Source organism: Ostrea edulis, chromosome 9, assembly GCF_947568905.1.
Source record: "Ostrea edulis chromosome 9, xbOstEdul1.1, whole genome shotgun sequence".
NCBI classification, from domain to species: Eukaryota; Metazoa; Mollusca; class Bivalvia; order Ostreida; family Ostreidae; genus Ostrea; species Ostrea edulis.
The window spans coordinates 70,684,990-70,798,979 of record NC_079172.1 but is presented as its reverse complement, the minus strand read 5'-3'; the positions used below and the strand labels follow the sequence as shown (position 1 = coordinate 70,798,979).

The 113,990-nt window shown below is 35.2% G+C and overlaps 3 protein-coding genes across 6 annotated transcripts in view; all 3 read right to left on the bottom strand.

The window, feature by feature from the left end:
- The window catches only part of LOC125659579 (insulin-degrading enzyme-like), a 29,295-nt gene extending 16,992 nt beyond the window's left edge, over positions 1 to 12,303 (bottom strand). Inside the window, exons 1-11 of the mRNA XM_048891295.2 lie at positions 12,110 to 12,303; positions 10,241 to 10,419; positions 9,857 to 9,933; positions 9,572 to 9,598; positions 9,044 to 9,147; positions 5,678 to 5,847; positions 4,826 to 4,948; positions 3,857 to 3,969; positions 2,973 to 3,062; positions 2,801 to 2,873; positions 1 to 16 (exon numbers count right to left, since the gene is read on the bottom strand). The exon at positions 1 to 16 is cut by the window's left edge and continues 77 nt beyond it. Coding sequence (XP_048747252.2) covers positions 1 to 16; positions 2,801 to 2,873; positions 2,973 to 3,062; positions 3,857 to 3,969; positions 4,826 to 4,948; positions 5,678 to 5,847; positions 9,044 to 9,147; positions 9,572 to 9,598; positions 9,857 to 9,933; positions 10,241 to 10,419; positions 12,110 to 12,213 — 1,076 coding nt within the window. The 5' untranslated portion in view covers positions 12,214 to 12,303. The remainder of the gene's footprint in view (positions 17 to 2,800; positions 2,874 to 2,972; positions 3,063 to 3,856; positions 3,970 to 4,825; positions 4,949 to 5,677; positions 5,848 to 9,043; positions 9,148 to 9,571; positions 9,599 to 9,856; positions 9,934 to 10,240; positions 10,420 to 12,109) is intronic.
- Positions 12,304 to 19,345: 7,042 nt separating this feature from the next.
- LOC125659585 (uncharacterized) lies at positions 19,346 to 30,561 on the bottom strand. The gene is made up of 7 exons (XM_048891307.2): positions 30,467 to 30,561; positions 29,993 to 30,123; positions 27,905 to 28,091; positions 27,283 to 27,371; positions 24,343 to 24,430; positions 21,478 to 21,673; positions 19,346 to 19,466 (listed from the first exon to the last, which is right to left on the bottom strand). Exons 1-7 carry the CDS (start codon positions 30,540 to 30,542, stop codon positions 19,445 to 19,447), a joined length of 789 nt encoding a protein of 262 aa, XP_048747264.2. The 5' UTR covers positions 30,543 to 30,561; the 3' UTR covers positions 19,346 to 19,444.
- A 6,176-nt stretch (positions 30,562 to 36,737) lies between these two features.
- LOC125659583 (neurogenic locus Notch protein-like) lies at positions 36,738 to 100,567 on the bottom strand. 4 transcript variants are annotated; one of them, XM_056150501.1, is made up of 14 exons: positions 100,384 to 100,567; positions 93,638 to 93,754; positions 92,681 to 92,797; positions 91,355 to 91,471; positions 90,398 to 90,514; positions 89,441 to 89,557; positions 84,952 to 85,068; positions 69,312 to 69,428; positions 68,984 to 69,100; positions 62,946 to 63,077; positions 42,309 to 42,425; positions 39,390 to 39,506; positions 37,498 to 37,698; positions 36,738 to 37,129 (listed from the first exon to the last, which is right to left on the bottom strand). In XM_056150501.1, exons 1-14 carry the CDS (start codon positions 100,463 to 100,465, stop codon positions 36,795 to 36,797), a joined length of 1,920 nt encoding a protein of 639 aa, XP_056006476.1. In that variant the 5' UTR covers positions 100,466 to 100,567; the 3' UTR covers positions 36,738 to 36,794. The 4 variants fall into 4 exon arrangements, with proteins under 4 accessions (XP_056006476.1, XP_056006477.1, XP_056006478.1 ...); XM_056150502.1 differs by lacking the exon at positions 39,390 to 39,506 and having other exon boundaries at positions 100,384 to 100,533; XM_056150503.1 differs by lacking the exon at positions 62,946 to 63,077 and having other exon boundaries at positions 100,384 to 100,529.
- Between the last annotated feature and the right edge of the window lie 13,423 nt (positions 100,568 to 113,990).

Genomic DNA, 113,990 nt, shown 5'->3' with positions numbered 1-113,990 from the left:
AGGGAGTTGACCCACCCTTCAAAGAAAGAAATTCAGTCTCAGCACGACCACAGACACAATTATTACATAACATGGTCATAATTCTATGACCTCCTCAAAAATAGTCCGTAAAAGTCAAACAACTTTTTTGATATCACAATTTGTTATTCGTGAATATCATTCATTACTTTATTCTACTGGGTGAGACTGTAAGTTCATTATAGGCAGGTATCCACTACAGCCATGTTCTATATACCAGTAAGTGACTGTAAGTTCATTATAGGCAGGTATCCACTACAGCCATGTTCTATATACCAGTAAGTGACTGTAAGTTCATTATAGGCAGGTATTCACTACAGCCATGTTCTATATACCAGTAAGTGACTGTAAGTTCACTATAGGCAGGTATCCACTACAGCCATGTTCTATATACCAGTAGGAGACTGTAAGTTCATTATAGGCAGGTATTCACTACAGCCATGTTCTATATACCAGTAAGTGACTGTAAGTTCATTATAGACAGGTATTCACTACAGCCATGTTCTATATACCAGTACGTGACTGGAAGTTCATTATAGGCAGGTATCCACTACAGCCATGTTCTATATACCAGTAGGTGACTGTAAGTTCACTATAGGCAGGTATCCACTACAGCCATGTTCTATATACCAGTAAGTGACTGTAAGTTCACTATAGGCAGGTATCCACTACAGCCATGTTCTATATACCAGTAAGTGACTGTAAGTTCACTATAGGCAGGTATTCACTACAGCCATGTTCTATATACCAGTAGGAGACTGGAAGTTCATTATAGGCAGGTATCCACTACAGCCATGTTCTATATACCAGCAGGGGAAGTTACTATGTTTTCATAATATTCCAACAATGTACCTCTTATAGAGAATCATTTTATAACAAGACTTGTCCTACGAAAGTCGTTAATTATGTTCCCCAAACAAAGTTTGGGAACATATTGTTTTTACTCTGTTTCTTATTATTATTATTATTATGTTCCCCAAACAAAGTTTGGGAACATATTGTTTTTACTCTGTTTCTTATTATTATTATTATTCTTTTTCTCCGGTACTTTTTTGTCCGGTAGTGTTCTCAGAAACTACAAAAGGGATCGATATGAAACTTTCCAGGATGATAGTATAGCGTTTGTAGATGTGCATGGTGATAGTCATTTTGTCTGCACATGCATGCACGCGCGCGCACGTGCATTGTAATTTTGGTACAAAAATTGGAAAATCGGAATGCTAAAGGGATCGATATGAAACCTAAATAGAATGGTAGTATATCATTTGTAGATATGAAAAATGATAGTAATTTTGTCTGCACGCGCACGCATGCGCGTGCACATGCATTACAAAATTTATACACTAACTTTGGAATCAGTCTAACTTTTTTGTTGTTCATTGAAATGACTTAATATTCATATCATAGGTAGATATTGAGACCCTTAACTGATTTGCATGGTCAAAATTACCAATTTGCACGCGCATGCACGTGCGCTTCATTTTGATTGGATAGTACTAAAACGTTTGTAACTATCTTATTTATGAAGCGAATGAGATGATTTTAACAGCATACGTACACAATATGTGTATCTATATATTGGTATAACAAAAAATGCCAACGCACACGCGCATGCGCGTGCGACGTTTTTCAAATGTTCGATTTTTTAAGGACGATAACGTTTTTGTTTTTCATCAAATTCTATTGATATTAGGGTTTTAGATGTGTTTTGGTACTCCTTACAAATTGCTGTGGTTAGAATTACTGCTCAGCACGTGCATGCACGTGTGCTGAATTCTGATTGGACGATTTTAAAATCGCTATAACTTCCTTATATTTGGTGGAAACGTTATGAAATTCATACTGTGAGTATATGATACAAATGCGTGTTGCACGACATCAACAAAAATTCGGAATCATACACGCGTGCGCGTGTATGCACGTGCAACGCTTTCTTTCATTTCTTGGTACTGAAATGACCATATTAAACGTAGTACATGTAATTAAAGGCTAAAATAAAATGATTTTTTGCTATAGATTCACAAGGACATCACATTTTATTTGAGGGAGGTTTGGGGAACATATGTAACGGTCCCCGTTACAATTAGAACTAGTTTAGATTTGAAACAAGAGGTACTGTAATCAATGTTCACTAAGAATACCCCCCGCTTACCCCAATCTCCCAAAGGGTGTTGGTAATAGGTATAAACTACATCTTTACTGAGTGTAAAAAACAAATGGCATGACAAACCTTGGGTATTCTCGTTTGTAGGGAGAAATGGATTATCTAGGAACACAGCATCTCCATGCGATGAAAAAAGCCGTTAAAGAATTTAAATGGAAACCATATTGCTACTTCGATGTCCAGCGCACGTAACCTTTGACCTTTTGACCCCAAAATCGATAGGGAACATCTTCATCCCATGGGTAGTCCATATGTATGATATGGTGACTGTAGGTGGAAAGGATAACGCTTTAGAGCCCGGAAACAATATTGCTACTTCGATGTCCAGTGCGCTTGACCTTTGACCTTTTGACCCTAAAATCGATAGGGAACATCTTCATCCCATGGGTAGTCCATATATATGATATGGTGATGGTAGGTGGAAAGGATAATGCTTTAGAGCCCGGAAACCATTGCGTCTACAGACGGACGGACGGACAACCCGATTCCAGTATACCCCCCACAACTTGTTGCGGGGGGTATAATGAAATAAATGTTGAAAACAAATTGACAGTGAACAAACAGTTTCTATCATCTAGTCTCGTCAGTTTGACAAAATGATTTCTGTCAATAGCTAACCTTTTTGTTTAAGCTCTGACAACAAGCTGCCCTTTCCTTCATGTCCAATCAAATGGCCCAGTATGTGTCCTGGCTGAAAAGTGAAACAGAAAAATTGGACGAGGATGATATATCTCTGATATGTTTTAATGTAGATCACAACAGGATACATGTTGCTTTGTTAGTCCCTTACATTTGAAGCGTAGTAGTCGGAGAGATCAGGAATGGTCCACGATACAGATAAGTTTCTCAGGTCCTTCACAGGCACGCCATAAAATATTTTCTACAACACCACAAATAACAAAGTTAATATCTAACATTCCCTCAAGCTTTTAATATTTTTTTTTCATCTTCCATCCCAAACTTTTGTTTTTACAAATTATATATTTTACACAAATTAATGTACGACTTTGAAATTTGGTCATAGTTTCTCCCTCAGGAAGCATAACAGTGAGTTTGCATTTCAGCTGAATTGATTCATCCTTGACCTACTTTAGGGCTACAAGTAGGTCAAACAGTTTTCCAGACTTTTTTTTGTTATATACGTCAACCAGATCAAAGACAACAAAACAATGAGTGTGGAGGAAAAGGATGAAATTTCTGGCATTGCCAAGTAATAAATAACAGGTATTGTTATTACGGTGTGTGCCACCTTAATTGTTTGACAATGACCACTGAGCCGTCAGTGATTGTTAATCGCATGAACCCCCTCTCTATGAATTATTCAAAGTAATACATGTGATATTCAGAATATTACAGGTAATTTAAAAAAAACAGTGTCATATGAACACTGTAAACTTTAATATGTGGTGAAAATATAGTTTTTTTGGTATTTTTTTTATATAATAAATACAGAGTATTAAGACCACTGCCAAATATACTAAAAACGTAAGATGCATATATATTTTGTATTTTCATCATGTGGATGTTCTATCTATATTTAGCAACCATATGAAGTTTCTGAGGGTGGTGAGTGTGTATGTGTGTGGTGGGTGGTATCAATACTAAATGGATAAAACTCTTCATTGATAAATAAACATTAAAATTACATTTAACCTTGACATAATGTATTCTGACCTTGACATGCTCTGGGCCGTAGGGACCCTCTGACCAATGAGGGACTTCCACGGATTTGTTCTCCACGGGATGGAACAACGGAGCTACCATTTCTGACAAATCATCCAAAGACTCTGGAAATACAACAAGAAATTACTACAACCATTCTAAATGTAATTTGAAAATACATCACGAAATAGATCACAATGACTACATTACTTTCCATCCAATACAAATTAATATTAGTAAAACACTCATGCTCCTCACTCTGTGTAGGAAATATGGTGACCTTTTGACTTTGAAATTAACAGCAAGGAGTTGTCCACTAGACATATCACCCCAAGTACAGAGTTTAATGAATGACAGGGAAAGTAGAACTACTCATGTACCAAGCTGGGTAAAAAGCCCTATGACCTATTCACCTTAAAATCTACTTGTCATGACCAACCCCACTCTGAACTGAAGTTTCATGACCATCAGATTTCCAGTTATCAGTATAACAAACAATGCTGTTTGTAAGATGGAAAACTTGTGTGACCTTTGACACACTATCAGGTCTAGCCTTCTCTAGCTGCTATCTACAGGGCAATATACACAGTATTGTATGCTGACCTATCTACAGGGCAATATACACAGTATTGTATGCTGACCTATCCACAGAGCAATATACACAGTATTGTATGCTGACCGACCAACATGTGAAAAGCACATTATATCATTAAAAAAAAATATAGCATAAAAAGCACGTCCTAAATTTACACATGCATTAGTGACTCTTCTACCGACCTTTACCCAGTGTGGAGCAATACTGACCTCTATTAAGTGTGGCCAGTGACATCATACTGGAGCAATACTGACCTCTATTAAATGTGGCCAGTGACATGATTTTTGAGCAATACTGACCTTTACCCAGTATGACAAGTGACATGATTTTTTATGATACTGACCTCTATAAGTGTGGCCAGTGACATGATTTTTAATGATACTGACCTTTACCCAACACGGCCAATGACATGATATTGGAGGAGTAATACTTGGAATGGAACTTGAGCAGCTCATCTCTTGTGTTTAGTCCAAGAGATTTAGGAATGGTATCCAGGGTGTCCTTGTTACCTATCAAATCAAAACTCGTCATCAAATAAAAAACTTCACTCGTCATCAAGTCACAACTTCACTTGTCATCAAGTCAAAAACTTCACTCGTCATCAAGTCAAAACTTCACTCGTCATCAAGTCACAACTTCACTCGTCATCAAGTCACAACTTCACTCGTCATCAAGTCACAAAGTCACAACTTCACTCGTCATCAAGTCACAACTTCACTCGTCATCAAGTCACAACTTCACTCGTCATCAAGTCAAAACTTCACTCGTCATCAAGTCACAACTTCACTCGTCATCAAGTCACAACTTCACTCGTCATCAAGTCAAAACTTCACTCGTCATCAAGTCAAAACTTCACTAATCATCAAGTCAAAACTTCACTAATCATTAAGTCAGTTCTATTAACCAATCAGATTTCAGAATAATTGTTATCATATAAAAGACAAAAACGTAAAAAATCTGGCAAAGATTAAATATCCCCTTTTAACTTTCTATTTCATACATATACCGTATATAAAGCAAAAATTGAATATTGCTAACAATTTATTCCATATCGTAGACAATAGTTATCATTCTAGGAATTATAAAGTCGCTAAAATTAACTCTCGCTAAGCATATATAACTATTTTTATGGGAAAATCACTAAATTCCACTTAAATACGAGTAATATGGAAAAATCAACAATAGAAAAAAGCTACAGAGTGCAGTCTGTTCGACATCAGCAATACAACTCTACTGACCTGTCCCGTATTTCGTGAAGTCGTGGCTCGGATCGCCTAGCGACCTGTCTAACATGTTGAATCGCCATGGATCCTGCTGTAAATTTTTATCATTTTCTGAGTTTACTGCGTTCACTTCTCTGTCTGTGGCAGAAGGTGTGAACAGGGGACACAAGAAAAACTGAGCGAATCTACAACCAGAAAAATATCGATAGTGCAAGCAACACAGACCTACCGTATATACTCGCCTATAATTCGGTTCGCCTATAGTTTTTAGGTTATTTTGGAGGGAATTGCCATTGACCCATTTATAAGTAGGTCTAACTTTTTTCAAGAATCGGTTGACAATTTCAAATCAATGCTCTAATGTGTTCACCTGTGTTTTAAACAATATTTTGAGAAATGTGCCGATATTTGATATTTTTTCCCAACAAATCAATTTCATATCAATACTCTTATGTATTTATCTGTATTCCAATACTATTTTGGGATATGACATCAATATTTCACTTTTCATTCACAGTTACTATTTTGTTTATTTTGTCCATGTTTTTGTTGTTTGACAAATACTAGGCTATACATTATGCCATCCAGAAAAATACTAATCTTCTTAGGACACTCCTATATTAAAGTCGGACATAGAGTTTTGGACCAAAATTTAAATCCCCAAAAATCCGACTTATAGGCGAGCATATATGGTACGTGTATCATTTAACTCATGCAACCAGAAAAAAACATCTATTGCGCAAGCAACGCAGACGTGTATCATTTAACTTGTTTTTTTTACATCTACTGTGAGCACCATATTAGGGGTCCACGTCAGATCTGCAAGTCTTGACATAATCAGTTTGTATGAACGTCAGCAATACCACATCTGTCTAATGCCCCCTCCCCCAATAAGTAGCAATACCACATCTGTCTAATGCCCCCTCCCCCAATAAGTAACAATAACACATCTGTCTAATGTCCCCCCTCCCCCAATAAGTAGCAATACCACATCTGACTAATGCCCCCTCCCCCAATAAGTAGCAATACCACATCTGTCTAATGCCCCCTCCCCCAATAAGTAGCAATACCACATCTGACTAATGTCTCCCCCCCCTCCCGATAAATAGCAATACCACATCTGACTAATACCCCCCCCCTTCCCCCAATAAGTAGCAATACCACATCTGTCTAATGCCCCATCCCCCAATAAGTAGCAATACCACATCTGTCTAATTTCCCCTCCCCCAATAAGTAGCAATACCACATCTGTCTAATGCCCCCCTCCCCCAATAAGTAGCAATACCACATCTGACTAATGCCCCCCCCCCCTTCCCCCAATAAGTAACAATAACACATCTGTCTAATGTCCCCCCCCCCCTTCCCCCAATAAGTAGCAATACCACATCTGTCTAATGCCCCCCTCCCCCAATAAGTAGCAATACCACATCTGACTAATGCCCTCCCCCCTTCCCCCAATAAGTAACAATAACACATCTGTCTAATGCCCCCCCCCCCCACTTCCCCCAATAAGTAGCAATACCACATCTGTCTAATGTCCCCTCCCCCAATAAGTAGCAATACCACATTTGTTTAATGCCCCCCTCCCCCCCAATAAATAGCAATACCACATCTGTCTAATGTCCCCTCCCCCAATAAGTAGCAATACCACATTTGTTTAATGCCCCCCCCCCCCCCCAATAAATAGCAATACCACATCTGACTAATGCCCCCCCCCTTCCCCCAATAAGTAGCAATAACACATCTGACTAATGCCCCCCCCCTTCCCCCAATAAGTAGCAATAACACATCTGTCTAATGCCCCCTTCCCCCAATAAGTAGCAATAACACATCTGACTAATGCCCCCCCCCTTCCCCCAATAAGTAGCAATAACACATCTGTCTAATGCCCCCTCCCCCAATAAGTAGCAATACCACATCTGACTAATGCCCCCCCCCCCTTCCCCCAATAAGTAACAATACCACATCTGTCTAATGCCCCCCCCCCCCCTTCCCCCAATAAGTAGCAATACCACATCTGTCTAATGCCCCTTCCCCCAATAAGTAGCAATACCACATCTGACTAATGCCCTCCCCCCCCCTTCCCCCAATAAGTAGCAATACCACATCTGTCTAATGCCCCTTCCCCCAATAAGTAGCAATAACACATCTGTCTAATGCCCCCTCCCCCAATAAGTAGCAATACCACATCTGACTAATGCCCCCCCCCTTCCCCCAATAAGTAACAATACCACATCTGTCTAATGCCCCCCTCCCCCAATAAGTAGCAATACCACATCTGACTAATGCCCCCCCCCCCCTTCCCCCAATAAGTAAAAATAACACATCTGTCTAATGCCCCCCCCCTCCCCCAATAAGTAGCAATACCACATCTGTCTAATGCCCCCCCCCCTTCCCCCAATAAGTAAAAATAACACATCTGTCTAATGCCCCCCCCCCCCCTCCCCCAATAAGTAGCAATACCACATCTGTCTAATGCCCCCCTCCCCCAATAAGTAGCAATACCACATCTGACTAATGTCCCTCCCTTCCCCCAATAAGTAACAATAACACATCTGTCTAATGCCCCCCCCCCCCCCCCAATAAGTAGCAATACCACATCTGTCTAATGTCCCCTCCACCAATAAGTAGCAATACCACATTTGTTTAATGCCCCCCCCCCAATAAATAGCAATACCACATCTGACTAATGCCCCCCCCCTTCCCCCAATAAGTAGCAATAACACATCTGACTAATGCCCCCCCCCCTTCCCCCAATAAGTAGCAATAACACATCTGTCTAATGCCCCTCCCCCAATAAATAGCAATACCACATCTGACTAATGCCCCCCCCTTCCCCCAATAAGTAGCAATAACACATCTGACTAATGCCCCCCCCCCCCTTCCCCCAATAAGTAGCAATAACACATCTGACTAATGCCCCCCCCCCTTCCCCCAATAAGTAGCAATAACACATCTGTCTAATGCCCCCCCCCCCTTCCCCCAATAAGTAGCAATAACACATCTGACTAATGCCCCCCCCCCCTTCCCCCAATAAGTAGCAATACCACATCTGACTAATGCCCCCCCCCTTCCCCCAATAAGTAGCAATACCACATCTGACTAATGCCCCCCCCCCCCCCCTTCCCCCAATAAGTAGCAATAACACATCTGACTAATGCCCCCCCCCCTTCCCCCAATAAGTAGCAATAACACATCTGACTAATGCCCCTCCCCCCTTCCCCCAATAAGTAGCAATACCACATCTGACTAATGCCCCCTCCCCCAATAAGTAGCAATACCACATCTGTCTAATGCCCCCCCCCCCCCCCCCCCAATAAGTAGCAATACCACATCTGTCTAATGTTTTGATAATTCAGTTTGTATGAATGTTTGCAATACCTGTCTAATGCCCCTGATAAGTTCTCTGGTCTCACATCGAAGAAATAGTTTGTGTTTTCTGACGATGTATAAGCATTGGACATCCCCCCATGTTCACTAAGAAACTGAAAATAAAAACAAAATTCGAGAATTATACAAAAAGTCCACCTACACCAATGTTATCAATTAATATCAAACTTTATTCCGTGTGAGAGCTTGTGTGTTTGTATAGAGAATTCTGTGTGAGAGTTTGTGTGGTTGTATAGAGAATTCCGTGTGAGAGTTTGTGTGGTTGTGTAGAGAATTCCGTGTGAGAGCTTGTGTGTTTGTGTAGAGAATTCCGTGTGAGAGTTTGTGTGGTTGTGTAGAGGATTCCGTGTGAGAGCTTGTGTGGTTGTATAGAGGATTCCGTGTGAGAGCTTGTGTGGTTGTATAGAGGATTCCGTGTGAGAGCGTGTGTGGTTGTATAGAGAATTCCGTGTGAGAGCTTGTGTGGTTGTATAGAGGATTCCGTGTGAGAGCTTGTGTGGTTGTATAGAGGATCATTACCTTGTTGTATGCATTTTCTTCTTCATACTGAAAAAAATATGATGAACTATATGTACTGCAATATTTTACTTTTGATACTACATGTAATAAACAAATTTATCAACATTCATCTTCACCAAAACAATGTACTATATATGTTGTTGACATTTTTAATACTTGTATTCCATTTAAATAAAACTTAAGACATTAAGTATTTTTTTCTTTTCTTATATAATGAAATTTTTATTTTATTTTCATGTTAAATTTGCAACAAATGCTCTTTATATTTATTTCAGTCATGTCCACCTTTTTGGTCCCGAGAAACAACATGTGTTCACAGAAGTGAGCCAGCCCTGGTAGATTTTCTGGGTCTTTCATAAAACCTTCAAAATAAAAAAAATTCTCCTTCAACACACACTTACTTCATTTTGGAGTAAAATTCAAGTAAAATGTCTGTTACATGAAAATTCTGAAAAATCATTTCTCCATTATGTATACAGGTAGACAATGTCCCAAAAAATGACCACACAGAAGAAGAGGAAAAAACTACTTCTTAACATGATTTACAGAACTTACATGCACAATCAATGAAAAATGAAATAAATGCTGACTTAGACATGTGAATTACAATGATGTACCGTGCAGTTGATATTAGAGAATCAAAATACCAATAAAATCACAAACACTGACCAACACCGACGTCCAGGGCTGCGGAGGATTTGTCTGTATCTGGGTCACTGACCAGAACTACTTTAATTCCATTCTTCATTGTCATGGCTCGGTACACACGCTTGTCACCAGCAGAACGAATGATGTCCTTGTGCTCAAACACCTCCAGGGCATGCTGACTGGCCATGGCAGAGGCTGACCTGTTCATGAATCAATATCCAAAAATTAGTTCATTTACAACTAAATCTAGCTTCATAATTCATTTTCTGACTAAATCTAGCTTCTGACAAACACTGGCTATGAAAATATCTGACACAGTCTATGCGAAAGACATCGGACCATACAGATGTGCAGTGCCTCAGGTCTGATGCATAATTTTTTACACCAGACCAGAATGTCCTATGTCTCAGTGTCCGGTTTTGAGCTTTACTATTTTGATGCGGAGTGATTTAAATGTTTGTTATAAGTAAAAAATATTACACAAATCCAAATACGTAAATGAATGTGATTAAAACCGCATGGACAGTCTAAAGTATTATACGTGATGGATCCCTGGCATAGTATTACTAGTATAATAAATAAGATTTCCTTGGTTCTGCGTTTTCACGTGTTTCACTTATTTACATTAGGTTTTTGGTCTGACAAAATTTGGTTTGGTCAGGTGTGTTCATTGATTACACAGGACCGAATGTGTGGTAAAAAAAACACTTTCGCATAGACTGCTGATATCATGATCATCTTGATTAAATCTAGGCTTGTTAATGGATTTCAAGGTATCATTGATTACAACAACGAAAAGGGGGGTCAACAGTCAACTTATAGAAATTCATTTAATGTGTTGCAAATGTTGAAATATTTAATTATTGTGTTAAATTAATAGTGAGTGCAGCGAGCCAGCGCGGAGCGCTGGCTCGTACTGCGAGCTCTAATGACTAGAGCGCGGGAAATAATCCGAGCTAAATCTCAACCTCTAACAAGAATTTTTTTTTGACGCCAATCCCAGAAGTCCCTCGTACAAAATGGTGGATGGTTCGATTCATAAAATAATAATAAAAAAAATCTTTGAAGTATTACAAACCTTTCTTATTTGAAAGGAAAGGATGACAATCATATTCTTCCCCCTTTCTTTTTAAAATATTGTCTAAAGAAATGTAAACAGTCACGTCACAACTACCAGGCTACGTCACAACACGCTCGTTGCATTTCCCGCTAAACTGATTCCTACATTGGCGAGAAGAGCAAGACAGTAATCCTACGTATTGACAGTGAACCAGATCAGTTTTCCTTGTTTTCAATATAAATTTTTTGAAAATGTATTCAGATATGCTGCGCTCGCCCCAACGGTCACACCGTAATCATATTATACGTCATTGCTGCATGGGGTACTATTCAATAAATTTTGGAATAATCACTGCCTTGATATCAAATAGTCATTTCCAATGATTTTTATAATCTTATCAATATACAGGTAGCTGAGCTTGATCTGTCAACATGTTTAATAATTGTCAAGTTCATTTTCACCATGCTACATTAAAAACAAGTCCTAGAAATAGTGAATGGACTGAAAAGTATTCTAGCAACATTAATCACTCATATAGAATAAAATGTTACTTATGCTTCGTCCATTATCAATGTTGTTCGCAACATGATCAGTATGAAATATCCTCGATCAATGTGTACATCCGAATTTCTTCTGTTCCTTGTTTTTATAGTGAGACTAAGAGTTGGCGCTACGTGCAAAACGAGTGAAGCTGTACGCAATTTGACTCAAATCTAGTCTTTAAAAAATGAGATTTAACACGATCTTACAACTTCATCTGTTTTAAAATACAATTCATTTTGCCATCTTACGCAATCTCCACAACAAAAATCTGTAAAATTAAAACTTACCTAAAATTTACTTGGAAATACGATGGTAAGTGTGCAAAAGAAAACTTGAGTTTTCTTGACGATGGTGAAATGGACCTGAAAAACGATGTAGCTCTAGAAAACATTGACGTATTCCTCAAATAACTGCAAGATCATCTCACATCTGTTCTTTCGTAAAGGGCACTCTTCTTCGTTTGGAAACGCATAATGTACATGAAAAATGTTTACTGCTCATCGAGCCCGATTTAAATTTTCCTGGAATGAATTTGTCATAATTATACATCTTCGCTCCCGAAAACGTTTGGCTTGCGAAGATGATAATTATAAGGCTTCGTCTTGTCGACGGCATATGTCATAAGAGCAGGCACGTAGAACCAGAGGGCAGGAGACCCCCCCCCACTTTTTTGACAATGTTTATTTTCCGTTATTTTTTCATGCAAAGTTAGGTCTTTGTATTGGCTGTAAATCTATTAGCCTAGTTTTGTCTGTTACAATTGACTTATATTCTTATATTCCCTTGGTTATGAAAATCGTTTCTTGCAGTGATTTTGTTTCACAAGAAACATTTCCAGCTGCCCAAGGAAAATCAAGGAGCTGAGCTATAAAAGCCTTGTTCAACCCCAAGTGGAATATGCTGCCACTGTGTGGGATAACACTTGATGAAACCCACCAAGCGGTTGCGGAAAGAATCCAAAGAAGAGCAACTCGGTTCACCGTGAGAAAGTACATGAGAGAGAGAGAGAGAGAGAGAGAGAGAGAGAGAGGGAGAGAGAGAGGGAGAGAGAGAGAGAGAGAGAGAGAGAGAGAGAGAGAGAGCAGTGTCACTAGGGTGATGGAACAACCTCCAATCCAGACGACATGCTGCTCATGTTACCATGATGTCCCGCATTGTCAACAACATCATAGGCATACCACCCATCCCTCTACAGGAACATCAACAAGGGAATATTTCACTCATATGGAGACGTCACCACTGCTGGTGAAGGGCTGCAAAATTTAGGCCTTTGCTTAGCGCTTATATGGCCTTTGAGCAGGGAGGGACCTTTATTGTGCCACACCTTCTGTGACACGGGACCTCGGTTTTTGCGGTCCGTCCCATTTAATCGTCTCTTACGACAAACAAGGAGTACTGAGGACCAATGCTAACCCGGATACCCTCGGCATTATGTAAGGGTTAATGTGCGAGTATCGCTCCATTCCTTAAAAGTAATGGACCGAGGCCCCGAAGGGGCCGAGGTCCATTGCTTTTAAGGAATGGCGTGATACGAGTACATTGACCCACTTAAAATCCACCTTTGCTGGCCCCTTGCTACTAAACTTTGTGCATTTTAATCATGTCTTACGTTTTTCATTCTTTTGTTGCATGCATTTATATCTACTTGTATAAAGGTTGACCTACTTTCCGAACACTCCATTCCTGAAAAATAATGGAGTGTTCGAACAAAAGAATGACGTCATAGGTGGATTTTAATGGAAGAAGAAACAAAAAATGAAGGAGTAAACAAAAGTGATATTTTTCTTCGTCGTCGACTGACCGAAAATATAGTTCTCTACAATTAAAGTTCAATAATGACAAAAATCCATAGACGGCTCATGACATAAAAAAAATATTTAATATTTTGTTAAAGTACCTCATCGATATATAATTATATAAAGTATGTGTAATGAGTCATTATCAAAATCGATAGCTAGACTTTTAATAGCTAATTTCTGAAAAGCAACAATTTTTAAGTTTCTGAAATCTTATTTTTTTTAAGTTGAATGAAATGAGCAATGAAGCTACGGAACGGCATAATTTTGGAATTGAAGGATATAGAAAAGACACCACTCATCATAATATACCCCTGCTTTTAGGAATTTTTAAATGCCAATAAAAAAAAAATCAGAATCACAATGGAAACTTGCAAACTGCATTGAGACATGATGGAGGAAAGGTATACCATAAAAATAAATTTAAAACACTTAATAACAACCAATGCCAACATTACAAAATGTGACAATTTATTCATTATTGTAAAAACAGGGTTTGTTGTTTTAAAAAAAATCCAGTTTATTGTGAGTATTAACAACTTGGAAATTTTCAAAAGACTTTGGTGCACAAAATAATATAAGATAGAAGAAGTCCTAGTGATTATGTAACAGGAGATACTTGTTTATAATAGGAAAGACAGTCATCGTAACAGGACAGACAAATCAGTGACTTTTCATACATCTATAATTTTTCCATAAACTTTCTTGTCTATGGAAGGTGAAGATAACAAACAGTGATCAATCTCATAACTCCTATAAGCAACACAAGATGGAGAGTTGGACAAACACGGACCCCTGAGTATACTAGAGGTGGGATCGGGTGCCTAGGAGGAGTAAGCATCCCTTATCTTCCGGTCACACTCGCAGTGAGCCCTATATCTTGATCAGGTAAACAGAGTTATCAGTAGTCAAAATCAGTGTGCCAAGAACGACTTAACAATCGGTATGAAACACGTCAGACAGCATTTGACCCAATGATAGGTTCTATGGGCAAACTAGATTGTAATAATGACCATAGAATTTGCGAAATGCTGCCTTTTAACGTGACTGTTGAAACTCCCGCACCTTCAACTTGTTTGTCAGTAGCCCGTCTCGATTTAAAAACTGATCGCATGCAGAACGAGCTCGTGTGCATCGAATCATTTGAGAATAGGAAGACATATTCTGTCAACAGGACAGACATGATTAATAGTTCTAAGAATTGTGAATTTTCCTTTCTTAGTACCAAATATGTCTGAGTAAAAACCCACACTTTTCAAAATAGTTTTGTTGAGAATGCTGCACTGTTTGTATTTTCACATTACAAAGAAAGGGAAAGAAATCAAAAAAATTTTTGGTTACAGGATGGACAGCATGATGGAACCTTTGCAAATTAAAGTCACATTAAAAAATATATCAGAATAAGAACTTTTGGAGTGTTTATTAACAAAGTACAAAATATTTAGGAATAAATCAAAATATTGTTTGATCTATACTTAAGTAAATGTTACAGGAGTGGGTGTTTATTAACAAAGTACAGAATAATTAAGGATAAATATCAAATTATTAATTGTTTGGTTTATTTAATAAATGTTGCAGGAGAGGGTGTTTATTAACAAAGTACAGAATAATTAAGGATAAATATAAAATTGTTGTTTGGTCTACTTAAATAAATGTTGCAGGAGAGGGTGTTTATTAACAAAGTACAGAATATGAAAACGTCGTTTCATTTACTGAAGTAAATGTTACAGGAGAGACTTAACCAATGAACACAACATTATTACAATAGGATTAACAAGGTACAATTAACACAACATTATTACAATGGGATTAACAAGGTACAATTAACACAAAATTATTACAATGGGATTAACAAGGTACAATTAACACAAAATTATTACAATGGGATTAACAAGGTACAATTAACACAAAATTATTACAATGGGATTAACAAGGTACAATTAACACAAAATTATTACAATGGGATTAACAAGGTACAATTAACACAAAATTATTACAGTGGGATTAACAAGGTACAATTAACACAAAATTATTACAATGGGATTAACAAGGTACAATTAACACAAAATTATTACAATGGGATTAACAAGGTACAATTAACACAAAATTATTACAATGGGATTAACAAGGTACAATTAACACAAAATTATTACATGGGATTAACAAGGTACAATTAACACAAAATTATTACAGTGGGATTAACAAGGTACAATTAACACAAAATTATTACATGGGATTAACAAGGTACAATTAACACAAAATTATTACAATGGGATTAACAAGGTACAATTAACACAAAATTATTACAATGGGATTAACAAGGTACAGCAAATGATTACCATTTCACAACAGCAGGGTTAACTCCCCTGTCTATAAACAAACAAACGCGTGTTCAAGTTTGTTACATTTACATTGTTTACTGTAACATGTAGATTTAATCTCATGAGATTAGGAATGCCAATTGGTGTTTTTAGAAGAACCGAAGAAATAAAAACAATCGATACAAAGTAATCAGTTATTATCTCGGTCCTTAGTTCCTTAAGATAGCGAGGACGGATAAACGCGCGGTAGTTAACTTCTAGTTTTTCAATTCTCTTTTAATAGCACTCTGAGTGTCGTTGTTTATTTTAGAGTAAGAATGTTTTTTTTGATTGTTCCAACTTCATAATTATAGCCATAAATTGTAATTTTCTGTAGTAGTAAGTTTCTTGCCAAGATAAGGTGATGCGTGTCTAATTTTACATTAGGACCGCAAAATTTAATATTTTGAAATATAGGTATTAAGAATTGCTTTGTACCAACTTGGTGATGTGAGAACCCAACTGTTTCCTTGATCGTCTCATTTTTCTTTTGAGAAGAAGATTTTTAAATGACATCAACCTAATTTTGCATTTTTGTAATTATCCCACCTTTGACGGAGGCATGACCCTTCATTTGAATAAATTTGAATTCCCTTTACCCAAGGATGATTTGTATGAAGTGTTTGATTGAAATTGGCCAACTGGTTCTGGAGAAATTTTAAAAAATTTGTCAGTGTATTTCATTATTTCACTATTATTTCCGCTTGGAGAAGGGTGTTGCCCTTCATTTGAACAAACTTGAATGACCTTCATTCAAAACAATATATCTACTCTAAGATACAGAAACAGTTCTAATACACGTGTACATCCTTCCTGTGCCAAATTTCTGCCCTTACCATTGAAAATTCAACAATGCTTTATTGAATAAATTATTCGTCAATGCTTTTCAAGTCAGAAAATGGTAAGAGTTGCTAACCACAATTGGCTTTTGATGGACATTCTAATAAGTCTGCGTTCAATAACCGATCAAGATACTTACTCTTCTAAGATAGACGAAAATTTAGCTGTATCCTTCCTGTTACAAAACCTTATCCCTCCTGTTACTAAAGGTGACGTACATGTAACAGGGGAGGCAATTCTCAGGTGAAACTAATTCAATTTCCCTAAATAAATCTTCATACTAAATCACTAAAATAAATCATGACGCTAAGATTTTGAAATAAACTTAATAAGCTTTGTATTGCAAATTAAATGTGTTTTTTGTTTGTTTGTTTTTTTGTGTACAGATTTTGTATCATTTTCAATGAAACAGGAGAAACTCGTACATTTTCTACTCCTACAATGTACTCTCTACTTGGGACTTTTTCTCTTTCATTTATATTTGAAACCACATTTTGTATGTAGCATGGTATAGTGAAAACACCACTTAGGCAGTTTTGAAATATCATTTGAATCGTGTATCATAGTTTTGTATTCCTCGCATTTCTGTTTGCCTGACAAGAAAAACACAAATTTGAAGGACCACGCTTTGCAGATTATTTCATAAAAATAAAAATTATTAACACTTATATAATTTCAGGAATTTACACATAGGTTAGTAAATCATGATATATAAAAAAAAATGAAATGAAATCTGCAGCATAAAATGCAGGTGAGCTAAAAGGGGTTAAGCATCGATTTGACTTTTACAACGAATCTTATAGTGATTTATCATATGTTAATTTTACAGTTACATAATTTAATGAATTCATACAAAGATGTAGTAAATGATGATCGAAATAAAAAAGAATGAAATCAGCAGCATAAAATGCACTATGACATTTGAATTAGCCCATTTCATGATTGGGGACATCAAAATATCAACATATTTGCAGGTCCCAAGGGTGGGTTTCAGCGTATGTCATTGACCGGGACATACGTTTTTTTTACTTACAGACTTAAAACTCTGGTGCATTACTAATTTCATGTGAAATTTTAGGAAACTCCGCTTTTCACAATTTATTTTGTGTTAGGGACATACATTTTGACGGATTTGATAGTGACTCATTATACACCATCGAAAGACTGATACAAGCTCTTGATTATTTTGTATGATTTTTAAAATGTTTTTTTTTTTGAATGATGAAAAAGGTGTTCTGTTTGTAAATAACCAAACTTTGCTATGATTTGATGCATGATATAAGTTTATATTTGATAAATACTATCATTAAGAAGACTCTTGCAGACGTTCAAATAAATGTATCTTAAATAAAAAAAATATATATTTATGAAAATTACAAAGTAATTTGTTGATATTTTTTTTTATATGTACGGCTAAAATCTTCTAAACAACATGTCATTAAAAGAGATACAGTAGACAAATATATTTCAAAAAGAAATTGAAATAAAATGACCAACTTTCAGAAATATTTCTGATTTTTAGATTTGAATCAAAACAGAGAAATGTAACGATCCCGATCAAAATTTATAGAAATCATTAAAATAATCAAATTGCTGCTAATTTTGTGCACTTTCATCAAGAAATAAGTTCGCTTTATAGATTCATTTAATCTGTAAACCATTGTAAATAACAAGGTAATGCAGATTTCGAATTAAAATGGTTTCCATGCCAACGTTTTTATATTCCGAACAGGCTTGGTTAACATTTGAAAAGAGCGCAATATTTCTTAATTGTGGTCATGCTATTCAAATTTCTTTTTAAAATATATTTGTCTGATATATCTTATTTCTAAATGATATGTTTCTTGAAGATTTTAGTCGTAGATTTAAAAATATTAACAAATTACGTTTTTAATTTTTCATAAATATTTAATTTTTAAGCAATCTATATGTCAACAAAAGCATGGCACGCGGTTTCAGACCGGAATCATGATGTATGTATGTTATCCCTAAAATATGATCGCCTTGATATTTCTGATTTACACTTAGAAAATTGGAATTAGCGAGCTCTTCTCCCTGTTTGTTTGTGAAGCAGTTGTTCCAGGCATAACACATATTCAATACTTATTCAATACTCAATCCAATTTTTTGCGCATTGAATTCATGGGCATTTGTATAAAAATAATTTTTGAAGAAATGAAAATTGGCCAAAAAAAATAAATAAATAAATAAACAAGAAGAATAAATAAATAATAATAATAAAAATAAATCCGAACCGAAAAAAAAATGAAATTAAAAAACATCCCACCACCAAAAAGGAAAAATAAGTTTTTAGCCTTGTACATGTAGTTTGCCTGTTGATGTGTAGTTGTTTACGAGTAAATCAAAACATTTACTCTAAATGATCCATTCAGTCCCACCCCAATTATTATTACCATATTCCAAATCTGTGACAATTCAGAAAAAGATTACAATTGTAAGTAGTTTACATAAGTAAAGTTTACCTGAACGTTTGATATAAGCTAAAATCTATCAAAACATCCAAAAAGGTTGTAACAATTTATTAAATCACAATACATTTACACATGATGTTGGGCGTTATGAGACATCCCACTGTCTCCCTCTCTCGAGGCACCGAGACTTCCCTTTACTCCCATCTGCGAGGGTATCTAAAACGAGATAAGAACAGTTAAAAACACAACTACCTGGCCATGGGCCTCAAATATCACTTTGTTTGTGTCTTATTTCCCGTCAATCATTTGCATTTAGCGAGACTATATCTCGGCAATCTTAATTTTGTGAACATTCACAATACAATTCACATATATACAGCTGTGTACAATTTCTTCACTAGAATATGATTTTGTGTCTAGGCATTCAGTATCACGAATTTACGCGAAATTAATCCCCCCACGAATTATACGTTATCTTCAGTCTCCTGAACAGTGTGTGAACTTTCTTTCTTTAAAAAAACAACAGACTATTATCTTACTAGATGCCAAACGACAGGGTATATTTGGCTAGCATGTTTCAATTTTAGGCTTGCAGACTTTCTTATCAAATTTTAATTTCCAGTGAGAAATAAAACATGATTGAAATATTAAAAGATTTTTTCTTCCAATTTGATATTCTGTTTGTGATTAGATATATACATGTCAATCTCCTGAATGAAAGCAAGCTCTTTTCTGAAATGCTTGCCATTGTAACTCCCTATAACTTATAACCACCAACACAAGGTTTCTGTACATGGTTTATAGACGTCTGTCTGCCATGTTGAATTTGCTTGAGGAAAATTTTAAGGTTACTATGAAGCTAACCTTAAATATTTGAGGATTTCCTCAAGATTATCACCTGAGGAAACCTCAAATTTATGTGGTGACGGTGACTTGAGTGTGAAGTTTAAAAGTATTTGAGAGAAAACCTCAGCGTTGAGGCTGCGGAATGAGTTGAGTAATGTTGGTGACGGCGGGGCCTGACCCTAGGACCACCACTCACTAAGTTGCGTATTCTGCAGTATGATTACAGACAGTATGAAATGCCTTGCAATGTTATATGAGAAGAGTGTTTATTTACAAAACATGAGGTTCATCAGTTTTACTTTTAATAAACATGTTAAAGAGGAACAGGAGTTCAGGAGAGGGTATACCTTTAAATAGGAAAAGAATTTTGACTTCAGGAGAGGGTATACCTTTAAATAGGAAAAGAATTTTGACTTCAGGAGAGGGTATACCTTTAAATAGGAAAAGAATTTTGACTTCAGGAGAGGGTATACCTTTAAATAGGAAAAGAATTTTGACTTCAGGAGAGGGTATACCTTTAAATAGAAAAAGAATTTTGACTTCAGGAGAGGGTATACTTTTAAATAGGAAAAGAATTTTGACTTCAGGAGAGGGTATACCTTTAAATAGGAAAAGAATTTTGACTTCAGGAGAGGGTATACCTCTAAATAGGAAAAGAATTTTGACTTCAGGAGAGGGTATACCTTTGAATAGGAACAGGATTTTGACTCCAGGAGAGGGTATACCTTTAAATAGGAACATGATTTTGACTTCAGGAGAGGGTATACCTTTAAATAGGAACAGGATTTTGACTTCAGGAGAGTGTATACCTTTAAATAGGAAAAGAATTTTGACTTCAGGAGAGGGTATACCTTTAAATTGGAACAGAATTTTGACTTCAGGAAAGGGTATACCTTTAAATAGGAATAGAATTTTGACTTCAGGAGAGGGTATACCTTTAAAGAATTCCGACTTCAGAAGAGGGTATACCTTTAAATAGGAACAGGATTTTGACTTCAGGAGAGGGTATACCTTTAAATTGGAACAGAATTTTGACTTCAGGAGAGGGTATACCTTTAAATAGGAACAGGATTTTGACTTCAGGAGAGGGTAAACCTTTAAAGAATTCCGACTTCAGAAGAGGGTATACCTTTAAATAGGAACAGGATTTTGACTTCAGGAGAGGGTATACCTTTAAATTGGAACAGAATTTTGACTTCAGGAGAGGGTATACCTTTAAATAGGAACAGGATTTTGACTTCAGGAGAGGGTAAACCTTTAAAGAGGAATAGAATTTTGACTTCAGGAGAGGGTAAACCTTAAAAGAGGAACATGATTTTAACTTCAGGAGAGGGTAAACCTTTAAAGAGGAACATAATTTTGACTTCGGGAGGGGGTTTACCTTTCGCAAATGAAAGGTCGCCTGTTGTTACAGTTGGATGACCTCCATTTTGAGTTGGCGGAGAGTTTTACACAGTTCTTTCGTTTGTTGTTTCCTATCTTCTTCTTGAAGAATGCTTTCACGCCCCGATTGGTGCCGATAAATCGCAAGGCGTTCTCCTGAATGATGTCATTCGCTCCTATCCATACGTCCTTCCCTTCATTGTGAAATAACATGTAAGGAATAAATTTTCATTTTAAAAAACTATATGAGAGTATGAACTGCGACGCTACACGCCTGTATACATGTAACTCATGGTGCGCATTAGCACCAGCAAAGGCACACATTGTAAATATATATGCAAGTATACAACAAGCGTACATGTATATGAGTGTTACCTATAGTAAATGCTATAAGATTGCTGTAAATTGGAAGCATACTAAGTGTCTTAGGTATAGTAAATACTGTAAATTGGAGGTATACTTAGGATTTTAGGTACAATAAATACTGGAAATTGATGTAAATTGGAGGCATACTGTGTTAGGTATAGTAAATGCTGTAAATTTGATTCATACTAAGTGTTTTAGATTAAGTGAATGCTGTAAATTTGATTCATACTAAGTGTCTTAAATTAAGTTAATGCTGTAAATTTGAGTCATACCAAGTGTCTTAAATTAAGTTAATGCTGTAAATTTGAGTCATACTAAGTGTTTTAGATATAGTAAATGCTGTGAATTTGAGTCATACTAAGTGTCTTAAATTAAGTTAATGCTGTAAATTTGATTCATACTAAGTGTCTTAGATTAAGTTAATGCTGTAAATTTGAGTCATACTAAGTGTTTTAAATTAAGTTAATGCTGTAAAATTGAGTCATACTAAGTGTCTTAGATTAAGTTAATGCTGTAAATTTGAGTCATACTAAGTGTCTTAAATTAAGTTAATGTTGTAAATTTGAGTCATACTAAGTGTCTTAAATTAAGTTAATGCTGTAAATTTGAGTCATACTAAGTGTTTTAGATTAAGTTAATACTGTAAATTTGAGTCATACTAAGTGTTTTAGATATAGTAAATGCTGTGAATTTGAGTCATACTAAGTGTCTTAAATTAAGTTAATGCTGTAAATTTGATTCATACTAAGTGTTTTAGATTAAGTGAATGCTGTAAATTTGAGTCATACTAAGTGTCTTAGATTAAGTGAATGCTGTAAATTGGAGGCATACTAAGTGTTTTAGATAAAGTGAATGCTGTAAATTGGAGGCACACTAAGTGTTCTAGATAAAGTGAATGCTGTAAATTGGAGGCATACTAAGTGTTTTAGATAAAGTAAATGCTGTAAATTGGAGGCACACTAAGTGTTTTAGATAAAGTGAATGCTGTAAATTGGAGGCATACTAAGTGTTCTAGATGCAAGGTGAAGATAACGAACAGTGATCAATCTCATAACTCCTACAAGCAATACAAAATAGATAGTTGGGAAAACACGGACCCCTGGACACACCAGAGGTGGGATCAGGTGCCTAGGAGGAGTAAGCATCCCCTGTTGACCGGTCACACCCGCCGTGAGCCCCATATCCTGATCAGGTAAACGGAGTTATCCGCAGTCAAAATCAGTGTGCCAAGAACGGCTTAACAATCGGTATGAAACACGTCAGACAGCATTTGACCCAATGCGAGGTAGATAAAGTGAATGCTGTAAATTGGAGGCATACTAAGTGTTTTAGATAAAGTGAATGCTGTAAATTGGAGGCATACTAAGTGTTTTAGATAAAGTGAATGCTGTGAATTTGAGTCATACTAAGTGTCTTAAATTAAGTTAATGCTGTAAATTTGATTCATACTAAGTGTCTTAGATTAAGTTAATGCTGTAAATTTGAGTCATACTAAGTGTTTTAAATTAAGTTAATGCTGTAAAATTGAGTCATACTAAGTGTCTTAGATTAAGTTAATGCTGTAAATTTGAGTCATACTAAGTGTCTTAAATTAAGTTAATGTTGTAAATTTGAGTCATACTAAGTGTCTTAAATTAAGTTAATGCTGTAAATTTGAGTCATACTAAGTGTTTTAGATTAAGTTAATACTGTAAATTTGAGTCATACTAAGTGTTTTAGATATAGTAAATGCTGTGAATTTGAGTCATACTAAGTGTCTTAAATTAAGTTAATGCTGTAAATTTGATTCATACTAAGTGTTTTAGATTAAGTGAATGCTGTAAATTTGAGTCATACTAAGTGTCTTAGATTAAGTGAATGCTGTAAATTGGAGGCATACTAAGTGTTTTAGATAAAGTGAATGCTGTAAATTGGAGGCACACTAAGTGTTCTAGATAAAGTGAATGCTGTAAATTGGAGGCATACTAAGTGTTTTAGATAAAGTAAATGCTGTAAATTGGAGGCACACTAAGTGTTTTAGATAAAGTGAATGCTGTAAATTGGAGGCATACTAAGTGTTCTAGATGCAAGGTGAAGATAACGAACAGTGATCAATCTCATAACTCCTACAAGCAATACAAAATAGATAGTTGGGAAAACACGGACCCCTGGACACACCAGAGGTGGGATCAGGTGCCTAGGAGGAGTAAGCATCCCCTGTTGACCGGTCACACCCGCCGTGAGCCCCATATCCTGATCAGGTAAACGGAGTTATCCGCAGTCAAAATCAGTGTGCCAAGAACGGCTTAACAATCGGTATGAAACACGTCAGACAGCATTTGACCCAATGCGAGGTAGATAAAGTGAATGCTGTAAATTGGAGGCATACTAAGTGTTTTAGATAAAGTGAATGCTGTAAATTGGAGGCATACTAAGTGTTTTAGATAAAGTGAATGCTATAAATTGGAGGCATACTAAGTGTTCTAGATATAGTGAATGCTGTAAATTTGAGGCATACTAAGTGCTTTAGCCAGTGCGGCGACGTCTTTGTTCTTCTTTTTATTGTTAATTTCTACGAGTCGTGCACCCTCTACGAAGCAGAATATCTGAAAAAGGGAGGCAATTTATTAGTCGATGTTATGTAAAAATATTCCACAAAATACGTATAAGCAATGAGAATTACCCGTAAAAAACCTGGACCCAGTTGCACAAGCGTTATTGAAGTTTAATTGACAGTTAACATCTAGTTAACACTTAATAAATGTCCAGTTAATGACAAGTTAACTGTCAGTTAAAGTTAACTAACCTTCGTGATATTGGATCTTGTTTGTTACGTCAGATGTTGCAAGATATAATATAGTTTATAACTATATAGAAATTTCCCAGTGTGCTTTGACGATCGCTGTTTGTTGACCCCAAACACAAAATTAAAGTATTTGAATTAACAAAGACTGATGCGTGAACAGTATGAAATATTATTCGGGTCAAATAACGCAAGAGAAAAAAAGTTTAATCCGTAGTCAGGAATAAATACTACGTCGTGGCCACAAATCACTTCTCTCTCTCTCTCTCTCTCTCTCTCTCTCTCTCTCTCTCTCACGTTATTTAACCTGAATAATCTTTCATAGAACAGAGTTTGAAATGCTAAGACATAGTCGGGCAAAAGAACAAACACAGATCAAACACGGCCGTCTGTTATCGCGGGATCTCATTGTAGTTCGAGAAGACAACTGATCACGAGTGTCCAAAAACTAATCTACTGCCTATTTACGACAATCAGAAAACCACAATTGCAGCCCACTGGGCTTGGCTACATATCTGTGTAACCATTGAAATATACCTATATTGTACATCCATTATGATATAAAAAGTTGTTATTGCAAAAAAATATGCCATAACTATGGTGCTAATCCCACCAAATGGTACCTATTCTGAAATCTTCCTTTTAGAAATTTAATCTGTATCCGTCCTGCATATTCACGACAATATCCGTTCGTATAATGGCTATTTTACTCGTTATTTCGATTCATAAAGGCCCTACTAACGACTAATGGTGTAATAACGTCTTATAATTTCGTAATTACGACTCACAAATCAGTAATTTTACAGTTATGCGTGTTGTGTACTATCAACTTATCATCTTGTACTTACGACTTACAGTGTACTATGTCGTAAAATGGATTTTCTCGCCTCAAATACTTGTACTTTTTTATCTCGCAAATACGACGTGTGGAATTTCGTAGTTACGCTTGTTATGTCGTAATAGTGGCTTTTGATGTCGTAATTACGACTTATCATCTCATTCTAACGACTCTTTTATTCATTAGCAGGACGGGTTACAATTGTGTCCGAGTTAGTTCTCCTAAATTGAACATAATCTATGAGGTTTATGTAAATAGGAGTAGAATCATACACATTGATTTAAAGGTCAAGAGTTCAGCACATTTGTGCCATAAAGATTGATCACGCTGGGAAGATTGATCACGCTGACTAGGAAGTGTACCTGTTCTAAACTTAAGAACCTGGTGACGCAATATTCGTAAAATTTAGATCAAGTGCAGCATATTATACACCAGTCTGTGCATCCTTAGATTTATCATTCATGCAAGTTTGAACGACACGGAAGTTACAGTAACGTTTGAATCAAACGGAAGTTAAGATAACGTTTAAACCACACGGAAGTTACGGTGACGTTTAAACCACACGGAAGTTACGGTAACGTTTAAACGACACGGAAGTTACAGTAACGTTTGAACAACACGGACGTTACGATAACGTTTGAATGACACGGAAGTTACAGTAACGTTTGAACGACACGGAAGATAAGTAACGTTTGAACGACACGGAAGTTACAGTAACGATGGAACCACACAGAAGTTACAATAACGTTTGAATGACACGGAAGTTACGGTACCAAATGAACAACACGGAAGTTACGGTAACATTTGAACCACATGTTAGTTAAGGTAACGTTTGAACCACACGGAAGTTACGGTAATGTTTGAACAACACGGAAGTTACAGTAACTTCGAAAAAAAAACATCTGCCGTAATAATCAAAAGATCATATGCAGCAGACAATTAAGTTTTAACCATCTAGAAGTTAGGTTAACTAAGAAATGAGCCTGCTGCAAAAATATAAAAGTTCACTCATCTGGTGATATAGGTCAAATGCAGTATTCAAAATATAGGTAAGATGCAACCTCTAAGACATAGGTCAAAGCAGCCTCTAAAGTATAGGTCAAATGCAGCATCCAAAATATAGGTCAAATGCACATTCAAAATATAGATCAGAAGCAGTATTAGTAAGTATCGCTAGATCTAGACATAACCAATGAAAGTTTGAACGATATGTAGAAGTTACAGTCACCAAGGAATGGACTGTGAAACCACAAACGTGTCACTCATCCCAAAAATTTAGGTCAGAGGCAGTACTTAGTACCCCTGGATTCAAATATAGCAAGTGATACCTCACGTTAACTATATGAAAGGTGAAGATAACGATCAGTGATCAATCTCATAACTCTTATAAAGGTGAAGATAACGAACAGTGATCAATCTCATAACTCCTATAAAGGTGAAGATAACGAACAGTGATCAATCTCATAACTCCTATAAAGGTGAAGATAACGAACAGTGATCAATCTCATAACTCTTATAAAGATGAAGATAACGAACAGTGATCAATCTCATAACTCTTATAAAGATGAAGATAACGAACAGTGATCAATCTCATAACTCCTATAAGGACCCCTGGATATAATAGAGGTGGGATCAGGTGCTTAGGAGGAGTAAGCATCCCTTGTCGACCGATCACATCCGCCATGAGCCCTATATATATATTAAAGCCCCTTTGGTATTTGATCATTAGAGACGGACACTGTTGTATTTAGTTACTTATCAATGTACATGTATTATATTCAGTAATTGTGGGGGATAAACATAAAACCCCTGCATACCGCAGCCTCTGGCCAGGTGAAGGCTTGTTGGAATACGGCGTAGCATCCAGTCTTTCTCTTCTTATAACCGTATCTTGTAGGGCATCGATCTGAATTTAGAAAATAATCTAGGTGTCATCTTTAAAATTGTGCAGCCCTATTAAGACAATTTAATATCTTTTAAAAAATCAGTTTGAGAATTACATTTTTATTTGTGCCAAATGTTTCCTTCTAAACCGACATATATATTCTCTCAACTAGATGTTTCCTTTTGTACCTATATTACCTCAACTAAAACTTCCCCTGTAAACCTATTCTATTTATTACACATCCCTTGTAAACCTATTCGATTTACTAAACATCCCCCTTTAAAATTATTTTATTTACTAAACATTTCCTCTTGTAAATCTATTCTATTTACTAAACATTTCCCCTGTAAATCTATTATATTTATCAAACATTTTCCCTGTAAACCTATTCTATTTATTAAACATTTCCCATGTAAATTTATTCTATCTACTAAACATTTCCCTCGCTAACCTATGCTATCCAGATAATATATCGTCTCTCTACGCATTTTTCTTCGAAATCCTCTAGCTTAGCATGAATTATTCTAACTATGAATATGCATCTTTCTTCATACCTCTTCTGATTTTTCTTCTTGGAAATTTTCGGCGTATTGGGCGTCGCTTAGATTTCCCAGGTGCCTTAGGGAACCGGTAAAGCTTTACATTCCCTGATTTTCCGCATGGTCTCTTCCTATATGGCCTTAACCCCTTGAAGAATGACATCTTTGGACGACTCAAACAAGTACATTTCTTGGTGTCTCTCTACAAATTATCAAATACGACTACATATGTACTCCAAATAGTAAATGCTAAAAGCTTGAAACACCTTTTATTTTCAAGTAGATACAGAAAAGGAAAACGATTAACTTTACACGTTTTAGTTTATTAGCCAAAGGCTCAAGTGAGTTTTTCTGATTAATCTTAATCATTGGCGTTGTTCACTTTTCTCAATTTCAATGTGTTCTCCAGAACCATCGGGTAAATTTCAATCAAACTTGGCATAAAGTCTCCTTGAGTGAAAGTGATTCAAGTTTGTTCACAGAAAGGGTCATCTCCCTTCCAAGGGGAGATAATCAAGAAAAACAAAAAAGGGGGTGGGTCTTACAAAGATCTTCTCAAGAAACATCGGGTGATGATACTTATGAGAAAGCTTCCTGACATGATGAAAATTCAAGTTTGTTCAAATCATCCCCCCTAGGTAAGGTGGGGGCTTCAATACAAAAGGGAATTAAAGCTGTACATTGAAATATATAAGAAAAAATCTTCTCAAGAACAGGGTCATGATTAGTAACTTCAGGTGATACAGATTTAAGATTATTCAAATCCTGACCAAGGGGTTAGGGTGGGGTCACAATAAGGGAACAAGGTTTTACATGAGAATTTATAGGGGAAACTCTCTAAAAATCTTCTCAAGACCACCAGGGTCATGGTAATTCATATTATATGCAACCATTCGCAGGCAGTGTAGATTTCAGCTAAATATTAAAATCATGACCCCCGAGGGGTAGGGCAGGGCCACAACTGGGAATCACATTTATGCATTACAATATATTTGGGAATTTTATATAACTATCTTCTCAGGAACAGTAGGGCCATGGTTTGTCATCATTATCATTAAACATTCTCAGGTGCAGCCTTTCTGTAGTTCCATTTTTTCTCTTAAATCACGGCCTAAGGGGAGGGGATAAGATGGGGGCCTCAATAGGGGATCAAAGTTTTACACTGAATATATGGAACCTTTGACATTTTTCTTATCAAGTAGCACTGGTTAGATAAAAATATACAAGCATTCCAGTGTAGTGCAGATTCATGTTTGAATAAGGTTAGCTAAAATAGGGAATCGAAGAATAAGTATAGGGAATTTGTATTTATAAGAAAATCTTTCCCAGAACAACGAGGTCATGTTAATGATTCACTCTGAAACATCTTCACGTTGTGAGGATTCAATAATACAATGTTACAATAATAATTATAAAATTCTTTTGGAACAATTCCATTGTTTAAGGTGATTAAGTAGTGCGCTCGAGATAATATATAGAACACACAAGATATTAAGTAGTGTGCTCGAGATAATATATAAAACAGACAAGATAATAAGCAGTGCGCTCGAGATAAGAACACACAAGATATTAATTATAAGTCGTGCGCTCGAGATTATATATAGAACACACAAGATATTAAGTCGTGCGCTCGAGATAATATGTAAAACACACAAGATATTAAGTCGTGCACTCGAGATAATATGTAAAACACACAAGATATTAAGTCGTGCGCTCGAGATAAGAACACACAAGATATTAAGTCGTGCGCTCGAGATAATATACAGAACACACAAGATATTAAGTCGTGCACTCGAGATTATTTATCGAACACATAAGATATTAAGTCGTGCGCTCGAGATAATATATAGAACACACAAGATATTAAGTCGTGCACTCGAGATTATTTATCGAACACATAAGATATTAAGTCGTGCGCTCGAGATAATATATAGAACACACAAGATATTAAGGCGTGCACTCGATATGATATATCGTGGGGAGAAAATATGTTGAGTGCATTAGATGATAAAATAAACCCCAAAATTACATGTCCTAAATATGTCGCCGACATATAAAGTATGTGACCACTGTTATCAGACGATGAAAGCTAAATCACATTACCTCTAACGCAAAATACGTGAATTTTCCTGCTGTGTTCCTGCATTTTACGCCACACCGAGATGCAAATTTCCTCGTTCCAACTGGAACCCTTGTTCTGAAGAATTTGTACACCCGTTTTGCGTTGAAACAACCTTTGAAAACGATATGATTTATACTGTACAAGTGTTAATCAAAACACGTAATGAAGTCACCAGTTGAGTTCAAACAGGCAAGCATGGGTAGTATTCATAATTTCATAGACATCCCATTCCCCGAAAAGGAACATAATTATCTACATAGATTGATGAAAGAAAATCTCACGAATTTTAATCCATTTTTATCAACAAAGGCAAAAATCTTTAAAGAAGGGGATAGAGAATTGATCTCAGTCCCTCTCTGAAGTGTGCAGTTTTCCGTGCACCAACGATAAACAATTTCTTAAAATGATAAATAGAGAACTTTTCGTTACGGATAAGTACAACGCAGACGAAATACCTAATTCCCTGGAGTCTGTTGGCGCCACGTGCAGCAGCAGCACCGCACTCACGAGGAGGAGTCCAACGATACGCATGCTGGTTGCTTGGTTTGGCGATGACGAAGTACATTTTTACTTATATATATATATTTGAAGAATGCCAAAAGAACATACCATTGTAAGAAAATTATTTTGCTGTACAAAGCTATACGGTCTTGCACATCTTGTTCATTGAGGAAGGCTACAATTGATATCCAGACAAAAGCCCTAATTCGCTGTGGTAATACACTAACACGTGTTCTTTTGTTGCGAGCAAATCTCATTTCGCGTGTCTTGGGGTAAATTCACTCGTACAATTTCATCTTGTGAATCATGTATAATCAAAAATTCAATGACTGATCTTAATAGTACAGGGATTAGTAAAAATACTCGGCTCAGTTATACCGTAATTAATAAATACACGATTCAGTTATACTGCAATTAATAAATACTCGACTCATTTATACTGTAAATAGTAAATACTAGACTCCATTATACTGTAATTAATAGATAACCGACTCAGTTATACTGTAATCAATAAATACTCGACTCAGTTGTACTGCAATTAATAAATACTCGACTCAGTTGTACTATAATTAATAAAAACTGTAATTGATAAATAATTGAATTAGTTATACTGTCATTATCAAATATTCGACTCAGTCACTCTGTAATTAATAAATACTCGACTCGGTTATACTATGATTAATGAATACTCGACTCAGTAATACTGTAATTAATAGATAATCGATTCAGGTACATGTATACTGTAATTAATAGATACTCGACTCAGTTATACAGGGATTAATAAATTCTCAGTTGTGCTGAGAGTAATCAAAATTTCGATGTTATGATTCCTGCGTAAGATATGCGAATTTTAAATCTTTGAAACCATTTGAGATGAAAAATACCCCAAGAATGCAATATTCTTGATATTTAATTATATTGTATAAACTAATTACTAGTAGTTCGGACCGGGAATATCCTGTCATTCAATTGTTGTCTAAAGTAATTAGTACGCGTGTACTTAATCACCGTTAAGTTATTCACAACCATAAGTGAATGCAATCAATTATAATGTCACTTTTATTTACTATTGTAGTAAATGCTGATCATCCCGGTTTTATGTTATATAGAGGATATCTATATTGCGTGTTTTGATATTTGGTTTATCCAACTCGTTGATAAGGTGTATTTATTCACGAGGCTTGCCTCGCGAATAAATACACCATATCAACGAGTTGGATAAACCAAATATCCAAATACGCAATTATAGATGTTCTATTTATCTTATGCGTCTTCATTTCACTTCATTTTGAGATGATCCCCAGTATGTTCCAGCTGATTTAATTTGTTTCGAATCTGTGGCTCAGACGTCGTGCTTAATCTGTCTTCCTTACGCGGGAAAAATAGTGCGCTTATAATCCATTGATATACAGTACAAAAGGGCATTTTTATAAAAGAAACCATGGATGAAAATTGTTTTAGAATGGTTCATAGTTTAAAATTAATAATGGTTTTGCCATTCCAACAAAGTAACAACTATTGACCGAGTATTTATTTTTTGACGTAGGCCTGACCTGATAAAAGTTTTGATGTCGTCGTCTTTTTGAAATAGACATGTGTAACAGCGATCAATGAAAGTCATATTTTAATGCAGTGTTATTAGAATATTCAACAGTTTACAATGAAAAGTAGAAGGGTTTGTGCATTTGGATTTTATTTACGTAGTTTTTTTTTTTTTTTTGGATCTGAGGGCCGAGAGGAAATCCCAAGGCACTTTAAATAGGCCTAGCCTAGCAAGTAAAGCTGTTGAGATTTGTTACATTTAATAAGCTCCAGAAAAAAGAGACTGTGCTTGTGAATACTTGGTACCGCAGCATGTCGAGGTACTTTCGATTAGGCTTGTCCAGTAGGTTGTCGATGATAATAGTGTGCACATATTTTTGTTTTCTGATCGTAATTATTGAGTAGTTATTGACCGAGTTGGCATTTTTATGGCCGGTAACTTGCATTATATGTCAGTGGGGGCAACATCATTTTAAATTTGCTATAAAATAAATTTTAAATAAATACGGAATAACAAGTTTTACGCTTTATTTCATGCACCGATATGCATAAACACATAAAATATGTCATCCAAGCGGGGACAGTGTCAAAACTAGTTCGGACCGGAGGTGCTTTATCAAACGGGCGTGTGATAAAGCTAATGCTTTATCTCACTTTCAATATACACCACACGAATGAGATAAATTTGAACAAGAGATATTTCAACCTTTTCAATACGCAAGTTCCGAGTTACCCCAAAATTATTTTCCTTTGTCGAACTCTTTCGCATTTTATGACGTATGGTGGGTACACAATGTATACATTATATCGTAGGCTGGCATTGTACATAACGATTAGGTATGATTAATGTAATAAAAGTGTAACTTTTGTTTATATCAATCACTGGTATGCATATTCTGGTCATATCAAGCATAATTTGTTTGAATAAGATCATCAAAATGGCTACTGAATCATTATTCGTTTCCTCTTCTACATGAGTGACGCTTTTATCAAAGAAAGATGGCAATTAACAATATTTGTTTGAGCCATTTTGTTATCCAATACTCATAAACTCACTAAAGTAGCCTTTTCCCTGAGATAGGATGGTCTCAGAAACTCTGAATATCAACTTTCAAGAAATAATACAACGATAGTAATTAGCAAATGTACCCACTGTCATCATATTTTACGTCATAATTTACGGAAGAGTTCGACAAAGGGAAATAACTCTTGGGGAACTCGGAACTTCCGTATTACTAGTCTCTAACGGAGCAGACTGTAGCTTGCTTGAAATGGACATGTTCACTCTTAATTTATAAACTTCAAACATCTCATGCTACAAGAGATTACGAACTACAAGAAAGAGCATTAACACGGTAGCGAATCACGTGATTATGGCATGATCTATAACCCGAAAAAATGGCGACGAAAGTCAACACAAGGGGATGCGTACTCCTCCCGGACACCTGATCCCCTTCTGGTATATCCAGGGACCGTGTTTGCCAAACTCTCTATTTTGTATTGCTTATATGAGTTATGACTGCGATTGATCACTTTTCGTTATCTTCACCTTTCACAAGGGAAAATTCAGATCAATTTTAGAGGAATGTGTTATAGAAAACAAACCCCTTGATAAAACACTCTACACAAGATTGTGATGGGCGTTTGTATGTACCGTTTCCAATACTCTTGAATTGTTATTACGGAAAATTATTAGATTATTTTCATTTCTTAGATCCACGTTACACTGTGCTTAATCAATAATCAACGATTGTTTTAAATAACTTACAGGAATTTACCCTCATTGTGAACCAAAGATACACGTAATTTTTTTTCAGGAAGTAAAGTTTTTAATCTCAATACTCATTGGCCTCAGAAAAGTTCCACGATTAAGTAACAATTTCCTTTTTTGTTGATAATTAGAAATCATTTTCATCTTTTGACAAGTACGTTAGTAAAAGTTATTATATATCTGCTTTTATCAAGTGAAAATGGAAATGTTAGCATAAAGTCGCTTACATCAGATAGAACTGTAACTACTGCTAGAAATCCTATTTGCCGAACTTGAGAGGGAATCCTAAGGAGACGTTATGACCTTCATGCGGATGGAGCACAAACTTTGCTACGTGTTTCCCCCTTTGTATATTCAATGATTCTAAGTAAGTACATGTACCATGATTCTTTTAGTCAAGTTGGATTTTATCATTACTATTCGATTTACTGAAATATCTTATTTGATTAAATAATGCAATGTTGAACTGCATTAGAACATGACAAAAAATCGTCTCTAGACTAACTCTAACTTCTTGCTTATAGGAGTTATGAGATTGATCACTGTTCGTTATCTTCACCGTTCTTGATACATGTATTAGATAACTTTTATCTGGATGATAATTTCCACATTTCCACAATCTGAATCAATACTCTTCTGTCTATGTTGGTTTTTTTTACAGGTGTCGGCGGATTTTAGAACCTGGACACGAGCTGGTCTAACTTTCCAAGCGACTTGGTCGATCGTTGTTCCGATCACACAGGGAGGGTAATGACGCGACCTTTATTGAGATATATATATATATATATATATATACTTGATCAAGATATCGGGCTTGCGGTGGGAGTGACCGGTCGATAGGGGATGCATACTCCTCCTACGCACCTGATCCCACCTCTGGTGTGTCCAGGGGTCGGTGTTTGTCTAACTCTCTATTTTGTATTGCTTACAGGGGTTATGAGATTGATCTCTGTTCGTTACAGTTATCTTCACCTTTTATTGGAACTGATAGGGTAGCAGCTCGCTGTACTGCTCATCGGGCGAGGACGGGGGTGAGAGAGCTTGCTTATAATGCACAAGTACCGGTTTATAAGAATCAGCAACATATCATAAGGAATTGTGACAATGGACATCATTTGTGAAGTTGCACTGAGATTTTGAAATGAAAAACAACCAAGCTTGTGAGCATCAATATCCTCTATCTATCTATCTATCTATCTATCTATCTATCTATCTAAGTGCAGCTCTATCAATAAGACTTTTGATGAAATATTTTCGTGTTTCCAGATTTAAAAAAAAATCTTATTTCAGCCTAGAATATAAAGTTTATGTTAGAAACACATGCCTATGGTCCACGTATTGGAGACATTTTAAAGGATAGCAACTTCTTATTATCATTATTTAGGTACTGCGCCCGCACCGCTTTTCAGAAACGCGCAGGTGATGTCCACATGGCGCTAGTATGACGTAGCAACTCGCGGGAAATGAACGTTGAACGCAAGAGACAAGAGGGGTATCCTTGCGTTATTCCTACGTGTAAATTGTAGAAATTTATTTCCACACATACTTCAAATTGTACGGTTATTTTACGGGTTTCTTGGGGGATCGTAAGTAACTCGTACGTTATCAGATCTAACAGTGGTGATTAACTCGTACGTTATCCGATCTAACAGTGGTGATTAACTCGTACGTTATCAGATCTAACAGTGGTGATTGTTGTACATCATTCCAAAATCGTAAGATGACCGTACATGTCTTGCAAAAAATTTCACCAAATGAATCTTCCCGCAGACACCCATGGAGAAAGCACGGATAATTGTGACATGAAATTTTAAAATACGTTCCAAATGAAAAGCCGAAGATAACGAACAATGGTAAATCTAAACAGTGGTAAATCTAAACATTCCTATAAGGAAAACAAAACCAAAAGTTAGGCAAACATGGACATCTGGATATACATAACAACATAGGAGGAGTAACCATCCCCTGTTGACCAGTTACATGTACACCCGCCGTGAGTCCTATTTCTGTATTAGGCAAACGGAGTAATCCGTAGTCAAATTCAATGTGTTAGGAACGGCCTAGCTAACTATAGGTATGTATCACGTCAGGCAGTACCCAATGAAAAAGCACTAGCAAATTAGATCGTTATACCGACTATAGAGTTTGCGAAATGCTGACTTTAAACGATACTGTTGAAATCCCTGTAACATCAACTTGTTCGCTAGTGACCTGTCTCGATTTACAAACTAAAAATCATACGCAGAGCAAGCTCTTGCATATCGAGAGACCTAAATACCATATACATGTACATGTGATAATGGAATATTGCTACATAAATATGGGAAGTAAAGAATGGAGAAGCTGAAGTCATCCCGTTTGTCATAAAGTTTATTTGATAGTTTCTGCTAGCATCTATGCTCAATAAAACATTTAACTTCAAGTACGAAACAAATGTGGAAGACTCTGTGGTGTCTTTTATTTCGATTTCACTGGGATTTACCGTATAAGTGGAATTTTTAGCGATTTCTCGGTGGAAATGGGTACATATATTTAGCGAGAACTACATGAAGTTAATTTCAGGAAAGATAACTACTACCTCCAATATGTAACAAATTGTTGGCGATGTTCAATTTTAGCGATCTCTTCACTCTTTCTAATTATTTTAAGATTAAACCCTCGCTAAAAATTTTGCCTATACGGTATCGGATAAATACTGTAGGAGATGAAGTGGAGGTTACTATGGTAAATATTTCATAGTTCGCAATTAATCTTACAATAGTCCTCTCCATGATCAATGTCCATAGCGTTTTGTATATATCTAAATGCATGGAAATTTATCTCATTATGGCGACGTCTCTTCAGGAGTAAAACGTAAAACTTCCTTACATCCTTTCTTCCATGAATAGAATTCTAGAAATAAAACAGAAGAATAGATTTTCATGATATTTATATTTTTCGCAGTTACTGCTTTCATTACATAGCATTCATCACTTTTGTGGTGCTTGGGTGTTGTAATGTGACCACGTTGTTATTTCATTATACAGAGCATCTCCTGGACAATCACTGGTACCGACATCACGGTGTCCATAGAGACTGTAACCAGAGGTGACGTAACCGTGGTTAATACCGCATTGTATCAGGTTTTTGATCGCATTTAAGGCTGCGTTATTTGGTTTTCTATGCATGAAATCCCCCATGATGGCGACGCCAAGTCCCCGGCTGTTGTAGCCCTGGGTGTGTGCTCCCACGTGATTCCAACCGCGGCCTTCATAGACAGCACCGTCCTCACCAACAAGGAAGCTGTATCCGATGTCTGACCAGCCTTAAAATGAATTGATATTTTTTCTGGAATTTCCTGTTAATGCAAATTCTTAATGTACTTCATTCAAGTATCCACTTCATTTTCTCATGATACACGATATGTTAAAATAAAAAATGCCGCATCCTGAATAGATTCCATTATATATATATATATATATATATATATATATATATATATATATATATACTGCTATGTATACATTTTTGTAAAGCTTTTGAAGATGTAATGAAAGCGCTAAAGCTTTACGGAGGATTTCTGTGTTTTCTTTTCATATTTTTTAAATATTAGTATCCGATTACTGAGACTCTATTTCAATTTTGGATATATATATATATATATATACACTCTTGTCTTGTCGACCTCTTTACCTCTTGTAGCCATGTGATAGTTCTGGATATTGCGCATTTGTGCTGTACAGGAAGTGAAATCGTGACAGGCATGTCCTTCCGTGTGATGGACGAAGAAGAGACCGACTGGGGTGTTCATAGTGCTAACTTGCGTTGGAGATTGGGCGCCCCAACTGGCGCGGGAATACACTTTGACGTTAGAACACATTCCGCTGTAAGGACCTGTAATTCAGTATTGTCAGTACTAAACCACCGTAATGATAAAGCAATAAATGTGAAAATCGAAAGAGGTCTTCCTTGTCCTAATCTGATCATTAGCTTTAATTTCTGTGCAAATATTCTCAAGTAATCTCAAGTTAATGCGTGTCGTAAAAAGTTCCTTTATTTTATCGATATTAAAGTAAAAATTCAAGTCCCATAATTCTAACTCTATAGCGACATTTCATAAATCTGGAAGATCAAACGTGTTCTTTCTTTGTGCAATTGAAGTATTGTGCATAATATTTATGAAATTGATCAATGCAAATGAAGCTATCCTATGAAATATGAAGATTAATCATTATTTTACTCTATAATGTAAAGTAATTTGAGAAATTAAATGGTTACTTATTCATATCATTAAGCATTTAAATGCATCAAAAATATCATTAACAAAATTGCAAAGCTTTTTAAAAATTACGAGTTGAAAATGTTGGTGGGAATCCAGAGTTAACGTGTGTATTTTTTTCAGGTCAATATCCGATCCATAATGACAATTTTATGGGTATAACATTATATGTAGAGATACATATATACATGGAAAAGTAGGGGAAATGCATTTTTGGATTCATATTCTATAATATTTAGCATTCTTGACCTTTCCATGATAAACTACATGTATATCAATCCGAAACATAAACGTTAGAGAAGAGCATGAGAGATAAATGATACAAAGGGTTCAAATTTGGCGAAAGCAATGAATGCATTTATTCACAATGTCTTCTATAGATATAGGCGTAAACTCCTTGTCAAAACAATTGAAAATAACATCTAGGCATGCATGTACATTCAAGTATGGCATGGTTGTCTTTTCAATTTCAAAATGGAGGAATTGACTTGTCTAACATTAAGTTCATAATAATGATAATTACGAAACGTGTGTTTGCCCGAATTTGATTATGCGAAATCGTTTGTATATGGGAGTTCTTCTTTTTTTTTATTTTCGCCTCTCTATCAGGATCAATCCTTTCACTTCGGTATTCCGAATGACAATACAAAGACAAAAAACTAAACGCTGAACGAACGGTGAAAGCACGCATTGATTGGTTGAATATTATTCAACGTCCCTCTCGAGAATATTTCACTCATATGGAGACGTCACCATTGCCGGTGAAGGGCTGCAAAATTTAGGCCTATGCTCGACGCTTATGGCCTCTGAGCAGGGAGGGATCTTTATCGTGCCACACCTCCTGTGACACGGGACCTCGGTTTTTGCGGTCTCATCCGAAGGACCGCCTCATTTAGTCACCTTCTACGACAAGCAAGGGGTACTGATGATCTATTCTAACCCGGGTCCCCATGGGAGAAAGCACGCAGTGAGCGCATGGTGAACGGTAAACACGAGCAGAATACAAAACTGTAAATGCACGGTAAGCAAACGGAAAAAATGGTAAAATATAACGTTTCAGGGACTGTAAGATTGAGTCATAAACCAAGCCTGTCAAAATAGATAAACCATTTTTTGCCACGGGGTATCTTTCCTAGCACCATCTCTAGACAAGAAAAAAAATAAAACAATAAAAAAATAAAATGAAGCACTGTATGAAAATCACTAAAAGCAGGCGTTAGTTGAACTACTAAATGTATTCAAAATCATACGGTAAATATGGTGAATTACAGCCCTGAATGAAAATATCAAAATATTCTTACAATACCTGAACAACATCGTCTATTCGCTCCCCCGGAACATAACCCCGATTCGTAACTTCCGGAACAATATAGATTGTCCTCTTGACAGGTACCACCGATATTGAGACATGGTGCGTCATTTCCTGTAGATATAAATAGAAACGACACGGATGTAGTACACAATCTAAGAAAGATCGCTGTAACTTTTCTGGAAAAACTCGAACATTTGTATTATATTTATCAGAGATTCAGAAATAAAAGTTTCAGATGCAATATTGTAGAAACAAGTAAAATATATATAGATATATACCTGAAACTGGACGTATAGCACCAACACGCTAATTAGCACAATAAACATGGTGAAATACAGAATGTTAACCAGAAAAATCACTAGCTATAGATACGACATCGCTTTCATTTTGTAAAGAATCATCTTTGATGCACTCATGATTAATAGTATGATAAAATAAAAACACACACATTTATATGTTGTAATATATCTCTAATTCCCACAGCCTGTCTAGTTTAATGAAATAATAAAGACATCCCTTTTACACAAAAAATGAAAAATAATTGACTGCCATCATGAGAAAGGGGATCTTATCTTTAGACGTCACGATTAACAGAAAACGACCTCAACGTTCTTGAATATTAAACGTCGAAATCGCGGGAACGTAAAAAAAACAACCAACAACTTAGTTTGTAGGTTGTATTTGCTTATATCCTCGGTGAATTTTTATATGAATAATCACATGACAAACTTAGAATCCATATATGTCTGAGAAGAATTCTAATAGATATTGCATGTCATTAATTTCCTTGAATAGGTAGTAATAATTCTAATAGATATTGCATGTCATTAATTTCCTAGAATACTAATAATTGTACATTCTTGTAAATTCTTATAGGTTTTCAAATGAAAATGACATACACCATTCAAATGGGTGTGTATATTGAGTCAAAGGATATGTTTTAATCATCTTAATGCATATTGTTTCTAGTATTCACGTAACTTTAATTGAATTTTAGATTAAATATACATTTATACGTTATTATAGCATTTGATTTATCTCGCATATATAGACCTATGTATTGTCATGTATATATACATGCCCAAACCCCATTTTTTTTTTTTGCCAGCATTCTCGAAAAGATATGATTTTTCACAAGATACAATTTTTTCTGTGATGGGTAAATCTGTCATAAGACATGTTTTTAATGATTATAGTGGTAAAGCTGTACAAAATTTGAAAAGTGATTATTCAAACAATTTCTTTAAAAAGTTGTATACATGTATTTGTAAACATTTCTCATTTTACTCAAAAACTTAATAAACATGAGAAGAGTGTACAATACAGAACCATACACAACCGCTACATAATAGGTGAAGATAACAAACAGTGATCAATCTCATAACTCCTATAAAGGTGAAGATAACGAACAGTGATCAATCTCATAACTCTTATAAAGGTGAATATAACGAACAGTGATCAATCTCATAACTCTTATAAAGGTGAAGATAAGGAACAGTGATCAATCTCATAACTCCTATAAAGGTGAAGATAAGGAACAGTGATCAATCTCATAACGCCTATAACGGTGAAGATAACGAACAGTGATCAATCCCATAACTCCTATAAAGGTGAAGATAAGGAACAGTGATCAATCTCATAACTCCTATAAGCATTACAAAATAGAGAGTTGGGAAAACACGGACCCCTGGATATACCAGAGGTGGGATCAGGTGCCTAGAAGGAGTAAGCATCCCCTGTCGACCGGTCACACCTACCATGAACCCTATATCTTCATCAGGTAAACGGAGTTATACGTAGTCAAAATCAATGTGTCAAGAACGGCCTAACAACACGTCAGATAGCATTTGACCCAATCATAGGTTGTATTGGCAAACTTGATCGTTATAACGATTTGGAAATGCTGATTTTAAACGAGACTGTTGGAACCCCTATATTGCTTTTTACTGCGGCTTGAAGGGTGGTTATGCTGCCGTATTTTAAAACATTGCAGTTATATGCATAGAGCAAAATATGACAGAAAGATGGGGCTGTCAACAATCTATGTCTTCCTTACATTAAAATCGCCTTCCCCAGATCTAATGTTTATTTTAAATGTAAATCCATTCAATATTGCGTGATGACAGCTTTCTCAGAGGGGGAAACGCTTACTAAAAAAGTCTAATGAGAATTTCTTAAGGTACAGTCACATACCAAAGTAAAAATTTCTTCAAACGCTTCAACAGACATTCAAATTACCACACCATATGTGACTTTACTGCATTTCAGTCTGACTGCTTTTCTTCAAATGACTTTTTAAGGTTAATAAATTATTTTAAAGTATTACAAATGATTTATTGCATGATAACGGAACGTATTTTTTGTTTTCAATTTAGAATATGATTTTAAGGATATGAAGGTTGAGATACATAAATGTTTCTGTGCCTCAACCGCTGAATACACAATTTACTATGAATGTATAAATCTCGGTAGAAAGAACAACACGTATACTTCCGATGGACTGTCCCTCGTCCCTAAACTATCTCGGGTTCATTACGCCTTCGCTCTACCACTAAGCTACAGCGATCGGTTCGAACCCCAAAGCTCGTGTTTCATATCATAACCATTGGCTTCATTGTCATATTTCTATTTTTGTGCACATAGCAACATAATATGAAGATGTCAGTTTAGTTGCTGTTACGGAAATAACCCAGTAGGGGATATTAAATTATAACCATTCAAAACATATAACCCAATATTGGCCACGGCGTAATTATTCTAGTACCAACGCCAATAACGAAGAATAAATATGAGGCGCTGTATGAAATTCACTAAAAGCAGGCGTTATTTGAACTACTAAATGTACACAAAATCATACGGTAAATATGGTGCATTACAGCCCTGAATGTCAATATCATAAAGTTCTTACGATACCTGAACAACATCGTCTATTGGCTCCCCCGGAACATAACCCCGATTCGTAACTTCCGGAACAATATAGATTGTCATCTTGACAGGTACCACCGATATTGAGACATGGTGCGTCATTTCCTGTAGATATAAATAGAAACGACACGGATGTAGTAAACAGTACATGGAAGATGGCAATTACTGTATGGGGAAAATATTTTGTACTATGTATATCAGAGATTCAGATATGAAAGTTTTGGATAAAATATTGCATGAAAAGGTAAACATCTATAGATATATACCAAAAGCTGAAAGAATAAGGACTAACAATAATTGATACACTAAACATGGTTCAATACATAATGTTAACCAGTAAAATAACTTGTTATAGATAAGAATTGTATTGTGAGTTTGTCTTCTCTCAATTATCAATAGCGGTCTCTTCTCGTGTCGCTTTCATTTGATAAAGAGTCGTCTTCCATACACACATGATTGATTTTATATGATAACACACACACACACACACACACACACACACACAGAGATATAGGTTGTGATATTTTTAAAAAGATAAATTTTTAGTGCTCATAGCCTTGGAGATGTTTGAAAGCTGTTTTTATAGAACAATTTGTTTCTTCTGAACTCCTTTCCAGTGATAATGATATAATCAATGTACCTCGTTTACACAATAAAAAGAAAGAAAAAGAATTGATTGCCATCGTGAGAAAAGGGCTCTTATCTTTCGACGTCACAATTCATAGTAAACGACTTCATAGTTCTTGGATTTGAACGTCGAAATTGCGTGAACATAAAAAACAAAACGAAACTTAGTATGTAGGTTGTATTTGCTTATATCCTCGATGCATTGATTACATAGATAATTACATGGCATTTCCAACATAGAATCTATGTGTGCCTGAGAAGAAGTTTAGTTAGATATTACACGTCATTAATTTCCTTGAGTGGGTCAAATAATAGCATAGTTTTGTAAAGTCTTATAAGTTTTCAAATGAAAATGCTATCCAACACTCAAATGTGTGTATATCTTATAAGTCATACCGATATTTTAAAGCATCGTAATTCATACTGTTTGATGTATTGATGCATCTTCAACTTAATTTTAGATTAAATATACATTTATACATGTTACCAGAGTATTTTACTGATCTTACATGTATAGATCTATATACAGTCATGGATACTTCTGCAACTTACATATATGTAAGATCGATTTAATAGAATAGAATCTATTATCCAAACATACTGATATGATATATTGAACTGTAAAATTAGATTTCTAATAATTCAGCATTTTAATTCAATTTGAAACACATTTTAGGTCAAATAAGGATAATACAGTTACTAATGATTTTGTGGAAGTGTCATGTCTAATACCCAAAGAATGAAATATCAAATGCACTTTCAACGATTAAACACAAATTTATATCGCCATCATAGCAATAAAAATGTGACATATTACATATAGCCTTGATAGATATCAAATAATTTCAGCTTAGAATAAGACAGATTCGTCAATTTTTTTAAATGCTTACGATTTGCCATAAAGGCACGTACATGTAGCATCGTTTTTCAAAGGGAGGTGGGGTGGCAGAAGAAGTTGATTGGTATTGTGGACAAGCCAAAATGTTTTGCCCAAACTTCAATATCGGAGAAAAATTGGGGGTCACTAAGTAGATCTTGTTTTCATGTACAGATGAAAACTTTGCATGTAAAAATAACATGAAATAAATGTTATCAATAAGGAGCGTAGGATTCTTACTTGTAGGAGTAGTATGTTAAGTTTGTGCATGATATTGGTTTGAAGTATTTGAAGAATTTGGTACCATACATAAAACCTAACGGCCAAGTTTCCAGGTCATATGGTAACTAACGTTAAAAAACGAAACACGTCCTTTCATTTTCACACGTCATTTTCCGATTCAGTGAAGAATATGGATTGTCACTACCTGCAGTACCTTTGTCAAATATACAGCCCAAAACCCTTGTTCTTTCGTCAGCATTCTCGATAAGATAATCATGATTTTTCACACGATACAATTCTGTATGTGAGGAGTAGATCTGTCAAAATCATGTTTTTAATTATTATATTGGTAAAATTCTACAAAATTTAAAAGAAGTGTGATAATTTAAGCAATGTCTTAAATAGCTGTACACATGTATGGTATATAAACGTTTGAGATTTTACTCAGAAACTAAATAAACATGAGAACAGTACACAATCAAACAGAACTACAACATGTATTGCTTTTCACTACTGCATGGCTACTGGCTACGGTGTCATGTTGTAATATATTGTAACTATATATGTAGAGCAAAATATGAGAGAAGGGTGGGACTGTCAACCACTTATGTCTTCCTTACATTAAAATCGCCTTCCCAAGATCTGATGGTTTTTTTTATGTAAATACATTCGATGTTGCGTAGTTGCGGCTGTCTCAGAGGAGGAAACACTTACTAAAAACGTCTAATGGGAATTTATGAAGGTACAGTCACATACCAAAGTAAAAACTTCATCAAACGCTTCAACAGACATTCAAATTACCACATCATATAACTTTACTCCATTTCAGTCTGGATGCTATTTATTCAAATGACGTTTTTTAAGTTGAAAAGCGATTTCCAAGTATCACAAGCAATATATTGCAAGGAAACGGAATATATTGATACATAAATGCCTCTGTGCCTTAACAGATGAACATACAGTTTACTGCGCATGTGTAAAGCTCGCTACAGAGAACATCAAGTATACTTGCGCGCCGTCCGATGGACTGTCCCTCGTCCTCAAACCAACGGGTTCATTACACCTTTTATTTTCTCACAATGATTCATGAATATTCATGACTTCAGGAATATCAAAATTCTGCCATAGATACATCAAAGGAAACGTACGTACCATCTATCCTTCTATGTTTAGTAAACCTGAAGTGATTAAAGTTTTTAAATCGAGGCTGGGTACTGACAAACAAGTTGATGGCGCAGGAGTTTCAACAGTCTTCTTTAAAGTCAGCATTTCGCAAAGTGTAGGGTTGTTAAAGCGATCTAGTGTGCCAATACAAAGTATCATTGGGTTAAATGCTGTCTGGCGTTTGTCATACCGATTGTTAGCCGGGCTGTTCAAGGTACACTGATTTTGACTACGGATAACTCCGTTTACCTGATGAAGATATGGAGCTCACAGCCGGGGTGTCTGGTCGACAGAGGATGCTTACTCTAGGCACTTGATCCCACCCCTAGTATATCCAGGGGTCCGTGTTTGCCCAATTCTCTATTTTATATTGCTTATAGGATTTATAAGATTGAACTCTGTTCGTTATTCTTACCTTACAGACACCCATCACTCTAGACAAGATGATCAAAGCTGAACAGAATACGGATGTGGATCGAGCGTAAAGATTGAATCGATGCAATTATTCGTTGTATGCATGAATGTGGATGAGGTTAAAAGGCTAGAAACATTTCCCTGTGTAGTGTGTCGTTTTAAAGATTAATTTTCATAAAACTTAATTTTTTGGTTTATCAGTCTTACTCTAGTAAATATCATACAACATGGAAATTGATAGTGGTAGAGTAACTTGACTATGAATGATATCTCAGCTTCATTTGTTTTAACCGCTAAAGCTAGTATTTTTTGTCGTAACGTATGGCTGTGACGTCATAGTTCTATTTTTGTTCACATGATAACCGACTGTGAAGGTGTCGATTATTTTTGCTGTTGCGGAAATAACAGAGTAGGTAAGATTCAGTCACAATCACGCCTGTCAAAATATATAGCCCACTTTTTTGCCACGGGGTAGTTTATTTAGGACCATCGCCAAAAAAGGAAACCAAATAAGGTGCTGTAAATTTATGACAATCACTAAAAGCAGGGGTTATTTGAACTACTGCATGTACACAAAATCATTCAGTAAATATGGTGCATTACAGTGCTAAATAACAATTCATAAAGTTCTTTCGATACCTGGACAACATCGTCTATTGGCTGCCCCGGAACATAACCCCGATACGTAACTTTCGGAGCAAAATAGGTTGTCCTCTTGACAGGTACCACCCATATCGAGACAAGGTGCGTCACTTCCTGTAGATATAAATAGAAACGATATGGATTTAGTACACAGTACATTGAAGATCGAAATAGCTTTTCTGGAAAAACTATTCAATTTTTTGTATCATGTATATCAGGGATTCAGAAATAAAAGTTTCAGATGAAATATTGCATGAAAAAGTATATATATATATATATATATATATGTATAGCAGACGAAGGAAGTATAAGGACTAATACGCTAATTAATACCAATAAACATGGTGCAACACAGAATGTTAATCACAAAATTCACTAGCTATAGCTATAGATAAGACTTGTATTGTGAGGTCGCCTTCTCTTTATTGTACAATTATCAATACCAGTCTCCTGTCGTATCACTTTTATTTGATAAATATAATCATATTATTACTACTTACGACTTCGCAGGTATGTTAAGACAGTTGATGAAAATCTTTACTGGGATAAAATCCGCGAAACAATGTGACTTCATAATTGAAATAAGTATATCACTAAGTATATATTGAATTCCGATTTTATTGTTTATTCAAGTTTTATTTATACATAAAATAAACCATGCAGCTACTAAGATCCAACGAAATTCGAAATGCTTTACTGCTGTTGTGTAATTTAAACTGATGACGTCATTGACTATACCTCGAGTGACGTTGACACATGCAAGGAAATTTGTTTATATGTGCCATGCAAATATCGACAAGATGTGGAGTATTTGAAATATATGACATGGGATATATGGAATATATATGTGAAACACTGATAATTTATTGATATTAAGAAGGTATGTTGATATCATTCATTGACAATTTTGTTTAACGGGGAAAACATTCCATTCAGTATGTCGATCCGATTTTCCTCTGTCACACACTGAAATAAAACTGCAAAAGTAGCACATTAGGCCGCATACTTTTAGATACTTTTTATACACCGTGTGAAAGGTCATAAACTAATGTACACGACAATTACTGATATAATCGTCTGTTAAGAAAACTTTTAAAGAAAACTGCATAGCATCAGTGCAAAATGTAAAACATGGGCTAGATGCTAGATGGTTTCGTGTTTAAATGTTCAATAATTATTTCTTATTGAAAGTGTTAGGATTCTATCAGTAATTCTGATATACTATGGGTGTTTTACAGTCATTATTTATAACAGTCATGTAATGACGTCATACGAAAGCGCATGTTTGTCATGCTGTTATGATACAAAATGTTCTCATGTAAACAACCAAAATAGTTTGTAAGAGTTAGTAGCTCCCTTTCTTTGTGCAAGACAGAATTTAAAAAAAAATATGCAGTTTGCCTGCATAAATGAAGCATGACCTGCCTTAATATACCCGCGTTGCCCAATATGATTTTTTTTCAAGGACCCCATATATTTCCGTATTACCCCTTACAGTGTCTACATAACTCATAACACTGTATATAGGTTGTAATATTTTTATAAAGATATATCTCTAGTGCTCATAGCCTCCGGAATCTTAACAGCTGTTTTTATAGAACAATTTATTTCTTCTGTATTCCTGTCCAATCATAATGAAAAAATCAATGTACCTCGCTTAATCAAAAAAGAAAAATAATTGACTGGCTTCATGAGAAAAGGGCCCTAATCGTTTGCCGTTTCACAGAAAACGACGTCAAACTTCCTGAATTTGAAACATTAAAACCGCGGTAACGTAAACAAAACAACAACAAAGAACAATTAATTATATAAACAATCACATAACAGTTCTACCATATTCTATATGTGCCTGAGAAGAATTTTAGTTAGATATTATATGTCATTAATTTCCTTGAATGGGTAAAAATGATAGCACAGTTTAGTAAATTCTTATAGGTTGTAAAACGAAAATGATAAACACCTCTCAAATGTGTGTTTATTGAGTCATAACAATATTGTTTTTATCATCTTATGGAAGTTAGTTCAATACTGATCCCATTAGTGTAAACATATTACACATATATTACTGAACTGATTGATTGATCAAAAAGTTCTAAATCTGCATGGTATGACAGTTTCTATTTCATCCAATATATCTTCTATTTCTATACTCCTATACGTGTACTTCAGCTTTATGATACATGTAGTTAAGACTTGGAATTATTTCAAATGCTGTAATTTACTACTTTTGTTGATATATTTTTCCAAGCAGAAGACCGACTCTTAATATAGTCTAAATTAATTTACTAGAAATTTTGTATAAAAATTAAATATTTTTGCCATCAATATTAAAAATCTGATCTCTAACCTCCACTGTTTTAGTTCCATTTCAAACTAAGACAAGACCTTGAAAATTATGTGAAATTTAGAAATTGACATTACTCCTAATATGTCCGTTTCAGGTGGCTCACTACACCTAGAAATAGTTTCTCAAATCAGTACGAATTGATTTGATCATAAAAGATATGACGATATATAATAAGTATATATGCCAAAACGGCAGAAAATATGCACCTTTGGATAAAAACATGATTTTTAAAAACATTTTTCAACACATATGAACAAAAGACTCTGGTGGATTTGAACTCGAAATCTGCGGTTCACCAGCCCAATGCTTTAACCACTTAGCTACTATGATAGACAAACGAATCGATCGATACAAATGATTTTGCAAATCATTTAAATCGCCATCTTGTGACGAAGTGTCATAAAGAGAATATGCTTTAATGTAGTGAGCTACCTTAACCCCCCAAATTTGATATATTGAATTGTTTCGTATATCAAATGCAAATCGGTTGTTATTCATTATTTCCGTTGCTAGTATTAAACTTTTTTATCCGTATTATTAGAAGACATGATTATGCATCTATCTTATATAATGATTAGTTTGTGTTGCTTATGTTCTGTTGTCACCAACAAACGAATCAAATCTAATTGAATAAATCTTGTGTCAATTTTAAGTGCAAAAAAGGTCACGTTTAGAACACTGTAGCTTAATAGCAAACATAGTGACCTCAGTTTCTGTATTTAATTTCCCAATTCTCCTTCAATATAGAAAAGAAAAATACATTTCCTCCAAAATTGACATTGCTCTAAATCTCAGGTGCGAACTTCCTCAATGCATATTGATTCTAGTATTGATGTATCTTTAATTTAGATTTTAGATTAAATATACATTTATACATGTTGCCATGAAAGGTGAAGATAACGATCATTGATGTTTGATTTATCTCACATAGATCTATGTACAGTCATGTATACTTGTAGCATACGTAAGAACGAATTTATAGAACCAATGTATCATCTAAACATACTGATAGTAAATACGGAACTGTTGGTTACGCTGCCATATTGCAAAACATTGTAATTATATCCATAGAGGTAAATATGAGAGGAGAGGGGCTGTCAACAATTTATGTCATCCGTATATTAAGATCGCCTCCCCCAGATCTGATGTTGTTTTAAATGTAAATCCATTTCAGTCGGAATGCTTTTAATTCAAATTATTTTTTAACCTAAAAACGATTTTCAAGTATTACAAGCGATATATTGCATGATAACTGGAAGTGATTTTTTTCATCTAAAGATGTAATCTGATGGATTTGAAGTTTTAGATACATAAATGTTTCTGTACCGCAGCAGCTGAACACGCACGTTACTGTGAGTGTATTAACCTCGCTAGAGAGAACAACAAGTACTCCTGCTCTGTCCGATGGGCTGCCCCTCTCGGACATGGATCGAGTGTAAAGATTGCATGGAATATCTGCAATTATTCGTCGTATGTGAGCATGTGCATGAGGTTAAAAGGGTACAAACAAATAACTGTATGGTTGGCTGCAATAATGTAGCCTTCTCTGATTTTTTTTATTCTGACGTTTTCAGAATAGGGCTACAATTCCATAGTGTCTTCGTAATAGTGCAAACTATTTTTATGAATAACCTGTAATAAATTATGTGTATTTATCACCAATGTTGTTTAAATAAAAAAAAATAACACCAAGTCTGTGCTTTGGCATTTCTGATAAAGGTGTTTTTCATTAAATATCATGTACAACATGCAGAATTCTTCATCTGATCCGCCATACTTGTTATCGTAAGATCTCGTATGTGGATCTACTGAAAAACCTAACCATTGATAATCAGCGCGAAAATGTAGTTATTCGAGCCAATCCGACAAAGAAAGGAAAATCATTTGATGGCTGAAGTAAATGCACTCTGTTGTTCGTTTTTTAACTTGATATCAAATCTTAACCTTTTCAATACAGACGAAATCGGTTTCCCCCTGTACTCGTCCATTGATGTGAACACTACCTTATATATCATATGCAAATTACTTGACAATCGGAAGTTGAAACTTTGATACATCATGCATGGTGCACAAATAGGAATCAAGAAATTGGAACATATCGAAATTGTCAAAAACGATAGAATAAAGCCTCACAAATGATATGTTGCAGGTTGTAAATTTATATATTGACTAAGAAATTTAGAATATCATTTTATTGTCATAAAGAAAGTCCGTAAATCTTTAGAATGATCGAAAACGCTGTGGAGGTGAATCATTCCCGCTTTTACACCATTACGGGGATCCTATGAAGTCCCCCCCCCCCAATCGGAGAGGGCTACATTATTGCAGCTACTGTATGGTGTGTTAATTTAAAGATTAATTTTCATAAACACTCAATTTTTGGTTTATTAAAGTTTTACTCTAGTAAATAGCACACAACGCGGAAATTAATGGCGGTAAAGTACATTAGCTATATTTGTTTTGAGACGTCAATAGGTGAAGTACCACAAATTTACACCTATGCCTAGCGCTCAGGACCGTAGAAGTTAGTGGTCTTTATCATGCCAACAGCTGTCGCGACACGGAACCTCTGTTTTTATGGTCATATTCGAACGACCCATGGTTCTCTTCCAAATACTGAGCGTTTGGCGAAGGAGCAATGTAACCCATGGCAGGAGCGTCGCTGTAACTCACGACATCGCGGTTGCAAGGCAAAACTCTACCACTGAGCTACAACGACCGTTCCGAAGTCCAAACCTTGTGTCTGATATCGTAACGTATGGCTGTGAACAATCTTTCTATGTTTTTCACATAGCAACAGACTTAGAAGGGTTGGTACAGAAATAACCGAGGAGACATATGTAGTACACAGTACATGGAAGATCGTAATAACTTTTCAGAAAAAAACCCTCCAATATCTTATATTATGTTTATCAAAGATTCAGATGTAAAACTTTGAGATGAAATATTGCATGAAAAAGTAGAAAATATATAGATATATACCTGAAGCTGGAAGTATCAGGACTAACATGCTAATTAATACAATTAACATGTCGGAATACAGCATGTTGACCAGACAAATCACCGAGCGTCCTTCCCATAAAAAATTATCTCGATGTATTAATTAGGTATAGACAAGATTTCTATCGAAAGGATGTCTTCTCTGCAGTGTACATTTATCAATACCAGTCTTTTCTCGCATCGCTTTCGTTTTATAAATAGTCGTCTTCAATGAACGCATAATTGATTTTGTGTGATACGCAGTATAGTTTAAATTCCAGTAAGAAGGCGTGCAGTAATCTTTACAGGAATGTGTATTTTCACATCAGACATACACAACAAAATATCACAACTCTTTCAAAATACCATGAACTAAAAACTATTAAGGCTTCTAAAACGCACGGAAGTATAGCACTATACAAAACTTAACATTGAACTCTTTTGTCGTTAATTTAATCTGACGCCTTGATATATAAGTTAAGAAATTAATCGTAATGCACCTGTCATCATCATAGTCTGACGCATTTCATTTGCAGTAAATGGCGGATCAACTGATTTTTCTTCGTGAATTATTTTGACTTTAAAATGGAAAAATGTGTGCGATAAATGCATGTATAAGACTATTCATTTTAGAACAATTCCCATCTTTCACATTCACTGAACAAATTTCTATTTATCCTGTTGGAAAACACTAATGCTATATTTATTGATAAGTGGGCTTATGGATGATTCTCACAAATCGATTTATGGCAAAGATATACCTTTACTACATCAATAGGGGGTTTCTTAAAAGTTAATCAAAGACAAACCTTCAATGCATCAATAGGGGGTTTCTTAAAAGCTAATTAAAAGAGATATTTAGTTATTTGAAAAGTACTGTTAAAATGATGAAATTTTAGAAATAAAAACCATTTATTTCAAATCAAACTGTACTTAATTGACTGGCAAAAATTTCACCACGCCATACAATATTAACTCAACAATTATAAATCGAAATCTGCAGAACTCCGCAGCATTTTTCATGAAATATAGATGTTGTTTAAAGCTTTCATGAATTAAAGTTTAAATTTCAACCTCATTATACTTTCGAAATTTATTGATGACTTCAATGTCGCAAGTGTATTTGAAAAAATTAACCGTCATCAATATGCAGTTCTAGTTATTCATATTTTGATCTAATCTCAGTAAAGTTACAAAAATGTTCCATCCGTCCTAATAAAGCATGTTTTTCAATTTTTTAATATATATATATATATATATATATATATATATATATATATATAAAGCACTAAAATGACCAACGACACGAACGAGATCGTCAAATTTCCCTTCTTCAGGACAAACGAAAAGAATTACATAATGTGGTCAATATCAACAGAACATAATAACAAAAACTACATATAAATACATCTAGCACTACAACTACACTAATCTACAAACGTATTTACAACGCAGACTACATGTTTTTGGTCTTTAGGCTTGTCAATCAATTTGGATCAGCTCTTTGGACGAATAAGGCATGTCCTAATTCGCTCCACTTTTAACATTGATTGGCAAGCCTTTTCTTCCTTTTCTTTTCGTTTGTCCTGAAGAAGGGACGGGGCGTCCCGAAAATTTGACAATCTCGTTGTTCGTGTCGTTGGTCATTTTAGTGCTTTGTATAATTTTTTGTATTTGACCTTGTATCCATGTTGTGGATCCGACACTCTGAGGTATCGGGTGTTGTTGGAACACAGTCCATATATATATATATATATATATATATATATATATATATATATATATATATTAATACATATTGTTTCTAATATTGATGCATCTTAAGCTTAATATTAAATCAAATATAATTTATACAGTTTACCATAGTATTTTATTGATGATGAATATAATGAATTAATAAAATTGCTCTATCATCCAAACATACTGATATGTTCTATGGACCTGTAAAATTAAATTTTTAATAATTCAGCATTTCAATGTAATTTGAGACAAACATTTCAGGTCAAATAATGATCATACAGTTACAAATTATTTTGTTAAACTTTTATGTCTAAGACATACTCGTCGACAAGGTCAGGCTTACTCCTCCTAGGCACCCGATTCCACCTCCAGTATATCCAGGGGTCCGTGTTTGCCCAACTGTCTATTTTGTATTGCTTATGGAAGTTATGAGTATGATCACTGTTTGTTATCTTCACCTTTCACCTTAAGGATGCAAATATTTGATGTACTTTTCATGATTAAACACAAATTGATATTGCCATTTAAAGAAATAACAAATGTGTGTAAATTACATGTACACAATCAATATCAAACAATTCGTTTTCAGCTTAAGAAATATACATCAATCTATTTATAGAATGCTCACGATTTATAATAAAGGCACGTAGCATCGTTCTTCAAAGGGAGGCGGGGTGGGGAAGCAGTTGGTTAGTATTGTGGACAAGACTAAATATTTTGTCCAGACGTCAAAATCCGAGAAAAATTGGGGGTCACTAAATAAATCTTGTTTTCATGTAAAGATAAATAACTTTGCATTTAAAAATAACGTGAAATAAATGTTATCAATAGGGACCGTAGGATTCTTACTCGTAGGAGTAGTATGTAAAGTTGTGAATGATATCGGTGTGATGCATGTCAAGAATTCAGTAAAGCACATGAAACTTAACGGCGCAGTTCCCAGGTGATATGTCAACAATGGTTGAAAACCGAAACAGGGCCTTTCATTTTTGCATGTAATTTTCCGATACAGTGATTAATATTTATCACCACTACCTACAGTACCCTTTGTCAAATATACAGCCCAAACCCCAGTTCTTTTGTCAGCATTCTCGAAAAAATATGATTTTTCAAAAAATACAATTTTGTCTGTGAAGTGTAAATCTGTCAAAATCATGTTTTTAAATGAATATATTGGTAAAGATCTACAATCTTTTTTTTAAAAAGTGTATTTAAGATTGTATTATCTCTTTAATAGTTGTATACATGTATGGTATATAAACGTTTAATATTTTACTCAGAAACTAAATGAAAATGTGAGTCTGAACAGTATACAATCACACACTGCTACATGTATTTGAATGTGCCTACCATTGGATCCTCGTATCGAAGATTCATTAGCTGTTGATAAAAACAAACTTAAAACATATCTTTTTAAACCTGCAGGTTTGGACTGTCAACAATTTATGTCTTCCCTACATTAAATCGTCTTCGCCAGATCTGGTATTTGTTTTAAAATTAGCTCCATTCGACTGTGTGGTGGCCGTTGTCTCAGAGGAGGAAAAATTTACTGAAAACGTCTAACGGGAATTTCTGAAGGTACAATCTTATACCAAAGTAAAGAGCTTCAACAGACATTCAAATTACCACACGATGTGACTTTACACCATTTCAGTCTGAATGTCTTTTATTCAAATGAGGTTTTCTAACTTGAAAAGCGATTTCCAAGTATTGCAAGCGATATATTGCATGATGATAGAATGTATTTGCTTAATTTAAAATATAATCTTCTGGATATGACGTTTGGATGCATAAATGTTTCTGTACCTCAACAGCTGAAGACGCAGTTTATGGTGAATCTATAAACCTCGGTAGAGAGAACAGCAAGTAAACTAACTGTCTCGGGTTCATTACATCTTTTATTTTCTTATAATAATTCGTGAATATTTATGAATATTCAGGAATTCAGGAATATCAAAAGTCCGCGTTAGACACATCAAAACAAACGTACGTATCATCTATCCTTCTGTGTTTAGTAAACCAGAAGTGATAGAAGACTTAGATAGGTTATATGAGGAATGTGTTTTGGTTCCACCTGACAAAGCTTGTAACAACATTGTCTTTGTTAGTAAGGCTCATTATATTACGAATGTATTTTAAACGAACTTGGAATTAATTCCACTTTTGGTAACCGTACTTGTACTCCAACTGCACTTTCAAAAATGAATTTTTTCAAACCATGCATCAGTCTTAGACACAAATCTTTGCAAACAAAGATACATTGCAGAATCCAGTAAATGTTCTACCAAGCATCCATACATCTTTGCGCCTCACGAAAATATGAACAGCTGTGATGGAGAAACTTGAAACGTCCTGTGCCACTACATATGCCAGAAGTGATGTAAATCAAATGTGGATTCTAAATGCTTCTAAAGAACTTTTCGTAAATTTGAAATCTGAAAGTTTTTCTCAAATCAACACCATAAAAATGTATGACGTTTCAACACTTTACACGACCATTTCTCACGATGAATTAAATGCTAGAGTTTTTGACATCATAGATAGTAACTTCGTCAACCAAAATGGAAAAGAGAAATATTCATGCATGTATCTAGTGATCAGTCATCCAAAAATTACTTTGTTAAACATCACTCTGATTCTACGCACAGCTAATCTGAAATTGAAATAAAAATATACTGGAGTTCCTCTTCTTCGTACTCTTTGAAGATCAGATCTTCCAACAGTCTGTTGAAATTTCCATGGGCATGAATTGTGCTCCTTTGTTAGCTGACTTGTTTTTATATTCTTGTGAAGCAGAATTTATTGAAAAACTTCTACGTGAGAAGAAAAAATCTCTTGCTGAGGCCTTCACTGTAACATTCAGATATGTCGACGTTTTATCTATTAACAATAATAACTTTCATTCATATGGTGATCCTATATATCCCTGTGAACTCGATAAAAAAGACACCACAGAGTCGTCCTCTTCTGCTTCATACTCATGGATACATGATTTTTCACAAGATGCAATTTTGTCTGTGAGGGGTAGATCTGTCAAAAGTTATGTTTTTAAATGATCATATTGGCAAAGTTCTATAAATTGTTAAAAAATATGCGTGTTCAAGCAATCGTTTAAATAGTTGTATACATGTACATGTATTTGTAAACGTTTATTATCTTACTCAGTAACTAAATAACAATGTGACGTGTGAACAGTGCATACTCATACACAACATGTATTGTTTTTTACTACTGCATGGCTAGTGGTTACGCTGCCATATTGTGAATCATCGTAACCATATCCGTAGAGCAAAATATGAGAGAAATGTGGGGCTGTCGACAATTTATGTCTTCCTTACATTAATATCGCCTTCCCCAGATCTGATGTTTGTTTTAGATGTAAATCCATTCGATACTGCGTGGTAGCGGCTGTCTCAGACGAAGAAAATCTTACTATAAACGTCTAATGGAAATTTCTGAAGGTACAGTCACATACCAAAGTAAAAGCTTCATCAAACGCTTCAACAGACATTCAAATATTTGCACCATATGCGACATTACTGCATCTCAGTCTGACTGCTTTTATTCAAATAACCTTTTAAAGTTAAAACATGATTTCCAAGTATTACAAACGATTTATTGCATGATAACGGAACGTATTTTTTGTTTTCAATTTAGAATATAATTTTATGGATATGAAGGTTATGATACATAAATGTCTCTGTGCCTCAACAGCTGAATACACAATTTACTGTGAATGTATAAACCTCGGTAGAAGAACAGCAAGTGTACTTGCGTTGTCCGATGGACTGTCCCTCGTCCCCAAACTATCTTGGGTTCATTACACCTTCGAATTTCTCCCAAAAATTCATAAACACACCAATCATTCTAGAGAAGAGGACCGACGCTCCAAAAGGGCCTCGGACGTGGATTGAGTGTAAAGATTGCATCGAATGGAAGGAATTAGTGGATGATGTCAAAAGGCTGCACACCAGTTCCTGTGTAGTGTGTTGTTTTAAAAATTAATTTTCATAAAACTCAATTTTTGTTTATCAACGTCTTACTCAAGTAAATAGCACACAACGTAGAAATTGATAGTGATGGAGTAAAGTAATTATTAAACCCCAAAACTCGTCTGTTTTGTGTTTTACGTCACGTCGAGAACTTTTTTTTTACACATATTGAGACGTCATTAGCTGTAGTTGAAGTACCAGTAATTTAGACCTATGCTTAGCGCTCACGCCCGTAGTAGTTAGAATTCTCTATCGTGCCAATGCAGGTATTTCGAAGTACCAACATTCATTGCAATAAATTCCACTGTGGTTTTGTCAAAGAGACGTCTGCTGATCACGAAAAGCTGATTACAATGTGTCATCATCGAACTGTTGATTTATACTGCTTGAGAATGCCTCTGGGTCTGGCTAAAGGTTAAATAACTATATACATAATATCATAAAAAATTCGTTTAAGCAATGAAATTATAATTCATAAGAAAAGGATACATGTACTGTCAGGTAAGATCGTTTTTAAAAGATCCAGTCAAAGATGTACAGAGCCTCGCTCTGAAGAATGAATTGTCGCCGATAGGTATTGTCTCGTATTTAACCTTAATTTCATTCATTGATCGATGTACATGTGTTGAAATTGAGTTCTAAACATCTAAATAAAAGGATTGTGTAAATGTGAATTTAAATCTGGAATGCCAGAATTGATGCTGTGTCATTTTCGTGCAAATGTACCAGCGTTCAGATTGTTGGAAATTGAAATACTTACCATTTCTATAAAGCGTTTCTTTTCTCTAACAATAGGAGATTGACTAGAACTACTCTAGCGGGACTAATACCCATACAGGACACATTGGATGGTGGGAAATAGTGAATTTGTGCTCATTGAAGAATAAATACATCCTTTTGACATAAATATTGTGGAAAGCAATTACTGTAAATACCAGACTATATTTTCAGCAGTAGCGTGTTACTCAGAATATTGAAGATACACTTGATATAATTTCTGAATGATATTACATGGATAACTACTATTCATCGTACATGAGATATACTGGTATACAAGAAAACTTTCAATATAAGCAAGGATCATAAACATTTTAATATTTCTTTTCCAAAGGAAAAACCTTTAATTTTATTAAGTTGAAACACTATCTTTTAATGCTTTGGAATGTAAGGAAATCAGAAGTGTATATGGAAACCTAGTGACCTCAAGAGAACTAGTTAGTAAAGAAATAATTCATACATGGATGGATAGTTCATGCATGGATGAATGAAGATGGTGAAAGCATTGAATGGGAAGGAGATATTCTAAGTTTACAAAATGGAGTATTTAAAGTAATTAGGATTTAGAATCAACAAAACTGGACCATTCTTACACTGCTATATGAACATCTATTGGAAAAGATTATACATATACAATAAGGACAGATAACTCTTTGCTTCTAAACCAGAGTATTTTAGTTTAAAAACAAATTTGAGTTATCTCTCTTTGATCCCAAACCTGCTGATAAACGTTCATAACTAGTATGATTTGCATATTTACTCAGCAATGACCGATGAAAATTCATTTGTTTTTAACTAAGTTTAGCTCTTCAATAGAATTGTTTTTACATACATTTTTTGGTTTTAAATTTGTGGAATAGCTATTTAATAAGCCATTTATATAGATCTCGAAGTTCTTTAATTCGTATTCGGGATAAGTCTACGTGGACAACAACCTCCTCGTCACCCTTTGACAGTCTCTCTATTTCGGATTTCAGGTAATCTTTCGCACGTTTGTTCTGAGAGTTTTCAAGTCGAATTTTAGAGTCACAAATGAATTGACAGGTTTCAATTTTGGACAAAACAGACATTACTGTTAAGTGTGTTATCTGGTCACTGTTTAAGATAATTAGTACTAATATGGATTTTTAGCAATACTGGAGAACTTTTAGTACGTTCGAAATCACAAAACCTTTTTTCAAAATCAACAGCAAAAAAAAAAAAAAAAAAAAAAAAAAAAAAAAAAAAAAAAAAAAAAAAAAAACACAACCCTCCCAAAACAACGTTCAACGTAGAGAGATTTCCCATCACCATTCAGGTCAATAAAGTAAAATTTGGAGTTTTTGACTTCACGCACAACTGATTTAAACAATAAAAGGTTTATTCGGAAATCTTGTCCAAGAAATTACTTGTTAAATACCATTCTGATTCCACGCAAAAGTCAATTAAATTTTACAATTAAAAGATGCTTTGGTTCCTCGTTGGCAATATCTGGGTAGTCGTTCGAGATCAGGTCTTCCAATAGTCTGTTGGAATTCCTATGGTCATGAACTATGCTCCGTTACCAGCTGACTTTCTTATGAAAGGAACAGTGATCAATCTCATATCTCTTGGTTAACGTCCCTCCCGAGAATGTTTCACTCATATGGATCTCATATATCATATAAGCAATATAAAATACAACATTGGGCAAACACGAGCTCCTGGATATACCAGAGGTGGGATCAGGTGCCTATGAAGAGTAAGCATCCCCCTGTCGACCGGTTAAACCCGCCGAAGGCACTGTATCTTGATTAGGTAATTGGAGTTCTACGTTGTCAAAATCAGTGTGTCGTGAACCGCCTAACAATTGGTATGAAACAAATCAGACAGCATTTGACCCAATGATAGGTTGTATTGGCAAAATACATTGTTATAACGACCATAAAATTTCGAAATGCTAACTTTAAACGAGACTGTCGAAACCCCTGCACCATCGACTTGTTTGTCTGGCAGAATTCATTCATTAATAAATCATGCTAATAATAAATCGTTATAAAGACACAAATGCCTTATTATGACTCCCCTTTTCAGAGGGGAGACAAAGTGTTTTAATATATAAAATTCCATGATAAGACAGTGTGTCACTTGTCATTTTTGATTACCTTTAACCTTGACCTTTATTGTAAAGGTAATTTTTGTCCGGACCATAACGTTTTCCTCTTTTAAGATAGGCCTTTGATGTTTGGTTTGTGGGTACACCATAAGACAGTGCGTCACGTGTCATTTTTGATGAACTTTGACATGACCTTTTATGTAAAGGTCAAATAAGAGAATGGATTAGGAGATGAAGTGGAAGTTACTCTGATAAATATTTCATGGTTCACAATTACAATAGGCCTCTCCACGATCAATGCCTAGAGCGTTTTGTATATATCTAAATGCATGGAAATTTATCTCATTATGGCGACGTCTCTTCAGGAGTAAAACGTAAAACTTCCTTACATCCTTTCTTCCATGAATAGAATTCTAGAAATAAAACAGAAGAATATATTTCCATGATATTTATATTTTTCGCAGTTACTGCTTTCATTACATAGCATTCATCACTTTTGTGGTGCTTGGGTGTTGTAATGTGACCACGTTCTTATTTCATTATACAGATAATCTCCTGGACATTTACTGGTACCGACATCACGGTGTCCATAGAGACTGTAACCAGAGGTGACGTAACCGTGGTTAATACCGCATTGTATCAGGTTTTTGATTGCATTTAAGGCTGCGTTATTTGGTTTTCTCTGCATGAAATCCCCCATGACGCCGACGCCAAGTCCCCGGCTGTTGTAGCCTTGGGTGTGTGCTCCCACGTGATTCCAACCGCGGCCTTCATAGACAGCACCGTCCTCACCAACAAGGAAGCTGTATCCGATGTCTGACCAGCCTTAAAAAGAATTGATATTTTTGTTTTGGAGATAGCGAACAGTTAATGCAATTTCTTAATTTACTTCGTTCAAGTATCCACTTCATTTTCTCACGATACACGATATGTTAAAATAAAAAATGCCGTATTCTGAATAGATTCCATTATATATATATATATATATATATATATATATATATATATATATATACACTCTTGTCTTGTCGACCTCTTTACCTCTTGTAGCCATGTGATATTTCTGGATATTACGCATTTGTGTTGTACAGGAAGTGAAATCGTGACAGGCAAGTCCTACTGTGGGATAGACGAAGAAGAGACTGACTGGGGTGTGCATAATGCTCACTTGTGTTGGAGATTTGGCGCCCCAACTGGCGCGGGAGTACACTTTGACGTTAGAACACATTCCACTGTCCGGACCTGTAATTCAATATTGTCAGTACTAAACCACCGTAATGATAAAGCAATGAATGTGAAAATCGAAAGAGGTCTTCTTTGTTCTAATCTGATCATTAGCTTTAATTTCTGTGGAAATATTCTCAAGTAATTTCAAGTCAATATGTGTCGTAGAAAGGTCTGTTATTTTATCGATATTAAAGTAAAAACTCAAGTCCCATAATTCTAACTATAGCGACATTTCATAAATCTGAAAAATCAAAAGTGTTCTTTCTTTGTGCAATTGAAGTATTGTGCATAAAATTTATGAAATTGATCAATGCAAATGAAGTTAAACTATGAAAAATGAAGATTATTGATTTTTTTTACTCTATAATATAAAGTAATTTGACAAATTAAATAGCTATTTATTCATTTCATTAAGCATTTAAATGCATTAAAAAACCTCATTATCAAAATTGCAAAGCTTTTTAAAAATTACGAGCTGAAAATGTAGGCAGGAATCCAGAGTTAACGTGCGCATTTCTTTCAGGTCAATACCCGATCCATAATGACAATTTTATGTGTATAGCATTATATGTACAGATACATTTATACATGGAAAAGTAGGGGGAAATGCAGTTTTCGAATCATATTCTATAATATTTAGAAATCTTGACCTTTCCATGATAAACTACATGTATGTAAAACTTATACGGTACCAATTTTGATGCAGCAGATGCACATTTCGACACATAATGTCTCTTCAGTGATGCTCAATCCGAAAAAGAAACGTTAGAGAAAAACAATTACAGTATTGTATGAGAGATAAATGATACAAAGGGTTCAAATTTGGCGAAAGCAGTAAATGCATTTATTCACAATGTCTTCTATAGATATAGGCGTAAAATCCTTGTCAAAACAGTGGAAAATAACATTTAGGCATGCATGTACATTAAAGTGTGGCATGGTTGTCTTTTCAATTTAAAAATGGGGGAATTGACTTGTCTAAGATTAAGTTCATAATAATGATAATTACGAAACGTGTGTTTGCCCGAATTTGATAATGCGAAATCGTGTGTATATGGGGTTTTTTTTTTGTTTTTTTAATTTTCGCCTCTTTATCAAGATCAATCCTTTCACTTCGGTGTTCCGAATGACAATGCAAAGACAAAAAACTAAACGCTGAACAAGCGGCGAAAGCACGCATTGAGCGCACGGTGAACGCTTAGTGAACGGTAAACAAGAGTAGAATACAAAACTGTAAACAGAGAGCACACGGTGAATACACGGTGAGCAAACGGAAAAATGGTAAAGTATAACGTTTCAGGGACTGGAAGATTGATTCATGAAATCTTGTCAAAATAGATAACCTATTTTTTGTCACGGCGTAGTTTTCCTAGCACCAACGCCAGCAAAGAAGAAGAAAAAACAATAAAAAAAATAAATTGAGGTGCTGTATGAAAACCACTAAAAGCAGGCGTTATTTGAACTACTAAATATACTCAAAATGATGCGGTAAATATGGTGTAGTACAGCCTTGAATGAAAATATCATAAAATTCTTACGATACCTGAACAACATCGTCTATTGACCCCCCCGGAACATAACCCCGATACGTAACTTCCGGAACAATATAGATTGTCATCTTGACAGGTACCACCGATATGAAGACAAGGTGCGTCACTTCCTGTAGGTATACAGCCTGTAAATAGGAACAACATGGAAGTAGTACACAGTAAATGGAAGATCACAAATAACTGTTTGGGGAAAAACTCCAATATTTTGTATTATGTTTATCAGAGATTCAGAAATAAAAAATCAGATGAAAGGTGAAGATAACTAATAGTGGTAAATCTCATAACTCCTACAAGCAATATAAAACAGAGAGCTGGGTAAACACATACCCCTGGATATACCAGAGGTGAATCATGTGTCTAGGAGGAGTAAGCATCCCCTGGCAATCGGTCCCGCCCGCTGTGAGCCCCATATCTTTATCAGGTAAACGGAGTTATTCGTAGTCAAAATCAGTGTGCCAAGACCGGCCTAACAATCGGCATGAACCACGTCAGACAGCAATTAATCCATTGATAGGTTTTATTGGCAAATTAGATCGTTATAACGACCATAAAATTTGCGAAATGCTGACTTTAAACCAGACTGTTGGAACCACTGCGCCATCGACTTGTGTGTCAGTAGCCTGCTTCGATTCAAAAACTGACCATAAGCAGAACAAGTTCTTACGTATCGAATCAGTTGAGAGATGTAAACAACATAAAAAGGTGAAAAAGTAAAAGATGTATAGATATATTCCTGAAGCTGGAAGTATTAGGAATAACATTCTAATTAATACAATAAACATATGTTACAATACAGAATGTTAGTAAGAAAAATCACTAGCTATAGATATAGTTAAGACTTTAATCACGCCTCAGACGAAACTGCTGAAATCTAATTGGTCAAATCTTGTTCACATGACGCCGTGAAAAAAACCCGTATCATGCGAGAAAAATCCGTATTGAGCAAGTAATTTATTGTCGCGTTGGACTTGCAGTCGTGACAAAATGGCGAAGCGATTCGGGCAGACTAAGTTGTATGATATAAACCCCCCACATATACAGTTAGAACACCTGTATCGGGCTAGGCCTCGTCTCGCTCCATACGGGGTTTCTTTTCATACCATGTATTTTTTCGTATCAGGTCACTAACTACGGTGTGACCGTTGGACCGAGCGAAGCATGAAATGGTCATTGGCGTGTCCCAAGTGATAATCATAATTCCGTTAAGTACCGTAGATTATGATTCATTTAAAAAAATATATTTTTTATGAAATATTCCTTGCATTAAACTCCCAGTAACATCTCAATATTAAAGGGGGATATATGGGCATAACTGTTCTACATGATTCGTCTATTCATTTAACGCAGGAAATGAAACACAAGGCGACGCATACCGTGAATTGTGACGTCACACTTAGTCTCGACTTTTTTCTCTTTCAGAGCAAACAATTATAAACAACCATGCATCCCGTTTGCAATTAAAAAGCCCGTTAAAACTAAACGAAAATTAACCAATAAATTCAAAATTGCAAAAAAGTAACCGTAAGTCTATCGTATATGCTTATTTAAAGAAGCTCATGAACTTATTCATATATTTAGTCGTATTACTGTTTTTGTATTTGATGAATGGTTAAAATATTTTGGCATTCAAAATTAAAACACGAATAACTCTAGAAGCAACTAATTAACAAAGCAATATGGCGCCGCCCATATGGATCACAAAATTTTCAGTGAACAAGTGTAGAGATTATCTCTATTCATTTGCTGATTTTCTCATTTTTTCGTTTACATACGTGTTACCTTTAGAGCCTTGCTTCGCGGACGGGCCTTCGGCCGTCCGAGATTTGCTCGGTATAAAGAATCGTCTTCAATGCATGCATGATTGATTTTGTATGATAAAATACATACACACACATACATATAGGTCGTGATATTTTTTAAAAAGATACATGTATATCTCTAGTATTCATAGCCTTGGGAATGCATAACAGCTGTTTTTATAGAATATTTTGTTTCTTCTGAACTCCTTTGTCCAGTCATAATGAAATATCAATACACCACGTTTACACAAAAACGAAAAATAATTTGAATTGCGTCATGAGAAATGGACCCTTATCTTTCGACGTCACAATTCACAGAAAACGGTGTCAAAGTTCCTGAATCTGAAACGTCGAAATTGTGGTTGCGTAAAAGAAAACAAATCTTTGTCTGTGGGTTGCATTTGCTTACATCGTGGGTACATTAGTTATATAAACAATCACATGACAGTTCCAACATAGAATCTAAATGTGCCTGAGTTCGTGTTAGATATTATGCTATTAATTTCCTTGAATGGGAAGAAATGATCACACAGTCTAATAAATTCTTATAGGTTTTTAAATAAAAATGATAGACACCACTCAATGTGTGTATGTTGAGTCATACCGATATGTTTTAATTATTTTAATGCACATTGTTTCTAGTATTGACTTACTAGCTTGAAAATACGGATGTATATTTAATTGCTGTTATGAAATTTAGAAATTCATTTCAAAATTAAGGATTATCACCCTCATGCATAGCTCTTATCGTTGGACGAATTTGGCTCCACTTTTTTTGGCACGCTGTTTTTGGCTATATTTAGCTCTAAAGCTTCATAGTTATTTCGAATTTCAAACATTTCGGTTGAGCATCACTGAAGAGACATTATTTGTCGAAATGCGCATCTGGTGCATCAAAATTGGTACCGTATAAGTTATATATTATGACCCCTGGGTCGAGGCCTCTGCTGGTGGACTGTTAGTCCGCGAGGGTCTCTACAGCCCAGTAGCTAAGTACTTCGTTACTAGCTTGAAAATACGGATGTATATTTAATTGCTGTTATAAAATTTAGAAATTCATTTCAAAATTAAGGATTATCACCCTCATGCATAGCTCTTATCCTTGGACGAATTTGGCTCCACTTTTTTGGCACGCTGTTTTTGGCTATATTTAGCTTTAAAGCTTCATAGTTATTTCGAATTTCAAACATTTCGGTTGAGCATCACTGAAGAGACATTATTTGTCGAAATGCGCATCTGGTGCATCAAAATTGGTACCGTATAAGTTATATATTATGACCCCTGGGTCGAGGCCTCTGCTGGTGGACTGTTAGTCCGCGAGGGTCTCTACAGCCCAGTAGCTAAGTACTTCGTTACTAGCTTGAAAATACGGATGTATATTTAATTGCTGTTATAAAATTTAGAAATTCATTTCAAAATTAAGGATTATCACCCTCATGCATAGCTCTTATCCTTGGACGAATTTGGCTCCACTTTTTTTGGCACGCTGTTTTTGGCTATATTTAGCTCTAAAGCTTCATAGTTATTTCGGATTTCAAACATTTCGGTTGAGCATCACTGAAGAGACATTATTTGTCGAAATGCGCATCTGGTGCATCAAAATTGGTACCGTATAAGTTTTACATTATAGAGAGATTATTACTTATGATTTACCATCAAGGCACGTAGCATCGTTTTTCAAAGGGAGGTGAGGTGGAGGAAGATGTTTACTAGTATTGTGGACAAGCCAAAATATTTTGTCCAAATGTCAAAATCCGAGAAAAAAAATTAGGGTCACTAAATAGATCTTGCTTTCATTTAAAAATAAATAACTTTGCGTGTAAAAATGACCTGAAATGATCGCTACCAATAAGGACCGTCTTAGTAGTATGTAAAGTTGTGCATGATATCGGTTTGAAGAAAGTGAAGAATTCAGTAACACACATGAAACTTCACGGCGCAGTTTCCAGGTCATATGGCAACAAAGTTTGAAAACCGAAACACGTCGTTTTATTTTCGAACGGTGAAGAATATGGATTGTCACTACCTACACCGATCGTGGTAGCTCAATGGTAGAGCGTTGGCTTTGAAACTGGGGGGGGGGGTGTGAGTTCGAACCCCACAAAAATAAGACGATAAAATAGGTAGTGATTGCTACTTCGACAAACATTCGGCATTTAGAAGTGAGAATCACAATATGACAATAAAAACGGAGGTCCCGTGTCGCGACAGGCGTTGGCACGATAAAGAACCCTCATTGCTACGGCTCTGACCGTTAATCAAAGGCACTTGACGTCTCATTATGAGTGAACAATTCTCGACCAGACGTAAATAAAGTGAATCAAACAATCAACCTGCAGTATCCTATGTCGAATATACAATCCAAACCCTTTGTCAGCATTATATTGATTGATTGATTGTATCTCGTTTAACCTCTCTCAAAACTTTTTCATTCATTTTTTTACCCAGGACCGGCGAAGGGCTTCAAATTTAGACCTTTGCTCGGCCCTTACAGCCATTGAGAAGGGAGGGTTCATTAGAATGCCACACCTACTGTGACACGGGACATCCGTTTTTAAGGTCTTCTCCGAGGACCCGTGACATTCACACCTGATGCCGAGCGTTTGGCGATGGAACTGTCACTACCTGTTTTAACGATTTAGATCTGTCCGCATTATAAAGTTGTAACTATATGTGTAAAGCAGAAGGATTGGACTGTCAACAATTTATTTCTTCCTTTAGATAAAACTCCTTCCCCAGATCTGATGTTTGTTTTAAATGCAAATCCATTCAATGCTGCGTGATGGCCGCTGTCTCAGAGAAAGAAAAAACTGACTATAAACGTCTAATGGAAATATATTAAAGTACAAAACGTACCAAAGTAAAAATATCTTCAAACTCTTCAACATACATTCAAATTACCACACCATATGTAACTTTAATGCATTTTGATACTGAATATGTTTTCTTCAAAACACGTTTGGTCTACTTGGAAAACGATTTCCAAGTATTTCCAAGCGATATATCGCATGATAGCGGAATGTATTTTTCGTTTTCATTGAATTTAGAATATAAATTTATGGATGTAAAGTTTTAGATACATAAATGTTTCTGTACCTCAACAGCTGAACACGCAGTTTACTGTGAATATAAACCTCGTTAGAGATAACAGCACGTATTCGTGCGCGGTCCAATGGACTATCCCTCGTGCTCAAACTAACTGTCTTGGGCTCATCTTCGAATTTCTTCCCAAAATTCATGCACGCATTCATCATTCTACACAAGACGACCGAAGCTTTCAGGAAGACTCGGACGTGGATGGAGCGTAAACATTGCATTGAATCAATGTTGTTTTTCATATGGAAAAGGTTAAAAGGTTAAAAGGCTACAAACCAATCCTTGTATAATGTGTTATTTTCAAGATTAATTTTCATAAAACGTCAATTTTTGGTTTCTCAAAGTAAATAACACACAAGTAAAAGGCGCACAGCGTAGAAATCGATAGTGGTAGAGTAACTTCCCTATGGATGACATCTCAGCTACATTTGTTTTTAACTCCCGAACCTCGTTTGTTTTGTTTGCTTTACGTCCCGTCGAGAATTTTCATTCATATGAAGACGTCACTAGCTGTAGGTGAAGCATCACAAATTTAGACCTATGTCTAGCGCTTAGGACAGTAGCAACGAGGGTTCTTTATCGTGCCAACGCCTTCCGCGATACGGAACCTCCGTTTTTAAGGTCATATCGGAAAGAACTGTGATTCTCTCTTCCAAATGCCGAGTGTTTGGTAAAGGAGCAATCACTACTTATTTTAACGTCTTAGGTTTGATCGGCCATGACACGAGTAGGGATCAAACTCGCAACATCTCGGTTGCGAAGCGAACGCTCTACTTTTGAGGTACTGCGATCAGTCCGAAGCCTGTGTTTTATATCGTAACTGATGGCTGTATTCTAATATTTTTCTTTTTGTGCACGTAGTGACAGACTATAAAGGTCTTGATTTAGTTGCTGTTACGGAAATAACCGAGTAGGGAAGATTGAGTCATAAGGACGCCTGTCAAAACAGATAACCCAATTTTTGCCACAGCGTAGTTTTCTTGGCACGAACGCCAGCAAAGAAGAAGAAAATATAAGGCGCTGCATAAAAATCACGAATAGCAGGGGTTATTCAAACTCTTCATGTTCATAAAACCATGCGGTAAATATGGTGCATTTAAGCCCCGAATAAAAATATCATAAAGTTCTTACGATACCTGAACAACATCGTCTATTGGCTCCCCCGGAACATAACCACGATACATAACTTCCGGAGCAATACTGGTCGTCATCTTGACAGGTACCACCGATATCGAGACATGGTGCGTCATTTCCTGTAGATATAAATAGAAACGACATGGATGTAGTACACAGTCTAAGAAAGATCGCTGTAACTTTTCTGGAAAAACTTCAATATTTTGTATTAGGTTTATCAGAGATTCAGAAATAAAAGTTTCAGATGAAATATTGTACCAACAAGTTAAATATATATAGATATATACCTGAAACTGGAAGTATTGGACTAACACGCTAATTAGTAGTTACCTGAACAACATCGTCTATCGGCTCCCCCGGAACATAACCCCGATATGTAACTTCCTGAGCAACACTGGTCATCATCTTGACAGGTACCACCTATATTGAGACAAGGTGCGTCATTTCCTGTAGATATAAATAGAAACGACACGGATGTATTCAACAGTACATGGAAGATGGCAATTATTGTTTGGGGGAAAAGTCCAATCTATTGTACTATGTATATCAGAGATTCAGATATGAAAGTTTTGGATGATATATTGCATGAAAAAGTAAACATCTATAGATATATAACAAAAGTTGGAAGAACTAGTTCTAATTGTAACGGTGACCGTTACATATGTTCCCCAAACCTCCCCCTATTAAAAAGCGATGTCATTGTAAACCTATAGCAAAAAATCATTTTATTTTAGCCTTTAATTACATGTAGTACGTTCAATATGGTCATTTCAGTACCAAGAAATGAAAAAAAAGCATTGCACGTACATACACGCGCATACGTGTATGATTCCGCACTTCTGTTGATGTCATTCAACAGGCATTTGTATCATATATCCACAGTATGGATTTCATAACGTTTCCATCAAATATAAGGAAGTTATAGCGATTTTAAAATCGTCCAAATAGAATGCAGCACACGTGCATTCACGTCCTGAGCAGTTATTTTAACCACAGCTATTTGCAAGTAGTATCAAGACACATCTTAAACCCTAATATCAATAGAATGTGATGAAAAACAAAAAAGTGATCGTCCTTTAAAAATTGAACATTTGAAAAATGATTCACGCGCATACACGTGTGCATTGACTTTGTTTTTTACACTGATATACAGATACACCTATTGTTTACCTATATTGTGAATATCAACTCATTCGCTTCATAAATAAGATAGTTACAATTGTTTTAGTATTATCCAATCAAAAAGAAGCGCAGGTGCATGCGCGTGCAAATTGGTAATTTTGGCCTTGCAAATCAGATAAGGGTCTCAATGTCTACCTATGATATGAATATCAAATCATTTCAATGAACAACAAAAAAGTTACACTGATTCCAAAGTTAGTGTTCAAATTTTGTAATGCATGCGCATGCACGCGCGTGCAGACAAAATAAATATAATGTTTCATATTTACAAATGATATACTATCATCCTATTTAGGCTTCATATCGATCCCTGTAATATTCTGATTTTCCATTTTTTGGTACCAAAATTGCAGTGCACGTTCAGACAAAATAACTATCGTTCTGCACATCTACAAACGCTATACTATCATCCTGGAGAGTTTCATATCGATCCTTTTTCTAGTTTCTGAGAACACTACCGGACAAAAACGTACCGGAGAAAAAGAATAATAACTAGAAACTCGTTACTAGTAATGAGTAGGTATTCCGTTATACTACTTCCTGTCGAGATTGGAAGTTCAAAAGCCATTCAGTACAATTGAATGTTCATTTTCGCCCCACATTATCCGTTGATATTAAGGCCATCAGTATTGGAAATAAACTGCAGTTCAGATTGCTTAAGTCAAATTCGCTTCCAGTTTTGTGAAATGTATTGGACATAATTAACGACTGAAAAGAAAATATCCTGCCATCTCTGATAAATCGTTTCGACAAAAAAAGGGGAAACTATTTAAAAAGTGAAAAGTCTTATTTTCCGAATTACTTTCCTGTTGTCTTTATTCACTACCGGTCATGACCGGAAGAGCTCCAATCGAATAAATATTTCATTCTACACCTTAATAATTCTCAACTAATCATACTTTTAACTTTCGTCAAAAATACCCATGTTTGAGATATTGGTCGAAATATCTGTAGAAATTAAAAAAAACTTGAAAAATTCAATTTTTACATCATTTCCTGCCGCGACCGGAAATGACAATGATATACGATTTTCACATGATGCAAAGGAGCTGAGGAGTGACTATCAGTCCTGAAAGATTTAGACCTCACTTGCTTACTGTTGCTGAGCAATTTCGTAAACAAAATCGCATTTTGAGGACAGGAAATAGCGCGACCGGAAGTAGATTTTACAAAGATATTTGACGTTACTCTAGATATTGTCAGTGTAAGTAGCATATTTGAAAATTATTTCAAATACTTCATTCACAAACGAGATTTATGGGAAATAAAAACATCCAATTTATTTCGATTTTCTGTTATAAACCGGAAGTTGTCGTTTTTGTTTCCTGTGGGACTTACATATTTCAAAACTGCAAAAAGAGATGCAATAAAGTTATGCAAGTTTTTATATAAAAAAGAAAAGTTGAAATTTTCGATTTCTTTGATCACTTCCGGTGACGACAATAAATGATGGCAGACGTTCTTAACCCAAACTGGCTCGCTTACTCCTTAAGGTCTATCACTCCTGTAAGTTTGGTATCTTAATCTTTTACCGGCTTTGAGATCTCACGCGGACAAAATATTTTTTGAAAAAAAAACGGAAATCTGACATATCTTACGAACGGAAGTGAATTTCGAAAAAATGAAAAACTATCTGGAGGTATTTTTATTCTCTGCAAGGTGAAGATAACGAACAGTGATCAATCTCATAACTCCTACAAGCAATACAAAATAGATAGTTGGGCAAACACGGACCCCTGGACACACCAGAGGTGGGATCAGGTGCCTAGGAGGAGTAAGCATCCCCTGTTGACCGGTCACACCCGCCGTGAGCCCCATATCCTGATCAGGTAAACGGAGTTATCCGCAGTCAAAATCAGTGTGCCAAGAACGGCTTAACAATGGGTATGAAACACGTCAGACAGCATTTGACCCAATGCGAGGTTGTATTGACGAACTAGATCGTTATAACGACCATAGAATTTGCGAAATGCTGACTTCAATCGAGACTGTTGAAATCCCTGTACCATCAACTTGTTTGTCAGTAGCTTACCTCGATTTAAAAACTGACTATACCCAGAACAAGCTCTTGCATATCGAATCAGTTGAGATATATAAACACCATATGCAGGTAATAGTGGAATATTGCTACATAAATGTGGGAAGTTGACGATGGAGAAGCTGAAATCATCCCGTTTGTCATACAGTTGAGTTGTTAGTTTGCTGTTAATGTCTACTTTCAATAAAATATCTAAGTATGAAACAGAAGTGGACGAATCTGTGGTGTCCTTTATTTCGAGCTCACAGGGATATATCAAATCGACATATGAATGAAAGCTATCATTGTTAATAGACAAAACGTCATCGATATATCTAAAAGTCGAATTGAAGGTCACAGCGAGAGATTTTTTCTTCTCACGTAGAAGTTTTTGAATAAATTCTGCTTCATATGAATATAAAAACAGGTCAGCTAACAAAGGAGCACAATTCGTGCCCATGGGAATTCCAACAGACTGTTGGAAGACCTGATCATCCTTGAAAATTTCAAGAAATTCCATCCAGTCATCTCTGAGAAATCGTCAGTGAAAAAAAAGAACTAGACACTCATTACTAGTAATGAGTAGGTCTTCCGTTTGATCACTTCCGGTAGAGAGCTTTCTGTTCCTACGAAAACCATTCAAATATATCAGAGAATGTATCTTAACAATAAATGAGAAGTGTATTATCGAATTTTTTACTCATTTCTCGTAACTTCCGGTGACGACCGGTAGTACTATTAAGATGTGTTTTCCTATGCAAGGTGAAGATAACGAACAGTGATCAATCTCATAACTCCTACAAGCAATACAAAATAGATAGTTGGGCAAATAGCGGCTCTTTACTGTCTATATTCCCTGAAAATTTCACGTCTCTATCTGAAAGAGTTCTCAACAAAAAGAAGTAGACTAAAGAAAGAAAAAGTAGTAGGTTACTACCGACCGGAAGTCAATTTTGAAAAACAAAATTGAAACACTTCAAATATAAGCGAGATTTATGGGGACAAAGAGACGAAAAGTAAAAAAGTATTTTATCAAGAAACCGGAAGTAGTCGTTTTGACTACCGACGGGGTCAATATTCTTTTGACACTTTGAAAGAGACTTAATAAACTAGTAAAGGTTTCAAATTAAAAGAAAGATTTTGAAATTTACGATTATTTCAATCACTTCCGGTGACGACAGGAAGTGACGGTCGATATGCTCAACATCCTATTGCATGCTTACAAACAGTGATTGATCATATAGAGCGGAAGTGACGTACAAAAAAATTGAAAGTATGTGTACAATGGACTAATGTTAGTTGATCAACCCTACAACTTTCAAGCGTCTATATATATTTATTATTGAGAAACTGAAAAAACAAGGTTTGAATTTGTCCACCCCCTATCTCACGACCCGAAGTGAATTTTCAAAAAATATTTTATATTACTCTAAACATTTATAGTCTATACAACATATTTTAAATACAAGTCAAACACTTGTTTAGTAAACGAGATTTAAGGCATTGAAAAAGGAGAATTTGAAAAGTTTTTCCTTAATTACCGGAAGTCGACGTTTCGACTTCTGGTGGAGTCAACGGTTTTCAATACTCCAAAAGACACCTAATAAAGTGGTAAAGAGTTTGATTCAACAGCTACAACTTTAATTTTTCATTCATTTTATCACTTCCGGTGACGACCGGAAGTGACGGCCGACATTCTGAACCCCCAGCTGCACGCCTACAAAGTGAGATCTATCAACTCTGAAAATTTGGTGACTCTATCTTTTACCGTTTCTGAGAAAAACGCTGGACAACGAAAACAGCTAATAAGCCATATTTGCCGACCGGAAGTGAATTTTGAAAAAATGGAATACCTTGTTCAAGGTATTTTCATTCTCTATTATCCCTGAAAATTTCAAGAAAATCCATCCAGCCATCTCTGAGAAATCAAGAGAAAAAATAATAATAATAACTAGAAGAGGTCTTCCGTCCGATTTCTGACGAGAGAAGGCATTAATTGGGATAAAATAAGATCTTCACTGGGACAATTCGATTCGTAAAAAAACGAGTATAGATGAAACCAATGGGCACATATTTTTCATAAAACAGAGAACGAAAAACACGTGAGATATGAAATTTATCAGTTTTCGATAACTTCCAGTTCAATTTCATTCAGTTTCCGTACATCGGAAATCCATAAAACGACTTAAAATTCAACATTGATCTTTCAGGAATCATTCTTGTGGGTGTAAAATAAAAATGCTCAGTTTTTAGAACAACTTCCGGTTGAAGAATCTACTTCCGGTGGAAATGGTATGATTTGAAACACTTTTTTAGACTGAATGATGAACATTTAGAAATGAAAAAAAAGTAATTTAAAAAGTGCATATTTTCAAATACTAACGGTGGATGACGACAAGATTTGAAAACATAGATCAGATCTACATGTCAGCATTGTTTATCCCTCAAAGAATCATGATCGATTCAATCTTCAATCGTTTATTTTAAAAAAAACGTCTGCAAAAAATCTCGTAAAAAACCGGAAATTGGACATATCTCCTGAGCGGAAGTGAATATTGAAAAAGCATTTCATTGTACTATAAAGATGAATAAGGTTTATAATATATGCGAAAATCGTATTAAAAAAACTCTCTTTATACGCAAGAAATAAGAAGACAAAGAAAAACCAATTTTTTGAGGATTTTCTCTAAAAACCGGAATTTGCTAGTTAAACTTCCGGTAAGTTTAACATTTTTTGAAACGCCGAAATAGACCTGATTAATCTATGCAAATTTTGTTTCAAAGGCATAAGTTTTAAATTAGACGTTCCTTTTATTCACTTCCGGTGACCTCCGGAAGAAACGGATGACAATGATAAACCTTATTAAACAGCTACAAGCCACCATCTATCATCCCTGAAAGTTTGAAGACTCAATCTTTATGAGTAAACGCCCGGAGAAATACTATTTGAAAAACAGAAACTCGGCCGTCACTTGTGACCGGAAGTGATTTTGAAATAGTGTTACAGTGTTCTCTTGAGATTGATAATGTCAATAATATCTGTTAATATCGTATTAAAAGGTTGATAAATAAACGAGATATACATAAACTGTATGAGAACAAAGAAAGACAATTTTTTGAAGTTTTTCTCTAAAAACCGGAAGTTGCTAGTTAAACTTCCGGTAAGTCTAACATTCTCTGAAACGCCGAAAGAAACCTAATTAATCTATGTAAGTTTTGTTTCAAAAGCATAATTTTGAAATTTGACGTTTCTTTTGTTCACTTCCGGTGACGGCCGAAAGTGATGTATGGCAATGATAACACCTTATTGCACAGCTATAAGTCACCATCTATCATCCCTGAAAGTTTGAAGACTCAATCTTTAACCGTTTATGAGAAAGCGCCCGGATAAAATACCATTTGAAAAACAGAAATTCGGCTGTAACTTGTGACCAGAAGTGAATTTTGAAATAGTGGTTCAGGGTTCTCTTGAGATGGATGATGTCAATAATATTTGTAAATGTCGTATTAAATGATTGATAAATAAGCGAGATATACGAGGACAAAGAAAGACCATTTTTTGAAGTTTTTCTCTAAAAACCGGAAGTTGCTGGTTAAACTTCCAAAAAGTCTAAAATTTTCTGAAACGCCGAAAGAAACCTAATTAATCTATGCAAGTTTTGTTTCAAAAGCATAATTTTGAAATTTGACGTTTCTTTTGTTCACTTTCGGTGACGGCCGGAAATGACAGATGGCAATAATAACACCTTATTGCAAAGCTACAAGTCACCATCTATCATCCCTGAAAGTTTGAAGACTCAATCTTTAACCGTTTATGAGGAAACGTCCGGACAAAATGTCAATTGGAAAACGGAAATTTAGCTGTAACTTGCGACCGGAAGTGATTTTGGCAACACTTAAAAAAGCTGTTCTAGACAATCTTATTTTATAGCTTTCCTGAAAGTTTCATGAAAATCTATCCAGTCGTTTTTGAGAAATCGTGTGCACAAAATCGGTTAGAAAAAGAACAATAACGAGCTATAACTGTGTTGGGATGCCAACACAAATGTCTCCGAACACCTCCCCATGTCAAAAATGCTTTTTGATGCCAGATATGCACTCAGGATCCTCCAAAAACCCTAGAAACTAAATTTGGTTGAAATCCGACGGACTTGTTTTTTGGCCGTCATTTTCTTCAATGGCGGCCATTTTGAAACAATTGGAAATAGATTGGAAGGGAATACTGATGCTAGAAATGAATTGTGGACCCTCCATTTACTCCACAACCCAAATGCTGTAGATATTTTAACACATTGAAATATTTCGGTATATGGCAGCCATTTTGAAAATGACGGCTCAAAAAAAAAATTTGATGGTGGAAATGGACTTGGGGTCACTAAATTACCTTAGAAATAGCATTTGGTTGAAAATCGCGCGGACAAATTTCTCACTAAAGAAGAGGAATAATAACGAACTATAACTGTTGGGATGCCAACACAAATGTCTCCGAACACCTTCCCATGTCAGAAATGCTTTTTGATGCCAGATATGCACTCAGGATCCTCCAAAAACCCTAGAAACTAAATTTGGTTGAAATCCGACGGACTTGTTTTTTGGCCGCCATTTTGTTCAATGGCGGCCATTTTGAAACATTTGAAAATAGATTGGAAGGGAATACTGATGCTAGAAATGAACTATGAACCCTCTATTTACCCCAGAACCCAAATGTTGTAGATATTTTAACACTTTCAAATATTTCAGTATATGGCGGCCATTTTGAAAATGGCGGCTCAAAAAAAAATTTGATGGTAGAAATGGACTTGGGGTCACTAAATTACCCTAGAAATTGAATTTGGTTGAAAGCCGACAACCTTGAGTTTTTGATGTTTTTTGGCCGCCATCTTAAAACAGCGGCCATTTTGAAAATTTGAAAAGTTGATTGCACCCCTCCTAATGACCCCCTATCAGTTCACAAAGTTTGAAGTGGATCTGTGGAAGCACTTTCATATAATCGAGCGGACAAATTTCTCACTAAAGAAGAGGAAAAATAAGAAGAAAATAAGAATAACGAGCTATAACTGTGTTGGGATGCCAACACAAATGTCTCCGAACACCTCCCCATGTCAGAAATGGTTTTTGATACCGGAGATGCACTCAAGATCCTCTAAAAACCTTAGAAACTAAATTTGGTTGAAGTCCGACGGACTTGTAATTTGGCCGCCATTTTCTTCAATGGCGGTCATTTTGAAACATTTGAAAATAGATTGGAAGGAAATACTGATGCTAGAAATGAATTGTGGACCCTCAATTTATCCCAGAACCCAAATGTTGTAAAGATTTCAACACTTTGAAATATTTCGGTATATGGGCAGCCATTTTGAAAATGGCGGCTCAAAAAAAAATTTGATGGTGGAAATGGACTCGGGGTCACTAAATTACCCTAGAAATTGAATTTCGTTGAAATCCGACAACCTTGAGTTTTTGAAGTTTTTTGGCCGCCATCTTGAAACGGCGGCCATTTTGAAAATTTGAAAAGTTGAATGCACCCCTCCTAGTGACCCCCTATCAGCTCACAAAGTTTGAAGTGGATCTGTTGAAGCACTTTCACAAAATCGGTCGGACAAATTTCTCACTAAAGAAGAGGAATAATAAGAATAATAAGAAGAAAATAATAATAATAATAACGAGCTATAACTGTGTTGGGATGCCAACACAAATGTCTCCGAATACCTCCCCATGTCAGAAATGCTTTTTGATGCCAGATATTCACTCAGGATCCTAAAAAAAAACCTAGAAACTAAGTGCGGTTGAAATCCGACGGACTTGATTTTTGGTCGCCATTTTCTTCAATGGCGGCCATTTTGAAACATTTGAAAACAGATTGGAAGGAAATACTGATACTAGAAATGAACTGTGGACCCTCCAATTACCTCAGAAACCAAATGTTGTAGAGATTTTAACATTTTCAAATATTTTGGTATAAGGCAGCCATTTTGAAAATAGCGGCTCTAAAAAATTTTTTGAGGGTGGGAATGAACTCGGGGTTACCAAATTACCCTAGAAATAAAATTTGGTTGAAATACGACAACCTTGAGTTTTTGACGTTTTTTGGCCGCCATTTTGAAAAGGCGGCCATTTTGAAAATTTCGAAAGTTGATTGCACCCCTCCTCATGACCCCCTATCAGCTCACAAAGTTTGAAGTGGATCTGTCGAAACACTTTCATAAAATCGAGCGGACAATTTTCTCTGGAAAGAAGAGGAATAAAAAGAAGAAGAAGAAGAAAATAAGAATAATAAGAAACGGAGCAAAAACAATATGTCTCCGACACTTTGTGTTCGGAGACATAATAAGAAATGGAGCAAAAACAATATGTCTCCGACACTTTGTGTTCGGAGACATAATAATAAGAAACGGAGCAAAAACAATGTCTCCGACACTTTGTGTTCGGAGACATAATAAGAAGAAAATAATGGTAACGAGCTATAACTGTGTTGGGATGCCAACACAAATGTCTCCGAACACCTCCCCATGTCAGAAATGCTTTTTGATGCCAGATATGCACTCAGGATCCTCCAAAAACCCTAGAAACTAAATTTGGTTGAAATCCGACGGACTTGTTTTTTGGCCGCCATTTTGTTCAATGGCGGCCATTTTGAAACATCTGAAAATTGATAGGAAGGAAATACTGATGCTAGAAATGAACCGTGGACCCTCAATTTACCCCAGAACCCAAATGTTGTAGAGATGTTAACATTTTCAAATATTTCGGTATATGGTGGGCATTTTGAAAATGGCGGCTCAAAAATAAATTTGATGGTGGAAATGGACTTGGGGTTACCAAATTACCTAAAAAAATATAATTTGGTTGAAATCATACAACCTTGAGTTTTTGACGTTTTTTGGCCGCCATCTTGAAGCGGCGGATTTTGAAAATTTGAAAAGTTGAATGCAGCGCTCCTAGTGACCCCCTATCAGTTCACAAAGTTTGAAGTGGATCTGTCGAAGCATGTTCATATAATCGCGCGGACAAATTTCTCACTAAAGAAGAGGAAAAATAAGAAGAAAATAATAATAAGAACGAGCTATAACTGTGTTGGGATGCCAACACAAATGTCTACGTACACCTCCCCATGTCAGAAATGGTTTTTGATGCCAGAAATGGACTCAGAATCCTCCATCAAACCTAGAGAGTAAATTAAGTTGAAATCCGACGGACTTGAATTTTGGCCGCCATTTTTTCCAATGTCGGCCATTTTGAAGCATTTGAAATTTGATTGGAAGGAAATACTGATGCTAGAAATGAACTGTGGACGCTCAATTGACCCTAGAACCCAAATGTTGTAGAGATTTTAACACTTTCAAATATTTCGGTATATGGCGGCCATTTTGAAAATGGCGGCTCAAAAAAAATTTGATGATGGAAATGGACTCGGGGTCACTAAATTACCCAGGAAATAGAATTTGGTTGAAATCCGACAACCTTGACATTTTGACGTTTTTGCCCGCCATTTTGAAACAGCGGCCATTTTGAAAATTTCGAAAGTTGATTGCACCCCTCCACATGACCCCCTATCAGTTCACAAAGTTTGAAGTGGATCTGTCGAAGCACTTTCATACAATCGAGCGGATAAATTTCTCAGGAAAGATGAGGAATAATAAGAAGAATAATAATAAGAAGAAAATAAGAATAATAAGAAACGGAGCAAAAACAATACGTCTCCGACACTTTGTGTTCGGAGACATAACTTTGTGTTCGGAGACATAATAATAAGAAACGGAGCAAAAACACTATGTCTCCGACACTTTGTGTTCCGAGACATAATAAGAAACGGAGCAAAAACACTATGTCTCCGACACTTTGTGTTCGGAGACATAATAATAAGAAACGGAGCAAAAACAATATGTCTCCGACACTTTATGTTCGGAGACATAATAAGAAACGGAGCAAAAACAATATGTCTCCTACACTTTGTGTTCGGAGACATAATAAGAATAATACTAAGAATAATAAGAAACGGAACAAAAACAATATGTCTCCGACACTTTGTGTTCGGAGACATAATAATAATAATAGAGGAAAAGAAACATAAGAATCACTATAAGGTCTTCCGTTGATACGGAAGACCTTAATAAACAGTAGAATCACTGTAAGGTCTTCAGTCTGGAACAGAAGACCTTAATAATGATAATAACTAGAATTGATCTCGTTGCGAGCAACGAATAGGTTTTCCGTTCATTTCTGACGAGATAGGATCTTGACTGGGAGAATTCAACTAGTACAGAACACCTATACATGAAAGGAATAAACACCTATTTTTTAAAAAAAAATAGTGATAAACATGTACATTTAAGACGTGATGTATCAATTACAAATAATTTCGATTTTGTTTCATTCACTTTCGAGGATCTTGGGAGTCCATAAAACGACTGAATATTCCACATTTTCCGCGTAGGAACCGTTAAAATAATAAGTTTTTCTTTTATTCACTTCTGGTGACGGCCGGAAGTAACAGATCGTAATGATAAACCTTATTACAAAGCTACAAGTCACCATCTATCATCCCTGAAAGTTTCAAGACTCAATCGTTGACCGTTTATGAAAAACGTCCGGACAAAATGTCATTTTATAAATGGTAAATCGAACGGAACTTGCGACCGGAAGTAAATTTTCAAAAATGGCGGTACAAACTTCAGATAGCAACGCATCAACCCTGAAAATTTGGAGCAAATCGATCCAGCCATCTCCGAGAAATCCTCTGCACAAAATCGGCAAAGGAAAAAAAAGAATAGTAATAAGAAAAGTGAAAAATCAACAACACAACTAGTAATCCTAATTGTTCGCGAACAATTAGAGGGCTTTCCATATTTAAGATGATGTACGAAACTCAAAACGACCTTGAAAATTTAAATAATAATTTTCACGATGACCTTGACCTTTGACCTTGACCTCATTTTGAAGGTCAAAGGTCATCGCTCTTAATGCAAGTCCTCCCATGTCTCTATCTATATTAATGTAAAAGCTATCAGCTTAAAAACGTTAATCAAGATATTCAAGGACAATAATTTGTTTAGGGGTTTTCGGTTACTTTCGGTTAGTTTCTCAATGCTAAAAATCCTTTGAAAGACCTTTAAAATGGAAAAAAAATAATTTTGATGATGACCTTGACCTCATTTGAAGGTCAAAGGTCATCGATCTTAAAGCAAGTGGTCCCATGTCTCTATTTATATTAATATAAAAGTTATAGGCTTAGATAAGGCTTTGCAAGAGGGATTTACTGTGAATTCATTAGCGAAGGTTTCGTGTCTCTATGACTTTCCGTTAAGTAGGAGTAGCGATAACAAAGTTTTCGACGCGAGTCTCCGAAATTCACAGAAGGGTCAAAGTTCAAAGTTGTAATGCATACTATCAAAACCAATCAAGAAGTCAATACTTACCCATATAATATTTCAACGCTATCTTAAGCAGAAAAGAGAGTATAAAAGTGCTATTTTTTCCTCTTTTCTGATGACCTTGACCTTTGACCTTGACCTAATTTTCAAGGTCAAAGGTCACCGATCCTATTCCAGTTGGTCTCATGTCTCTACGACAAACCGTGCTCAAGCTCGACATGTTTTACGAATAAATCGCAGAACATAAAGAGGCATTAACTCCCTTTAATTAAGACTAAAATAAATTTTGACGGCAGGAAAATAATAAACAGAACAATAACAATAGGACTTTCCACAGAAAGGTGGAAAGCCCTAATAATAGAAGGTTCTTCCGTTGAAGACGGGAGACCCTAATAATAGAGGAAAAGAAACATAAGAATCACTATAAGGTCTTCTGTTGAGACGGAAGACCTTAATAATAATAAGAAACAGAGTAAAAAAAATATGTTCCCAAACTTTGTTTGGGGAACATAATAAGGACTAACACTAATTGATACATAAACATGATGGTGCAATACACACTGTTAACCAGAAAAATCACTAACTATAGATAAGAATTGTATTGTGAGTTTGCTTTCTCTCAATTATCAATACCAGTTTCTTCTCATATCGCTTTCATTTGATAAAGAGTCATCTTCCATACATGCATGACTGATTTTGTATGATAAAATACACACACACACACACACACACACACACACACACACACACACACACACACACACACACACACACACACACACACACATATATATATATAATATATAGGTTGTGATATTTTTGAAAAGATATATTTCTGGTGCTCATAGTCTTGGGAATGCTTAACAGCTGTTTTTATAGAACATTTTGTTTCTTCTGAACTCCTGTCCAGTGATAATGATATAATCAATGTACCTCGTTTAAACAAAAAAGAAAGAAAAAATATTGACTGCCATCGTGAGAAAAGGGCTCTTATCTTTCGACGTCACAATTCATAGAAAACGACTTCATAGTTCTTGGATTTGAGCGTCGAAATTGCAGGAACATAAAAAACAAAACGAAATTTAGTATATAGGTTGTATTTGCTTATATCCTCGGTGCATTGTTTATATAGATAATTACATGGCAGTTCCAACATAGAATCTATGTGTGCCTGAGTTTAGTTAGATATTACACGTCATTAATTTCCTTGAGTGGGCCAAATAATAGCATAGTTTTGTAAAGTCATATAAGTTTTCAAATGAAAATGCTATCCAACACTCAAATGTGTGTATATCTTATAAGTCATACCGATATTTTTTAGGCATCGTAATTCATACTGTTTGATGTATTGATGCATTCTCAACTTAATTTTAGATTACCAAAGGATTTTACTGAGCTCACATCTATAGATCTATATACAGTCATATATACTTATGTAGCTTACATAGATGTAAGATTGATTTTATAGAATTGATGTATTATCCAAACATACTGATATGATATATGGAACTGAAAAATTAGATTTCTAATAATTCAGCATTTCAATTCAATTTGAAACAAACATTTTAGGTCAAATAAGGATAATACAGTTACTAAAGATTTTGTGAAAGTTTCATGTCTAATGCCTAAAGAATGAAATATCAAATGCACTTTCCATTATTAAACACAAATTGATATCGCCATCATAGCAATAAAAATGTTTATATATTACATATAGCCTTGATAAATATCAAATAATTTCAGCTTAGAATAAGACAGATTCGTCAATTTTTTTTAATGCTTACGATTTCCCATAAAGGCACGTACATGTAGCATCGTTTTTCAAAGGGAGGTGGGGTGGCAGAAGAAGTTGATTGGTATTGTGGAGAAGCCAAAATGTTTTGCCCAAACTTCAATATCGGATAAAAATTGGAGGTCACTAAGTAGATCTTGTTTTCATGAACAGATGAATAACTTTCCATGTAAAAATAACGTGAAATGAGCGTTCTCAATAAGAAACGTAGGATTCTTACTTGTAGGAGTAGGATGTTAAGTTGTGCATGATATCGGTTTGAAGCCTGTAAAGAGTTAAGTAACACACATAAAACACAACGGCCCAGTTTCCAGGTCATATGGTAACTAACGTTGAAACCTGAAACACGTCCTTTCATTTTAGCGCGTCATTTTCCAATCCAGTGAAAAATATGGATTGTCACTACCTGCAGTACCTTTGTCAAATATACAGCCCAAAACCCTTGTTCTTTACTGCGCGTTTGTAAACCTCGCTACAGAGAACATCAAGTATACTTGCGCTCCATCCGATGGACTGTTCCTCGTCCTCAAACCAACGGGTTCATTACACCTTTTATTTTCTCACAATAATTCATGAATATTTATGACTACTGACAAACAAGTTGATAGTGCAGGAGTTTCAACAGTCTTCTTTAAAGTCAGCATTTCACAAAGTTTAGGGTCGTTAAAGCGATCTAGTGTGCCAATACAAAGTATCATTGGGTTAAATGCTGTCTGGCGTTTGTCATACCGATTGTTAGCCGGGCTGTTCATGGCACACTGATTTTGACTACGGATAATTCCGTTTACTTGATCAAGATATAGGGCTAACAGCCGGGGTGACCGGTCGACAGGGGATGCTTACTCTAGGCATTTGATCCCACCCCTACTATATCCAGGGATCCGTGTTTGAACCAACTCTCTATTTTATATTGCTTACAGAAGTTATCAGATTGATCACTGTTCGTTATCTTCACCTTACACACACCCATGACTCTAGACAAGATGACCGAAGCTGAAAAGAAGAGTCGGATGTGGATCGAGCGTAAAGATTACATCAAATCGATGCAATTTTTCGTTGGATGCATGAATGTGGACGAGGTTAAAAGTCTAAAAACATTTCCCCGTGTTGTGTGTCATTTTAAAAATAAATTTTCATAAAACTCAAATTTTTGGTTTATCAGTCTTACTCTAGTAAATATCATACACCATGGAAATTGATAGTGGTAGAGTAACTTGGCTATGAATGATATCTCAGCTTCATTTTTTCAACCGCTAAAGCTCGTGTTTTATGTCAGAACGTACGGCTGTGACGTCATAGTTATATATTTGTTCAAATAACAACCGACTATGAAGGTGTCGATTATTTTTGCTGTTGCGGAAATAACAGAGAAGGTAAGATTCTATCACAACCAAGCCTGTCAAAATAGATAACCTATTTTTGCCACGGGTTAGTTTTCCTAGCACCAACGTCAACAAAGAAAAAAAAACCATGAAAAAATAAAATGAGGCGCTGTATAGAAATCACTAAAATCAGGCGTTATTTGAACTACTAAATGTACTCAAAATGATTCGGTAAATAAGGTGCATTACAGCCTTAAATGAAAATATCATAAAATTCTTACGATACCTGAACAACATCGTCTATTGACTCCCCCGGAACATAACCCCGTTAGGTAACTTCCGGAACAAGATAGATTGTCATCTTGACAGGTACCACCGATATTGAGACAAGGTGCGTCACTTCCTGTAGATATAAAAAGAAACAATATGGAAGTAGTACACAGTAAATGGAAGATCACAATAACTGTTTTGGGAAAAGCTCCAATATTTTGTATTATGTTTATCAGAGATTCAGAAATTTAAAATAATCAAATGAAAGGTGAAGATAACGAATAGTGATTAATATCATAACTCCTATAACCTTCTTACGTATCGAATCAGTTGAGATATGTAAACACCATAAATAGGTGAAAAAGTGAAAGATTTATAGATATATTCCTGAAGCTAGAGGTATTAGGAATAACATTCTAATACAATAAAGATATGTTACAATACAGAATGATAGCCAGAAAAATCACTAGCTATAGATATAGATAAGACTTTTATCACGCCTCAAATAAAATTGTTGAAATCTAATTGGTCAGATCTTGGTCACATGACGCCGTGAAAAAAAAGGTATCATGCGAGAAAAATCCGTTTTGAGCAAGCAATTTATTGTCGGGTTGGACTTGCAGTATTGACAAAATGGCGAAGTGATTTGGGCAGACTAAGTTGTATGATATAGACCCCCACATATACAGTTAGAACACCTGTATCGGGCTAGACTTTGCCTCGCTCGATACGGGGTTTCTTTTCATACCATGTATTTTTCCATATCAGGTCACTAACTAACTGTGTAGCTAATAGTATTGTGAGGTTTCCTTCTCTTCACTGTACAATTATCACTACCAATTTCTTCTCGTATCGCTTTCATTATAAAATGCATACCGTGTGACCGTTGGACCGAGCAAAGTATGAAATGGTCATTGGCGTGTCCCAAGTGATAATCATAATTCCGTTAAGTACCGTAGATTATGATTCATTTAAAAATATATATATATTTATGAAATTTTCCTTGCGCTAAACACCCAGTAACATCTCAATGTTAAAGGAGGATATATGGGCATAGCAGTTCTACATGATCCGCCCATTCATTTAACGCGGCAAATGAAACGCAATGCGACGCAACCGTGAATTGTGATGTCACATTTAGCCTCGATTTTTTTTCTCTTTCAAGGCAAACAATTATAAACAACAATACATCCCGTTTGCAATTGAAAAGCCCCTTAAAACTAAACAAAATTAACCAATAAATTCAAAATTGCAAAAAAAGTAACCGTAAGTATATCGTATATTCTTATTTAAAGAAACTCATGAACTCATTTATCTATTTAGTCGTATTACTGGTTTTGTATTTGATGATTGGTTAAAAACTCTAACAATAATAACATTCAATTTTAACAAACTGGGTGTTTGAATTACAAATTAAATGCCAGTCTTGTATTTCTGGCATTCAAAAGTAAAACACGAATAACTCTAGAAGCAACTAATTAACAAAGCAATATGGCGGCGCCCATATGGATCACAAACTTTTCAGTGAAAATATGTAGAGATTATCTCTATTCATTTGCTGATTTTCTCATTTTCTCTTTTACATACGTGTTACCTTTAGAGCCTTGCTTCGCGGACGGGCCCCTTCGGCCCGTCCGAGCTTCGCTCAGTATAAAGAATCGTCTTCAATGCACGCATGATTGATTTTGTATGATAAAATACATACACACACACACACATAGGTCGTGATAGTTTTAAAAAGATACATGTATATCTCTAATATTCATAGCCTTGGGAATGCATAACAGCTGTTTTTATAGAATATTTTGTTTCTTCTGAACTCCTGTCCAGTCATAATGAAATAATCAATACACAAAAACGAAAAATAATTTGACTTGCGTCATGAGAAACGGACCCTTATCTTTCGACGTCACAATTCACAGAAAACGGCGTCAAAGTTCCAGAATCTGAAACATGGAAATCGCGGCTGCGTAAAACAAAACAAAACTTATGCCTCGTTCACACAGATGTGCATTAAATTTTACTTTGCATTAAATTTGATGCCAAGTAAAATAATGCGCATTAAGTTAATTCGAATTAAATAGTGTTCATATGGCGGTAATATTTAATGCGAAGTAAACTAATGCGCATTGAATTCGTATGTATCTCTATTAAAGTGCGCGAAAAAATTAAAGATTAGACATGTTATTGAAAATTATTTTTATAGATATTTTAATGAATATTGTGTAGATACATAATTCATTGTTCAAAACACTATATATAATATACTACATGTTTACAATGTACATGTAACTGATATATACACGAATTTTGTCGTGTTTATTTATGTTTCCAAGGAATTAATTGTTATTTCCTCTGACGACCAGCATTCACTCTAGACAATATTATTCCTTCTTAATGGACCCAATTTTTAAACCTCGGAACGTCTCTTTCACCAATCCGCTGACTACTGTTATTTATTATGCTAACAATAATGATATATTGTGTATGTCATATTATAAGATCAGAGGGATCCCATTAACAATAAGCCATATGGCTTTCATGGGTTATCCTTGACATAGGCATATACATTAATTTATTGACTGTGCTGTTAAAGTCAAATAGCTGTTAAAGTTTACCCTTTTATCTTATGTACATGTATTTAACAACAACTTTGGTTTTAACTATGTGTTCCCCTGTGATATTGTCTTGTATTTATATTGTATATGTGCCTATTCCTAAATCAAAAATAAAAACAGCTGTGACGTAATTTTGAATTACTAATACGTATCATAAGTCTACTATGACGTCACATGGTATTGAAAAAAATAATAATGAGAGGCATAATTGTTTTAAAAAATGTAAAAAAAAAAAAAAAAATTAAAAAAAAAAAAATTTTAAAAAAATTAAAAAATTTACTTATCACTATTTAAAAACTTTTTTGTAGTATTTAAAAGCAATACCTTCTACATATATTACTCAGAATGCCTATGCAGAGCACAGATAAAATTTACGTCTGACATTATCACATGACATGCTGTTTGTATATGTTTTTAGTGATTATTATATAGCTGAACACGGCTATGATGCATGTGACCCAAATTTGCCATTACGCATGCGTGTACATTTAATTCGCATTAGCTTCGCTTTGTGTTCACACGGAGCTAATGCGAAGTAAATTTAATTCGCATTCAATCTCGACGTAAGTTTTAATTCGAAGTAAACTAATGCGCATTAAAATCTCTTTGTGAACGCGGTTCAGATTTAATTCGCATTAACTTACGTTTAATGCGAATAAAATTCTTCGTGTGAACGAGGCACTAGTTTGTAGCTTGCATTTGCTTACATTCTGGGTGCATTACTTATATAATGACTGGAGAGTTCCAACATAGAATCCTTATTTGCCTGAGAAGAGTTCGAGTTAAATATTATACATTTATTGCATGATAGAGAGGGACATATGAACATTTATTCACCCAAGAAAAGTCATATTCCCCGAGGGCAAAGCACAAAACAAGTTGATAGTGCAGGAGTTTCAACAGTCTTCTTTAAAGTCAGCATTTCACAAAGTTTAGGGTCGTTAAAGCGATCTAGTGTGCCAATAAAAAGTATCATTGGGTTAAATGCTGTCTGGCGTTTGTCATACCGATTGTTAGCCGGGCTGTTCATGGCACACTGATTTTGACTACGGATAATTCTGTTTACCTGATCAAGATATAGGGCTAACAGCCGGGGTGACCGGTCGACAGGGGATGCTTACTCTAGGCACTTGATCCCACCCCTAGTACCGTATATCCAGGGGTCCGTGTTTGAATCAACTCTCTATTTTATATTGCTTACAGGAGTTATGAGATTGATCACTGTTCGTTATCTTCACCTTACACACACCCATGACTCTAGACAAGATGACCGAAGCTGAAAAGAAGAGTCGGATGTGAATCGAGCATAAAGATTACATCGAATCGATGCAATTTTTCGTTGGATGCATGAAAGTGGATGAGGTTAAAAGGTTAGGAACATTTCCCCGTGTAGTGTGTCATTTTAAAAATAAATCTTCATAAAACTTAAATTTTTGGTTTATCAGTCTTACTCTAGTAAATATCATACACCATGCAAATTGATAGTGGTAGAGTAACTTGGCTATGAATGATATCTCAGCTTCATTTTTAACCGCTAAAGCTCGTGTTTTATGTCAGAACGTACGGCTGTGACGTCATAGTTGTATTTTTGTTCACATAACAACCGACTATGAAGGTGTTGATTATTTTTGCTGTTGCAGAAATAACAGAGAAGGTAAGATTCTGTCACAACCAAGCCTGTCAAAATAGATCCCCCTTTTTGCCACGAGTTAGTTTTCCTAGCACCAACGTCAGCAAAGAAGAAAAAACAATGGAAAAAAAAATGAGGCGCTGTAAGAAAATCACTTAAATGAGGCGCTATTTGAACTACTGAATGTACTCAAAATGATGCGGTAAATATGGTGCATTACAGCCTTGAATGAAAATATCATAAAATTCTTACGATACCTGAACAACATCGTCTATTGACTCCCCCGGAACATAACCCCGTTAGGTAACTTCCGGAACAAGATAGATTGTCATCTTGACAGGTACCACCGATATTGAGACAAGGTGCGTCAGTTCCTGTAGATATAAATAGAAACAACATGGAAGTAGTACACAGTAAATGGAAGATCATAATAACTGTTTGTGGAAAAGCTACAATATTTTGTATTATGTTTACGGTATATCAAGGGGTCCGTGTTTGAACCAACTCTCTATTTTATATTGCTTACAGAAGTTATCAGATTGATTACTGTTCGTTATCTTCACCTTACACACACCCATGACTCTAGACAAGATGACCGAAGGTGAAAAGAAGAGTCGGATGTGAATCGAGCATAAAGATTACATCGAATCGATGCAATTTTTCGTTGGATACATGAAAGTGGATGAGGTTAAAAGGTTAGAAACATTTCCCCGTGTAGTGTATCGTTTTAAAGATAAATCTTCATAAAACTTAAATTTTTGGTTTATCAGTCTTACTCTAGTAAATATCATACACCATGCAAATTGATAGTGGTAGAGTAACTTGGCTATGAATGATATCTCAGCTTCATTTTTAACCGCTAAAGCTCGTGTTTTATGTCAGAACGTACGGCTGTGACGTCATAGTTGTATTTTTGTTCACATAACAACCGACTATGAAGGTGTTGATTATTTTTGCTGTTGCAGAAATAACAGAGAAGGTAAGATTCTGTCACAACCAAGCCTGTCAAAATAGATCCCCCTTTTTGCCACGAGTTAGTTTTCCTAGCACCAACGTCAGCAAAGAAGAAAAAACAATGAAAAAAAATAAATGAGGCGCTGTAAGAAAATCACTTAAATGAGGCGCTATTTGAACTACTGAATGTACTCAAAATGATGCGGTAAATATGGTGCATTACAGCCTTGAATGAAAATATCATAAAATTCTTACGATACCTGAACAACATCGTCTATTGACTCCCCCGGAACAAAACCCTGTTAGGTAACTTCCGGAACAAGATAGATTGTCATCTTGACAGGTACCACCGATATTGAGACAAGGTGCGTCAGTTCCTGTAGATATAAATAGAAACAACATGGAAGTAGTACACAGTAAATGGAATATCCCAATAACTGTTTGTGGAAAAGCTCCAATATTTCGTATTATGTTTACGGTATATCAAGGGGTCCGTGTTTGAACGAACTCTCTATTTTATATTGCTTACAGAAGTTATCAGATTGATTACTGTTCGTTATCTTCACCTTACACACACCCATGACTCTAGACAAGATGACCGAAACTGAAAAGAAGAATCAGATGTGGATCGAGCATAAAGATTACATCGAATCGATGCAATTTTTCGTTGGATGCATGAAAGTGGATGAGGTTAAAAGGTTAGAAACATTTCCCCGTGTAGTGTATCGTTTTAAAGATAAATCTTCATAAAACTTAAATTTTTGGTTTATCAGTCTTACTCTAGTAAATATCATACACCATCGAAACTGATAGTGGTAGAGTAACTTGGCTATGAATGATATCTCAGCTTCATTTTTTTAACCGCTAAAGCTCGTGTTTTATGTCAGAACAAACGTTTGTGACGTCATAGTTGTATTTTTGTTCACATAACAACCGACTATGAAGGTGTTGATTATTTTTGCTGTTGCAGAAATAACAGAGAAGGTAAGATTCTGTCACAACCAAGCCTGTCAAAATAGATTCCTTTTTTGTCACGAGTTAGTTTTCCTAGCACCAACGTCAGCAAAGAAGAAAAAACAATGAAAAAATAAAATGAGGCGCTGTATGAAAATCACTTAAATGAGGCGTTATTTAAACTACTGAATGTACTCAAAATGATGCGGTAAATATGGTGCATTACAGCCTTGAATGAAAATATCATAAAATTCTTACGATACCTGAACAACATCGTCTATTGACTCCCCCGGAACATAACCCCGTTAGGTAACTTCCGGAACAAGATAGATTGTCATCTTGACAGGTACCACCGATCTTGAGACAAGGTGTGTCAGTTCCTGTAGATATAAATAGAAACAACATGGAAATTGTACACAGTAAATGAAGATCACAATAACTGTTTGGGGAAAAGCTCCAATATTTCGTATTATGATTACGGTATATCCAGGGGTCCGTGTTTGAACCAACTCTCTATTTTATATTGCTTACAGAAGTTATCAGATTGATCACTGTTCGTTATCTTCACCTTACACACACCCATGACTCTAGACAAGATGACCGAAACTGAAAAGAAGAGTCGGATGTGGATCGAGCATAAAGATTACATCGAATCGATGCAATTTTTCGTTGGATGCATGAAAGTGGATGAGGTTAAAAGGTTAGAAACATTTCCCCGTGTAGTGTATCGTTTTAAAGATAAATCTTCATAAAACTTAAATTTTTGGTTTATTAATCTTACTCTAGTAAATATCATACACCATCGAAACTGATAGTGGTAGAGTAACTTGGCTATGAATGATATCTCAGCTTCATTTTTTTAACCGCTAAAGATCGTGTTTTGTGTCAGAACAAACGGTTGTGACGTCATAGTTGTATTTTTGTTCACATAACAACCGACTATGAAGGTGTTGATTATTTTTGCTGTTGCAGAAATAACAGAGAAGGTAAGATTCTGTCACAACCAAGCCTGTCAAAATAGATCCCTTTTTTGCCACGAGTTAGCTTTCCTAGCACCAACGTCAGCAAAGAAGAAAAAACAATGAAAAAATAAAATGAGGCGCTGTATGAAAATCACTTAAATGAGGCGTTATTTAAACTACTAAATGTACTCAAAATGATGCGGTAAATATTTATAGATTATAGACTTTGTATGGGAAAATATGACGACCGAGTTTTTTGGCGCGTAGACGGACCGAGCTTGCGAGGTCCGTTCGCGACAAAAAACGAGGTCGTCATATTTCCCATACAAAGTGTATAACCTTTTTATTATATACTTTCAATTTCATTTAGAAACTAACAATAATTTTATTTTTAACAATAACTTTATCGGTTTAACTGAGTAAAAGATGAAAAACACGAAAAATTTGAAAATTAAGGGCGTAGAAATTTGATTGTGACGTAATGTTTGCGGGCCGGAAAGTTTCCGGGCATATATCGTGTGATATATGCCCGCAAACTTTTAAAGAAAAAAGAAGAGATGAAATTGAAAGTATATAATAAGGTGCATTACAGCCTTGAATGAAAATATCATAAAATTCTTACGATACCTGAACAACATCGTCTATTGACTCCCCCGGAACATAACCCCGTTAGGTAACTTCCGGAACAAGATAGATTGTCATCTTGACAGGTACCACCGATCTTGAGACAAGGTGTGTCAGTTCCTGTAGATATAAATAGAAACAACATGGAAATAGTACACAGTAAATGAAGATCACAATAACTGTTTGGGGAAAAGCTACAATATTTTGTATTATGATTACAGTATATCCAGGGGTCCGTGTTTGAACCAAGTCTCTGTTTTATATTGCTTACAGAAGTTATCAGATTGATCACTGTTCGTTATTTTCACCTTACACACACCCATGACTCTAGACAAGATGACCGAAACTGAAAAGAAGAGTCGGATGTGGATCGAGCATAAAGATTACATCGAATCGATGCAATTTTTCGTTGGATGCATGAAAGTGGATGAGGTTAAAAGGTTAGAAACATTTCCCCGTGTAGTGTATCGTTTTAAAGATAAATCTTCATAAAACTTAAATTTTTGGTTTATCAGTCTTACTCTAGTAAATATCATACACCATCGAAACTGATAGTGGTAGAGTAACTTGGCTATGAATGATATCTCAGCTTCATTTTTTTAACCGCTAAAGCTCGTGTTTTATGTCAGAACAAACGGTTGTGACGTCATAGTTGTATTTTTGTTCACATAACAACCGACTATGAAGGTGTTGATTATTTTTGCTGTTGCAGAAATAACAGAGAAGGTAAGATTCTGTCACAACCAAGCCTGTCAAAATAGATCCCCCTTTTTGCCACGAGTTAGTTTTCCTAGCACCAACGTCAGCAAAGAAGAAAAAATAATGAAAAAAGAAAATGAGGCGCTGTAAGAAAATCACTGTCATCGGGCGTTATTTGAACTACTAACTGTACTCAAAATGATGCGATAAATATGGTGCATTAAAGCCTTGAATGAAAATATCATAAAATTCTTACGATACCTGAACAACATCGTCTATTGACTCCCCCGGAACATAACCCCGTTAGGTAACTTCCGGAACAAGATAGATTGTCCTCTTGACAGGTACCACCGATACTGAGACAAGGTGTGTCACTTCCTGTAGATATAAATAGAAACGACACAGATGTAGTTCACAGTACATTGAAGATCAAAATAGCTTTTCTGGAAAAACTATTCAATATTTTGTATCATGTATATCAGGGATTCAGAAATAAAAGTTTCAGATGAAATATTGCATGAAAAAGTAAATATATATATATATATATATATATATATATATATATATATATATATATATGCAAGGTGAAGATAACGAACAGTGATCAATCTCATAACTCCTACAAGCAATACAAAATAGATAGTTGGGCAAACATATATATATATATATATATATATATATATATATATATATATATATATAACATAGCTGGAAGTATAAGGACTAATACGCTAATCAATACCATTAAACATGGTGCAACACAGAATGTTAATCACAAAATTCACTAGCTATAGCTATAGATAAGACTTGTATTGTGAGGTCGCTTTCTCTTTACCGTACAATTATCAATACCAGTCTCCTGTTGTATCGCTTTTATTTGATAAATATAATCATATTATTACTACTTACGCCTTCGCGGGTATGTTAAGACAGTTGATGAAAATCTTTACTGGGATAAAATCCGCGAAACAATATGACGTCATAATTGAAATAAGTATATCACTAAGTATATATTAAATTCCGATTTTATTGTTTATTCAAGTTTTATTTATACATAAAATAAACCATGCAGCTACTAAGATCCAACGAAATTCGAAATGCTATACTGCTGTTGTGTAATTTAAACTGATGACGTCATGACTATACCTCGAGTGACGTTGACACATGTAAGGAAATTTGTTTATATGTGCCATGCATATATCAACAAGATGTGGAGTATTTGAAATATATGACATTGGATATATGCAATGTATATGTGAAACGCTGATAATTTATTGATATTAAGAAGGTATGTTGATATCATTCATTGACAATTTTGTTTAACGGGGAAAACATTCCATTTAGTATGTCGATCCGATTTTCCTCTGTCACACACTGAAATAAAACTGCAAAAGTAGCACATTAGGACGCATACTTTTAGAGACTTTTTATACACCGTGTGAAAGTTCATAAACTAATGTACACGGCAATTACTGATATAATCGTCTGTTATGAAAACTTTTAAATAAAACTGCATAGCATCAGTGCGAAATGTAAAACATTGACTAGATGGTTTTGTGTTTAAATGTTCAATAATTATTTCTTATTGAAAGTGGTAGGATTCTATCAGTAATTCTGATATACTATGGGTGTTTTACAGTCATTATTTATAACAGTCATGTAATGACGTCATACGAAAGCGCATGTTTGTCATGCTGTTATGATACAAAATGTTCTCATGTAAACAACCAAAATAGTTTGTAAGAGTTAGTGGTTCCCTTTCTTTGTGCAAGACAGATTTTAAAAAAATATGCAGTTTGCCTGCATAAATGAAGCATGACCTGCCTCAACATACCCGCGTTGCCCAATATGATTTTTTTTCAAGGACCCCATATATTTCCGTATTACCCCTTACAGTGTCTACATAACTCATAACACTGTATATAGGTTGTAATATTTTTTATAAAGATATATCTCTAGTGCTCATAGCCTCCGGAATCTTAACAGCTGTTTTTATAGAACAATTTATTTCTTCTGTACTCCTGTCCAATCATAATGAAAAAATAAATGTACCTCCCTTACACAAAAAAAAAAGAAAAATAATTGACTGGCTTCATGAGAAAACGGCCCTAATCGTTTGCCGTTTCACAGAAAACGACGTCAAACTTCCTGAATTTGAAACGTTAAAACCGCGGTAACGTAAACAAAACAACAACAATGAACAACAAAGAACAACTTAGTTTGTAGGTTGTATTTGCTTACATCCTGGGTGCATTAATTATATAAACAATCACATAACAGTTCTACGATATTCTATATGTGCCCGAGGAGAATTCTAGTTAGATATTATATGTCATTAATTTCCTTGAATGGGTAGGTTTTAAAACGAAAATGATAAACACCTCTCAAATGTGTGTGTTTATTGAGTCATAACAATATTGTTTTTATCATCTTATGGAAGTTAGTTCAATACTGATCCCATTAGTTTAAACATATTACACATATATTACTGAACTGATTGATTGATCAAAAAGTTCTAAATCTGCATGGTATGACAGTTTCTATTTCATCCAATATATCTTCTATTTCTATACTCCTATACGTGTATATCAGTTTTATGATATATGTAGTTAAGACTTGGAATTATTTCAAATGTTGTAATTTACTAATTTTGTTGATACATTTTTCAAAGCAGAAGACCGACTCTTAAAATAGTCTAAATTAATTTACTAGAAAATGTATAAAAATTCAATATTTTTGTCATTAATTTTAAAAATTTGATCTCTAACCTTCACTGTTTTAATTCCATTTCAAACTAAGACAAGACCTTGAAAATTATGTGAATTTTAGAAATTGACATTACTCCTAATATGTCCGTTTCAGGTGGCTCACTACGCCCAGAAATAGTTTCTCAAATCAGTACGAATTGATTTGATCATAAAAGATATGACGATATATAATAAGTATATATACCAAAACGGCAGAAAATATGCAACTTTGGATAAAAACATGATTTTTAAAAACATATTTCAACACATATGAACAAAAGACTCTGGTGTATTTGAACTCGAGATCTGCTGTTCACCAGTCCAATGCTTTAACCACTTAGCTACTATGATAGACAAACGCATTGATCGATACAAATGATTTTAAAAATCATTTAAATCGCCATCTTCTGACGAGGTGTCATAAAGAGAATAAACTTTAATGTAGGGAGCTACCTTAACCTCCCAAATTTGATATATTGATTTGTTTCGTATGTCAAATGCAAACAGGTTGTTATTCATTATTTCCGTTGCTAGTATTAAACTTTTTTATCCGTATTATTAGAAGACATGATTATGCATCTATCTTATATAATGATTAGTTTGTGTTGTTTATGTTCTGTTGTCACCAACAAACAAATCAAATTTAATAGGGGATTTTCGAGTTCTTCCGTTCCGTGCGTATTTTGTGTTTTAGAATCTACCTAAGTCACGTGATTTGGCGATTTTTTTAGGCATGCTTTCTTCCGGTTTAGCTTACAATCATACGTTCAGACGAGTTCGTTCATTTATTTTACTCAATGGTTTTGATACCCCGAATATAAGTACCAGTGCCATTGGTGTGTGGCAGAGGGATGTAATACGGATTTACATAAGAGGGAAAAACAGGCACGTAGCATAGTTTTTTCAGGGAAGGGGGGGGGGGGGTCAGAGAAGATGCCTTCACACTACTTTGTCTAAAATTCTTGACAAAAATAAATAAATATATTAAAATAAACAAATCCTAACATGTTCTTTTGACTAATATTTAAAATCTTTCAAATGTGAAATGCATGGATGAAGGTTAAGTGGTGACATACGACTTATTATACCTCAATATATATATTTTCACATCTTTTAAAATTCAGGAGGGAGGGGGGTGTTGAATGATTGATTGTTTTTACGACTCGTCGAGGGGTTTTCACTCATTTCTCATTTTAAAACACCAACAGCTTTAGGTTAAGTAACGCAAATTTAGACCCATGCTTAGCACTCGGGGCCGTAGCAGTGAGGGTTCTTTATCGTGCCAACGCCGGCGGGGGTGGGTGGGGGTGTGGGGGTAGCGTATCGTATATATTGCATAAGAACCCCCCCCCCCAATTCTGATTACTTGAATCGTAGGGAGAACATATTATGGATTCACTTCATCAATTTCATTCGTACCATTCACTTCTGCCACCCATAAAAAGTCGGAGGGGGGGGGGCTTGGTGGTTGTGTCACGAAATATATCTTTATTTGTATATATAAATGATAGAAAGTTATGGTTGTTAAAATGGGGACCATCCCCCCCCTCCCACATGCATGCCTCAGAAGTACCGATATATCCATTATCGGATTTGCAATGCTGAAGTCGCCGTTCATTCCAATGGAGCCCAATCGCAAGCTTACATAGCCTTTGTATATTACTTTTACGGTAAAAGGAACAAGAAACACTTATCTACTACAAAAATTTCTTTAGTTCGATTATACTTGCATAGAATCATCGTCCATTTCAATAGGTTGTAGGCCCTACATGTATATACACTTACACAAGACTGTGTGTATTTACGTTAGCTACGATAAACCGGATATGACCATGCCTAAAAAAGTATGACGTCATAGTGACTAAATGCAGAATAAACACGGACATGGAAGAACTCGAAAATCCCATATTGAATAAATCTTGTGTCAATTTTAAACGCAAAAAGGTCATGTTTAGAACACTGTAGCTTAATAGCAAGCATAGTGACCTCAGTTTCTGTATTTAATTTCCTAATTCTCCTTCAATATAGAAAAGAACAATACATTTCCTCCAAAAATGACATTGCTCTAAATCTCAAGTGCGAACATCCTCAATGCATATTGATTCTAATATTGATGTATCTTTAATTTAGTTTTTAGATTAAATATACATTTATGCACGTTACCATGAAAGGTGAAGATAACGATCATTGATGTTTGATTTATCTCACATAGATCTATGTACAGTCATGTATACTTGTAGCATACGTAAGAACGAATTTATAGAACCAATGTATCATCTAAACATACTGATAGTAAATACGGAACTGTTGGTTACGCTGCCATATTGCAAAACATTGTAATTATATCCATAGAGGTAAATATGAGAGGAGAGGGGCTGTCAACAATTTATGTCATCCGTATATTAAGATCGCCTCCCCCAGATCTGATGTTGTTTTAAATGTAAATCTATTTCAGTCGGAATGCTTTTAATTCAAATGAAGTTTTTAACCTATAAAAAAAAGATTTTCAAGTATTGCAAGCGATATATTGCATGATAACTGGAAGTGATTTTTTTCTTCTAAAGATATAATCTGATGGATTTGAAGTTTTAGATACATAAATGTTTCTGTACCGCAACAGCTGAACACGCACTTTACTGTGAGTGTATTAACCTCTCTAGAGAGAACAACAAGTACTCCTGCGATGTCCGATGGACTGTCCCTCTCGGACATGGATCGAGTGTAAAGATTGCATGGAATATCTGCAATTATTCGTCGTATGTGCGCATGTGCATGAGGTTAAAAGGCTACAAACAAATAACTGTATGGTTAGCAGCAATAATGTAGCCTTCTCCGATTTTTTTATTCTGACGTTTTCGGAATAGGGCTACAATTCCACAGTGTCTTCGTAATAGTGCAAAATATTTTTATGAATAACCTGTAATAAATTCTGTGTATTTTTCACCAATGTTGTTTAAATAAAAAAAAAAGCACCAAGTCTGTGTTTTGGGATTTCTAATAAAGGTGTTTTTAATTAAATATCATGTACAACATGCAGAATTCATCGTCTGCTCCGCCATACTTGTTATCGCGAGATCTCGTAGGTGTATCTACTGAAAAACCTAAACATTGATAATCAGCGCGAAAATGTAGTTATTCGAGACAATCCGACAAAGAAAGGAAAATCATATGAGGCAGAAGAAATTGCAGTCTGTTCGTTTTTTAACTTGATATTAAATCTTAACCTTTTCAATACTGACGAAATCGCTTTCTTCCCTGTATTCGTCCATTGATGTGAACACTACCTTATATATCATATGCAAATTTCTTGACAATCAGAAGTTGAAACTTTAGTACATCATGCATGTCGCACAAATAGGAATGAAGAAATTGGAATATATCGAAATTGTCAAAAACGATAGAATAAAGCCTCACAAATCGTATGTTGCAGGTTGTAAATTTTTATATTGACTAAGAAATTTAGAATAGCATTTTATTTTCGTAAAGAAAGTCCGTAAATCTTTAGAATGATCGAAAACATCATGGGGGTGAATCATTCCCACTTTTACACCATTACGGGGATCCTATGAAGCCCCCTCCCCCACATCATAGAGGGCTACATTTTTGCACTACTGTATGGTGTGTTAATTTAAAGATTAATTTTCAAAAACACTTAATTTTTGGTTTATTAAAGTTGTACTCTAGTAAATAGCACACAACGCGGAAATTAATAGTGGTAAAGTACCTTAGCTATATTTGTTTTGAGACGTCAATAGGTGAAGTACCACAAATTTACACCTATGCCTAGCGCTCAGGACCGTAGCAGTTGGGGATCTTTATCCTGCCAACAGCTGTCGCGACACGGAACCTCCGTTTTTAAGGTCATATACGAACGACCCATGGTTCTCTTCCAAATACTGAGCGTTTGGCGAAGGAGCAATGTAGCCCATGGCAGGATCGTTGCTGAAACTCACGACCCCGCGGTTGCAAGGCAAACGCTCTACCACTGAGCTACAGCGACCGTTCCGAGGTCCAAACCTTGTGTCTCATATCGTAACGTATGGCTGTGAGCAATCTTTCTATTTTTGCACAGACTTTGAAGGGTTGTTACAGAAATAACCGAGGAGTTTAGAGACAGAAGTAGTACACAGTACATAGAAGATCGTAATTACATTTCAGAAAAAAAACTCCAATATCTTGTATTATGTTTACCAAAGATTCAGATGTAAAACTTTGAGATGAAATATTGCATGAAAAAGTAGAAAATATATAGATATATACCTGAAGCTGGAAGTATCAAGACTAACATGCTAATTAATACAATTAACGTGGCGGAATACAGCATGTTGACCAGACAAATCATCGAGCGTCCTTCCCGTCAAAAATTCTCTCGATGTATTAATTAGGTATAGACAAGATTTCTATCGAAAGGATCTCTTCTCTGCGCTGTGCATTGATCAATACCAGTCTCTTCTCGCATCGCTTTCGTTTTATAAAAATTCGTCTTCAATGAACTCATAATTGATTTTGTGTGATACGCAGTATAGTTTAAATTCCAGTAAGAAGGCGTGCACTAATCTTTACAGGAATGTGTATTTTCACATCAGACATACACAACAAAATATCACAACCCTTTCAAAATACCATGAACTAAAACTATTAAGGCTTCTAAAACGCACGGAAGTATAGCACTATACAAAACTTAACATTGAGCTCTTTTGTCTTAATTTAATCTGACGCCTTGATATATAAGTTAAGAAATTAATCGTAATGCACCTGTCATCATCATAGTCTGACGCATTTCTTTGCAGTAAATGGCGGATCAACTGATTTTTCTTCGTGAATTATTTTGACTTTAAAATGGAAAAAATGTGTGCGATAAATACATGTATAAGACTATTCATTTTAGAACAATTGCTATCTTTTACATTCACCGAACACTTTTCTATTTATCCTGTTGGAAAACACTAATGCTATATTTATTGATAAGTTGGCTTATGGATGAGTCTCACAAATCGATTGATGGCAAAGACATAACTTTACTGCATCAATAGGGGGTTTCTTAAAAGTCAATCAAGGACAAACCTTCAATGCATCAATAGAGGGTTTCTTAAAAGTTAATTAAAAGATATATTTAGCTATTTGAAAAGTGCTGTTAAAATGATGAAATTTTAGAAATTAAAACCATTTATTTCAAATCAAACTGTACTTAATTGACTGGCAAAAATTTTACCACGCCATACAATATTACTTCAACAATTATAAATCGAGAGCTGTAGAACTCCGCAACAGTTTTCATGAAATATAGATGTTGTTTAAAGCTTTCAGGAATTAAAGTTTAAATTTCAACCTCATTATACTTTCGAAATTTATTGATGACATCAATGTCGCAGGTGTATTTGAAAAAATTTAACCGTCCTCAATATGTAGTTCTAGTTATTCATATTTTGATCTAATCTCAGTAAAGTTACAAAAATGTTCCATCCGTCCTAATAAAGCATGTTTTTCAATTTTTTAATATATATATATATATATATATATAAATGCATATTGTTTCTAGTATTGATGCATCTTAAGCTTAATATTAAATCAAATATAATTTATACAGTTTACCATAGTATTTTATTGATGATGAATATAGCGAATTGATAAAATTGCTTTATCATCCAAACATACTGATATGTTCTAGGGACCTGTAAAATTAGATTTTTAATAATTCAGCATTTCAATGTAATTTGAGACAAACATTTCAGGTCAAATAATGATCATACAGTTACAAATTATTTTGTTAAACTTTTATGTCTAAGACCTACCCGTCGACAAGGTTAGGCTTACTCCTCCTAGGCACCCGATTCCACCTCCGGTATATCGAGGGGTCCGAGTTTGCTCAACTGTCTATTTTGTATTGCTTATGGAAGTTCTTCACCTTTCACCTAAAATATTGTATTTACTTTTCATGATTAAACACAAATTGATATTGTCATTTAAAGAAATAACAAATGTGTGTAAATTACATAAATAAAGGACACCACAGAGTCGTCCACTTTTTCTTCATACTTAGATATTTTATTGAAAGTAGACATTAACGGCAAACTAACAACTCAACTGTATGACAAACGGGATGATTTCAGCTTCTCCATCGTCAACTTCCCACATTTATGTTGCAATATTCCATTATCACCTGCATATGGTGTTTATATATCTCAACTGATTCGATATACAAGAGCTTGTTCTGGGTATAGTCAATTTTTAAATCGAGGTAAGCTACTGACAAACAAGTTGATGGTACAGGGATTTCAACAGTCTCGATTGAAGTCAGCATTTCGCAAATTCTATGGTCGTTATAACGATCTAGTTCGTCAATACAACCTCGCATTGGGTCAAATGCTGTCTGACATGTTTCATACCCATTGTTAAGCCGTTCTTGGCACACTGATTTTGACTGCGGATAACTCCGTTTACCTGATCAGGATATGGGGCTCACGGCGGGTGTGACCGGTCAACAGGGGATGCTTACTCCTCCTAGGCACCTGATCCCACCTCTGGTGTGTCCAGGGGTCCGTGTTTGCCCAACTATCTATTTTTGCATTGCTTGTAGGAGTTATGAGATTGATCACTGTTCGTTATCTTCACCTTGCATGTACACAATGAATATCAAACAATTCGTTTTCAGCTTAAAATAAGAAATATACATCAATCTATTTTTAGAATGCTCACGATTTATAACAAAGGCCAATAGCATCGTTCTTCAAAGGGAGACGGGGTGGGGAAGCAGTTGGTTAGTATTGTGGACAAGACTAAATATTTTGTCCAGACGTCAAAATCCGAGAAAAATTGGGGGTCACTAAATAAATCTTGTTTTCATGTAAAGATAAATAACTCTGTATTTAAAAATAACGTGAAATAAATGTTATCAAGAAGGACTGTAGGATTCTTACTTGTAGGAGTAGTATGTAAAGTTGTGCATGATATCGGTGTGATGCATGTCAAGAATTCAGTAAAGCACATGAAACTTAACGGCGCAGTTCCCAGGTGATATGTCAACAATGGTTGAAAACAGGGAACATGTCATTTTCCGATACAGTGATTAATATTTATCACCACTACCTACAGTACCCTTTGTCAAATATACAGCCCAAACCGCACTTCTTTTGTCAGCATTCTCGAAAAAATATGATTTTTCAAAAGATACAATTTTGTCTATGAAGTGTAAATCTGTCAAAAGTCGTGTTTTTTTTAATGAATATATTGGTAAAGTTCTACAATCGTTTTTTAAAAAGTGTATTTTAAGATTGTATAATCTCTTTAATAGTTGTATACATGTATGGTATATAAACGTTTAATATTTTACTCAGAAACTAAATGAAAATGTGAGTCTGAACAGTATACAATCACACACTGCTACATGTATTTGAATGTGCCTACCATTGGATCCTCGTATCGAAGATTCATTAGCTGTTGTTAACAACAAACTCAAAACATATCTTTTTAAACCTGCAGGTTTGGACTGTCAACAATTTATGTCTTCCCTACATTAAATCGTCTTCGCCAGATCTGGTATTTGTTTTTAAATTAGCTCCATTCGACTGTGTGGTGGCCGTTGTCTCAGAGGAGGAAAAATTTACTGAAAATGTCTAACGGGAATTTCTGAAGGTACAATCTTATACCAAAGTAAAGAGCTTCAACAGACATTCAAATTTCCACACCATGTGAATTTACACCATTTCAGTCTGAATGTCTTTTATTCAAATGAGGTTTTCTAACTTGAAAAGCGATTTTCAAGTATTGCAAGCGATATATTGCATGATAATAGAATGTATTTGCTTAATTTAAAATATAATCTTTTGGATATGACGTTTAGATGCATAAATGTTTCTGTACCTCAACAGCTGAATACGCAGTTTATGGTGAATCTATAAACCTCGGTAGAGAGAACAGCAAGTAAACTAACTGTCTCGGGTTCATTACACCTTTTATTTTCTTATAATAATTCATGAATATTCAGGAATTCAGGAATATCAAAACGTTAGACACATCAAAACAAATGCACGTATCATGTATCCTTCTGTGTTTAGTAAACCAGAAGTGATAGAAGACTTAGATAGGTTACATGAGGAATGTGTTTTGGTTCCAGCTGACAAAGCTTGTAACAACATTGTCTTTGTTAGTAAGGCTCATTATATTACGAATGTATTTTAAACGAACTTGGAATTAATTCCACTTTTGGTAACCGTACTTGTACTCCAACTGCACTTTCAAAAATGAAATTTTTCAAACCATGCTTCAGTCTTAGACACATTTAATATCCAAGTCAATGAATCGGATGAATTTGAGGTACCATACCTTTACTGGATTCCTAAACTTAAAACAAATCTTTGCAAACAAAGATACATTGCAGAATCCAGTAAATGTTCTACCAAGGACCCATACATCTTTGCGCCTCACGAAAATATGAACAGCTGTGATGGAGAAACTTCAAACGTCCTGTGCCACTACATATGCCAGAAGTGATGTAAATCAAATTTGGATTCTAAAAACTTCTAAAGAACTTTTCGTAAATTTGAAATCGCAAAGTTTTTCTCAAATCAACAACATCAAAATGTATGATGTTTCAACACTTTACACGACCATTTCTCACGATTAATTAAATGCTAGAGTTTTTGACATCATAGATAGTTACTTCGTCAACAAAAATGGAAAACAGAAATATTCATACACGTATCTATTGATCAGTCATCCAAAAATTACTTTGTTAAACATCACTCTGATTCTACGAACAGCTACTCTGAAATTGAAATAAAAATATACTGGAGTTCCTCTTCTTCGTAGTCTTTAGAGATCAGGTCTTCCAAAAGTCTGTTGGAATTTCCATGGGCACGAATTGTGATCCTTTGTTAGCTGACTTGTTTTTATATTCTTGTGAAGCAGAATTTATTCAAAAACTTCTACGTGAGAAGAAAAAATCTCTTGCTGAGGCCTTCACTGCAACATTCAGATATGTCGACGTTTTATCTATTAACAATAATAACTTTCATTCATATGGTGATCCTATATATCCCTGTGAACTCGATATAAAAGACACCACAGAGTCGTCCTCTTCTGCTTCATACTTATGGAGACATGATTTTTCACAAGATGCAATTTTGTCTGTGAGGGGTAGATCTGTCAAAAGTTATGTTTTTTAATTATTATATTGGCAAAGTTCTATAAATTGTCAAAAAAAATATGCGTGTTCAAGCAATCTTTTAAATAGTTGTATACATGTACATGTATTTGTAAACGTTTATTATCTTACTCAGTAACTAAATAACAATGTGACGTGTCAACAGTGCATACTCATACACAACATGTATTGCTTTTTACTACTGCATGGCTAGTGGTTACGCTGCCATATTGTGAATCATCGTAACCATATCCGTAGAGCAAAATATGAGAGAAATGTGGGGATGTCGACAATTTATGTCTTCCTTACATTAATATCGCTTTCCCCAGATTTGATGTTTGTTTTAGATGTAAATCCATTCGATACTGCGTGGTGGCGGCTGTCTCAGACGAGGACAATCTGACTATAAACGTCTAATGGAAATTTCTGAAGGTACAATCACATACCAAAGTAAAAACTTCTTCAAACGCTTCAACAGATATTCAAATTTCCGCACAATATGCGACATTACTGCATCTCAGTCTGACTGCTTTTATTCAAATAAACTTTTAAATTAAAACAGGATTTCCAAGTATTACAAACGATTTATTGCATGATAACGGAACGTATTTTTTGTTTTCAATTTAGAATATGATTTTATGGATATGAAAGTTATAATACATAAATGTCTCTGTGCCTCAACCGCTGAATATACAATTTACTGTGAATGTATAAACCTCGGTAGAAAAACAGCAAGTATTCTTGCGTTGTCCGATGGACTGTCCCTCGTCCCCAAACTATCTCGGGTTGATTACACCTTCGAATTTCTCCCAAAAATTCATAAACACACCAATCATTCTAGACAAGAGGACCGACGCTCCAAAAGGGACTCGGACGTGGATCGAGTGTAAAGATTGCATCGAATCGAAGGAATTAGTGGATGATGTCAAAAGGCTGCAAACCAATTCCTATATAGTGTGTTGTTTTAAAAATTAATTTTCATAAAACTCAATTTTTGTTTATCAACGTCTTACTCAAGTAAATAGCACACAACGTAGAAATTGATAATGATGGAGTAAAGTAATTATTAAACCCCAAACCTCGTCTGTTTTGTGTTTTACGTCACGTCGAGAATTTTTTTTACACATATTGAGACGTCATTAGCTGTAGTTGAAGTACAACTAATTTAGACCTATGCTTAGCGCTCACGGCCGTAGCAGTTAGAATTCTTTATTGTGCCAATGCAGGTATTTCGAAGTACCACCATTCATTGCAATAAATTCCATTCTGGTTTTGTCAAAGAGACGTCTGCTGATGACGAAAAGCTGATTACAATGTGTTATCATCGAACTGTTGATTTATACTGCTTGAGAATGCCTCTGGGTCTGGCTAAAGGTTAAATAACTATATATATAGTATCATAAAAAATTCGTTTAAGCAATGAAATTATAATTCATAAGAAAAAGATACATGTACCGACAGGTAAGATCATTTGTAATAGACCCAGTCAAAGGTGTACCGAGCCTCGCTCTGAAGAATGAATTGTCCCCGATAGGTATTGTCTCGTATTTAACCTTAATTTCATTCATTGATCGATGTACATGTGTTGAAATTGAGTTCTAAACATCTAAATAAAAGGATTGTGTAAAAGTGAATTTAAATCTGGAATGCCAGAATTCATGCTGTCATTTTCGTGCAAATGTACCAGCGTTCAGATTGTTGGAAATTCAAATACTTACCATTTCTATAAAACGTGTCTTTTCCCTAACAATAGGAGATTGACTAGAACTGCTCTAGCGGGACTAATACCCATACAGGACACATTGGATGGTGGGAAATAGTGAATTTGTGCTCATTGAAGAATAAATACATCCTTTTGACATAAATATTGTGAAGAGCAATTAATGTAAATACCAGACTATATTTTCAGCATTCAGAATATTGAAGATACACTTGATATAATTTCTGAATGATATTACATGAATAACTACTATTCATCGTACATTAGACAGAACACATCTTTTATTAACAAAAACAGATGGGAAGACAGACCAACAAGTGTACTGCTGAAAGATGAAGATAACGAACAGTGATCAATCTCATATCTCCTATAAAGATGAAGATAACGAACAGTGATCAATCTCATAACTCCTATAAAGGTGAAGATAACGAACAGTGATCAATCTCATATCTCCTATAAAGGTGAAGATAACGAACAGTGATCAATCTCATAACTCCTATAAAGGTGAAGATAACGAACAGTGATCAATCTCATATCTCCTATAAAGGTGAAGATAACGAACAGTGATCAATCTCATATCTCCTATAAAGGTGAAGATAACGAACAGTGATCATATACACAAAGTTTGAATGGAATGTATTTCTTGGTTTTTAGAATGTACTCTGGAAACTGACAATATCTCCGAAAATGAAAGAAAAATATCCATACAGATGTACCTGCTTTGAATATCAAAATATCTCAATCAAATTAACAGACGCACTACTTCATCATTCATATTTGATAAAATCTGTTCATTGGTATTACAGATATTCTCTGGACAAATGATGTCTACGGACAAGCGGACAAAGTGATTCCAGTATATCCCCCAAACTTCATTTGCGTGAGGTATAAATATTTGTGTTAATTGAATACCGTATAACGGATTTTTGTGTATCACAAGTTTTGCGAATATACCTTAAACCCTGTTATTTTTTATTTGGGTAATTCTTTGTTTGCAAATCACCAAGTCGAAGTTTAGAGTAGGAAATCGATTGACAGATGTTCATTTTGTACAGAATAAACATTACTCTTACCTGTGTTGTCACAAGCGAACAGGTGTGTGTGACCCGGTAATACGCTTTCTGGTCCAAAATGCTGCTCTCAGTAAAGCCATTTTTAATTATTTGTGGGTTGCATTTCATGTGGTCGTAAAGTTTGATATACATGTACCTTTTCCACTTAACTTTTGAGCAAAAAATAATATCATCCGGAAGACATCCATTGGCCATATTGACAACGATACGATATCGTATGTTTCGACAAGTCGATCTGGAATATTTGTTGCATATACCACTTATCATGTATGACGATGCACTGATCTTGTTGTATCGTTTCTAAGAACATGTATGGTATCTCAGTATTTAAATGATATAACTAAACTTATGCAACACGCATGTAAAGGGAAATTATGTGGGATGATAGGTTGGTAGGTCACCTACTAGGTGTATATAGTCTTCAAACTGAAAACATGTTTATAATAGTTGATGTTGATGGAATGAAACATGTTGCATTTTTTTGTCACGGTGTTTAATTTGTAATAAGAATGTGTTATACAGTCATTCTACTAAGAACTATTACCTGTCCTTGTTTATAATTTGTTTCTAAAAAGAGTCAATCATAATGAAAATGATTTACAGTTATAACTGATATGAAATATGATATTACTAAATGTTCCTTTCATGATAACACCCCCTGTTATTTAAAACAGTGTATACTGAATAATACCAAGGTCTTATCCAGCTATTATAGGGACATTTGAGCTGGAAAATTTCACTTTTTTCCATTTTGAATGTGTAGAATGCTAAGGTATTTCTAATGGTCAGCAAACTTTTGAATGTCAGTTGCGGAGGTACATGGAAGATACAGAGTTCACAATTCTTTGGTGTGTAAACTAGGCGTGTGCCATGTTGTTTACAAGAGTTAAATACTAGTAAAAGTTTCGATAAAGCAGATTTTGTTTCAATTTGCAAGTAAACTCTGAACACAATTAAACAGTTTCTAGTGTTTGGAACATCTTGTTTCGTTTTAAACATGATATTTCTATTGATCAATCTATATGTAAATAAAGACATAGCACGAGCCTTGTTTACATATAAAATAAAGCATTGTGAGTGCTATTTCTCACTTGTAACATAACAACTCATATTCATATTCTGGTTGACCATTTGAAATACTTTAGTCAAGCATTTTAACCAATAAAAATGGAAAAATAATATTTTCATCTCATACTGTATCCACGCCCCTTTAAGGTAGCTCATTACACTAAAAATTTATCTAATGGTCATGATGTTCCAGGTGAAGGGGGCATCGTAATTTAAAATGAACTGGCATTTAAGGTAGCACATTACAGCAAACTTGTATCTAATGGCTCGTTAAAACACCTCTTATGAAGTATGATTTCACCTTTGAAAGAGTGATACAAGCTCCCAATTATTTTATCTGATTTGTTTTGGTTTTTTTTTTGTGATTTATCCCGGAATGATAAAAAGGTGCTTTGTTTCCAAATAAGATACTCTAGAGTCCAAATTTGCTCAATGTATTTTAATGTAAATAAGGAAGTTTTAAAAAAAATGTTTGTCCTGTATTTCAAACTATATATCTGTTAAAAGATTAATGGACCAATTAGATTTTAAACCAAATTGAAATGTTAATAATATGGATAGTCAAATTATTTTTAATGGGAATAAAACAAGTGAGTTGTTAGCTGGAAAAAATGAAAGTTAGAAGAAGTGTATTATTGACAGTTCAAGGAAGGAAAACAGGCCATTAAAGATGAGAAAGGAAAACTTATCTGAGAAGCATTTATTTCCATTAAAACAAAGAGAAGAGGAAACAAGGAGGAAGAAAGACAGACAGACAAAATAGCAAGACAATAGACAATTTACAGACATATGAAATATGGGAAAACGAAGAGACAATCAACAAAGAATTAGAAAAACTAAAGGCAAAGAAAGAAAAACTGTCAGCATTAAAGACTCAAATCAATATACCGGTATACAAGAAAACTTTCAATATAAGCAAGGATAATAAACATTTTATAATTTCTTTTTCAAAGGAAAGACCTTTGATTTAATTAAGTTGAAAGACAATCTTTTAATGCTTTTAAATATAGGGAAGTCATATGTGGATGTATGTGATGGAAACCACGTGACCTCAAAAGAACTAGTTAATAAAGAAATAATTCAAACATGGATGAATAATTCAAACATGGGTGAATGAAGATGGTGAAAACATTGAATGGGAAGGAAAGATTTTAAGTTTCCAAAATGGAGTATTTAAAGTAATTAGTATTTAGAATCAACACAATTGAACTATTCCTACATTGCTGTATGACCATCTTTTGAAAAAAAGATTATATAGTGAGGATAGATAACTCTTTGCTCCTAAGCCTGAGTATTTTAGTTTAAAAACAAATTTGAGTTATCTCTCTTTGATCCCAAACCTGGTGATAAACGTTCATAATTAGTAATGATTTGCATATTTACTCAGCAATGACCAATGAAAATGCATTTGTTTTTAACTAAATCTAGCTCTTCAATAGAAATCAGTGGTTTTTACACACAATTTTTTGTTTTGTTTTAAATTTGTGGAATAGCTATTTAATTAGCCGTTTATATAGATCTCTAAGTTCTTTAATGCGTATTAGGCATAAGTCCACGTGGACAACAACCTCCTCGTCAACCTTTGACAGTCTCACTACTTCGGCACCATAAAACTGCTGCAATCGGATTTCAGGTAATCTTTTGCACATTTGTTCTGCGATTTTTCAAGTCGAATTTTAGAATCACAAATGAATTGACAGGTTTTAATTTAGTTCAGAACAGACATTACTGTTACGTGTGTTATCTGGTCACTGTTTAAGATAATTAGTACTGATATGGATTTTTAACAATACTGGAGAACTTTTAGTAAATTCGAAATCACAAAACCTTTTTCAAAATGAACAGCAAAAAGACGTTCAACTTTGAGACATTTCTCATCACCATTCAGGTTGATCACGTAAAATTTGAACTTTTTGACGTCGCACACAGCTGAATTAAACAATAAAAGGTTTATTCGGAAATCTTGTCCAAGAAAGTACTTTGTTAAATTACATTCTGATTCCAGGCAAAAGTCATTTAAATTTTACAATTAAAAGATGCTTTGGTTCCTCATTGGCAATATCTGGGTAGTCGTTCGGGATCAGGTCTTCCAATTCCCATGGGCATGAACTATGCTCCGTTACTAGCTGACTTTCTTATGAAAGGAACAGTGATCAATCTCGTATCTCTTGTTTAACGTCCCTCTCGAGAATGTTTCACTCATATGGATCTCATTTGTCATATAAGCAATATAAAATACAGAATTGGGTAAACACGAGCTCCTGGATGTACCAGAGGTGGGATCAGGTGACTATGATGAGTAAGCATCCTCTGTAGACCGGTCAAAGCCGCCGAAGGTACTGTATCTTAAGTAAATGGAGTTATCCGTTGTCAAAATCAGTGTGTCATGAACCGCCTAACAATCGGTATGAAACAAATCAGACAGCATTTGACCCAATGATAGGTTGTATTGGCAAAATACATTGTTATAACGACCATGGAATTTGTGAAATGCTTACTTTAAACGAGACGGTCGAAACCCCTGCACCATCGTCTTGTTTGTTAGGCAGAATTCATTCAAAATCTTCCATTAGAAAATGAAATTTCTTGCCGTTGCCTTAAACGTGACATTTAGATACATCGACGACGTTTCATTCACATTTCGATTCGATATATGCAAGTGAACTTAAAACAAATTACGCTACAGGGTCTTCCACATTTATTTTATAATAAGATGTTTTACTGGACAGAGATATTAACTTCAAACAATTAAACTTGATGACGAAAGGGGTGAGTAAAGCTTCTCAATAGTCGACTTCCCGTATCTATACAGCAACACATTGTATTCCATTATCACTTTCATATGATTATCATATGCTGACTTTGATCGAGACTGTTGAAACCCATGAACCATCAATTTGTTGGTCAGTAGACGACCTTGATTTATAAACTGATCATATGCATAACAAGCTCTTGCGTATCGAATCAGTTGAGAGATATAAACACCATATGCAAGTGATAATGGAATATTGCTACATAAATATGGGAAGTTGACGATGGAGAAGCTGAAATCACCCCGTTTGTCATAAAGTTGAATTGTTAGAATAATTTGTTCAAAAGCTTCTACCATGAGAAAAAGAATTCTCGTGCTGTTGGTTTCAATTTGACATTCACATACATTGACGACGTTTTATCTATCAACAATGATAATTCTTATTCATATTTTGATTCGATATATTGGGGTTTATCCATTGTGGATAAACCTGGTTATTTTGTTCAGGTCATGTTTAAAGATGCATAACTCTTACTAATGTTATTTAATTTAGATCGGGTTCAGTATACTAAATTTGCCTTCCTTTAATTTGCGCATGTCATCTAGATTGTTCCTTTCCTTTTCATAGTTTGACCGGGGCAGACGCTCAATTTTTCAATTTGTAATCTGTTGTAATCCTGCAGTTTCATTAGTTTAAGACAGAGATGCTCCGGGTAGCAAGGAAAACGAAAGAAAAGAGTCCGTATTACAGGACAAAAGAAGTATATTCGGCTGTAAATTATCGTGCTAGAAATCGACGAGTAGCAGCTAGACCTACAGTGACTCGTGCTACCTCCGCCATATTGCAACCGGATGAGACACAAAATGCAGCTCCGGAGATGATGCAGAGTTCGACAACGGCTATGTTGCATTGTGCAGTTCCAGTGTTTATGCACAGTGTGGCACCAGTGTTGCTACCGCATACAGCACTGGAGGTGACACAGACTGCAACGCAGACGGAGGCACCAGTCGAGATCCAGCGTGCCCCGAGCCCATCCACATGGACCCCTTAACTTTCGAGGATTCGGGCACAAATAGTACAGGTATGGTCAATTATAACCCTTTAGATAACTTGCCGAATCCTTTTATTAGTGTAGCTTCTCCACTTGCTGCTCATCTGCCTCAAACACACAAGAGAAAAAATATTTGATAATCAGTTTGTAAATTTTGCAACTCTTTTGTCTCATGATCCTACCGCAACTCAGTAAAATCAAGTGGTATTTGAGGGTGGGATTTTCCAGGTTAAACCAACACAAAGAGACCAAATACTTTCAAATTTTTCACAGTGGCTAGATCCCTTTTCTATTTTTGCTTCGGTATACTTGTCAAAATATAAGTCCCAAGCAATACCACTGTTTAAATATATGACCCTGATTAAGAGGAGGTCTGAAAGATTGAGAGGTAATTGGTTGGATTATGACATTCAGTTTTAGCTGAAAAAATCTTACAATACTTCTTTATGCTGGGCATCAGTTGATTCGGAATTGTGGATGATTTACATGCAGTCATCCCCTTCCACAAATTTGGAATGTCGTCAGCCAGGCCCACAAGGACAGCGTAAATGTTATGCTTACAATTATGATGGTATTTACAACAAGCCAAATTGTGATTTTTTTCCATAGCTGTCTCAAGTGCAATGCTTTCCATCCGTTAGTCAAATGTTTCAAGAACAATTCTAATTCAGTAGTTAAACCCACATCTCAATTCAATGTTCGTAATCAATCCCTTCTTTATTACAGGAATCAACAGTTCCGTCAGCCTGCGGGAGAGTCAAAATCCAATCCTGTTGCTAAGTTATGGCAGTTGGGTCATTCCCCAATTACTTCTATCAACTTGGATCATTTGTTATTTTCATACCCCAATGTTCATGATGCTAATTGCTTATCTATAGGCTTTAAATTTGGGTTTTTTCTAAATTCTACTGGTTTAAGGAGTAGACTGGAGTTCAAAACATGAATTCTGCAGATCAATTTAAATTTCAGTTACAGGAAAAATAGATAAGGAGGTTAGGTTAGGTAGAATAATATCAAACTTGCGGTGCAATCCCGTAGGTTTAGTCCCTAAGAAGCAGAG

Bases quoted from the DNA above. Each gene is read 5' to 3' on its own strand.
- LOC125659583 (XM_056150501.1), bottom strand. From the start codon at position 100,465: ATGATTTGTCTGGTCAACATGCTGTATTCCGCCACGTTAATTGTATTA. The intron at 89,558-90,397 runs GTATCGTAAGAA...TTATATCTACAG, and splicing joins CAATAGACGATGTTGTTCAG to GAACTGACGCACCTTGTCTC. The intron at 69,101-69,311 runs GTAACTACTAAT...TTATATCTACAG, and splicing joins CGATAGACGATGTTGTTCAG to GAAATGACGCACCATGTCTC.
- LOC125659585 (XM_048891307.2), bottom strand. From the start codon at position 30,542: ATGCGTATCGTTGGACTCCTCCTCGTGAGTGCGGTGCTGCTGCTGCAC. The intron at 28,092-29,992 runs GTAATGTGATTT...GATAATTTGTAG, and splicing joins TCACGTATTTTGCGTTAGAG to AGAGACACCAAGAAATGTAC. The intron at 24,431-27,282 runs GTATGCAGGGGT...TCCCTTTTTCAG, and splicing joins TCACCTGGCCAGAGGCTGCG to ATATTCTGCTTCGTAGAGGG.